A 144,179-nucleotide genomic window follows, 5' to 3' on the forward strand; every position below is an offset into this window, starting at 1 on the left:
TGCCACATTTATTTTCCTGCACAATCACAGGTGCATACTTTACTTTTGAGTACAATGTATAAAAATACTACATACAGACAGGTATGCTTAAAGGACAAGTTCACCTTCATAAACATAAGGATTGAGAGAATGTAGCAATATTAGTAGAACACATCATTGAAAGTTTGAGGGAAATTAGACAATCCGTTCAAAAGTTATGAATTTTTGAAGTTTTTGTGCAGTACCCGCTGGATGAGAAGACTACTGCAGTGTATGAATAACTTAGATGTCACATGCGTACAACAATATAAGGAAAATATAAAGAGAATTTCACAAAATTCCATCTTTTGAAAAAAGTACACATTCCCCTGACTCGTTACCGACAAATGTTATGGGTAATATTATTCCCCCTACCTCTAGAAAGAGGCAAGTCAAGTGCTCTTTTATTATGCGAAAAAAGTGAAAATATGTTGAATTTTCTTTTACATTTTCTTTATACTGTTGTACGCATATGACTCACAAGCTGTAGTAGTCTCGTCATCCAGCGGTTCAAACACAAAAAATTAAAAAATTCGTAACTTTTGCATCGATTGTCCAATTTTCCTCAAACTTTCACTGATGTGTTCTACTAATATTGTTGCATTTTCTCAATCCTTATGTTTATGAAGGTGAACTTGTCCTTTAAGTACAGGATTAAGTTATGCTATACAACCTTTGTCACAGAACCATATTTTGCAGGTCAAAGATTAGGCAAAGAACCAAACTAAATATGTCTTGGGTGTTAAAGGGATACACATGTTATTTCCGGTAGTTTGGAAGGTGAAGAGAAGTTTTGACTTTATGCTGAATTATACATTGCTCAAGACGAAGGGTTTGTGAAAAATTGAACTTGACAAAAAAAAAAAAAAAAAAAAGATTCCATTTACCATAATGTTGGCAGGCTTTGAGACAGGTTTTGAACAAGTACATCAGAATCACTGCCCATATGCACTTTGTACATTTAGACACATGAACAAACAAATCTATAATAGATGGAAATTATCCCCCCCCCCCCCCCATTAAAAAAAAGACAAAAAACTACAACCAGAAGCAATAAAAACAACTTTAAACAAATGAAAGCAGAGGAATAACAAGCAACTGACAGTTAAAATTGGAGTACAAAAGCTATGACTACATAGGTACAAATGTATCCCAATTTTGCCTGCCAAGGTACATAATCATCTTACAGAATCTTACGGGTACCTCGACAAAGCTGTTACTTGGTAAGGAACTAGTTTGACCTGCACATGTATTCTTAAATAGCACACTTTTTCAAAATGCTCTTTCCAGCTTTTTGACTCTGTGTGGGGGAAAGTTACTTAAACTAGTACTAAACATCAAATCATATGGCACTCAAACACATTAATGCATGTATACACAAGCTACTGGTACATGGCAGAGGTCATGTGACTGACATCATATGACTTCTGGTGGGATGTCAGCATGTGTGAAGGGTCAACTGCTCCTATGAGGGCATAATTATGATTCCATCATGACTACATAATTCTCTCACACTTGGGCAATCACAAAACTTTTTATCAGTTAAAAAAAAACAAAAAACTTCATATATTGCACTCTTGTTACACATGCTGAATAATTCAGAATAAATAGATCTTTCCTTCAAAGGCGGGATAAGACGTTCAATCATTGATAAAAGATGACCCTTCCCCGGAGATTGCTACTCTCTATAATGGCAATAAAACAAGTGCCACAGATTACCGACTCATTATGCAAACACATGAAACCTCAAGTAAACTTACAATATATTAAGAAATTCATCGTAACATGAAATCAAGTGAATAATCTAATTCTTTGGTGACAGTGGAAAAAGAAAAGAAAAGAAATAAATGATCTTGAATAAGTTTGAATTGAAACACACATATCTTTTGTGTTTATTCCACATTCTTCTCATAAAACTATAAAGATGACATGACAGACGGGAAGCTATGAGGCATCATGCATAAATCGTCGGTCGAGAATGAGAAGGGCGTTAAGTTGCCACTAAACCCATAGTGTTCAAGACAACTTAACGCCCTTCTCATTCTCAACAGATGAAATGAGGTAGTCAAATCCTTCTCACAGATTCTAATGAATTCAATTTTGGGTCTCACAGTGAATCCAAGAAGAACACTTTGCTATAGGTGTCACTTTCAAGGGACTGCTTTCAGGCAATCACAGAATGCCATCAAGTGTTTTAATGACATCAAAACGACCTTTTCCTCCAAAGCAGCCATCAAATTCATCAGAAATTCACTGCCCCTTACTACTCCTGCATCACTACCATTTAGCATTTTATCCCTTGTGAGGCTTTTTAAATGAAGTCTTCTGTCTGTCTTGCCAAAATTTCATGAGGAGCTTGCAACTTTGGAGAAATAAACATTACTTTTAGACTATCTTCTACACAGGAGGAAATCAAATACAGAGCACTCCCATTATAACAAACACGGTTATAACAAAATTCTCATTATAACGAAGTGAAAATTCAGGTCCCAAAATTATCATCTATACATTTTCACAAACTTTACTGTTCAGCTATAATCAAATTTTGACATAACAGAAGAAAACCGCCTGTCCTAAGGACTTTGTTATAACAGGAGTGCGCTGTACTCGTAATTTGTGAGGAATATCGACCAAAGGTGGGTTTTTGACTTACAAGAGGCTGACCTAGGTAAGGATGTTTACACTGTACAACTCTGACTGACATAACATCAAATTCTGGAGTATTTATGACAGACATACCAATCTAAATAAAGACAAGAGACCCGCGGGTCTAGCGCTCACCTGAGTATCGCAAGTTCACCTTTCACGCAGTCACTAATCTAAATTATTCACAGCTCTACCAAAATTTGACGAGGCATTCTCAAGTGGAAGATGAAAATGTACAATAAGGGCCCAATTTTTTCAAGATTCCTTAATTTGGGGGAATTGGGGCCCCCTGGGGCCCTCTGGGTGGGGCATGGTGCCCAGTTTGATAAATTGAGATCCTGACCACCTAGGGATGCTACCTGCCAAGTTTGACAAAAATCCATCATGAGGTTTTCAGGAAGAAGATGAAAATGTACAATTCAGGCCCCCATTTGGACCCTTCCAACCACCCCCCCCCCCTACCCCCAAGAGGGGCACCCCTGGATCTCCTATGAACAAACTTGAAACTACAGTCATTAATGTACTCACTCATAGTATTATCTCAGCTCTATAACTTCTGATTCTAGAGAAGATTTTTAAAGATTCCTTCATTTGGGGGGTTTGGGCCCCCTGGGGGCCCCCTGGGCGGGGCATGGTGCCCATTTTAACAAATTGAGATCCTAACCCCCTACAGTGTAGGGATGCTACCTGCCAAGTTTGGTGAAAATGGGTCATGGGGTTCTCAAGAAGAAGATAGAAATGTACAATTTAGGCCCCATTAGGACCCCTCCTCACCCCCCCCCCCCCCCCCCCCCTGGGTCCCAAGGGGGGCACCCCTGATTCTGCCATGAACAAACTTGAAACTACAGTCATCAATGTGCTAACTCATAGTATTAACCTAGCTCTATCACTTCTGGTTCTAGAGAAGAAGATTTTTGCCGATTCCTTAATTTTGGGGGGTTTGGGCCCCCTGGGGGCCCCCTGTGGGTCATGGTGCCCATTTTAACAAATGGAGTTCCTAACCCCCTAGGGATGCTACCTGCCAAGTTTGGTGAAAATGGGTCATGGAGTTCTCAAGAAGAAGATGAAAATGTACAATTTAGGCCCCATTAGAACCTTTCCCCACCCCCCTCCCCTGGGTCCCAAGGGGGGCACCCCTGATTCTGCCATGAACAAACTTGAAACTACAGTCATCAATGTACTAACTCATAGTATTAACTTAGCTCTATCACTTCTGGTTCTAGAGAAGAAGATTTTTACAGATTCCTTAATTTTGGGGGGTTTGGGCCCCCCTGGGGGCCCCCTGGGTGGGGCATGGTGCCCATTTTAACAAATTGAGTTCCTAACCCCCTAGGGATGCTACCTGCCAAGTTTGATGAAAATCGGTCATGGGGTTTTCAAGAAGAAGATGAAAATGTAAAAAGTTTACGCACGACGCACGACGGACGACGGACGACGGACGACGGACGACGCACGACGCACGACGCACGACGGACGCCGGACAAAGGGCGATCGCAATAGCTCACTTGAGCCTTTGGCTCAGGTGAGCTAATAAAGAAATGCTAAAAATATTTACAACAGTCGTCGGCATCGCCGCAATTACCTGCTTTGACTTACAGAGTGGCAATTTCCATACTGGCTGCATGGAAGAAACATAGTCTATGTACACCGTAAAAAATCATGCCACTTGAAGTGATTGGTATTCACTGCACATTCAGCCAATACAGACTTATTATCATAATTTTGTATACCCTGTTGTATTGTGGTGTGGTGCTACTATCATAAATACCATAAGCTTGCTTGCTCTAATACACATGTAGCACAATTACTGGGTCTGGACACCGAGCAAAGTATTTTGCAGGTGACGGACAAAAACTCACGATCTTCAACTTGGTAGTGCCAACAGTAATGCCTCACTCATTATTAACCTGTTGAGGACGGTTTGATTTTGCTACAACATGCATTTCCCATAGACACTTGCCCGAGTATACTTGGGACTCGTCCTCAACAGATTAATTATTGACAATACCTCACTCTGAAAAATAACCTCTGTAATATCTCTTTCATAATCTTTGAAACAATGATGTTCCATAATATCATACATATGAAATACAAGTACACATATTCTAATTAAAGACAATGTACTGCTTATAACTCAAAATGTGCTACGTCGTAAAACTGAGGATCGGTTGGATATCGTGCAGCTGCGTAGAAATATAGGGTGGGTCAAACTTCAAAACATGCTTTAGCTACAAAAAAAAAATCTCACTATCAGTAACAATCAAACACAATCACACAATACTGCATGTCATACTTATAAATAATGTCAAACAAAGTCATCACATAGTCCTGTGTGTTTCCCTTCTTTAAAACAGCTGCTGACACCTACATAAATCAACAAAATTTCATGAATTTGACATTTCTAGTGCTTTAAATTCTAAGACCCTATCATCAACAAATGCAGTGTATCTCTCCAAAATCTCAACAATTTTGTCATTTTCTTCCAGCAATATCTTTAAACAAAAAAAAAATGGCAAACATAACACATATGAAATCAATTCCACGAGTAAAATATGCATGCGTTTTCAATACTATACTCACTAACCGTCCCCCATCCACAGACAAAACAATAAATAAACAAATGACTCATATAATACTATTAAATATGGACAAAAAGCTAGCTTGTTGGATTGGACAGCAATGCTTGTAATGCTTTAGATAAACCTTTCTGAGCAAGCAGAGGTTTGTATGATACATTACTATTCCAGTTAAACAGTGATATACAACATGTCGTAATGTCTAATTATGAAGTGTGACACAAAAATTACATGCTCGATAATAATACTTGGAAAAGAAAGCTGGATGGCGATTGTCAGTACAAAACAGGAACAAAGTTATCTTTTGAGGTTTTAGGCACAAATGATATGTATGCAATACGAAAGTTACAACTGACACATGGTACTATATGATCTCTTATCAAAATGAAACTGTTCCACGTTGGACATTACAGGGCATAATGATATTTACTTCAAATTTAAGCACCTCATTTTCTCAATACCAGCAATGGAATATGGTAAACACATGGAAATTGTGCTGTTTTCTGTCTTAGTTTTCTGAATCTTCTGAGATAATTCATTTTTGACGTATTTTTTCCCTTTTTTTTTGTTGTTAGCAATTCCTTCATCCTCCAACTCTAGAAACAAAATAAAGAAGAACTTGGAAAAGTATTACTAGTACCATGTTTTGATTCACATAGATTTTACTTTCTCAAAATTTATTGCAATTTTCCCAAAATAATTTTCAAGATATAGTAAGCACCTGACACATTGGTAACTCATGCATGCTGAAGCTGCAAAAATGCATAAGGGAACTTACAGACACACTGCTGCATTTGATAAACATTCTTCAATGTAATGTCTTATTTTATGGTAATTGGTGCAGTCTGGAAATATTACTATAAAAATATGGCGTAAAAACCCCTACATATTAATACATTTTTGCACCAATATTCAAAAGCTGGTAGTTGTTATCAACATCTTCAATAGTCTCTGTGAATTAATGTTTGCTTTTTTAGTAGAATATGATCTCGGTTAATGTAACGCTTTAACACATGTCAGCCTTTGAAAATATTTCAATTAATTTTCGTTTAAATTTCAGTGGTCAATATCCCATTTAGAAAGTATCATTCATCCTCACTAGAGATGGAAGTTTATAAATTTGAAACATTATCCGATCACCACATTCAATCCATGATACATCAGTATTTATTGCATAGGGACGGCGTCATTATTTGTTTCTTCAGGTGTGCATTAATGAATGATAATACTAATAAAAAGCAATTGGAAAGACACAGGACAATGTTCTGCAGTCGCATGAGTCACATGATCACATGATTGCACCGTAAGTACAATGTAGTCCATTGTATGGTGAGCACATTCACAGCCCTACCCTCACTCTGGCTTGTTCGCAACGTTGGAATCTCGACAGCTGCATACATCACAGGATCCAGCTGACGAAAACACAGTCAGCGACCTCTATACATGTGACCATTATATGTGACCCATCACCATAAAAACCTGATAAGGTCGCAGAAAATCATGTTCTATTCTCTGGTTCTGACATTTGGGAAATCCCCAGATTACAAGCTTTCAAATGTTATACAATTTGTTTGACCTTGTTTCCAAAAATCTATCACAGACAAGGTAAAAAAGCCCGCCATTTACATAAGCACAGTCTTAAGAAAATGGTTTAAAAGCTTGGATATAGTCAAATGTGACAGATATAAGGCAATTATCAAAACACAGTACCTTGTAATTTAAAAACAACAACACATTGACATGGTATCTTTTGTCAAAACCTGTAGAGCTTCAAAATATTTTCACATGCATAGACTTTAAAATTCAAACAGGTGGTAATAGCTATTACATACATTTGCTTTTGGGGCACATATCAAATTGCTTCTTTTTTTCTTTTTCTTTTTCTTTAAACCAAATCAGCTCACCAATAGGTCTTCATTATCTTAGCGACACCAATGTGGTTACCACGGTGATGGATCAAATATTATACAAAAGAAATCATACATCAGGGCGGAAATGTCATCATACGCTCTTCAGTAATTTCTCTCTTGCATTGTGGAGGTACAGGCAGTCATCCATGAAAAAACTGTGGACAAAAGAAAACACTCATGAATAGAATAGAAATGTACTGTACAACCATAAAATTTCACATGCATGAAACTTTTGTGAATTTTTTTGAGGAGCTGCGATTTGCCAAAGTAAAATGCGTGCAAAAGTTTTGGTCTACATAGAATCTAATTCTTATAAAGTAGTCATAATTCAAAATTTTAGTGAGAGCATGAACATCATGGCAGGACATCTGAAGCAGGTCACTGAGAATGGTTGGCAAATGGAAAAATTTTCTAATATGAACTGAATTTATCTATATTACATCTTTGCTCTTTATGACACCTAGACAGTAGGATCCTAAATCTGCTATTGAACACTTTCCATGCTCATTATAACTGACATTAACAGATAAACTTGGGTCGATCATGAAAGAGTTTTGAACAAAACAGTGCTGTTTATTGGTCTCTGCTGGGGTTTATCACTTATTACACACACACACACAAAATATCACGCGTGTAAGAAGGTGTGTATGTATGAATGTATGTAAATATGTATGTTTGTGTGTATGCATTCTCCCATTCATTTTTTCTTTCAGTTACTTTTTAATCTATTATCATGAATCTATTTGCTCATCTATGTATAATCATTATTCATATTTTTACTTTCCCATTCAGTTTTTTAATTCCATTATTATTTCATTTATTAATTGTATTATCATTATCAGTATGAATATTGTCATTACTGAATTGTTATTTTATTTTGTCCAATTTTTTTTTTTTTTTTTTTTTTTTGGGGGGGGGGGGGGGGAACTTCTGAATGGTTATTATCAGTTTATTACCTGGTCCATAAGAAGGTAATGGGGATAGTACTGGCATGCCAGATGGAGTGGGCATCAAACGTCCACCAGACTGGGGGAAAGTCTAGCACCTCTAGCAGTATGCACAGGTTGATGGTGACAACGCAGACGATGGCTTTCCATAGGTAGGGCTGCCGTCGTATATTCCACAGGCTCCACAGGACCCACACGATGAAGCTAAGAATGGCTGTATCAAATGGAACATCAGAAGCAATTTCAACACATACATGTAGATATCTCCAGGATATACTGTTCGTTTGTTTGCTTGTTTCATTTCCATCTGAGAAGATGGCTGGATAGCCCATATTCAGCTGCAATAGCTGGTCTTCCATGGGGTCCAGTTGGATGTAAGGCAGGACCACTTCACAGGGTAAAACATCCTGCTTTCTGCGATGAATAAACGAAGTGAGGTCTTTTACGTGCATGAGTTGTGACTCTCTCTTACACGGGACCTCCATTTTATGTCCTATCCGAGGGACAGAGTATTTTGCCTCTTTACTATAGGGAACAGTATGATTACACACAAAATTGCTCGGTGGAACTTGGGAATCGAACCGGGGTTCTTTGGATCGTGAGGCAGACGTGCTACCAACTAAGCTAACTCACCATCTCTGCTGATTGGCTATATATGAAGTCACATGATTTGCATTAATGATTTGGAGCATTCCTCATCTACTTATACTGACTCAACCTGTGGCAAAAAAATGTCAGCATACAAAAAGAACAAAAGCAAAGAACTTCCGAACGTAATAACAAATATTTGGCTCTGTGCAGCACACTCCCTTGATGATACAGATTTCTCCAACAGGACCTATAATTATCACTGTCGTATGTACAATCTTAAATGGGATTATTTTAATAAAGAGCTCTGTGAATGGAACTTTTGGCATCTCTACAAATGAGAACAGTAGTCAACAATATGAAATAAGTCATCTTTCAAAATAAAATTTCTTGACTGACTGTTGTTAAAATGATGCAAAGTAGCAATTAAACTGCCGATGCACAACTTCATTACTGATGTCGTTATACAAATGATGCACAGGATAGAGTGTGTTAGTTGCGCCTCGTGCATGTCGCACCATTGTCAATACTCTCGAGCGCACCGCACCTTCACTAACGCCACGAAATGATCCTGTGCATCATTTGTTTTATAAAATGGGTCGAAAACTTACAGCATTATTCACGTACCTTTGTGGGTCAATACCAGTCAGCTACATGTAGCACTCGCTCAAAAGTCAAGATGTCCGAAGATGTTCGTCCCAAACATTTACGCACGTCGCACTCGGAAATCCCGCACATAAGTACTGTACGTACGTATAAGAGTATACGTACGCCACGTACTGTTATGCACAAGAAAGGCCGCTGGCTGTTGTGGCAGCCCGCGGCCCGAACTAGAAGTTGTTTACAGGATTGACAGCGCGTATAGTAGCGCGTGACGCACTTGTAACAACTGATTGAGTGCGCACTGCTAGTGTAAACATTGTGATGTACGTCAGGCCAGGGAGGTGGAAGAGAGACTCTTCTTAGTGCATACCTGAAGAAATTAATGCACGCACACGTGACTCATTTCAGCGCTTCCAATTGGCTACATTCTTGAACCCATTTTATAAAAATTATTAATATCCAGCATTACACACACACAACGAAGGCATGCTATTTACCTGTTGTTATGTTCATTCGCATGTTGTACGCATAGTCAAAATGGACGTAATGAAGATAGTAGACATGCTTGCAGTAGACATAGCCAATGACGATGGCAATTCCTGCGATTATTCTTTTGTCCAAGCTGTCATTTCTTACGGCTAGAACCCTAGATGTTTTGAATAGTCCAGTTACAAACACAAGGGAAGGAAGAGATATAACAGATGAGTAGAAGAATAGATTGATGGACAGAGAGAAAGGGGGAGGGGGTAAGAGAATAATGAACAAGATGAATTGTCAGTCAAAAACCTTATAAACAATATATTAAACAAATATTTCAGATATACGATGTACCTTTGCGTTTAGAAGATGTTGAACACATAACAACTCACATGCTCCATTGCAAACAATGTGTGAATAAACATAAATGGCCAAAAAGGCCAGTGTGTATCAACCATTTCTGTAAATTAGGTACCAGTACATGAAAACTACTTGTTTGTATTGATGCTTGTCTACATGAGAAGAAAAACTACCAATAATTTCATTCATTCTACAAACTACAAAACTATTGCAGTCCTGATTAATGAGATCTATACATCATTTGATGTCACATATCCAAACAAAGTGGGACACTATTTACATTTCCTATTCCTGTTAAATTTGATTTGACCAATATACAATACTTACAAGTTTTTGACACTGTTGCAAGACTATGATGCATAATGGCTTAGTGTCTCCCAATCACGAATGAAGCGCAAAAAAGGTTAGGGGACTACTTGCCTCACTAATGACGTCACAAGGCTGCACAAGACAATAGAATAAGCGCAGTAGTAGTCCAATTTCTGTGGGAATAAATGAATGACATGAAGCAATGAATCAAATTGAACCACAACGCATAATTCCTTTGGGTCAAAGGGAACACACATTCATCAGCCACTTGTATACATAATGTAGAGCACTATCCAAATATTAGGATATGGTTAATGTACCTAATACTGCAGTAATTCTGTAAGAATTAATTGTTTTTTCTTTTTTTTTTAATGGGAAGATGTTGATTTACATAATCCAGCAAAGTCTATGTTTAAATTGAAGAGCCTACAAAATAATTTGTTATATCTTAGCTGTTCTGTACTAAATATGATAATATTTGAATTGTTACTTACCCTAATAAAACTTGATTTCAAATTGCATGAAAAAATACCACATACATGTACTTTGCAGTGTAGCATATCAGCAGTGTACAGTCGTAATCATTTAAAGGACAAGTTCACCTTCATAAACATAAGGATTGAGAAAATGCAACAATATTAGTAGAACACATCAGTGAAAGTTTGAGGAAAATTGGACAATCGATGCAGAAGTTATGAATTTTTTAAATTTTTGTGTTGGAACCGCTGGATGAGGAGACTACTACAGCTTGTGAGTCATATGCGTACAACAGTATAAAGAAAATGTAAAAGAAAATTCAACACATTTTCACTTTTTTCGCATAATAAAAGAGCACTTGACTTGCCTCTTTCTAAAGGCATGGGGAATAATATTACCCATAACATTTGTCGGTAACGAGTCAGGGGAATGTGTACTTTTTTCAAAAGATGGAATTTTGTGAAATTCTCTTTATATTTTCCTTATATTGTTGTACGCATGTGACATCTAAGTTATTCATACACTGCAGTAGTCTTCTCATCCAGCGGGTACTGCAAAAAAACTTCAAAAATTCATAACTTTTGAACGGATTGTCTGATTTTCCTCAAACTTTCAATGATGTGTTCTACTAATATTGCTACATTCTCTCAATCCTTATGTTTATGAAGGTGAACTTGTCCTTTAATATACCTCAGAACATCAATGACAATATGTCATTCAATTGTTATTTACACTCGTAGCTACCACACTTAATGGCAATCTACATTTGCAAGGCTTGGAAACTTGGATTGGCATGAAAAAAGAAACAAAAAGAAAAGAAAATACAAGACAATACAGATGGATGAGGATGTTTTCGTAAATGTCCAAGCAATATTTGATGACACCATACATGTAGCTTTCACGAGAAGAATGGCCCAAAATAGTAAATACCTCTGTCCAGGCCAGGTCTCTAGCATGGAAGGCTGTTGACCAGATCCATGCATTAATGGCAACCTGGGAAGATAGTTAAGACCAACATTAATATTCATAAGGCCACTGGATACTTCATACAAATATTAATGTACCAGCTACAAGAGTTGGCATTCATTTATAAATCACTTCACAGCAAATATTGGCAGCTTTCTGTGAACATTTCCTGTTATTATGCTATCATGTACTTTTCCCTGGTGTTATTAAACCCATTGAGGATGGACTGATTTTGCTACAACACGCATTTCAAATAGACACCTGCCCAAGTATACTGGGGACTCGTCCTCAACGGGTTAATATCTTTTTTGTTATTTTGTGGGCACCAAGGTCACGTTGTTCTCTCACCTTACTACATAACTATTCTGTACAATACAAAAGTTTAATTATTTGGCTAGGAAAATATCCAGATATGGACTGCTTTTTTGGGCATTCTCAATACTGTACTATTGCCCCAAGGGATCTCAACTCCATCCTATGACCCAAGGAACCTGCTCAGAGGGTCATAGCATGGAGATGAGATCCTGTGAGGCAATAGCATCAACGATGACCTGATTAACAGCAGTTCATATCTGTTTTAAACACCAAATATTAAAGACTAAAAGAAATTGTACTTGGATGATCACAATAGCACTTGCCAATTCACACTCCATTATACTGCAAATAAATTGTCAGCTGCACTGCCATGATGTTTGCATAGCGATCACATTGGACAATTCAAGGATCACTTCTCCTGCTATGGCAGCTAAGCCTTTACAGTACATGTGAGGGGCATAATACTCACTAAGCACTGAAAATGGCCTGGGTAATACATTGGTACTGTGTGTGGGACGGTCCTCCTGAGCTGCCTCAAAAAGTACACTTGGGCCAGGCCATTGCCAATTGAGAAGACTGTAGATGCTGGCTCCTGGATGCCAAACACTCTGATGAAAGGCCACTGAGGAGTAAAAGAAATAGACACAGACAAACAGTAAACATTACAATAACAAACACATACTAAATATTATAGAGGTTACATCATATAAACCCTTGTGTCATCCCCCCCCCCCCCCCAACATAATCACAAGATCAAGAAAAGGTAGATTGCAATGTATTCCTTCTTCAAGTCTTTGTATTCCAGCTTTTTCTGGAATCATGCCTCACTCACTTGACCATTCAGGAGCAGAAGATAATGTCAAAGTGTCTCCGCCACCCGCAAAAAGTTGCTAATTTGCTGTCACACATAAATCACACCTATTTGTATCACCACTCTTGAATCTATCTGACCTTGCCGTGAAATTGTGGGATGGGCTTTTCGTCCCGGTTGAGGTGCTCCACAGTCTTCCACATGGACTTGTACTGGCACTCCGACTGGCAGTCCCACCCCAGGAGCGACAGGTGCAGCTGGCGGTTCCTGGAGAACTCCTCCAGCTTGGCGGAGGACCCGCACTCCAGGTTCAGGCAGGAGCGGACGGTGTTCTTGTAGACTGGCAGGCGGTCGCCCACGGAGCCCTGGACCAGTGAGAGGTGGAAGACGAGGAGAACCACACGGAGCATCACTTCTGTTGCTAGGCGCAATGGCTGGGCTGGGGAGGAACTTGTCTGGGTCAGGCCCATGACTGGATGGTGATGGCAGGGGATCTACTGTATAAACATGTCACTCCTGTGGATCAGATATAAATGTTGAACAGAAGGTATGATGACATTGAATGAGGCAAGGTGCAAAATAAGTGCTTGCTTGACTGTCCACAGCAAGTGAAAATCAAAGTCAGGCAAGTGTTTTGGAATAATGAGAAAAAAAATGCTTGCCCAAAGTGGGCCAGCAAAAAGTTTTGAAGGAACTTTTTTTTTTTTTTCACTTCCTGCCCCCACTTTAAACCCACAAAGTCAACAATACAGAGGCCAAGAGATAATGGCTGTTTAGTGATGCAAAGCACTTCAGTAACTTTCCAACACTTACCGTGTACGTGAATGTTGCGCGGGACGCTTAAAGCTGCTGTGATTATTGTGCCTCGTGAAACGTAGTTATTGGCAGCACTTACAATGTGTACCTCGCGGTTGAGAATCAGTGCTGACAGAGACAGGAATCCACGAATGCTTTTTGGTGATTGCCGGTACCGGTATGTCGCTTGTTTCTCTGTTCTCTGGTCTCTCTGTCTTGATAATTCCCCTTTTATATAGCCCCCTTTATTGGATGGGTAGCCCTCCGTGGGTTAGGGACGGGTTGCCCAAGTTGGGCTTGGGGTGTTGAGATGTGCCATAGGCCGTGCTTATTGTGTGTGTGTGTGTGCTGCGTGTGTGTGAGTATTCTATCGTCATGCATCGGCGCATTGTTAAATGCACCGTGCAGTATAATTGCATGGTCTTGGGCTAGGCATATTATGCCGCACGGGCGAACATATAAACATATATATTCATATGTTACTTTATACAACATGAAGAAGCCCCGATGCAATGCAACACCAACATCACCAAGTTTAGCTTGTTACGCCAATTAATGTGTTTATTAAAGCGTGTGAAACAAAGTGTGCTGATTACAAATCATATGATTGTGTTTCATGACAGTTCGGGAAACCCACTCACAAGGGGGGCCCCTCCTTATAAGTAACCCGTCCCCCTTATAAGTAACCCCGTCCCCCTTATAAGTAACCCCCGGGGCACCCCTTATAAGGAGTCTCCACGCTTTTTTGCAATGCAACGCGAAAATGAAAGGACTGCGGCAATTCGCTTGATTATGTCCATAAAGCTTCACAAGTTTCCTAGTTACTCACGAAATTTGAGCAAAATCGGTTTGAGGCATCATATCTAAAACCATGGATTTAAATGCGATGTCAAACGACCCATGCGAATGCTGAAATGCGAGCGATTACTGGCGTGAGTGTCGCCAGGGGCGGCGGCGCGGCAATGCAGACGTGGCGACTGAGTACGAAAGTCTCCGTACTCAGTCGCCACGTCTGCACTCAAGCATTGCCGCGCCGCCGCGCCTGGCGACACTCACGCCAGTAATCGCTCGCATTTCAGCATTCGCATGGGTCGTTTGACATCGCATTTAAATCCATGATTTTAGATATGATGCCTCAAACCGATTTTGCTCAAATTTTGTGAGTAACTAGGAAACTTGTGAAGCTTTATGGACATAATCAAGCGAATTGCCGCAGTCCTTTCATTTTCGCGTTGCATTGCAAAAAAGCGTGGAGACTCCTTATAAGGGGTGCCCCGGGGGTTACTTATAAGGGGGACGGGGTTACTTATAAGGGGGACGGGTTACTTATAAGGAGGGGCCCCCCTTGTGAGTGGGTTTCCCGAACTGATGAAGCACTGGACACTGGAATCAAGCCTTCCTCGACTTACAAGTGATTTTCTCTATCATTTCCTTATATTTTCGGACTTTCTCTCGGGCAAGTGTTTTGCATCAATATGAAAATTTTCTTGCCCAACTAGGCCGGGCCGGGCTAGCATCCTGCCTGTTGGGAGATGTGTGAATTCAGGTAGGTTCTAGATACAGAAGCTAGTGAATGATAAAATCACCGGCACCCCTTGCATCATAATCAGCCATCACCACAATCACAATTTAATTAATTTACAAGTGCTGTAGAGTGTACTATGTACAAGCATTTCTAGCATTTAGTAGCAATGCTAGATTTAACGTTTACGTTATGCTGAATTCTGAATGAAGCTGGCTGTCCCATCTTATCTATCTGCTTTAATGTTGATAACAGAATTTGTCAGAAACTTGCTTACAGCCTAATGCCCTAGGTTTCTAGTTCAGGGGAATTCGAGAGATATAGATGCTACATGGATGTCAGAACTTTAGCGTCGATATTGTATGGAATTCAAGCCTACACTTCAAATTTCACGAAGGAACACGAAACATAACGTCAGGGACTAAGCGCGAGTAAATTACTGTAAATTATTTCGACATGAGAATAACTAGACATAACTAACCATTGATTCTATGCTAAAGCCTAAGCGGTTAATTCATCATAAATGTACAATCAATGCTGAAAACCAATGTGACTTACCAGAAAGACGTCAAATTTTGTATCTAAAACAGGATGTTTTCAATGCCACTTCACTGCGATTCCCCTCCTTCCACCAGTGTTGTGCATGTGATGGAGCAGTGGACGCGACACGTACACGCGACAACGGACCCCGGCGCAAGCAAGGCGCCCGCCGGAGCTTGCCGGTACCGCTCTCGGCCAGGACCGCTAACCGGAAACCGATGCGTCAGATGTCGTACGGAGCAGAGACCACTACGGCACTAGTTCGTCCGAACCGAACCCGGAGTATTTACTTGAAGCAAAAATGAAGCTCAAGGAATTCGAAGGCTATTTGCAGCAAGTAGATGTCTTCGACGAACCGAAAATCTTACTTGAACAGTATCCAACGCGGCCGCACATTGCAGGTACTACAGATCCTCGTGGTAACTAAAAGCTACATAACAGTCCCACATATGCAAACTTGCGTTTGTGACAAGCCTTTTTATTTTTACCGGTAAAAATACTGCTACTGAGCTGTGCTAATGTTAGAGCTGCTGGCGTGCTGCAGCTTCTAGTTCTAGGTGATGTATTATGCATGTACACCATGGTGTGATGAATGTGATGATAAATTCTTGATTGATTTTTGCCCTATCATTGATTCCAATACAATTAGAACCTCTCTCTAACGACCGTTTAGCCTGACCAGACACTGTGCTGTCGCCAGCGCTGCGTGTAGTTAACGACTGTTTAACGTGTTAATACACACTGTTATGTAACAGTTAGTATAGGCAGGTATCCTATTACCGAACAGTATCCTATTACCGAACGCGTACATTTTCAATGGAAGCCCGTTAAAACAACTCGTATACGCGCGCATCCATAGCACAACGCACGCGCTGTTATCTCACAAGGGAGGCCGGCGCAGAAAATTGCTAAACTGCAGCAAAAAACAGAAAATTTTAGTAATAATCACTGAAATGTTGATGTTTGTTATTCTGCGTTAATAACATTGACCGAAAATGCAATGCCTAAATTTCCCCATACAGAGAGGGCATGTTCGGTAAATACAATACGATTTGCGTCGGTAAAAAGACACGGTTTTTGTGGAAGGGTTATTTGAAATACAGATTTTGTTAAGTGCGTGGCTTAGTTTTCAAATAATACTGATACAGCTAAATTCATCAGAATTTTAATTATCTTCTGGGAGATCTTTAGGTAAATTCAAGCATAATGTTGCCCGTCTGGAGAAATTAGATAAAAATCGTTCGGTAACAGGATACACCTCCATACATGTATGAGAAAATGTATTTGAGCTTCAGAACTGTCTTTGTCTATAAATTATACAACCATTTTTGCTTATTTACCAACTCTCTGACTCAGAGCTTGCTGGTCTAGAGCTAGATTTAGTGGAGATGACGCCTGTCTGGAGAGCAGGAGGTCTTGGCTTGGGTTCGAATCCTGCTCGAGTTAGAATTACGCACATGATTTTTCATCGTGGCTTTTTAGTAAAACACTGATCAATTCAGTGCTTATTTACATTGATGTAAGCCCTTCTCTTGTTATTTCATCAAACAAGTTAGACTTCAACTTTCCATTTTAATAAGCTTGACAAGGCAGTTGACTAAATTTACTTATTGATGATATTATTTACATAGTGCTGTCCTGCCCAAGCCAAAGCAAGGCAAACATTAACTATACACAGCCCTGTTGCCATACACAAGTGCTTCTTACGGCATCTGGTCGGGCTAGGCAAACACGTACACGTGTTCAGTTAGTTTCTGTGTCCTAACTAATAAGACTTACTTTAGTGATGACTAATGAATCCGAACTCTCTCTCCACTCTCCCTCTCTCTGTCCAGCCCGTATGCTGCACACCATAGAATCCAGCTACGGGGAGATCAGTGGGTGTCTGATAGGAGACTTTGGATGTGGCTGTGGGATCCTCAGCGTTGGAGCAGCCATGTTGGAGGCAGGGTAGGAAGATGGGTGGATGGTCGGAGGGTTGGTTGGATGTACAGTATCTATCCCCTTGAGCAGTAGGCTTGTCTTTCTTGATGTTTCCCATAGATGCTCACATCAATAAACTAAACTACTGTAAAAGTGGATATTTTCACGTGACTAATTTTTCGCGCTTGGCCGGGTTAGAAAAGTTTCGCATGTTTTTAATTCCGCGGAATCAAGACATCAACTACTGGAACATATAGCACACCCGCACAAAAATATTCGCATGCTTTTATTTTCGCGCGAGCTTCTGGTTGCACGAAATGCACGAAAATTTCAACACCTCAAAAGTTTCCACTTTTACAGTAATCAAAACTACAGTGCTTCTAAAGCCTGTTCAGCAACGAGATGAGGGTATGTGGTATGATGTTTCTGACAGTGGATGCATTTTTTTCTCATCTTCAAGCACACAGCACAAATGATGCACAAAACTTTTTCTCTGATGAGTTTTTGGTTTTACACTGGACTTGCTGTGTCACATTTGATGATATGAAAGCCCAGGTTGAAACATTCAATGTGAAGGTCATGTATAAACTGACCAATGCTCATCCCTGAAGTTCACTGTTTCTCAGTGAACTTCTCATCTCCATAGCTAGAGAGACTTTAAAAAAAACCAACCCTTCTTTTATTTTCAAGTCAATGTGAGTATTTCATGTGAATAGGCTTGTAATTCTTTCAGTGTTGTGTCATTTCAGTTTTTATTTCTTACAATGGTATTAAACATACTTTATGAATTCTACTAGAAATAAACAGGAATTTTAGAAAGACAGTTGATATAAACAATAGTAAGTTTTTTTAAAAAGGCAATAGAGTGGAAGATGAAATGGAGTGGTTTTAGTGAGCAAATTCAATGTTTAGCAAACATAGTAGCATGCAAATTGCTTTTCACCCTCTTTCCTTCGTTATGATGCAGGCTCTGTATAGGGTTTGACATCGATGCCGATGCCTTGGAGATATGCCGGCAAAACTGTGATGAGTTTGAACTGACCAACGTGGACACTGTCCAGTGTGATCTGACCACGGTTCCACCGAGCATGTGGCAGAAGAAACTGGACACGGTCATCATGAACCCACCATTTGGAACGAAGCACAACAAAGGTGTGTAGAATCTTGTCATGGTAACAAATGGCATGATTGTACATCCTAGTGTGCTTTTTAACCAGAAAGTTGTTGATTTGTTTAGTGTATTTTCTTGGAACTTTTACACAAAACTTCCAATCGTCTGTATGAATGCTTACTGCCCAATCTGTTCTCTCATTTGTGATTTATGATACTGCTTGTTTCAGTGTCCGTGTTATGCAAGATATTAGGAAAAATTGAATATTTTTCTTTTTCTTGTTCCATACTCTCCTAGCAGAAGAAGTTATGGGTTTGATGTCTCATCAGTATTTTAAATTGATATTTCTCCCTAAAATGAAGCTGATAAATGACAGCTGTGTCAGCAGATGATGGAACAATTTAAGAGACATGACCTGAGTTGTCACTGAGAAAGTAGTGCATAATTTCATTTGATAGAACAAACTACACAGCATATGGTACCACATTCAAAAAGGGGAAAAGAAAGTCCAGATGACACACTTAATAGCAAAAAGAATCAGATGGTTGGCCATTGTGCAGTTAACATGTCTTTGACAGCAGGGGTAAAGTCTTGCTGGTGATAAGCTTTCTGGTATTGTTGCACTGAATTTGTGAGATGTGCATTTATGTCACATTCTTTTAAAAGAGAGTATCTTATTCTTGTGATGTGCTGGTTTTTACACAGGTATTGACATGCAGTTTGTCAAGCTTGGTCTTGAGATGGCAAAGAAGTCTGTCTATTCCCTCCATAAGACATCAACAAGAGAGGTGAGCTAAATTTTTATTGCTGAGTTGGATACTGATCTAGAAATACTTATTCATTTATTTATATATTTTTTACTGTTGCTATCCAGTAAATTATCAGTTTTGATAGTGCAAAATGGGATACATTGTATGATTGTATTGGGGAGGATTTTAACTACAGTATATTGACCGATTCTGTGACGCGCTATGTGCATTTTTGGCATGGGCGCAGCCATAGTGGGTGTCTCAGCCGACCCCCCCTTCCCATTCCCCACCCCTCTCCCTACATTAGCACGCTCGCAGAATGAAAAGCTGCTGTAGCCAATGGGCGTCTCGTACTGAATGTGCGAATGCTTGCTTAGTGCGCGAACCTTTGTTACAAGTGCGCGATAAACATGTTGCCCGGGGTGGGGGAGAGCAGGGGGGGTCGGCTGAGACACCCACTATGGCTGTGCACAGTGCCATGAAATGTCTGCTGCCCTCAACGAACCCGAATCGGTCAATAAATATAATATATTCTTGCGTGTATTACTTCCAAAAACGTACTTTATATAAAAGATCGGTTGAGACAACACAAATACAAATGTAAACTAAAAGGAAATTAATTAAATAATCAATTATGTTCTTTTATTATTTGAAAAGTAAAACTCTTCAGTAAATTTCTTATCCGGAACTTGAAATTATATTTGTTTGAAATCAATGACAAAAAAAATGAGGATTTGATACTTATATTGGGAAAAGAAATAAATCTAATACACTTCTCTTTGATTATAAACAACTTCAATATACACTCGTCAAGTTAGATTACTTTGACCTGTGTACGTATTATAACCAAAATAAGGCAATTAAATTAGAGTTACATGTTGCCGTGACTATTGAGATAATTCTTGAATGTATACGAACAATCAGGAGAGTTCAGGGAGATGTTGCGATAATCTGTGAAGTCTTTGATGAGGAGATAGAAAGGGATGTCCTGGTAGCCGGAAACCAAGGATGTTGAAGTTCTGGTAGCGCTGAAAGAGTCAGGAGAGTTCGCAGAGATGATGAAGTTCTGGTAGCGATGAAACAGTCTGGAGAGTTCGGGTAGCGACTAAACTGAGGAGGTGTAAAAACTGTCTCTGAAGAAAAACCGAGTCACTGAACGATGACAGGAAAAAGGAGTCTATAAGTAGACAGAAATAAGCTGCTCCAGAAGAACCTTGTTTTGATACAGCATGTTTTTAGCAAAAAGTTCGGCAAACAATTGAATAAATTCACACAGTTCTCTCCGTGCAAGTTTATCAAGCAATGGTTATCTCCTGTCTAGTAAGTAAGTAAGTAAGTAAGTATCTATCTCTTAAAAAAATGTCTGCAAACCAATGCATTGGCAGAATCCCACGCCTTAGCAACAAGACAACAATGCTGCAAAAATGAGCGTGACGCGCTCAGAAAACGCACAAAGAGGCGCGCCTCAAATAGTGCAGCGCTCCTGCCACATTATTACTCAACAATAGAATACACATATTCATATGTTATATACAGGCACATTGGTATGATACATCATAATCAATACATTACAAACAAGTACATAGACTGTGGCTAAGAAACGTATATGCCACAATAAGAACATGCTACAGTATTATTGTCCCCGCTGAACGAGTTCGAGCAGGGGACTATGAAACGGGCTCCGTACGTGTGTGTGTCCGTGTGTCCGTCCGTGTGTCCGTCCGTCCGTGTGTCCGTCCGTCCGTGTGTCCGTCCGTCCGCGTGTGCATCCGTGTGTGATCAAAATCTTCAATTTGCTACTTCTCTGTCATTTATGAGCCAATTTTGATTCTGTTTGCTTTATATGATAGCACTACATGGGAGCTTTGAAACTTCTACACAGAATTTCAGTCGTGACCTTTGACCTTGACCTTTGACCTATATTGTACATTTTGCTACAAAATGCTACTCCTTCGCCATTTCTAACCCGATTTCGATTCCGTTTGCTTTATGTGATGGCACTAGGTGAGGGCTTCAAAACTTGTACACAGAATTTTGACCTTTGACTTCTTTGACCTTTGACCTTGATTTTTTACCTGTATTGTACATTTTGCTACAAAATGCTACTCCTTCGCCATTTCTTACCCGATTTCGATTCCGTTTGCTTTATGTGATGGCACTAGGTGAGGGCTTCAAAACTTGTACACAGAATTTTGACCTTTGACCTTGATTTTTGACCTGTATTGTACATTTTGCTACAAAATGCTACTCCTTCGCCATTTCTTACCCGATTTCGATTGTTTGCTTTATGTGATGGCACTAGGTGAGGGCTTCAAAACTTCTACACAGAATTTTGACCTTTGACTTCTTTGACCTTTGACCTTAATTTTTGACCTACATTTTGTTGTACATTTTGCTACAAAATGCTACTCCTTCGCCATTTCTTACCCGATTTCGATTCCGTTTGCTTTATGTGATGGCACTAGGTGAGGGCTTCAAAACTTCTACACAGAATATTGACCTTTGACTTCTTTGACCTTTGACCTTGATTTTTTACCTATATTGTACATTTTGCTACAAAATGCTACTTCAGGCGGGGACATATATTACGCACCGCGTAATTTCTACTTTTCCTTGTTAATGAGGGGACAGTACATTACATTTAGCTTGATGCTGTTTCGTGTAAGTGACGCAATATACATTATCACTGTAGGTAAATCATGTTTTGCTTGTGCCGATATGCTTGAAACTTTTTTCTTTGGTGTACTAGATATGTACGCTCGGTTTCCAGGTGATATTTATCAACAAGTAATCGCAAATAATTCATCTGACATCTAGTTCAATATTTCTCTCATTTTGATCCCTAATTTGTCAAAAGTTGATCGGTTGCAACAAAAACAAAAGATTTCATAAACAAATCAATGAGTACAATGTGTATTGGGAGTCAGTCACACACTTCCACTTGATACTGAAGTGATATGCATTGTGCTGTATGATTTATTTATCTATCTATTTAGCATATCAAGAAGAAGGCTGCGCAGTGGGGAGTCAATATAGAGGTCCTGGCTGGTAAGTCGACTCAGATTTATTGTTGTGGAGGTACTGAGTGTATAATTATTCGAAGGATTCTTCTACTCTTGGACCACATCCTTATAGGACAAGCAATTTGAGACCCTTCAGATGAATGTGGCTCATTCCCTTTTCTCTAAATCATTGTTTTATTGAAATTCAGTATGTTTGTGGGGAAGGTATGATAAATATCTCACACACAGATTATCACATTCATTCTCTCATTTGTGCCTGATTTCATGAAGAATTTGCAGTTAATGGAAGTCACAATGCTTGCAGTAAATTTTGTCGAGCCCACCGGAGGTGCGGGGAGACTAAGGGATCGCCTGCGACGTCTGTCCGTCTGTCCGTCGTCCGCCCGTCGTCCGTCCGTAACGCTACAAAAACTTGAATAACTCTCTACTGAGGACTTCAATTTCAATCAAACTTGGAGGGAAGAGTGGTTATGCAAAGTTACACATTTTACCAAACATGAATGTCACCTCAAGGTCAAAGGTCACAGGCAGTGGTCAATGAACTTTAAGGGCCCAACGTTAAGTTTTTATGGCGCGTTTCGATCATGGCTCATAACTTTTGATGTATATATCCGTTTGTGACCAAACTTGGGTGGTAGATGTCCCTTGGGAAGTTGAAGGTCACCACTAGGTCAAAGGTCACAGACAGGAGTCAACAAACTTTTAGGGCCCAATGTTAAGTTTTTACGGCGTGTTTCGATTATGGCTTATAGCTTTTGATCCCTATGTTTGTTTGTGACCAAACTTGGATGGTAGATGTCCCTTGGGGAGTGGAAGTTCATCTCAAGGTTAAAGGTCACAGACAGGGGTCAATGAACTTTTAGTTTAGGGCAAAACAAAAAACTTACAAACTGGGAGGTGACATTTTTTTTTTCATTTCGCTCTGTAGAGAAACATTTTCGAAATTTCTCACTCATTTGTATATGCCATTTGGTCTTGCCAACAGAGCTCCGCTTTGATTTACCATCATCGTACAAATTCCACAAGCACTCGTCAGTTGACATCGAGGTGGACTTCATACGCTTCTCATTTCCAGAATCTCCCTCCAGTCACCCACCATGAAAGTGGACTTAATGTGTGGATGGTAAAATGGACTGAAGTGTTCGGAATCCAACAAACTTCTGGCAGAGACCCAAGTCCCAGACTGAAGTCATACCACTACCTGAAGCCATTTGACGTGCCTCTATACAGTTACCCAGTGGATACTTCTTGACTGAAACCAATGAACCACGAATGCTAATGTCACAGGTTTGAACTAACCTGGCCCAGTATGGGATCATTTATTAAACAGGAGATTTTACAACAAATATAAGAACATAAACATTCTAATTGCAGTGAAAGACAATTTAATGGGCTTAGTCCTTTTGACTATAAGTTGGGAATTCCAGAATTGGAGTGACAAAGTGTGTTCTCACACTTGTGAACTTGCAAAAAAGCTGTTTCTCTTAATCTTGAGACACAGCTTGTAGAAATAAAAAAAAAAGAAAGAAATAGAAATGGCAAAATACTTCAATAATCAAAGGGCATTGAGGACATGTATAAAATGTCTAAAGCAACAATTTGAAAAAACAACCGAATCTTCAAGTTGAGGAACTTTGCAGGCTCAAGACACAATTAACGCTTCATTTTGTAAAGATATGGGGTTCTTCTTGCTCTTATGCCATGTTGGTCTCCAAAGAGGCATTCATGAGGCATTTCCTTCGGTTGTGATCACAGACTCTCGTCCTACCATAGGTTGCACTGTTCATGAGATTAGTAGATGTGCTGGAGTTGACGATCAGTTTTGACAGACTCTTTGTTTTTCATGACGTCGAAGTTTGAAAGCCGTGAGTTACCTGCGGAGTTGGTTCTGATGTTATATGCGTCGTCAGCCAAACCCTGCTCACTGTGATCTCCCTTCAGAGCACATACGAGCGTAATGACCCACCTTGTTACATTTATTGCCGGACTTCCCATGAGCGGGACATTTGGGATCACGTGGTGTGTGACATGTGATAACGCAGTTGCAGCACAGGTTGTGTGGCTGTGGACTATAAATGCTATGTTGCGTGTCTTCTGTGCTACTACTCTGCTCATAAGGGCTGGCCTCCCTTGTTGGGGACAGGATCCTTTCCATGTTGGGGCTTCGGGTCCCCTTTCCTGACAATCCTATTTCCACGTATTATTCAAGCTCCCCTCCTTCACCCCGTTTTCTTTTGAGTTTGCTGACTTTTATGTTTGTGGGCGTGTATTAGATGTTCAGACTCAGTCAGAAAATGATTGAGGCATGACTGCTTCTTGTTAGAATGAAAATGCAAGTGTCTTTCTTCATTCAATGTCCCCCAATATATTTCAACGCATGTACACTGTATCTCAGGTGTTTACAAAACACTTTCCACTTACTTTCCGGTGGTTGTTTACATTGTGACCCGCTACAACAAAAGGATCCTAAAGTCGCTGACGGGCGAGCCAATCATGGCCCAGAAAAATGCTATTTTCAGACCTTTCCTTTGATCATTTAGCTTTGAAATTTCGGCAGATGATAGAAGATACATTAGACTACAAAATTATGTAAAAACAGAAATCCAAACGTTTTGACAGATTTTGGTGATCTGACTTCAAACTCGATTTTCTCGACTCACCCGTCAGCGACTTTAGGATCCTTTTGTTGTAGCGGGTCACATTTGTACACATCGCTTACATTATGAGATGTGGTGAAGACAAAATGGCAGGGGGAGCAGAAAGGAAGTGGGAATGAATTGTGATTTATCAGCATGTCGGAAGATTACTATAGTTGATCTTGACCAGAGACAGAAACCAGAGAACTGATAAGGAGCTTGACTGAGGAAGGGTGGCTGTGAGATGGATGTAGTGTCTGGGAAGAATGACTATGAAATGAATGATACATGTTATTTACAGCTACATCACATAGACACAATATGAAACTTGCACAGACACAATATCCCTTTCCTTCTTGGAAAAGAAACACATGACTTCCGTTGTCTAAGAGAGAAAAGATAGAGTCTAGAAAGAGTAATAGACATAGAAATAATTGGAATGCAGTCATGAGTGATTCTCAAGCAAAAATAAGTTCGTGATTAACCGAAACAAGTACGTTCTGCATGCTAAACTCCAATTGAATAGTGAAGCATGAGACAAGCTAAAATCCATGTGTTGATATTTATGTCAATGAGAATCCGACATCAACTTTTGAATATAAAATCAGTACATCATAATATACTTCATGAGCTTTATCATACGAAATCTGCATATTTGAATCTGGTACCAACAAAGTTGTATCACAAACACGCATGGTATCATAAACATAGAAACAGGAGATAGTGTATAGATGTACGATGGAAGATAGAAGGCAAATTCAGAAATGGAGAGTAAAAAAACTGCATTGCTTGTTCTGCTATTTAACGAAGGTACCTTTTCCAACACAATTGTGAACATTTCAAGGAATATGATGATGTACAAATGAAAGTCGTGTTACATGAGCAATGCAACGTGAATTTCAAGCATGAAAACAGGAATCATGAGTACTTATCATAACTCAGTCTGTGAGTGTAGTACACAGCTTATAAAGGCTTACTGCACATTTCGATCAGCACAAAGTCTGTTTTTAGGTGATCCGAGTATCCTCTCAGATCACCTTCTGTATCTGTACGGATTCTTTCTTTTTTTTTTTCTTTATTTCTCCCCAAAAGTTGTGCAGAGGTTAGCTCAGAAAGTTGCCGTAGGTTGCACTGTTCATGAGATTAGTAGATGTGCCGGAGTTGATGATCAGTTTGACAGACTCTTTGTTTATCATGATGTCAATGTTTGAAAGCCGTGAGTTACCTGCGGAGTTGGTTCTGATGTTATATGCGTCGTCAGCCAAACCCTGCTCACTGTGATCTCCCTCCAGAGCACATACGAGCGTAATGACCCACCTTGTTACATTTAGTGCCGGACTTCCCATGAGCGGGACATTTGGGATCACGTGGTGTGTGACATGTGATAACGCAGTTGCAGCATGGGTTGTGTGGCTGTGGACTATTTACGCTATGTTGCATGTCTTCTGTACTACTACTCTGCTCAAAAGGGCTGGCCTCCCTTGTTGGGGACAAGATCCTTTCCACGTTAGGGCTTTGGGTCCCCTTTCCTGACAATCCTATTTCCATGTATTATCCAAGCTCCCCCTCCTTCACCTTGTTTTCTTTTGAGTTCGCTGACTTTAATGTTTGTGGGCGTGTACAATGTATTAGATGCTCAAACTCAGTCAGAAAATGATTGAGGCATGACTGCTTCTTGTTAGAATGAAAATGCAAGTGTCTTTCTTCATTCAAATGTTCCCCATTATATTCTAACACATTTACACTGTATCTCAGGTGTTAACAGAACACTTTCCACCGACTTTCCGGTGGTTGTTTACATTTATGAAGTACACATTACTTACATATGAGATGTGGTGAGGACAGAATGACAGACTGAGCAGAAAGGAAGTGGGAATTGTGATTTATCAGCATGTCGGAAAATAAGTTGATCTTGACCAGAGACAGAAACCAGAGAACTGATAAGGAGCTTGACTGAGGAAGGGTGGCTGTGAGATGGATGTAGTGTCTGGGAAGAATGACTATGAAATGAATGATACATGTTATTTACAGCTACATCACATAGACACAATATGAAACTTGCACAGACACAATATCCCTTTCCTTCTTGGAAAAGAAACATGTGACTTCCGTTGTCTAAGAGAGAAAAGATAGCTAGAGTCTAGAAAGAGTAATAGACATAGAAATAATTGGAATGCAGTCTTGAGTGATTCTCAAGCAAAAATAAGTTCGTGATTAACCGAAACAAGTACGTTCTGCATGCTAAACTCCAGTGGAATAGTGAAGCATGAGACAAGCTAAAATCCATGTGTTGATATTTATGTCAATGAGAATCCGACATCAACTTTTGAATATAAAATCAGTACATCATAATATACTTCATGAGCTTTATCATACGAAATCTGCATATTTGAATCTGGTAAGAACAAAGTTGTATCGCAAACACGCATGGTATCATAACCATAGAAACAGGAGATAGTGTATAGATGTACGATGGAAGATAGAAGGCAAATTCAGAAATGGAGAGTAAAAAAACTGCATTGCTTGTTCTGCTATTTAACGAAGGTACCTTTTCCAACACAATTGTGAACATTTCAAGGAATATGATGATGTACAAATGAAAGTCGTGTTACATGAGCAATGCAACGTGAATTTCAAGCATGAAAACAGGAATCATGATTACTTATCATAACTCAGTCTGTGAGTGTAGTACACAGCTTATAAAGGCTTACTGCACATTTCGATCAGCACAAAGTCTGTTTTTTTTTTGTTTTTTTTTTTTAGACTAGAAGTCAGGTGAAAGGCTTGAAGAATAATTTGGACGGTTTGCACAATATAGATGAAAACAGAGATCGGGAAGTGTATTTTCAAGTTTGACAGACAGTACTAATGAGCTAAACGATACACATATCACTCTGTACCTGTACATATAGTTCGGGTGTTATCAATTCAAAACATTTTTTTTTTGCTTCTTTTTACAGTCCAACAGTTCAACATGTTTCGCTGTTTCTTATTACAGTTCAACACATTTTGAATGTTTGCGTTTCTGAGTCCTCTTTTCTTTTCAGTTCCACAATTATTAGCAGATATTTATGTCGCAGGTTTTGATCTAACCTGGTCCAGTTCGGGTTTTGTTTACTCAACAGGAGATTTACTTCATACAACAATAAATTAATAAGCAGAAATTAATATGAGTGTGACTGACTTTATTAGGTTTAGACTTTATTACTTCTGAAGTACTTCTGAAATCGAAGTTTGCCACGGCGGCTAACCATTGATGGCCGGTAGCGTTGAGCTTGGCTGTCGTCATGAGATAAGTGAGCGGATTACTGTCGGTGACCACAGTAAATTTCGTCCCATACAAGTAATCCCGGAATTTTTCGGTAATTGCCCACTTCAGGGCCAAAAATTCCCACTTGTATGCTGGATAGTAAAATTTAACTCGCTTTTGCTCAGGCCCCTGCTAGCGTAAGCGATGACATGAAGCTTCCTGTCTTCTTCTTGGCATAGAGCTGCACCAAGGCCTGTGCCTGAGGCATCAGTATGTAGCACAAAGGGTTTCTTGTAATCTACAAACCCTAGGACTGGGGATGTCGTGAGTTTCTCTTTCAACGTGTCGAAAGCATTTTGGCACTCAGGGGTCCACGCTGGTCCAAAGGGTGCGGTTGGGTTCCTTGCGGTCGGGTCACTTCTCTAACTTGTCTTTTCCCTGTGTTTCTGGCGTACGTCACAGCCGGTGGTCAATGTATTCAATGGTCTTGCTATTGACGAGTATCCTTTGATGAATCGTCTGTAATAGCCAGTGAACCCGAGGAAGGATTTGAGTTCTTTTACGGTTGTCGGCACGGCCCAGGAATGTACGGTTTCAATCTTTGCAGGGTCTGTCATTACCCCTTCTGACGAAATGACATGTCCCAGACACTTCACTCTCGACTGAAAGAACTGACATTTCTCCAAGCTCAGCTTCAACCCGTACTCCCGCAGGCGATCAAGGACGCGGATTAGACGCAGTTCATGTTCCTCCTCGGTACTAGCAAACACGATGATATCATCAAGGTAGATGAACACTTCCTTCTGATGGAGATCCCCCATGCACTTTTCCATTGAATGTTGAAACGTTGCTGGTGCATTGGTAATTCCCTGAGGCATGCGATTGAACTCATAAAACCCTAAGGGACACCAGAACGCTGACTTGTGCTTATCTTCCTCTGCAAGTTCCACCTGATAATAACCAGACTTCAGATCTAGGCAGGAAAACCTTTTTGGGCCGTTCATAGAGTGGAGTGTGTCCTCGATACGGGGAATGGAATACTGGTCCTTGATAGTTTTGTTGTTAAGTTTACGGTAGTCTATACACAAGCGTAGATCCCCATTTTTCTTCCAGACCAGAACAATGGGGGAAGCGAATGGGCTCTCTGACTCTCTGATGATTCCCTTTTCTTTCAGATGGTCCTTCAGATGGGTTCGGGTGTCCTTGTAGTCAGAGGGCAATATCCGTCGATTTTCTTCACGGAAAGGGGTCTCATCGGAGAGGTTAATCCTGTGCTTCACCGCACCAGTACAGCCAATGTCCAAGTCACTATGGGAGAACACGTCTCTGTATGACTGCAGTTTTTGCTGGACCTGTGATTTCTTCTCCTCGGAGAGTGGAGACCCTTCAAAACTGGAGGTCAGATATCAAACATCTCTTCATTGGGCAATTCGGTGACCGGTGATATTTTAGTGATGTGACTGACTGTGGCAAGGCGGCACCTGGGGGGTACAACTTGAACTTCGGGTGAAGTGTTCACCACAATGACCTTGACCTTGACTGTCAATCCCTTTGGCAGGCTGGTAATGCTGTCCCTTACTGAAAGGCCTTCTGGCTGTTCCGTAGAACTGAATGGCTCAATAAGCACCTCACCCTCTTCCCGCTTCCTGTTTCGGAAGTGGCCCGAGACTATCAATTCTTGGCCGGGCATGATGAGAGTTGGTGATTTCCGCGAAGATCTCACCACTCCCAACACCCCCAAGCCTGAAGATAGGGCGTCATTCAGAACTGTGGTCCATGCACTATCCACGCTGTTTGTATGAAGGAATTGGCGCCCTCCTTCCGTCCTGCATCGATGTAGCATTCCGTGCACTGTACTGGTGTTAGTCCCCACAAGGAAAGGGACGTCGCCCCTTACCTGAGTTCCTGGGCATATCAAAGCCAGCATCATGCCCTCAATCTCTTTGCCTGCAGACTCTGATGGGAACCTAAGGTGGAGTTCTACGTAACCCTGGTAGGGGACTTCCTGGCCTGCCGCACCTACTACTCTCAGGTCTGAGAGGGGCTTCACCGCTAGGGTAGGCAGGTATCTCCTGCGGAATGCATCACTGATGCAGGTGACTTGTGATCCGGTATCTAGGAGACATCTCGACCTATGACCTTGAATGAAGACAGTCATGATAGGCTGGTCTCCAATGACGCCATCTGGAACCTGCCTTCCTTTGGCTCCTGAATACCGGTTGTTTGCCTCCTGAGTTGGTTGAGTGGGACTTCCTGAAACTTTATGGGCATAAGTACGTCCCTTTACATCTGCCCTTGGCCGTTTCCCTGACCCGCAAACCTCTCTGCCATTTTCTTTTGGACCATCGTAGGATTCGTCTCATTGGTGCATTGATCGATGCGATGTCCCGGTTCCCCGCAATTGTAACAGATCAATGGGAAACGACGTCTGGCCCTAAAGCCCAGACAACCTTGCTTGCCGGGGGAAGGAGGGCCTCCACAATCCTTGACAGCTTTTCGGGCTCCGACAAGTCGGTGTCGTCCACCAGCTGCTGAGCCAGCCGTCTCCACGTGTCAAAATCTAATTCCCCATTGGGGACAGGAAGTTTCCCGGAGAATATCTGCAGGCGCCGCCTATTGACTGAAGACGACGACACAACATGCCTCACGATAGATTCAGGAACTGTGGTTGGGGCAGGACTGGAATCTATAGGGGGCTTTTTTCGTTGTGGGTTTTATCCCCAGGGATGTTGTAAGATCTTCTAATGTTTTACCCTGGGAAGCTAAGAACTTTTCCAATTCATCCTTGAATTCGGCCGTTCTAACGCTATGATTACTAGCATAGGATAAGAAGAGAAAAGCACAGAAACATGATATACCATATTCTTAACACATACAATATATTTATGATCATAATCATGTGAAAATTATAATCAGCAAATAATGAGGAATTATGTTAGCTTACCTGTATTGGGGGTATGACAGTCGGCTGTATGAGAGCAGCCACAGTACCAACTTTGTGCGTCTTATCTGGCCGATGTCTTAACAAGCTCTCACTGGGAGAGTAAAAACCTCTCCCCAATACAGGCTCACTACCGAATTCGACACAATCTCGACTGACCATTAAAACAAAGGACCTTCTATCCTTTCTGACCTCGTACATTCCTGAGGCTTGAGTGTAGGGCTACTCTCACTCCCTTCTCTGTGACATGACACCTGTTATGGCTTTGAGGTATAATTGAAACGCTTGAATTTCTCTCCCTTACATCATTCCATCGCTACAGTACATGTACTAAACTATAGGACAGCAGGGCAACATTACACAATGGAACATATCAGTGAATATAATAGCTCAACATTATTACATGTGTATGTATTATCTCTTCGTCCCATTCATTTGAACAGATTCCTAATTTGTAAACTGGCCAAAAGACAGGGGTTAACATTTACATTATTGGTCCACTGCAATAGTAAGTGAATCTCTGCGGTTCTCGCCGTTGTTGAAGTAATCACCGTGGTTGTTCGAGGTGCATAGGGCGATTATTGAGCGGGGGCGGTTTATAAATTCCGCGACTGTCGTCATCGAATTCATACCTCTCATATGAACATTGTGCGATCGACGCAATTTCTTTACTCGGCATAGATGTCGCATGGTCTGCATGTTGTTGCGTTCGATTACCTGTGCCCTTTTCGTTCAACGACAGTCATGGTTGTGGGTCGAACTTTGTCGCGAATACTGACCAATTCGCGTCTTCCTGCCCGTTCCTTCTTTGTCCTGTCTGGTTGAATGTACAGTTTTTGAAGTCACTTGAGCCAAATCGCAGTTTGCTTGCCTTCGCTTTGGTGGCAGTGTAGGATTCGATGGTTGAAAACTCCACCAGCAGAGGGCGTGGTCTGGATTTCTCTGTTTCGGTATCCAGTTCAAATTTCTTCTTTCCGAGCTGCTGCACACGCCTTACATCAAAATCCACCTCACGGTACTCCACAACCTGACAGACTTCAGCTGTGTCATGATATGTCCTCTCCTTCGGATCATCTGAAATGAATTTGTTGTGTCATCTTTTTTCTCTTTCACAATCTTCAGGTTATCTTTTCCTGAATGACGGAATGAACAGTTGATTCTAGCATGTCACTATAAGCCTCCAGTATCTTTTAGATCCTTCATGTCAGATTCCAGTTTTCTGCACAACTCTTCCACCTTGGTCCCTCATGGCACTCGTGTCCTCCAGTTTGTCCAGTCTCTTCAACATTCCTCCTAGGAATTTCCATCATCGTTCTTCCACAATATGATCAGTTCTCACAGCTTCCAGAGCCTTAGCTTCACAAGTTGTGCAGTACCAGTGTGCACACAAGATACTGTTGAATAGACTAAACTTGTACGATGACAGAGAGCAGAATCTCATATGGAACCAGGTCTGTCATCTCTTACATTCAATACTGTCGTCGGTGCTAGAAAGTGTTCTACCGCATACTCCTCCATGTGCTGTAGCCATGATGTGATTGTTCGACAAGCTCTCTGCTGTGGTTCTTGTTACTGGAATGGACTTCTTTCCTGCATTAGTACCTGTATTTCCCTTCTTACTCTTACTTCTTTTCCAAGTGGGTATTCCAGCATCCAAAAAGAAGAAGAAGAAGAAAAAAAAACATTTGTAAGCTTACTGCTGCTAGGTGCACTGTGAGATCTTTGAACCTTATCTGGACTAAACCAATGTTTTTGTAGAACTCCTTTGTCGACTAGTACTTCTTTGTTCCTCCATTTTCAAGGAAACTAAAAATCGTAACTTTAAAGGCAGTACTTACCATTTGCAGATGAAACAAAACCCCAGCTTTATTGCTTCAAAATAGTTCTAAAAGATGAGTTAGGGATAGAAACAACCAATGTAAAAATTTGATTCAGTATAATTAGTGTTAAGTATTGTTAAATACACAAAATGTGAACAATAGTCATAACAAAAATGTGCAGTTATGGTTTGATGAGAAAAATAGTGATATCTCCTTACATTTCAAGCCTTATTGCAAAATTTTTACATGGTAGGATGTTTTGTGATACAACTTACCTACACATATGCATCAAATGTGATACAGATGTATCTCGAAAACTTTCTAAATCACTGCTCCCAATGGTAAACAGTACCTCTAAAATATCTAGACCTGTCTATAAGACTTCAAATGTCAAGAGACCACAATACCCACACACAATCCAATGGTTGTGTATGTTGGAACCGGCTGATAGACCAAGCTAGAAGCCAGGCAAGCTGCAACAGCCAAAGAGTTACTGACTCTGAGCACAAGAAGCACAGTAGACTCTACTAAAAACACACACAATGTAGGTCTATGCAAGTATTGTAGATCTCTATATTTCTATTTGTAGGTATCTAGACGTCTGTATCTCTTTCTTCACATAATTATGAACAGACAATGCTTTTTTGTATGAGGCTACAGACATAAGAGCACTATTAAAGTAAGTGTATCACACACATACAGTGTAGCCATAATGCAATACGCTCATAAGCATTATTATCAATAGTATTTACATGTATCAGTGTCCATTTGGTTGGCCCTACAATAGCCTTGAAATACGGGGACTGTCTTGCTAATAACGATCACAATCATAGTTGTGGTTGTGGCGAGGGGTTGCAACATTCACCTGGGCACTTTTCGTCTCCATCAGCGCATGGGTGACACTTACTGAGAAATTGGTTACGGATGTGGTCATCGAGAGCACTGCCAAATTCGCATGCGGTGGCGAGAGATTTGAGGCAAGTGCAGAAGTCGTCCACCGACTCTCCCACATTCTGAGCCGCTTGCCGAAACTTGTGTCTTTCGAATGTTGCATTCTCGGCGGACTGAAAGTAATTTGTATGCTTTCTCATGATGATGTTGTAAGTGTATTACGATGGTTGGTTGGGGTAGGGAGCACTAGAGTCTCATAAATGTCTTGGACATCAGGACCAGTGAACTGGAGAAATAGTCATATGTGACGGTGGCGGGGTTGGTGTACAATAGCATGAAAAACGAAACCATTTTCTGACTTTCAAGATGTAACTTGTAAATGTTCACAACAACTCTAGCGAAATAAATGTGCATTTGGAACTCATAAAGTTTTACGAATTGTGGTATTTGGGCAAGTTTTTGTGAATGTATTGTTTTACATTGTACGAGGGAAGTTACCCAAGAATCAAAAGGTAAGCAGCAAGTAGTGCACTCCCACTATAGTGAACACTGTTACATTGAAATTCTCAATACAACATAGCAAAAATTTGGGTCCCCAAATTATAATCTATATATCTTTATTCACTGTATATTTTACTTTTTGGGTGTAACAAAATTTCTATACATAATGAAGGAAACAGGCAGTCCAGTGGACTTTGTTATACAGTGGACTCCCATTATAAGAAGTCCTTGGGACCGGCAATTATCTTTCGTTATATCAAAATTTTGTTATAACCGAACAAATAAACAACATTAAAAAACATAGAGCAGAAAATCTTGCTGTCCCAATTTTTACTTCGTTATAACCGGAATTTCGTTATAACCTTGTTCGTTATAACAGGAGTGCACTGTAATGCAGTTTACGAAAATTTAAGAAACACTGTATCAGGCTTGAGTCACTTGTGTGTATTCCCATATGCCAGAAATGTGCAACCACTTAAAAATTAAAATACAGCATGTAAAAGAAAAGAGATATTTTGTACACTGTACTTCATGTTCATCTGTAGCTCTGTTTCCACTCAATATAAATCAGCATTGAAATGCCTTTACCTGGGTCAGGATTGAAGTCAAAATATGACATATTGTAGTTATAATGCAGAGACAGTGCAAATTCAATGAGTGCAATGGGATTTCAATGTAGAAATGTTTTCAAATTTTTTTCCCCTACATTTCTGATGGTTCAGAGACTTACAAACAAAAGGTATGGAGAAGTAATTCAGTGCCATAATGTCTTTGTTTTGCTTTCTATACCTCTGGTTTCTATAACATGGATACAGAATTTTGTGTGGTTTTTTTTTTTTTTTTGTGAAACAGATGTGTGTTAATGTGTGTGTGAGCGTGTTTGTGTGTGAAACTTTGTGAGATCTATTTCAAATTTTCAAACCGTGAAAAGAAAAGATGCCAGGTGCTATTTAGCCTTGAGACATGTGATTTAAACAGCATCCCAGGGCTGAAGAGACATACAGTGTGTGTGTGTGTGTGTGTCTGTGTGTGTGTGTAAAAACAGTACAGTGCACTCCCATTATAACAAACACAGTTATAACGAAATTCCGGTTACAAGGAAGTAAAAATTCAATTCACTCCATGTTGGTGTGGTTTTTTTCAATTCATTAGTTTGGTTTTAATGAAATTTTGATATGACAAAAGAAAACTGCCGGTCCCGAAGACTTTGCTATAACAGGAGTCCACTGTATTGTAACTCTTCCTTCATCAGACATGTGTAGTACAGATTGTATTACAATTTGGAAAAATAAAAAAACAACAGTATTTTTTATGAAACCTGCATTATTTTTTAAGAAAATAAAAACAGTCTATAGGCTTAAGTCCTGGGGAAAAAAAACCCCAGAACAGTTGGCATCTCTGCATCATTCATTTGACAAGTTGTGACTTGCTACATGAGCAGTGAGATTGTTACCTTGTTTTACCTCAAACAGCAGGTACAGAGACCAGAATAAGAAAAACCACACAAGAAACTGATGACGCTCCAATTGAGGCATTCCAGTTTATTCCATTTGCATTGATTCAGCTGATTTGACACAGCTTTACAATTCCGTGCATTGTTTTGCTACGACATCATCACCATAAGACGGAGACACAAAACACGACACAAATACTGCATTGATAGCTTGCCGTCTTTCGGTACACTAAATGAAGCCTTGCATTGATTTAGATTGAACATGGTGGAATTCGGGTACTACAAGTCTACTGCAGCACTGACTGGCCTCTTTGTGGTCTTTAATATGACAACCACACGATTAATACATCTTCTAAACGTTGCCAACAAATTTCAGAATTGATTATTGCGCTAACACACCCTAACCACCTCATACAACACAAACACCATATACCCACACTCACACAAAGTGATGTACAATCCAGTGTCGGAAATTAACATTCCCTGCTGCTACGAGGCAGTTTTACAAGTCGGCGGATTTACACTGGGTGTTTTCTGAGCATAGTATTCTATGTAGCAACTTCAGCAAGCCTTGAGTAAGCCCTTTATGGCAGATGTTATATTGCCGACACTTTCAATTATGGAAAAAAAAATGTTCTTGTGCCCCTTTCTCCAAACTAATATGACCCTTTCAGTCCCTGTTGGGCAATAGAGGATAATAACTCCTCTCAAGTATTTTTTTTTTTCTTTCTTTGAATGCTTATGGCACTTGACTACCGTGCACTCCCATTTTAACAAACACCATTATAACAAATTTCCTGTTCAAATAAAATCAAAATTCAGGTCAGATCTATATACCTTTACACACTACTGTTCGGCTTATTAACAAAATTTTGATATAACAAAAGAAAACTGTCAAACCCGAGGACTTCCTATCATGGGAGTACACTACATAGTCAAGGACATAATTCTTTGAAGGCAGACATGTAAAATTTACCAGTGATCAGGAATAAACGATATTACACTAAAGGATCTTTGTTGATGAGACACCTTGGGGTTAAGATACATATGATGCCAGTGTGGTCCAGTCCCACTCCCTGCTACACAAATGCCAGTCACAAATACCACATACCAGTAGATTTTAATAAAATTTTGGAGCATTGATAATGCAATACAGCATGAAAGTCTTGAGAAGAGACTATATATGGAATGTGAGTCCTGTGCATTGTATGAGAGCATATGACTGTAAAGCTATGGCATAGGGGCATTGTTACGCAGCAAAAAGGCTTAGTTTACGCTGAGTAATCCTGTGAACATTGCTACACACAATATTTTACAGGCAAACTACATGTAAAGCAGATGTAGAAACAAATACAAAGAAAAAAAAAGTAACACAAAGCAAAAATAAATATCTGAGCCAAACTCTTATTAAAAAGATAATCACAATTAGCAGATGAAAGCCATTTACCTCAGTAAAGTAAGTAGTTCATCACAACACACTGCAAACAATGCACTGCACGAATAGCAGGGAAAAGCTGCCATGCTAGCACCCATTTCAAAATTCCCATTTATCGTATAATGTTTTAGGCAATGAATAGAGTATACAACAAAAATTCCAAGTTATACAAACTTGAAACTACAGTCATTAATGTACTCACTCATGATATTATCTCAGCTCTATAACTTCTGATTCTAGAGATTTATAAAGATTCCTTCATTTGGGGGGTTTGGGACCCCTGGGGGCCCCCTGGGTTGGGCATGGTGCCCATTTTAACAAATTGAGATCCTAACCCCCTAGGGATGCTACCTGCCAAGTTTGGTGAAAATGGGTCATGGGGTTTTCAAGAAGAAGATAAAAATGTACAATTTAGGCCCCATTAGGACCCCTCCTCACCCCCTCCCCTGGGTCCCAAGGGGGGCACCCCTGATTCTGCCATGAACAAACTTGAAACTACAGTCATCAATGTACTAACTCATAGTATTAACTTAGCTCTATCACTTCTGGTTCTAGAGAAGAAGATTTTTGTGGATTCCTTAATTTTGGGGGGTTTGGGCCCCCTGGGGGCCCCCTAGGTGGGGCATGGTGCCCATTTTAACAAATTGAGTTCCTAACCCCCTAGGGATGCTACCTGCCAAGTTTGGTGAAAATGGGTCATGGGGTTCTCAAGAAGAAGATGAAAATGTACAATTTAGGCCCCATTAGAACCCTTCCCCACCCCCCTCCCCTGGGTCCCAAGGGGGGCACCCCTGATTCTGCCATGAACAAACTTGAAACTACAGTCATCAATGTACTAACTCATAGTATTAACTTAGCTCTATCACTTCTGGTTCTAGAGAAGAAGATTTTTACAGATTCCTTAATTTTGGGGGGTTTGGGCCCCCCTGGGGGCCCCCTGGGTGGGGCATGGTGCCCATTTTAACAAATTGAGTTCCTAACCCCCTAGGGATGCTACCTGCCAAGTTTGATGAAAATCGGTCTTGGGGTTTTCAAGAAGAAGATGAAAATGTAAAAAGTTTACGCACGACGCACGACGGACGACGGACGACGGACGACGGACGACGGACGACGCACGACGCACGACGGACGCCGGACGAAGGGCGATCGCAATAGCTCACTTGAGCCTTTAAATAACTCAGAAAAAACTGCATTGATTGAGATAAGTCAGTACCATCTCATATTGAACTGGTTCCATTTACTGCTTCTCATGTGAAACATCATTCTGTTTCTAGTGAATTGAAATAATATCTTAATTATCATTTGCTAGAATACACCCACTCCTCTCTTCTTTAACTTTGCATGATGTAGAATGATAAAAACGAGAGATGTTTTCATTTACATTTCATCTCCTTTGCTCAAGCTTGGTTTGAGGTAATAACAATAACATTTATCACACTATGATTGAAGCAGGCCTGATTCAAATCTCAATGACCCTGTACTCCCCCAAAACCGCAGACAACTCCAAACAAACTAAAGTATTGCCATGACTGCATCTTTTCAGCTAATTCCAATATCTCAATCCATTCCAAATCTTGCACAAACTGCACTTCTCTGGTGGCAGATGGAAATCACATTGCAATTCAGAGAAGTTTAAGAAGCTCTACTTGGGTACAAGTGGTGGGGTAAGCCCATCCTGCTTTAAATATCACTTAGGCTGCATGACTTTGCCCTCTAAAATTTGCACCCCATCTATACAGGAAATTTAGATCGCTCCAAGAGTGCTCCTGAATCCCTTTCAGCTCTGTATGAACAGACAGTCAAAACTTTAAGCACCCTACAAGTCACGCCCCTCTTGAGCCTGGGCTCAGGAGCGCTCCTGAAGCGCCCTCAACTCTGTATAAACAGTCACTGATTAGAGCGCTCCATAAGTGCTATGTGATAAGGGCTGTGCATACAGTTTACATGTTCAAATGTTGTGTGCAGAAAAAGAAAAAAGAAAAAAGGTCACCAAGACATCTATGCCCCTCTTGGCCACTTCGTGTGTGGTCTTGGCGAGCAGTGATTCTCGGCGTATGAACAGACTGAGAGGGGCATAGGTCAAAGTGATTCAGGAGTGTCCTAGGCCAAGCTGTTTGCATACAATGTAATGGGGTATATCATGAAGGGAGTGATACTGACATAGGTAGATATCGTAAACGACATAGGATTTAGATATTGCATCTACATCTTGCAGGCATTTCATAAATAATTTACAACAATCACTTCAAACAGAAAGCTGTATATCTTACTCCCGTGTTGTCCATCTTCCATGGGACATGCACCATCCTATCACACCAAACCCTGAACACACAGCAAATTTGACAACCTTCGAGGTCAATCAAAAAAAAAAGTGCAGCATTCAGTGCACAGCCAATATATAAATCAAGATGCAATTTAGACAAAAATAAATAAGCACATCACACCCATTTCCGCGCGGATCTTACTGACCAAGAAACAGACCAAGCCGTCTAAATACACAGCTACATCTCATGACCAACATCTCACCAACACCGTAAACACTGGCAACAAAAAGTCAACATTGCACGCTTTTTTTTTTTGCTTCTTGTTTGAATGTAAACTACTGACAGACATCTCCTCATTCGCCTGGAGAAAGTACTAATACCCGCCAAATACCCAAAAGTGAAAAAAAAAAAATTCTGTCCTGATAATGATATCAATTGTAGTTTGCAAATCACATGCTTTTACATGCTTTATGTTGTTCCTCATCAATTGAAGCATGGATAAGGAACAGGAAACTATTGATCTTGCACATCTTACTTTGTCTTTATGCAACTGGAGGATAGTAAAACAATCTTTTTGCTGACTATAGATGGAATCAGAGAGTGTAGGCAGGAACTGATAGGACACTTTTACCAGTAGAGCTTTCCAATACTACAGCACTGCATTCCTCTGCCATTCTTCTGTTTGTAAACAACAACAAAATAATCACTACACAAATGACAATGTATACAGAAACAACTACTTGATATAGTCTCTTCTCTCTTTCTGGCCTATTACAAACCAGTGGCACAGCCAAATAAAAGAGCAAGCAATGCTTTTGCAACACTAGAGATGCTCTTTCATGTACTGTAAAAGCAGTTATTTTCGCACGAGTAATTTTTTGTGCTGAGGCAGATAAGATGAATTTGTGTGTTTTGAATTCCATGGAATCAAAGACATCTTAATAGTTTTACATATAGCACTAAAAGATATTTGTGTGCTTTTATTTTTGCTCGAGTCTGTGGTCGCATGAAATGCATGAAAATTTCCACTCTTACAGTTTACTATTGTTAGGCCTACACTGTGCCATCCAACTGAAAAGTACAAAGGTTGTATGGGACATGAAACATGAAAAAGAAAAGAACTATTTAACTGATGCCAATGTAGATGTAGGGTGAGAGTAATGAGCAGTGTGTAGAGAATAAGATACATTTATACACAAACATTCATGGGAAGTATATATCTATCTTTATATCATTTCATTTCACTGGCAGAGGTTTGCATTGTAACTCTCCTGATAATATGGGAATATATGGAACTTGCATTATCTGATCAAACTTCTTGTCAAACAACATGACAGACAAGAAAAAATGCTACATCCGAATAAAGAATTCATCACTGCAAGCTACTACAAAAGGGGCTAGGCCTGAACAAGCCCATATGCATCACACAGACATGCCCTGCCAGATATGACCTGTCAACCTGCAATAATTTTTTTTTTTTTTTTTTTTCAGAATATGCTGCTCACTCATCCACTTAGCAGTAAACTCACCAAGAATCTACCGCTATAAAACTATGTGTACTAAGCATGCCTTTATATAAATCAATCACATCTACTTCATCTTCTCTGGCTAGGACACACCATATCTTCACGTACACAAGAATGCATGCTGCCAATTTCTTTTAAAGCCAACACTTTTCCAATAATTTTGCAGCCAAAGCACATATCCCCTGGTTTCTCCTTGGATTTTGTTCTGTGCTTGTGTTTTGTTTTGTTTTTTTCCATTGAACTAGTAACAGGTAAAACCCTGATTTCTTCATTCTATGTACGAACTGCAATAGAAGTATTGTGGCTTGACTGCATGCATTTTCACCCTCACGGTCATTCAATGTGCATAGCACGCACTTTAAAAAACAAAACAAAACAAACAAACTCCAAGTGGAGTGGATGTGGATAAAATATGACACATTCCGGGAATATTTGCAACAAATCTCATATGTGCAGCAGCTATGCAGCATCATTGCCAGAACAGCCAAAGGCGAAAGTCTTCACTCTTCACAAATACTGTTCAGCATTACCAGTACGGTGAAAAAAACAAAAACAAAACCAACCAAGAAATCAAGCATCGCAATAAATGTGTTGCGCTGCATATTCACTAGACACACACAACATCTACACAAAGGTCGCACAAAATCACAACACGCTACAATGTATCTACACAATTACATGATCAGCACATATCACCATCTTGAAAGGTATTCTGTTTTTGGAGGTAGAATTACATGATTATGATCTGGCAGAGACTAAACATCTAGTCTAAGATGAGTTTCTTATTGCATCAAAAACAAATGAAACATAAAACGGCAAGAGGAAACAAACACAGCATTCCTCTTTAACTCCTCGAGTGCCGGTTGGTACACAAATCCCCATAGCATTATACACACTGTCCAAAGTCCCTGGCACAAAAAGGGTTCAGTGGCTACTGCAACTTGAGAATGGTGAGCAAGCCAAAGACCCAACCTGTGATCTTACTGGTTCCATGACATTTGCTCCTGCGACAATTGCTCCCATGAAATATCTGCACGGCTTGGTGCATGCTACACCAAACATAAATAATACCCACAAACATAACCCTAACCCTAATTGCAATCCCCACATCACAATAAACCAAAAACCCTATCACAGCCCTTACCCCTATTTAACCCTAAAGTCCTTGGAGAAAGTAGACTGGAGCAAATTGCCGCAGGAGCGAGAACTTTGTGTCACCGATCCTACCATCACCTGTTAAAGTCTGCACACTTTTGCAACCTCCCACAGATTGTCTGCTAGACTATCAGCTTTCAAAGCATGTCACTGCTGCGACACACAAGGGTGTGCAGGAACTTGCAAACCAGACCAATTGAGGATATATTTCTTAGGTTGGTATTTTTCATCACTTCAACTAAGAATAGGCTCTCTGGTCTTGTGTCACACACTGTGTTAGGGCTAAGGGCCAAACTCTTATAAGTAGAGGCCACTTTAAATTCTGCTTGTATTTCCAAGAAATCAGGGGGTAAGATTTGAATCAAAAGCAAGAAAAAAAAAATCTCCAAAGCAGCTTGGCTGTTAAACAGGGAAAGTACAATGCCTGAACTGATCATGTAAATCACATGCCACAGTCCAATCCATGGGCAGAAACATAACTGCTTCTGCATTTTACTCTGACAACTGCTTCCTTTGCAACAACCGTTGAATCTGTTTCCTTTTTTTGTTTGTTTCATTTATTTGCTTTCCACCTTGCATCTTAAGATCCTTTCGCCTCACCTTGCCATCGTGATTTCTATTCTCAAACATCAACATTTGGGGGTCGCATTTGCACAGGTCTCTGGTATGACCTTTCAAGATAACAAACACGGCAGGTACTATATTGGCACATAATGCATGTGTTGAGGACAATTTTGTTGACTATCAGCTTTTCAAGTACACACTCCATCACACAGCAGTTAGCATTGTAAGTGTAACGCTAACTTCTCATTCTATGTCCGACTTCGATGAATCTTCTCTTGCTGATTCTTAATGAGTTTCCTCTAATAATGAGTCAGCTTAAACATCAAGTAAAATTTTCCCTGTAGAACTAATATTTTGCTAACTTGTTTCAGTTCTCATTGCTCCTGTTATCCTTTTCTTGGAAGAATACAACTATCGTCTGTTGTGCCACACAAGAGATAAATTGAGGATAGCCTTGTCATAGTCTGATGTAAAAAAAAAAAAAAAAAATTGTCAATGCCTGACAGTAGCCTCTAATAACCTACCAGGTACAGATTTTCTAACACCAATGAATTGCTGACATGTAACTCAGCAATCTATTTCTATATTTGTGTGTTACCCCCATGACAACTGAACGGATTAATCTCAAGAGCAGTGATCTTTCTTTGCAGTCATAAATAGTTCATTATCATCTCATCGTGGTGTCATGTAGGTAATCACAGAGCACTTGAAAAAAAAAATTATCCACACTGCTGTCAATGGCAAGAACATGAAAATGTAATAGTAAAATAATATCACATGCATTGCTTGGATGGAACCAGCTGGAAGTAGATGTAAATTGTTTCAAATATATATTACTCTTTTGCTACCACATACTTCTTCCATTAAACATTACGTTCAGAGCCACCTATGGTATTAAAGCTCTTTTTACAAAATTAAATCCACAATATGCAGAGAGAAGGAAAGCAATCAAATCATTATGGCCCCCTTTCTCTCCACAAAGTGCAAAGGTGCTCACATAAGGAAGGAAGGAACCGATATCTCTGCGCTGACCGCCGCTAGGGAAGCGACAGGCGCACGCATTTCCTGTCGAGAGTCACGCCACCCCCGACAGACGCGCCGCCGTTATGACGCCGCCTCCTCGGCCAGAATGGAGGCCTCGTAGTCCTCCAGCTGTTTCATGAAACCGTCGTTGGGCCGCACGAAGGGACGCCGCTCCCGAATCTCCTCCAGGGTCTTGCTCATGCGCACGTGCTCGTCAGCGAGGATGTACGCCACCACGATCGTCGTCGAGCGGGAGACGCCGGCGTTGCAGTGGACGAGGACGCAGCCGCCTTCACTGCGTGCCTTGTTGATAAACTCGAAGGCATATTTGAAGAACCTAATGAGAGAAGACAGATGAGCATGACTAGTATGAACTAAACTTAAATAGGCATAAAATTCTAAAATAATGTAAAAATTTAATTTTTTTCTCCTTCATGTCACCCCGTTTCATATCTAACTAGCATGAAAAAGATACTGATATCTCTTAGAAGAAACACATTTCTGTACAAACATACAGAATATTTATGTGATCACAACGTTTGTTACAAGCTATACACAAAGGCACATCATCAAAACTGTAATAACAGGCATTTTTCTCTTCAAGGGCTCTTCCCATAATTATTTTCAATATCATTATTTAAGGTGTGTATGACTCAAGGGCACATTTCACATTTGTCAGCATTTTCAGACTTTTCATAAATGTCATCAATGATGTACAAAGTATGTTGGATATTTTTCATACTAAGATAGAAGTTTCACAAAGTGGAAGTAAATCACAACTTTTCTCTTCCCCCAAAATAATCTTATTGTATAAAATTGATATTTCCACATCAAATTCAAAATCAGGGCAGTTCCAAGGAGTGACCAGGGAGATACTTCCAAGTGTGCTACATGCATCTTGAGAGACAAAAATAGTTTGCAAATAAGGGAGACTTTTACATTTTCTTGTCAGGAAAGACATACTCTCATTTTCTTTAGAGGCCTCTTGCAGAGTTGAGAAGACTGCACAGATCTGAAATGAAAAATTGGGGGGGGGGGGCTGAGGTCCTAACTTCATGAACACACTTCCTTCATGATTTGGTCATCCCATAAGCAGGTTCTCTTTAAGAGATCACAGAGCTTGTAAACAAAAAATGGTAATAATAATTAACTTCAGATTTTGATCTTCAGGCAATCCCTGACTTGTTCTGATAAAATTAGACCAACCCCCTAAACACAAACTAACAAACAAAAACAAACAAACAAATCTCACTTTGTGATTTTGACTTCTGGTAAGTCCCAGATAGGGAGGTTCTTGTAGGTGAAGTGGTCTGGGAACACGTTGTTAAGGCTCGCCACATTCAGGATATGCGTTATGCCGTGCTGCTTCAGAATTTCGAGGTTGTATGCTGGGTCACAAGATGCTGGAAATAAAATCAGTTGAGATAGGAATTATGAAATTGACATAGTAAATGACGTACTCAAGGAAAGTATCCCCTTCTCGAGTATCATGAACAAGATATTGTGAGAATAAAACATGCTGTCTATCATACATCAGTCAAAAAACCTGCCACTTGACATATGTAACCCTGCATCACAAAAACAACAAAAAGTCGCCAGACATGGATTTTTAGTTAAGGGCAGATTCTGAAAGAGCAGACTCTGAGCTTTACAATGATGTATAGCTCAATTGAAATGGACTCTCCTAACCTATCTAAATATTGGAAAGAAAGCACACACTCTGGAAAAGTGTGAACCGAGAAAAAAGGCTCTAAAGCACAGGGTCTATCTGTCTATTCAAGCGCTTAATCACTACCAAACCGTGCTAGTTGTGCGATGAATGGGACAAAAAGCAGGACGTAAACCAATAGAGCAACTACAATGAAGGGATTATCAGATTAAGTTGAAATTGAGCATGCTCTATTAACACATTTTGTCCATGATTAATGCCAACTTTCAAAGCAGTAGCATAATCCCTTCAAAAGTTATCAGACTTGAAAGTGAAGAGTGTGCAAAGGATTATTAAGAATTGAAAAGGAGCCTCTAAGACATACCTGATCCCACTACTCTACAAAAAAAGGGTTGTAGAAAAACAGCTGAAAATGCCCTTTCCCATTCATTTTATGATCAAAAAGTTAAGAATAATGAAGAAGGGTACCTCTTTCAGAAAATATGAAAAACTTAATATTGACTTGGTTGACCCCTTTCACTTTTTTGAGTCCTCACGTAAAATCAAGGGGTGCGACTTCTTGTTCGTTTTGTGGTGCACGGTCACATATATACTTACTGGTGTACACATTAACACAAATTGTTTACCGGTACTGATTATTATTATTATACTTAATTCACTGGTCAACATTTTCCATTTCACTACCATTGGCCACATCTTCAAGCAACACATTTGCCATTCATGTTTTTGCGTATCCTCTGGTCAGGCATGGATAGACATTTAAGTTCCCATGAAGACTCAGGCAGAATCGGGGAGACATAGCACTAGCAGCTTTGGGTGTACATCATCTATGATGATTTGTTTGCAAATGATACACCTGGATGAAAATGTTACAAAAGCATCACTTCTCAGCTCTCTTTACTTACACATGAAGAGATATGGTCTAACTTGCACAACCTGCATATCTGGGTCGTAGTCGGGTACGAATCCGTATTCCATCTTGCCGTCGTCGTTTTTCTCTTGCTCTGGCTTGGTCACGACTGCGAAAGTTCCAGACTCATCGCGCATCTCTACCACACGGCTGCCATCTGCTCTCCTCACACGCGTGTCCACCTGCTTGAGCCGGCCTTTCGAGAATCCTGCGATGTCTTCCAAGAAACTCATCCAGATAAACTCTCCAAGATCCTACAAAGCATGAAGCACATGAACACAAAATTATCAGTGCTCAATGCAATGTGTCTATCACACATAATATTTCCTTAAACACTTCATACATGTACTGAAGTATTTTGACACAAATTTGCAAACATCATTAAAGGACAAGTTCACCTTCATAAACATAAGGATTGAGAGAATGTAGCAATATTAGTAGAACACATCATTGAAAGTTTGAGGAAAATCAGACAATCCGTTCAAAAGTTATGAATTTTTGAAGTTTTTGTGCAGTACCCGCTGGATGAGAAGACTACTGCAGTGTATGAATAACTTAGATGTCACATGCGTACAACAATGTAAGGAAAATATAAAGAGAATTTCACAAAATTCCATCTTTTGAAAAAAGTACACATTCCCCTGACTCGTTACCGATAAATGTTATGGGTAATATTATTCCCCCTGCCTTTAGAAAGAGGCAAGTCAATTGCTCTTTTATTATGCGAAAAAAGTGAAAATATGTTGAATTTTCTTTTATATTTTCTTTATACTGTTGTACGCATATGACTCACAAGCTGTAGTAGTCTCCTCATCCAGCGGTTCCAACACAAAAATTTAAAAAATTCATAACTTTTGCATCGATTGTCCAATTTTCCTCAAACTTTCACTGATGTGTTCTACTAATATTGTTGCATTTTCTCAATCCTTATGTTTATGAAGGTGAACTTGTCCTTTAGATAAGAAAATCAAGGGGGACCTGCCATCAATTTACCCTGATAAAGTCACAGACATCGAGACTGAAGAATGCCCCAAGAATAGCTAGATGTTTCATAGTAATACATTGATGACTGGAATATAAGAAAGTAACAATGGCAAATTTGTTTGACCATTTACAATGTATGTGTCAACACACTTACACGTATGTACGGTTATTTGCCATGATCTTTCACCTTAGCTAATTTCTTCAATTTTTACCAACTTGCAAGCTAGTCAGCCCACACAGGCATAACAATGTGCCTCAGTCCAACAGGAAGACCACATAGTGGTGCAGTTGGGACCTGAGTTGGGACTGACAGGGATGAGGTTATCTTTGTTCCCTGGCAGTTGGTTTCCAGACATTAGTGTGCCAATAGTGAAGAAAGCATTCCATCAAGCAGACATGCTAACTGGTGAACAGTAATGATTTTAAGAATCTGAACCTGATCCTTGAAGACGAGAGTGTCTGCATTCTTGGCCCAAATTCACGTTTATTTGTGTTATGCTGACAAAAACAACTGACTTTCATCGAAAGATTAGAGTATTTTCTATCAGTATCTTATCTGTTCTTTTCTGTGGCAAAACTGTGTGTATTTTTGTCTAATTTACTTGTTTTCAACATTATATAGTAATGTGCTTGTTTCGCTGTGAAACTTGTATGAAGACGTATGTAGCAATCAAAGGCTGAACTCACTAAATTTTGACTCTCGCTGACACCCCCCCCCCCAAGCCCATGAGTGCACGCTCTATTCATAATCGCACGTATCCGATCGATATTTTCCTTTGTTCGATGGCACATGCACCGATGCAGATTACTGTGGAACGGGGAAATGTACCGCTTGACTGCTTTCGCACTGGCTAATGACCAACCTGTCAATTCTTTGTGGACAGGCAAAAAGAATTATGACCATGCATCACAAAACCAACTAAAAGTCCCCAGACATGGATTTTTAGTTAAGGGCAAATTCTGAAAGAGCAGACTCTAAGCTTTTAAAATGAAGAAGACTCTCCTGTAATAACCTGTCTAAATATTGGAAAGAAAGCACACACTCTGGAAAGTGTGAACTGAGAAAAGAGGCTCTGAAGTGCAGGGTCTATTCGAGCACTTAATCTTACCAAACCATGCTGGCTGTGCAATGAATGGGACAAAAAACAGGATGTTAGCCACTGTAGCTACAACAATGAAGGGATAATCAGATTAAGCTAAAATTAGCCATGCTCTATTAACACATTCTGTCCTTGATTAATGCCGACTTTCAAGGCAGTAGCACTATCCTTTCAAAAGTTTAAAAGTGAAGGGTGTGTAAAGGATTTTCAAGAAATGAAACAGGATCTCTATAAGACATCCCGCTGTACCTGATCACACTACTCTACAAAAAGGGGTTGTAGAAAAACTGCTGAAAATCCACTTTCCCATTCATGTAATGAGGCCATGTAGAAGAAGAAGAATAGCTTTATCAGAAAATATAACAAACTCAACATTGACTTGGTTGACCCCGTTTCACCTTTTTGGAGTTCTCACGCAAAATCAAGGGGTGCGACTTTTTGTTGGTTTTGTGATGCACTGTCACAATCTTAATTGTTTGGGGGGGGGGGGTGGAATTTTCTCAGAGAAATGTGAATGGAACGGGTCAAGTGTTGACAATTCCAAACATCACATCACATATCACATCACATCATCACATCTGACAGATTAGTACATAGTAGAGTGAGAAGTAGACAGAAAAATCCATCTGTCCGGAGTCTTCTTTTATTTTTTTTACTTTATCAGCTCTCCTCTATAGACAGTCAGAAGGGCATTCCGTGAAGCCAGACACAGTCTCCGTGGAACATGTCCCCTGACGACCAGATACAGACTGATCTTTCGGTCAAACACAGAAGGACTGGTCCTGTAGTCTTCCGGTCTCAACATAGAATAGTAGAATTGAATTTGTTGCTTTATCAGTTTATGTGTGTTGAGGAGCAGAGGTTTTGAACCCCCCCCCCCCCCCCCCCCTCCAATGTCTATCCAGTAAATTTTTTTAATCAATTGATCAAACTGACCTAGATCTGTAGTAGTTTTACTACTATTTGTTATCTAGAGTCTAGTCTAACTGATCTAGGTAGGGGATTGTAACGTTAGACCGTTTACGTTAGGACATTAATTAGCTAGGTGTTCTAAATCTAGACTAAGATTTATTCTAATATTCTGAAGTTGTTCATTTGTTTTCTAAGAATGTGCACAACAACAAATAAGCAGTGTTTCCGTAATAAAGCATGATACTTAAATACTAACATTAGTATTTTTTTAATTGACCTATTGACTTGTGTGTGACTACATAATTAAATTCATGCATGCTTGTTGAGTCTGACTTCAATTTTTCAGAACCCATTTCCTCTGGTTTGGTAGACGTGGCTAGCGTAGACTGCTGCGCTGACGTGCTGCGCTGCTGCTGCAGAACGCAAGCATGTCAGCCACTCGCCTCCAACCAACCCAGCGTGTCCCCGATGACACACGGTCAGCGCATGCATGGTGGTGCACGACTTCCCAACATGATCTGCCATCACGTGTTGTGATCCTCCTTATAGACTCTACATCGACGTATAAATCTGTCCTGTGAGCCACTTTACGGTCCAATTTTTGTTGCTTATAAAAATGTATAGGCAACATCAGAAGCTTATGATTTAAAAGGAATGCAGATAAATACTTACGTTTTCTCACGTGCTCAGACAAGTGTTCCCGGCTTCCCGACAACCTAGCAATCACGCACTAGCTTCAGCTATCCGCTCAGTATTTTATCGTATTACAGATTTGGGCTACCATAGTACTCAGACGACGGGAATCATAAACGCAAAGTTCAGACCTGGAATAATTCAAGATTCGAGAAAATCCTATCTCTCCATGATTTTTTACATTCTTTTTGTAAGTTGAAATTAACAAAATATGGAATCGTGGTACATGATATGTGAATTTCCTGGTAATAGTTACTGGAGTCTCAATCCAGAATGGATAGAAACAAATTGGACTTTGGGGTGCGAACTCAGTATAAGAATTAGACTATATTCGGCAAATCTATACTATTTTTTTTTCATTCGAGTGCGACTACAACTCGCCCTGCATTTATTGAGTCATAAGAAAGGGGTCACGTTGGGCCGCATAAGTTCACGACGGCATTGTCACGTAACACGATGATCCAACCGTATCTCTCCTTCCAGTCGTCAACTGCTTGATACTTCGTGGACAACAAAATTATCAATCGGGCCTATTATTTTGTTATGATGATGATGATGATGATGATGGTGATGATGGTGATGATGGTGATTGTGGCGATGATGGTGATGATGATGATGATGATGATAATGATGATATGAAATAATGATGAATATGATGTGGATGATGATAATACTAGTAGGTCCTACTGATAATACTTGATAATATGGCCTAATACTAATGTGATACAATAATGATATATTTTGAAGATAGGTTTATCGTTATCACTGGCCCGAGGTTCTCGAACAGCCTTGATAATACTCTAAAAGATGCTCTGACTTTTCCTTCCTTTAAATCACAACTGAACAATTCTTTTGTCATCCTCACGAAAACAAACGAATAGATTTTTAAAATGATTTTTTTAGGTCATTTGCATAAAAATAAACAAGAAATGTGTTTTTTGGACATTTTCATTCAAAAAAAAAAAAAATGATATGTTTTATCATAAGCCAAATTTGTGTAGAATTTCAACTGCTTACTCATGCTTTGGTGACCTTTCCAGATAAATGAATTGTACTTGTAGACACAGTGTTGTTGTTGTTTCTCTTTTTTTGTGTGTGTGGTTATAATGCCTATATAATCTTTAGTTTGTAACTCCTGTCTGTTCCGTGCCTGCTTTCGTTCTTGTCCTTTCTTTCTGTTTGTTTTGCCTCACGACGTCATGATATCAAAATTTTCATACAAATTGGGCATGGAGTCCTTGATGGATCTTGAGATGCCCTTATCTCTATTAGAGTAATTCACAAATTTTACAAACCATGTTTTTCTTGTGAATTCCTCTTTGCCATAGAGTTACAAAATAAGATTGTATATTGCTTATTTGTTTATTCATCTAAAAACCAAAGTTGGTATTATCATAATATTATATCCATGTTTTGTTGAAACTTATAAAATAGTGTGATTCAAAGTGGTACTCATGTAAGCGTTATGTAGGTTCCTACATATTGCTTTGTATACATTACTTTATATGAAAATGAAATCATTTGAATTGAATTACATTGAATTGGATAGCAAAGAAAATAAATGGGGAATGGCCTCGAATATGGCTATGATTTATGATAGGCACCCTATGCCACAGACAACAATGATTTTGCTATACGACAAGAGAATAATGTATAAGTCGACATGGCTTTTATACATGTACTGAGCTCTTTCACTGGGGTGGGCAATTTGCTCCTAAAATCCACTATGGGAACTACTTTAATAACTTAAAATAACCAAATCTACACAATAACTTATTCATTAACTAACATTCTTATTTAAGAGTCAAACACCAAATAGGCCTAATGTAAATTCAGAAAAGATGTCACCTGCCTATTATACCTGTAGGCCTGTGTGCCGTTATGCCGTTAGATGTATATAAGCCAGGCCTAACTTTGTATAAACGAAGAGGGTATAGCCTTGGCTACCACTTCGGTAACCTAAACTCTGCATCGCCCTCATTCATATGAATACTGATTCAAATGTGTTCTATAAGTTCATTTTGTTCAGTTTAGTAATGACATTGATTGTGTCCAACTTTTTGAGCCATCCATCTTCGGAGTGTCTAGTATGCCCCCCCCCCAAAAAAAAAAAAAAAAAAATCGGATTTTTGTATTGATAACACCCTTCGGGTCATCTTGGCTCTATTTTGCAGAAAACCTAATTCAATTTGGTTACGCGGTCACAGAGAAATGTGGATTGTTGTATATAAAGCATGTCATGAATTTGATCCTTCCAAGTTTTAGCACTTGCATGCTCTTGGAACTGAATATTTAATGTGTGAGCACAATATAGATAGAACTAATTGTATGGAAGAGATTCCTGACACGCTCTACAGAATTCCTCATTTCTCTTTGCCCACTGAAGCAAATCGGATGGGATTTTCTGTAAGATGTGGGCAATGAGTTATAGTTTTATACCCTGAAATTGTATTTGGATTGATTCACTATTTTCAAGTTATCGTTGCGGAGGGTACCGTTGTATTCTTTTATTTATTCATTTATTTATTTGGGACTGTAACTATGATGAAGAGGAAATCACGAGAGTCGACCATGTCCAGAAGTAGAGTGCTGTGGAGTCGACCCTCAACGAATTTCGAGTTCTGTGCCCTCCCTCAACCCACGCCTACAAGCAAGTACAGAGCGGGTTGATTGAGAGTATGTACAGCCCTGTCGCTCTGTACTTTCAAGATAACAAGACAGCAATAAATAATATTGTCACATGGAATGATTCCCTGAAGCATTTTGTAAAAGTCTTCACATCTTGTCTAACATTTGATATCAGTGCATGCTGTGAATAATAGTGATACTTATCTTTTTTTTTTCAAACTCATAACCATGACAACAATGACATGATATATATTTTCTTTGCCTGTTTTGTTGTCTTGATGTGGATAATCTAGATCCCTTTGAATCCAAACTAAGAAGTGGACACACTGGTCGAAATGAGAATGAATAAAGTGAACAGGTTGAAATTGTACAGAAATTTTGCTGACGGCGGAGACAAAACAGTTGAGCAAACTGTGCACATTTTATGACGTCATAGCCTCACAAGTTGCAAGCTACTGAGTAACATTCTAACATAATATTATACAGCCAATAGGCCTACACATTATCATTGTCGCTGTAATCATTACTTCCCCATTTTCAATAGAGTGTAAGTGAACTGCAGGCTTACATGTATCCTCTTCATGAACTCATTGTATGAAAGCCATTATAACTGAAAGGGGAATTAACCCCAAATATACATGTGGATTGAGTGAATGCAGCAATATTAGTAGAACACATCAGTGAAAGTTTGAGGAAAATCGGACAATCAGTTAAAAAGTTATGAAATTTTGGAATTTGGTGAAGAGTTAGAGACCACTGGATCAGAAGACTACTGCAGACCATGACACTGCTATGGGCTATACCATATCACATATAGGCCTATAAAGAAAGTACAAAGAAAATTCCACAAAATATAATTTCATATGAGAAGTATACATTCCCTGACTTTGTTACTGATGTATTTTATGTCAAGGATATTATTCCCCCTACTTTTTGAAAGAATGATAAGTCTAGTGCTCATTCATTGTGCTAGAAAAGTGAAAACATGTTTGATTTTTTTTAATACATGTACTTTCTCTATATGGTAGTCCATATGTGATGTCATGATCCATAGTAGTATTCTGATCCACCGGTCTCGTCACGAAAACTTCAAAAATTCATAACTTTTGAACGGATTGCCCGATTTTCCTCAAACTTTTACTGATGTATTCGACTAGTATTGCTCCATCCACTCAATCAACATGTATTTTTTGGATTAATTCCCCTTTAATTGAGAGACAGTTACAGTTATCATCAACCCAACACATCTTTTTTTTTTGCCTGTACTTTTATATCGTCGAGGCTAGCACGATGGTGCAACTAATAGATCTGAAGAATGTGAACGTGAAAAGAAAAAAAATGTGGAACTTCAATATTATCTAACGCACAGCAGTACCATGTATTCAGTTTCCCTTGGTCCTATACTGGGGCTCCGTCTTACAAAGACTTGTGATTGATTCAAATCAATCACAACTTTACGATTGAATGCAAAAATCCATCAAAAAAAAGTTATGATTGAAATTAAGACGGAGAACTGCAACCAATCAATCAATCACAGGTTGCGATTGATCGTAGCTTTCAAGGGATTTGTGATTGATTGATTTCTATCACAAGTTTTATAAGACAGGGGCCGAGGGCCCTGATGCAGTGAGACAACCAGCTGGGAGGCATTTCATGAAGGAACTTGTCGGATAAAATGTCTGACAAGTCAATTATATCCGACAAGTTTTGAGAAATTCTTCTGATTGGCTGATTTCTCTGAACTTGTCGGATATAATTGACTTGTCAGACAATTTATCCGACAAGTTCCTTCATGAAATGCCTCCCAGGGAGGATACACCCTGGATACTCTCCCTGATATACAACCAAGGAGGTAGTACCAAGAAGGTATTCACAACAATGTCGGAATCATTGTACTGTACTCTGATTATAGCTCCGGACGACCACGTGCGCATGACCGCACCGTACTAGTACTCAATCAACGAGATCGAGACACAGAACTTAGTTCTGTGGATCGAGAGTCAACCACAGTCACATTGGTCACCAACAAGCAAACAGGTCTGCTGCCATCTAGTGGTACTACAGTTAGGTGTTGTGGGTGTGATGTTTTTATTTTTATATACTGTACTGTATCACACGTGGATAATGTGTTTGTGAACACGCGCGCGCCCCCTTTAAAATCTCGTAAATATACTCTCATAATTCACGCTGCCGAAAGTTTCTTACATCGCTAAGAAAGCAGTGTTTCACCACATTACCAGTATGGGTAGGAGGAAGGCTACCTACTATAAAAAGAAAGGGTTTAAAGGCATTCCGAGTCATATTATCAGGCAGATGAGTCGCGGAGCAGCCGATATTCCCGTGAAGAAAAACACTGCTTCTCAGGGTAGGCTTAGTCCTACACGCTCAAATCCGTGTGGGGCTCCCAGTGAATGCTACACTACAACTAACCTGATTGTGAGTCTTCCGTTGCTGAACGCAGCTCTGGCTGAATTCAGTGATCGCATCTGCCAAGGAGGTTAGTAGGCCTATCGTTAGTATCACTTAAGCCAAGGACATCCCATGAACCACCACAATTGCCATATAGAACATTTCTTTTGAGTCACATCTATATTATTATCATTAAATTTATAATTTAAAAAAAAAACGATAATTACAGTGTACTCCCGTTATAACATCAGATCATGTCCACTCAAAGTCAAGGTGCTTTGCTACTTCACCCTGCTCAGACCTGTCCTGGAATATGGAAGCATAATCTGGGATCCCTTCACCCAGGCAAATATCATAAAACTGGAAATGATCCAGAGAAGGTATGCACGCTTCGTCTGCAATGACCATCACAGAACAAGCAGTGTCACAGCCATGCTTCAAAAACTTCAATGGCCATCCCTGCAAGAAAGAAGAGCACAGGCAAAGGTTGCAATGATTTACTGCATTAAGAACTCCATGATATCCGCCCCGGCAACAGTTCTGACCCCATCGCTACCTCTTTCAAACAGGGGCCACGACCTGAAACTCCAAGTACCATTCGCAAGAACACAAGTCCTCCAAAGAAGCTTCATCCCAGATGCAACCAGGCTTTGGAACTCATTACCCCAGGCCACCATCTCCTGTACCTCTCTGTCAAGCTTTACGAGAGAGGTACTCAAGACTCAGCTCCGTTAAGACACGGATGCCTGTTTTTAAGCCGCACATAGTACGTTCCATGTAGATTTTTCTTAATCCAGACACTGTACATATGCCTGCAGTGCACAGCACAACAGTACGAAAATACACCCGATGGTGGCCTGTACTTATAGAGAAGAAGAAGAAGAAGAAGATAACAAACACGGTTATAACGAAATTTCATTATAACGAAGTAAAACTTCTGGTCCCAAAATTATCGCCATTGAAGTGTATGGTACAAAATTCGCTTATAACGAACACGGTTATAGCGAAATTCTCGTTATAACGAAGTCTTTTCTGAGCACCACTGACAATTAAGAAAAACAAAAGAAATGTGCTCCGTTATAACGAAATGCGGATTGCTTCCGAAAATATGTAGGGGAACAAGCATTTATAGCGTCTCTGCATGGGCGAATGCTTCACATCACCGTGTACGTGTTTGCTCCTTGTGTCCTGCACAGTTTCCGAGGGGAACTTGCATTATTGTAATACAATAAATCTGAAATTAAACAAGGTTTGTTTCATTGTTCCGAAGGTACTTTATCACAAAACATACAGATTCTTATACACCTAAATGTCCGTTGGTTCGGAAATGAAATAGGGTTTGTTATTACGAACATTTTGGCTTTATTCAAACAGTTCGTTATTACTAAATTTCGTTAAACCGACAATGAGATATGGTTCTTATTACGACGGTTCGTTAGTCAGAAAATGACAGGAATTCTAAACTTTCGTTCAAAAAAAAGTTTCGTTAATCCAAAGGTGAAAAAGGTGTGTCCACTAACAAAACGTGGGAATTGCAAACCTCATAATCGTCTTAAGATTACCGAACCTTCGAAATAACTAACTTTTCTCATTTTTTTATTTTTTATTTACAAACCTTCGGAGGAATAACAAACCTTATTTCATTGTCGGATTAAAAAACCATCGGAACAGTGAACCTTTCTCATTTTTTTCATTTACAAACCTTCGGAATGACGAAACTCATTTCATTTTCCGATAAACAAGCCATCGGAAAACGAACAATATATTTATATCTAAATCATGAACTTTCGGAATAACGAATCGTCGGAAGAGTGCAGCTTCAAAATAACGAGCAAACCTTCGGATTCCCGGGAATGGCGAAACTTCGGAACAAAGAGTCTTTCGGAGTAACGAACTTCAGTGAAAAACGAATCTGTGGAAAAGCGAACTGTAACGGAATCCTAAACCATCATTTTCTATACGACTTATTGTGTGACAACAAACAACTTTATGCTCTCTTTTAAATGTAATATCCAAACAAAATCAAAAAGGTACCATCCCATTTCATATAGCTTTCCAGTGTATGATGAGTATTCAACAAACAGAATATGATATATGCGTGGTTTCCTTGTTTTTGTTATATATTGTATTTGTTTGGTTATAACGAAATTTCGTTATAACGAAAGAAAACGGCCGGTCCCAAGCATTTCGTTATAACGGGAGTGCACTGTATGTGTAACCAACAGTTTTAAACTAGTGGGTTCTAGTATAAAACACCCAATCTGGCCATGTGGCGACCTTTCTTGTTATACTAACGTTAGTACTATCTAGTACAGTCTAATTACTAAGAATACAGACCAGATCTAACAATTACTACAGCCACATTCTTATGTGCTTAAGTGAGTTAAATCCATGCTGGCCTGAACTGGATGCTATACTACTAACAGTATACAGCCACACGTGTGTGAGTGTATTGTGACTGTATGTGGCCAGCTTGGTTCAGGCAGATCAACATGTAATGCAATTCCTACAGAGCTACCAAGTCTCACACATTTACGGTCCGTCTCACGATCTCACGCATGGCACCCATTTGTTTTTCTCCATATCTCGCAAATGGTTCAAGGTACCTTCATGGAACTTAGTATATATACTTGTACTGATGGGCAGTGATTGTCTAGGGAAGTTGGGGGTCATGGGTCAAAGGTCATGGGGGTCAAAGGTCAAGGTCAACTCCTCAAAATATCACTACTTTCCTTATATTTATGCAATGAATGAAGGTTTTTTTTTAACTTGATGTATACATGTCTTACCCAATATATATTCTGTGGGAAGTTTCTTGCCAAAAGGTCAAAGGTCAAAAGGTCAAAGGTCAAGTGACAGTGCTGAATTGCACTTTTTCCTCCATATACCTCCAATACCTTGAAAAATTACTCAATGCATAAACTTATAAAAGGGTCAAAAGTCAAGTAAAAGTCATCAGTTCCCCAAATACCTGCACTCTGACATTTTAATCATTCATCCAATTGAACCTAGTTCTAGGAAAGTGAACATTCAGCACATTTGTGTCAAACCTGTCATTTTAATATTTTGCCTTTCTCATGCATCGGGACCATAGCTCTAAAGGATTAAAGTGATATTGTGTCTTTCAAAATAAGTTTACAAAATATGTCACTTAAGTATGAACCAGATCGCACCATTAAGAGCTAAAAGCCCCCTCCTGTGGGAGGGGGGAGGTGTAGATTTAAAGGTCATGCTTGGTTTGATGTCTGCACTCTGCAGTATGCTGGGGAAGGTCATTCCAGAGGTTCGCAACTTCTGGGAAAAGGGATTCTAAATGGTGTTGACGAGTATCAAAACACAGAGCCTAACATGTTTTACGTATGTTCACCTACTTCTTAAGCATTTCCTCTGAAGATAATCTCCTTGTAGTCCCATAGTAATTTTTTTTTTTTTTTTTTTTTTTTTTGGGGGGGGGGGGGGGGGGGACATGCATATATGGTATAGAGAAAAAAAAAAACAAGTCCAAAGGCCAACTACACTCCACAAGATACTCAATGCAGAGCTGGATCTCCCACTAGAAGAGTAACTCCAGAAGAAAAGTTTAAGAAACTTGTAGGCAAACACATTACAAGCGGTGAGCTGTGTTTCCCTGCTTGTAAACACCATTTACAGAATCCTTCTTCCCAGAAGCTGTGAAAGTCTGCAGTAGTGATCTCCCCAAAAATACTGTGGACATCAAGCCCAGCATGTCCTTTAAATCTGCATCCTAAAAATTTATTCAAAATAATTCATCCCCAAGTGAAACTTCCAGTTAAAGTTCCCAGAGGACCATTCAGAAGTGACAAACAAACACAAGGTACAAGGTTTGCTCTGTGGAGTGTGATGTACACCGTATGTCTTGTGGTTACAGTGGTACCGGTATCCCAACTTCTTCTCTCACAGTGTAGTCACATACGTGTGACTGTATCAAGCGACTTGGGTCATTGATACAACCATGCACATGTCTGGATGGGAAAGACACTCATGTAGCTGTATACACTACCTTTCTGTTTCGTTAAGTCTTACTCTTGTAGTTGTATCTTGACCAACTCTAAGTCTTGTGATGCAGAGAGCCAAAGTCTACTAACTTTGATACGAGAACACGGTTATCACGAAATTCTGCTTACAACAAAGCAAAAATTCAGGCTGCAACATTATCCACTCTATGCTTTTTATGGTTTATTTGATCAGTTATAATGAAATTTCGATATAACGAAATAAAACTGCCAATCCCAGGACTTCAATAATGGGAGTCCACTGAACTAGTACTTTACAATGTACTCCTAGAATGATATCACTTACAGAATCTGAAATGAACAGATAGGTCTATTTGTGAGTTCTAGATACCCTAAACTGTTGAGAGTTTGATTCAGTATTGTGATAGCTGATTTGATCCAGCAATGGTGCATAGACATCCACCTTATTTCTGCTTTAATAATTGCAGGCATTCTCCAGATTGCCGAGGCTGACCGGCAGCGCAGTGGACTCTGCAGCACGCTCGTCCTCAACTGCTCAAAGTGCGAGGCAGAGCACGTCTTTAGGACGTCAGAAAACACAGCAGAAGGTGCCGGGCAGTCGGCGGATGTCAACCGGCGCTCCGTGAGTGCTGCACTGAAGGTTGGGCTGGGGCAAAAAGGACTGGCCGACTTTTGTGCACTCATGGGCTTCCCTGCTCCTGTAAGCAACAAGTCCTTCCAGATGCATCTCAGCAATCTGCAATCTCAGAATAACAAGGTACTGCCATAGTGGAGACTTTAATATGAAGAATAGCATTGGGTATTTTGCTCTGAGCTATGCATTTAAAGTGAATCAAGTTTTGTGTAAAATTCACAGTTTGTTTGTTTGTTTGTCATTGTGCTCGACAGGCAAATCGGGTATACTTCTGAGGTCATTTCTTGAGGGCAACCAAACCTGTGCACTGCTGGTCTAGGGGGTGTAGGGCAATTACTCCCTGGACAATTACCCCAGACCCGTCCCCTGACCCTAACCCTAGTCCTAATCCTAACCCTAACCCAAACTCTAACCCTAACTCTTACCCTAATCTTTACTCTAACTTTACCACTAACCAGTATTTAGCCTTTGAAAGATGCAATATTACAGAGAGACTCAACTTTCTCTAAAAAAACTCAGGATGGGAAATAAGAAAATGGAAGAAGCCATGTAATATGCTTACATGTACCCTGGAGTCAATGGGATGATGTTGAAAGGAAAAAAAGAAAAAAAACTAAATTTTCATGTTTCACACATTCTTATCAGAAGATGAATTTGACAAACACACAGCAAACAAAACAGAGTTTTCACACTCACTGGTATCAAATCATACAAAATGCAGACATTTTCTACTGCTTGAAATATTCCCTATACAGTGGACTCCCATTAAAAGGAAGTCCTCAGGACCAGCAGTTTTCTTTCATTTTATCGAAATTTTGTTATAATAACCAAACAAATGAATAATAAAAAACAGAGAGCAGATAATGTTGTGGCTTCAATCTTTACTTCGTTGTAACCAGAATTGTGTTATAACCATGTTTGTTATAACAGGAGTGCACTGTTTCTAGTGTATGATGAGATATGCTGCCAATTTTTATTGCTATACATACATTCACAGAATGAAGTTATGATAATAACATGCTGCACGAGTATAGTCTTAAAGCAGCACCATTTTAATCTAAATCACATGACATATCAATGATACAATAATTTTCCATGCACCTTATTTCCGTACTACAGGCCGGCGTTCCACCAATGAACGGTACAGCCGAGTGTGACCAGGATCCAGGAGGAGGTTGTGGGGGAGAACCTGTGTAGGTGGTTCTGGATTTCTTAGCCTAGTGACAGACTTGACATCTAATCATGGAGTGGTGTGGATATGGGAGATGTTCTATACAGTGAGGTGCTCTGTAGGGAGTAAGGCGGAGCTGCCAACTAAAGTGTAATGTCTTTATGACAGTAAGTATTTACATGGCATACTTTCTTCATCAGAGACATATTATTTCTTATTATGAAATGGATGCCTTTTTACTCAAAATTTCATTGAGTATGTTTGAGAAATTATTTTTGCCTTCAAAGTGTGTTTTGTAATGCAATGTATCAGTATGTTTTTGTTTGTACAGGTTGGTACAGGAAATGGAAGGGGGGGGGGTTAGGATAAGGAAAAAGCATTTGGAAGTGATGGGTTTTGCAAGGGGTGCATGTGGGTGGATATACATGTAGTAGACTACAATGTATGTTGGTTAGATGGAAGAAGAGGTAGCAGATAGAACAATTTGGGAATGGATGGAAATTCATGACCAGATCCAAGCATACAACTCCAATAATCTAAGGTACAGCAATTTTCTCTTATTCTTGTCTTCATTTTCTGTCTTCGTAGCATTATAATTTGAATGTTTTTTTCAAAAACATGTACCATATAAAATATCAGGTGCCTTTTTTTGCCACACACTGTAATTCATATAATACTCATATAATACATTGTGTATCTCAGAATTCATAATGTACTGATCCTTCTTGCATCTGAGATACATATTTTATCTTTAAAAATAGTTGATGACTTATATGCTTTGCTTTTACGTGACTGTCCTCATTAAAATGTCTTAATCTACCCAGGCGTACTAGCTGTGAGCATATTTAAGTGAGGTATTTACTCTGCAGTAGAATCAGTCTCTTGTGGAATTATGACAATTTGTCACATGCTTATAGGGCAATACAGTCGTTAAGTTAAAGGACTAGTTCACCTTCATAAACATAAGGATTGAGAGAATGCAGCAATAATAGTAGAACACATCAGTGAAAGTTTGAGGAAAATTGGACAATCGATGCAAAAGTTATGAATTTTTAAAATTTTTGTGTTGGAACCACTGGATGAGGAGACTACTACAGCTTGTAAGTCATATGTGTACAACAGTATAAAGAAAATGTAAAAGAAAATTTAACATATTTTCACTTTTTTCGCGTAATAAAAGAGCACTTGACTTGCCTCTTTCTAAAGGCGGGGGAAATAATATTACCCATAACATTTGTCGGTAACGAGTCCGGAATGTGTACTTTTTTCAAAGATGGAATTTTGTGAAATTCTCTTTATATTTTCTTTATATTGTTGTACGCATGTGACATCTAAGTTATACATACACTGCAGTAGTCTTCTCATCCAGCGGTTACTGCACAAAAACTTCAAAAATTCATAACTTTTGAACGGATTGTCTGATTTTCCCCAAACTTTCACTGATGTGTTCTACTAATATTGCTTCATTCTCTCAATCCTTATGTTTATGAAGGTGAACTTGTCCTTTAATTTCTTGTAAAAAGCATGTGGTGACAGCAGATAATCAGTACACCATATGATGAGATGAGAGGGTCTCGCATTATAATATCAGTACATTAAATGGTCCTTTATGTGTCAAATCTTCAGTACTAGTATTATGAATAATTTGTTCTGTATTTATGTTTTTCTTTCTTTTTTAAGTGCCAAATACATGTATTATGTAACAGTGAATGCTGGACTCGTGATTTTATGCCGTTCACGATAGCATTTTTTTAAATCATTGTTTTTGTTTTTTTTCCTGATATAACTTATGAATTCATCAGTATTATGCAAAGGATATTGGCAGAGAACCATAACATGAAATCATATCAATGTTACTGTAACCGTAGAAAAAGCAAGTCTGTAAAAGGAAACCGAGGTTGATGAGGTAATTTACTCGGCGTGGAAATTCTCCAGCTGTTTTACACCCACTGGTTTTCCTACAGCACAACATCCCTCTTGTAAGTGTCTGATTACAGTGACATCTGATCTTGATTTATGAGGACATATGCAGAGAACCATATGAAATCATATCAACATTACTGTAATCCTAGAAAAAGCATGTCAATAAAATGGAGCCCAAGCTTATGAGGAGTTTGCAATGAGGAAGTGTATGTGGCATGTTGACTTTTTTAGCTGTTTACATCAGTCCTGCTTGTTCCCCTGTGGTATAACTTCCCACTTGTAAGTGTCTAATAAACAATGACTTCTCAGTTTATGAGGAGGACATGTACATGTATGTGTATTTGCAGAGAACCATATCATATTAAGGAGGTATGAGATTCTCTTGTACCTCCTTGATGATACACATTGTATCATATCAATGTTACAGTAACCCTAGAAACCCTAAGAGAAGCATCGCACATTGAAGACACTTCATGCTGCAACGAGATTGCCAGGTGAGTACTTTGGTCATTTGGCGTTATACAGTGGACTCCCATTATAACAAAGTCCTCGGGAAGCGGGACCGGCAGTTTTCTTTTGTTATATCACAATTTTGTTATAACCGAACAAATTAGCAATGTAAAACATAGAGCAAATAATGCAGCAGGCTGAATTTTTATTTTGTTGTACAGTGAATTCCCATTTGAATGAAGTTCTCGGGATTGGCAGTTTTCTTTCGTTATATCGAAATTTCGGTATAACTGATCAAATAAACCAAAAACAAAAAACAACTAGAAATGTCGCTATGGCGACTGGTATGCCTCCGCCATAATGCATGATTCTCCTAATAGGTCTATAGTACATGTGGACAATGTGTGATTACATTTTCACAAAATTGGCAAAATATTAAAATGACATGTTTGTCACAAATGTATTGAATGTTTACCTTCCTTGACCTATGTTTAATTGGATGAATAGGAGAGCATGTATTTGGGGATTTAAGAACTTTAACTTGACATTGACCATTTCATAAGTTTATGCACTGAGTAATTTTCAAGGTATGGAGAAAAAGCGCAATTTCTGTATTGAACAGTAAATTGTTATCATTTTCATCTGGCCTTTGATTTATAAGAGAATCACTGTCAGGCAGAACATACATTAATTCAGCATGTACTAGGTTTCAAGATAACTTGAGCCACTTCCGAGATATGAAGAAAGAAGTTCAGCGCTTTCACTTGATCTTTGACCTTTTGACCTTTGACGTTCTTGGCAAAAAAAAAAAAATCCCAGAGAATCTCTATTGGGTTATACATGCATACATCGAGTTTAAAAAAAAAAATCCTGCTGGCATTGCATAAATATAAGGAAAATAGTAAAATTTTGAAGTATTGCCCTTGACCTTTGACCCCTGACCTTTGACCCCATGAACCCTAAATTCCCTAGATAACCACTGCCAGTCAGTAGATGCATATATACTATGTTCCATGAAGATACCTTGAACAATTTCCAAGATACAGAGAAAAAAGTGAAATTTTAACATTTTGCTTGACCTTTTGACCTTTGACCTTTTGACCTCATGACCCCAAACTTTCACCAGAGAATCTTAATTGGGTAGTACATATATACACTAAGTTTCAAGAAAATATCTTCAGGCATTGCATAGATATGGGGGAAATAGTAAAATTTTAAGCATTTGACCTTGACCTTTTGACCTTTGACCTTGAGCATGTGCACCCAAAAGTTGATAGGCACAACTTCACCCCCTAATACACATACATGCCAAGTTTCATTAGGATACCTCAAAAGGTTTTGGTAGTTACCCTGTCCACAAAATTCATTACGGACGGACGGAAGGACGGACGGACGGACGGAAAGACGGACGGACGGACGAACGGACGGACGGACGGACAACCCGAAAACATAATGCCTCCGGCACCACTTCGTGGCGGAGGCATAAAAAACAGAGTGGATAATGTTGTGGCCTGAAATTTTACTTCATTTTAACCAGAATTTCCTTATAACCATGTTTGTTATGACAGGAGTGCACTGTACCCAAAATTTTTTTACAATTATGTTCATTATAATGGGAGTGCACTGTACAAGTCCATGTTAAATCATGAATAACAAAATATTAAAGAAATATGACCTGCAAAATTACCTTGTATCAGGTATTTCGATGTATCCGACCTCGTAACAAGGTTCTATTGTATTATGTAGAGCATGTTTTTTTTTTTTTTTTTTCCATTTTTTCATCCATGTTAAGTGTAATCAATTGCTCACTCAGCTAACAACTTATCATGCTGTCTTCCAATAACTAAATAAATATTTAATATTTAAAAGCAAGTTTTAAATTTCTTTTTATTGCAGTTTTATGTTTGAATTTCATGTGCAGGTGATATGCTGCAGCAGTGTGCTTGCATTCCATAATGTCAAAACCAGAATGCAGTTGAAGTCTTTCATGCATATGATGTTAACGTAACATGAAAATAATGATGATGATGATGACGTGTTTGTATGTTGGGAGAAGTTGGTACACACACGTGATAAATTTTTAGAGACTGTGCGAATCATGTCTAGCTGCTACCTGAAAATTTTGTTGAACAGGTAATATTTAACAACAACTGACATGGAATGCGTGCTCAGATTGGCTCAGAACTTGGTGTGGAATACGGCAAAATCTTGATGATTGGATTAATGTGATTATGTGATAAAGGTTCAAAATGAAACATGGAATAGCAAAAACAAAAGAAGGTGCAGCATCACAATTCTCAGAGACATTGTATACTAACACAACAATACAATATACAATAAGTCATAACGGCATGTTACAGATGATTTTACTTTATATTTTTTAATATATTTTCTTTGTGTATACAAATGAACTATGACTAGAGTTGTCCTCTACACAGGTATACACGTGCAGTGTACTTCGATACTTACGTGTTCAAAAGAGAGTCTGTATAAACAGAACCAAGATTTATGAGGAATTGCTTGCAATGACACAGTATTTGTTGCATGCTGTAAGACCCGGTTGTCACTTTAATGTATTTCTACATTACACCATCCCACTTAAATGTGTTTTATTACGATGAAATCTGTCAGTTTGTGAGGATATCTGCATCCCAGTAGGCAGCCCACAGGACCACACGAAGTCACAAATTACGATCAAACACAGGCGTGCTGTTAGCACAAACCTGGATGTTAAAATTGGCATTTCAGGTAGATGTACGGTTACAGACGATCCTTAATTGGCTCTTTTCATACATATATATATATATATTTCATAAATTTCTTCATATATTTCTTCATTTATACAAGTACAGCGTATATATCTTTATGTATTTCAAAGTGCTGAATATGAATAGTGGCAATGCTATGACTTATCTGTCATGAAGACACAATAATGTGCCACTTGCTATGTCTTCACTCCAAAACAGAAGGATGCACACACAAACACAACTTCCTTGATTTTAGAGGATATACCGAGAATTCAACTTGAAGATTTATAAAATGGGTTCAAGAATGTAGCCAATAGGAAGCGCTGAAATGAGTCACGTGTGCTTCCTTTATTCTAGTCCCATTGCACTGCGTGTTAAATCCTATTGCCGATCGTGTGCACTATACGCCTCCACTAACGCACTCTATCCTGTGCATCATTTGTATATTATCACAAACTATGTCATATAACTCAGAATCCATATTCTGAATAATATAATATTTACTCATGATCAAACATTATTAATGATAGTGCTATGTGACTTTCACTACATGTATGTGGCCAGCTGTCACATAAGTAACCTTTTTATGCCTCCGCCACGAAGTGGTGCCGGAGGCATTATGTTTTTGGGTTGTCCGTCCGTCCGTACGTCCGTCCGCATTCGTTTACGCGATAACTTGAGTAATATTGACTGGAATTTTACCAAACTTGGTCCAAGTATGAAGTATGATGAGGCAATAACTTGATTAGATTTTGGGTGAAATCGGCCAAAGGCCAAGGTCAAATGTCAAGGTCAAATCATGAAATTGTATCTCATAATCTGTTTATGCGATAACGCAAGACTGGATCAAGCAAATTTCACCAAACTTTGTCCGATGATGATGTATGATGGGACAATTACTTGATTAGTTTTTGAGTGAAATCGGACAGAGGTCAAAGGTCAAAGATTCAAGGTCAACTCCTAAAATTTATCTGTTTATGTGATAACTCAAAACTGGATGAAGCAACTTTCACCAAACTTGGTCAAAGGATGAACTGTGATGGGGCAATTAGTTCAGTAGTTTTTTAGAGAAATTGGCGAGAGGTCAAAGGTCAACAGGTCAAGGTCAAATGCTATAGAAGTTATTATTTCCCCCATATCTATGCAATGTGCAAAGGTATTTTCTTGAAACTTAGTGTAGACATGTACTACTGCAGAATGATTCTCCACAGTTTCATGTCATAAGGTAAAAGGTCAAAAGGTCAAAGGTCAGGTGAAAATGTTACAATTTCACTTTTCTCGCAAATGGTGAAATGTATCTTCATGGAACTTGGTACATATGCATGCATTGGCTGGCAGGGGTTAGCTATGGAATTTAGGGGTCATGGGTCAATAGTCAGGGTCAAAGGTCAAGGTCAACTCATCAAAAATTAAAGTTTTTCCTTCATACCTTGAAAATTAGTCAATGCATAAACTTGTATAAGGGTTGGTTAAATGTCAAGTAAAAATCCTCAATTCCCCAAATACATTGTACTTGTACATACAGTACCTGTGCTCTTAGACAATTAAAGCAAACCTAGTTCAAGGAAAGTGGACATTCAAGACATTTCTGACAAACTTGTCATTTCAGTGTTTTGCCAGTTATGTGACACTGTCATACATTGTGAAGACATTTAACTATACACCTATTGGGCGAATCATGCATTATGGCGGAGGCATACCAGTCGCCATAGCGACATTTCTAGTTTTGTATTATTTACTCTGCTACTTTGACACATAAGCATTCAAATCGAAACAACAAATACAGTTAAATCAACGTTTTTGATAATCGCATGACTTTTTGAAAGCTTATATTTTTACATTTACATTTATTATGAGTTACTGGTTGTAACAACATCCTGGCAGTAGTTATGATCTTAATAAACTGATGAACCTTGGTATGACAAGGACCTAAAAATTATGATAATCACCTTTTTTATATCTTGTTTCTCACAATATCAGCATACAAAAACAACAAGGAAATACAAAGAGTAGAGAACTGTAACATCACCTTGTTAAAAGGTTTCACTGTGTTTTAAAAAACCAAAACCTAAGGAGAAATGTGAACTGAGTGAAAGCAGCAACATTAGTAGAACACAACAGTGAAAGTTTGAGAAAAATAGGACATCAATGCAAAAGTTAGGAATTTCCAAAGTTTTGGTGTTGGAATGGTGCTGGATGAGGGGACTACTTGAGTTTATGGCATCATATGTGGACTACAATTATCAAGAAAATTTAAAGAAAATTCAACATGCTTTCATTTTTCTGACATAATGAAAGAGTATTTGACTAACTGCTTTCAGGAAGCAGGGGGAATAATTACTATCCTTAACATATGCCAGTATCAGGTTGGTAGAATTTGTGAATTTCATGAGAAATGATTTTTTGTGGAATTTCCTTCATATTTTCTTTATATTGTCGTCCATATATGACATTATAAACTCTAGTAGTCTCCACATCCAGCAGTTCCAACACCAAAATATTAAAAATTCATAACTTTTGCATCGATTGTCTGATTTTCTTCAAACTACATGTATCACCGATATGATCTACTAATGTTGCTGCTTTCACTCAATCCACATTTCTCTCTGGATTTTGGTTTCCATAGGGTTCTTCTGTGCTGAAATTGAAAAAAAAAAAACTGACATTACTAGAACAGTCACTTTGATAGATATAGATGGTCACATCTCTTCCATTCTTGTACATGATCGTGTAGAATGCAATAAAAATCTGAAGGCCTATTAGACACAAAACTGAGCCACCACATGGCAGTGAGTGGAATTCAAGCACTCAAAGCTTGTATCTAAAATTGTCCTTGCTCTTGCGCAGGAAGAGTAGTGCCTTGGCCCGCAGGGCTTGACGGTCTGTGGCCGTCTGGTACTCCGGATCAGCCAGCCGGAGGATGTTCTCCTGGGATGTCCTGAGGAAGGGATTGTAGGATTTCTCCTCACCCAGACTCGAGGGGCTCTGCAGATTGGGAACAGAGTGGTTAAACAGTTTTAACCCGTTGAGGATGGGCTGATTTTGCTACAACACACATTTCGCATGGACAGTTGCCCAAGTATACTCGGGACTTGTCCTCAACAGGGGATGACAAGCCACAACTACTGTACTGTACTGCACTTGTCTGCGGAAGTATTGAGCAAATCAAATCAAATCAAAGCAAAAAAAAAAAAAGTTTCAGTGATTTCCTCTTACCTAATTAAAATACAGTTAACTTTGATGAAGTCAACCTCGCATAAGTTGAATAATCATCCTCTTCTCTTCATAATCTCATAATCTATTGATTTTAATATCTCAGTGTAGCAAAAAGAGCTGCTGAAAACTGCTTATCCAGTAATGGCGAGCCAATGGAGTAAAATGGAGTCAAGAGGGGCCTGAGCTTTTGATCCTAGCAGAATCTCAATCAGAGGCAAAATGATAGGTCATTTTGCCTCTGACGAAGATTCTGCTAGGATTATTTTAATATCTCATAAGTAAAATTTTCTCAAAGTTGAAGTTACTCGTTCAGTCCAAATAGATTTAACTTAGGCAAGGTAGACTGTATAATCTGATAACGACATGGCTTAAATGCTATCATGTAAATATTCAACATCAAATTCCCAGAACTAGGTACAATTTAGTTCTATATGTTATTACTTGCGCAAATGGCAAAGTGAACTCCTATTTAGGATAAGAAGGGCAGAATGTGAAATGTTTCTCAATATTGCTGCAAGCATAAAAATGTATACATATGTACTTACTGTTATCTTTGTGTCCTTTCTCCTTCCTTTCACCCAATTCAGTTTTCTCTGCACAGTGTGATTGACAGGGGATAGATACAGATGAATACATGTATTGAGATATATGCAGCACATGTAACACAGAAAGTACATGAATGGCCTACATTCTTCTGTGAATACACATTTCAGCAAGTCTATTGTACAAATAAAAATGTATAGGTGTGATTTTTTCAACAGTTGGAGTGCCATATCTTGCCTAAATATGTACATGTAAGAGATAAGGGAACTAAGTACATAGTACTGTATACGCTATAATTTTCGCGTACATAAATTTTCGCGAATTGCCGATGTCACACATTTTCGCGAGTGGTTAAATTCGCGATTTGGGGACCAGAGAAAATATGAAGTGGCAAAGAAAGTGTGAATTTTCAACTTACTAGCATATAAGAATGATACTAGTTATACACTGCATGAAAAAGACTTGCCAAACTCTGCGAACTAGTAAGTTAGAATTCAACATTTTTAAAGTGGAAAGTCTATTGCGCTAGATTTCTGACGAGTGGTCCCCTTGCGATAATGGATTGGCTCTCTACAGTATTCGTAAGTAGACGTGGACGTGCGTAAACAAGCTTAGTCAGTATGGTCTGTTCGGTAAGCCGTGACATGGTATTCTAGTACTGAAATGTTCGTATCATCATGGCAAGGGATTCATTTTGGAAGGTAATATTTTCGCGTGTTGTTAATTTCGCGAATAGCTCCCGACTCGCGAAATTCGTGAAAATAAAACCCCCGCGAAATATATAGTGCATACAGTAAGCCAATCAAAATACACTGGGCAAAAAAGATGACACAGATCTACTGAAGCAGACATGTGCGAAATGACTGGAATGCAGTTCCAAACTTGTAGTCAGGTTGACTTTAATAAGTAGAAATAGAATGAAACAAATGCAGTGATTTTGGGATTGGCATTTCCAGGCTAGCAAATTTCATTTGGATTCAGTGCCTTTCATTCTGAAAAAACTAGCGATTGTCATTGCTGATGTGAAGCGGAATTCTCCCCACTGAACCCCCAAGAGTTGAAGAGGTAATCAACAAGTACAGTCAGTCTGAAAAGAGGGTTGAGTAATGATCTGTGAGTACAGAGAGACCACAAAGTCCTCACCTTAACGGCTTCATTTTCAGGGTCAATATGCAGGGCAAACTCCAAGTCATCTAGTGCATATTCGTGACCTGTGGGAGGAGAGAGAGAAGATTGGTAATGGATTACAAGATTGTGACAATGAGAAGGAAAAGTTCTAACCTTTCTTCAAGGCAAGGATCGGTGAACAGGCATCAATGGCGGATCCAGGGGGGGGGGGGGGGGGGGGGGCCTGCTCTCCGGGGGCATCAACCTTTAATTTTTTTTCTTTTTTTTTTTGAAAAAAGAAGAAAAAAAAAAGCCCCCTTTATTCATTTATTTTTCAAAATAAAAGTATGCTTGAAAACCAGAATATTTGAACTTAAGCCCTTTCCTTTTTTTTTTTTTTCCATTTGCTTGTCAGCCAATTAACCCCAGAAGCAGTACGAGAAAATTCCTGTTACGGCCTTTTTTTTCCAGTGAAACTTGGAAGTGGCACGAGAAATTTGTGCCCTTCCCCCACCCCCCTTTACGGAGTTCCAGTAAAACAATATTTTCGTGGCATGAAATTTTCGCGAGTTGCCCCTAAAATTCAATGCGTATAGTGTAGACAAGAACTTTCACATGAATTTAATTTTGCGAATCTTGGCTCTCGCAAAATTAAAATGCGCATAAACCTTCCTCGTTTCTTCTACTGTGACATCAGAACTTGTGGAGTTTGCGTCTAAAGAGGGCAGCACACAGAATTTACTGAAACTTAACACAACAGAATTTAATGTCAATTCATAACTTTAGAAAAGATTGCGAGATCTCCCTCAAACTGCCAATATGAGTGTTTCACTGATCATTCTGCACTCACTGGCCTCACACACATTTGGGCAAATTTCCTGTTTAACACAAGTTTAATACAGTTAATGGACATTCATAACAATGATTTGAAAACATCATGGTGGAGGGGGGGGGGGGGGTCAGGGATGTATAGAACTTTGGACCCAGTAAACTGGAAAATTACAGTTCACTCCCGTTATAATGAACATGGTAATTACGAAATTCCAGATACAACGAAGTAAAATTTTAGGCCGCAACATCATCCACTTTATGTATTTTTATTGCGTACAATGTATTTGTTCAGTTACAATGAGTTTTCGATATAATAATAAAACTGCCGGTCCCGAGGACTTCATTGTAACCGGAGTCCACTGTACTTCGAGAGTGCAGACCTCCATGAAGCAGCTCATATCTACCCATACACGCATGCTGAAAATCACTCAATTTCCAAATGATAAAGAAGCCTTGTAGTTACCTCATCAGCTTCCAGCAGCGCAGCGCCTCGAGCAGAGCACATGTATGCTTCATTGCGCGTATGCGAACCTCAAATACAACGCAGCTTGAACTCCCAAGTTCATTGACCCTATTTGCCAGAAGATAGAAAAATCCTTCGAAAATTCATAAAAATTCCCTGATCTCTACCAAAATTGAATCATCTGTCCCTTGTATCAATATCAACTTTTCCTGCAAGTTTCATTCAAATCCGTTCTCAACTTTTTGAATTATTTTACACACAGACAAACAGACAAACAAACCAACACCGACAAAAACATAACCTCCTTGTCTGAGGCAATAAACCAGCAACTCATCTAGGAAAGCTACCACATTCGCACCCTTTTATCTCTTCACACTGACAAAAGATAAGTCATACATCAAACTACATCAGAAAGTGCATTCCTGTTATAACAAAATTAAGTGTCATTATATGGAAGTGAAAATTCAGGTCATCACATGTATTTCTATCTGAATATCTTAACAAACTTTTATTGTGCGGCTGCAAAGAAATTTTGATATAACACAAGAAACCTGTCAGTTACGAGGACTTCGTTACTAACGGGAGTTGCCAGCAGAAGTACTTCGGCTAGAAGCTGCCTTCAGCATTGAATATCAAAGAGGATGCTAATTGATTACTATAGTACAACATGTAGTTAATTTGTTCATCTTGGCTAAAAAAGACATTGACATATGATACACTCACACTCCCACATACATAGTAAAATTCTCATACAGACATCCATACATTACGTGTTGAAAACTCTTCAGCGCCTCTTCATAAAAATGTCAACAAACAAGGGTCACGTACCTGGATATATGGCTGTGTCGTCTGGTAATTCACACACCTTATCTAAACTTGACAGCATCTGAGATGGTGGACCTTCAAACATCCGACCTAAAATGGCACAGACAACGCAGAAGAAGATAAGCCAGGCAGATGTTACATTTCCTCAGAAGTTTGTCAGAAATAAATAATTGATGAAATATGCTACTGTTCAATCCCCTATGTGCCAATTCACTTTAATAACTGTAATATCGAAGGCTGTTTGTTAGTCACTTCCACTTCCCCAAAGAACTTTTAATGTCAGTTTAGACATACCAAAGCAGGTGTAACTCCATGGCTGTCTGATTCAAAACCCATTAGTTGATTGTATGCTCATATTCTATTCATATTTAATTACATGTATATATGTATGTGTGTGTGTGTGTGTGTGTGTGTGTGTAAACTTTTACATGTACAGTCAGTTTCTAATAGACACAGCAAAGGAGGTGTACAATCTCCATGGTTGTCCATTAATTCAAAGCCCATTGTCGTGAAGTTGATTGCATGATCACAGTTTATTCATATTTAATCATATGTATGTGTGTATATATATTATGTATTTATGTATTCTCTCTCATTATCTCTTTCCCTCTCTCTCTCTCCCCCTCTCTACGTATATAATTTATATATATACACTCATACATGCATGTGTTGATACTGGCGAATTAATTAACCCGTTCCATACGCGATCCTGGTGGCCTGTGTATTAAGTCTATGGGGATTTCAGAATTTAGTATGGAACGGGTTAAAGCAGTGGATCCCACGGATCACCAATTGGTGACTAAGAGGTGATTGGTCTTCATAGGTGATTACCGTAAAACGAGGAGTGTTCGTGTGCATTTTGATTTCGCGAATTTCGCGAGAGCCAAGATTCGCGAAATTAAAATGCACCTGGAGTTCTTGCCTACACTATATGCATTGAATGTTAGAGGTAACTCGCGAATATTTCCTGCCCCGAAAAAGGCCGTCAGCTCCAATTGGCCAAAATTTCATGCTGCGAAAATATTGTGTTTTACAGTAATCATCAATCACCAATTTGTGATTAAAAGGCAGAGTCAGGGTTGTTTGGGGAATGTGGCAGCTATGTTCACACACTGCCCTCCTTGATGCTACATTCACAGTTTGAAACTCGAGCCTTCTTACCATTGCCAGCTAGAAACAGCAAATCACCGGTAAAGAGACATCCAGGCGACCCCTGCTGCGCACACGTTAACAGGTACACTGTGTGACCTGTGGGAGATATGATGGGCTAGCACTTTGAACCGATGCAAACTAACACATTAATTCTGCAAATACATTGTACAACCAGAAACTTTTGTGAATTGTGGGGACAGGCATTCTTCTTCTTTTTTTCCCAGGATGAAACTTTTGCAAATTGGCACTGGTATTCAATGCATAAAAAAAAAAAATTCTTTGCAAAATTTGCAATAGTTTCATGCATGTGAAAATACCTGGTTTAACAGTATGCACAATTACATTCTATACCATATGAGAATGCATAATCATATTCTCTACTTGCCCCCACTTGTGGACAAAGAAATGGGTCCAAAAAAAAAAAAAAATACAAGGCCAGAGTACCCAAATTACTGGGATGCCAATAAACTATATCATATGTGCACTGAAACAGTTGTAGGCCTTTGCAAATTCTCAAATATTTCACTCCCTGTGCTTTCTATTGTCCTGAAATGATAAAGTGACATCTGTCTAAATATTTTCTTGAAACAACCTTTTGCCTCATGTACTTTGCTCAAGTTGTACAAATATTATGTCTTTATACACTGCAGGAGACTGTGTCAGCAAATCCTGTCACATGATTTGTGGCGATACCTTCACTATAGATGCTTTCTAGTTACCACAGGAATAGAAAGGATTCACAACACAGATGCAGTAACGCTTGATAAAAGAGAAATACGGTACTGTTTAAATGATCTCCTTTGTTCCGCTTTGCGCCAAGTTGAGAATAATTTAGTTTTGTTGATTTGATGCTGTAAGTTCACTGAGCATTTTTTTTTTTTTCAGATATATAAAGGTCACAAAAGGAAATGCACTAGTTGCAGTTATAATGGCTGTAAAACCCTTGCTGGACCCCTAGCATGTTCTTCACAGGGGTGTTGACTTACCAACTGTGTGCCCGGGAGTGAACAGGGCGGTGAATTTTAGGTTGCCAATTTGTACACTCTCGCCATCCCCAATTTTGCTGCAGGTTGAAGCATGTTTGACATATTTTGTAATTGTGCATTGCTATACGAGCACTGATATAAAGATGAAAATTCTACTGATAGGATAATTGAATTGTCTCACAAGTCCATCATGTTTCATGGCCATAATTTTTTTTTTATTTTTTTTATCGAAGGCAAGTACTGGAATTGATTATTTATGAGTGGTATACTTATTGTTTTGTTATGACTTGACCCAAAGGATACCTGAGGCATTGTGTCGCCAAATTATCCACCATCCATCTGCCATCACACATGCAGTTATTGCCATTTCAGTAGCATTCAATACTCAATAAATTTTTCTGGTAATTGGCCCAGGTATTATGCTTCACGTAAAGATGCACTAATTTTTTTTTTTTTTTTTCAAAATCCCTCAAGGTCCAAGGTGATCAGAGGTCACTGCGCTTTGTCTACAAATGGCATTTACTTTTCAGTTGTAACTATGAGGGGAATGTCCACAGGCAATAACTGTAGTGAAGGTAGAAATGAATAGGCAATATTTCCATGACGCGATAGCAGTGAAAGGTCATAAGTCAAGGTCAAAGATCACTCTAATTATGTGCAAAAAATAAAAGAGGCATTTCCATACATTGCTACGAGTAAAAATGTCCAGTGATGATGTAAGTTCGTGGACATGGTAGACAAAAACTGCCAATTGATTGTGCAATCATGATAGTGGTGATAGGTCAAAGGTCTTGGTGCAAGGCCACCATACTTTGGTTGACAACTAATTCTTGAACCATAGAGTTAGGAATGTCTATTATTCATTTTCAGCAAAGAATATAAGTGCAAAAAGTATATCACACACAAAAAAGTAAGATACATATTCTACAAATATTAAAATGTATACACTTTAAGCAAGGAGCTTCAAAAGCTCCTTGCTTTAAGTAATTTCCTGTTGAGAATAGAAATAATTCAATTGCTTGCCTGAAAAGACAGGTAGAAAGTAGAGGTTGTCAAAATAAAGATTCAATTTAAACATTGTTTTCATGCAACAAATTCCTACAGGTGTAGATCTGTTTGGTTTTAAAACACTGTAACTCGCGTTGGCCATAACTGGAGGGCTTCCTATAAAAGAAGAAGAAAAGATGATTCAATGGGTTGTGCAATGAAGTCATGTGCATTGATGTGTGACTTCATAAATCTGCTATTGTTGGACATACTGAAGACCCCCAGTTATGGCTGAAATAGACATTAACAAATAAAACAGTGCTCAAGCAAAACAGGTCTTTGAGTCAAATAATGATGGTACTTGACGTAATTAATAGAAGTAAAATGGAAAATATTTCCTGTCTGCAAAGAGGGTTAAAAGTCAATCATTGGTTAATGATCTAAATCAACTTAAAGATAATACAAAGTTTTGGTACCTAAAAAGTTTCCCTGAGTTTCCTTGTCTTAGTTAGTGTTTCAGGTTAAAGTACCTTTCATATAACTAACACTGTGAGACTTACTCGCCCCAAAGTGTCCTCATGTCTTAGTAATCCTGCAATAATGGTTTCGTACCAGAGCAGAGCAGGCTCTGAAAAATTCGAACGAGCCGTTAGTTTGACTCAACGCGGTACCGCGACAATCAATATACACGTATTGTACGAAACCATTATTGCATGACTACTAAGACATGAGAGCACTCTGGGGTGAGTAAGTCTCACAGTGTTAGTTATATGAAAGGTACTTTAACCTGAAACACAAACTAAGACAAGGAAACTCAGGGAAACTTTTGAGGTACCAAAACTTTATATTATCTTTAATTCATCAAAATGTGCATCATCCCACTGGGTGGGTTGTCCTTGATGACACTTACTGTGTCGATCCAGGCACTCTGTCCTCTGCGTTCCCATAGATGGCGAGATCAGGGTGTATCGATTTCAGCTTCTTGTTACCACCTGAGTGATCCCTGCCGGGAGTGGAATACCAAGTGGAATACCAAGTGTAAGATGCAATATGCACAACAGCTGTCAAATACTGTGAAAAGTCCTTTGAGCATAGCAGCACAACGCTGTGTCTTATTTGCTATGGTGTACACTGATTTACATACCAGTATGTATAGAGTTGTATTCACCGAAAAGGTTGTAAACATGGAAATCTTGCATGACATTCAGGGGCAATTTGAATGTGTTCCACTACCAGGTATATGGTGTATGCATAGATTCTTAAATTTGTACACAAAAATACACACTGCACATATATAATACAAACCTGCATTGATATAAACAGGCACACATACATACATGTACATACATATCAGTATAGAAGGTTATCTGCAAATGTGAAATACATGGTGTTTCAATAACTAAGCTGAGTCATACCCCTGACTTTCAACGCATTGGACAAATTACTCGCAAGACAAAAGTCAATGTCATAATTTTTCAAGGCTACAAGCAGCATTTAACAATTTGAAACCAGATGAAGAGCTAAAGGTAACAAGGCTGGAGTGTTGTGAATTAACCCCAGTACACAGGGGAAACTTACCAGTGTCTGTGTGTGGTGAAGATAGCGGACAGAGGAACACCTTGCCTAGCAACCACTGTCTGAAGGAACAAATCAGACGCAAGGAGAACTTCAAATGAAACAAAAGCAACAATGCCAACAACAGAAATGAGGCATTCAAGAATACAGCACTCAATTTTTCATTGACTTGCAATGCTAATGTAATTTTCCTGCTCAGGTTTGACACAACAGAAATTATGCTAGAATCAAAAGTCATTCTACAGAAACTCCAATTCAGTGCACTCTCACTCTGATTTTTCCTTCATTTTTACCCTTTGGTAGGTGTTTTAAATTGTACCTCAGTAATTATATCATCAAATTAACAATTGATGGTTGATGTTTCATGAGGTACAATAAAAATAAGTTTATAGTTATTTCACTTGCGCCCACTATTTATCTAGTTGTTCTGGTTGCAGAATTTTCAAAATGCCTGATACAATGCAATAACTATTTTTGAATACTGATACAATGACTGTACTGAAATTGGGAACATACAAATAAGAAGATTAAAGTCCCTGTGTCTTGCTCACATTTACACATTTTTGAAAATATCTTTCTAACTTTGTACATACTTAATTTATACAACCAGTGCCATCTTTCTCCAATATTAAGATATGCCGTAAAATTCAGAGTTGCCAATTTCATGATAAGACAATAACTTCTGCAGCAAAATCCCCGTCTGATTTGCACAAGAGAAATGGTGGTACACATATACAGTGTACGTCTGTGCAGTTCAACTGACCTGCACAGCATCAGCATCACCTGGATCGATCACCACGGCAACCTGGGTTACTGTATCTTCTACCAGGTATGCATAGTTGTCTTTTAGGTAGGGGATTGGAGTGATTGTGAAGCCTGCAAAACAGGGATCAGATTGGATGGTGGATTCATGAATTATTATCATCATTATTATTATCATTATTATAATTATAATAATAATTATTATTATTATTATCATTATCATTATTGTCATTATTACTATTAATAATATCATTATTATCATTAATATTATCTATTCATTGATTTACTTATTTATTCATTTGGCATTTCAACACAATACAAACAGATAGTCACATTACATGACACAAAGATTGTATGAATATCAGCAAAAGTGACAATTAGACTGCCATTGCCTACAATTAGAGGATTAATATATTGATGTACAGAAGAATTCAGTCAAGCTCAGAAGGAAATACTGCAATCTGTAATTATGAAAACTTTGTGTAATACTATCGGTCAATTTGCCAGCCAAGAATAATCAATTGCACTTTAAATGGGGCTAAGGCAATTTTTTTTTTTGACAAACACATCTCTACAGTCACTAAAGACATAGTTTAAGAAAAGCAAGGAGCAGCAAATACCAAAAATTGGAAATGGAAAATCACACCTTAGTAGGGGAGAGCGGGGTGAGTTGGGACGTGGGTCAAGTGGGACACGTTCTCTGAATCAAAAACTGTTCAACCAATCAGCGATTGGCTTATATCTACAATAAGCCCCTAGCAACCATACATCACACTAAGAAAGCCATGCAGCTCGGCAAATTCTAAGTATGTATAAATTGCTATTGAAAATTTTCCCCAAAATATGACATTTTTTTGAAATCAGGCTAATTAACCTGTTGTCTTTGTATTCATGATTTCAAGGACACAATTGAAGCTGGTGGTGAGCCTTATTGATATGCAACTAATATAACTTGTTTTTGACAAATGCCTGCGTGGTTACTGAGCAGTCGTACATATTCATGTATATGCCATGTGAGGGACAGTTGGGACAACGTGTCCCATTTGTCCCTAATAATAGCATTACATGTAAAACAGTTCAGATTTTCAAACATGTTGTTCAAACTTGTTTTGTTAAAATAAAGATCATTTTAAAGCATGTTTGACTGTTTTCATTACCAATGTTTCATTACGCCTTCCAACTTTGGCATTTCCGACATTTCTATAGGATGACACACTTTACAAACACCGTCCCATTTCTCCCTTGCCGTTGTCCCACTTGACCCACGGGTGGGTCAACTTCTCCCCCAAAATAAGGTTTTTTCTTTTTATTAACTGCAGAAAATTGAAAACAGTGCCACCCCCAGTTTATAGCTCTTTATGTTACCTACCATATGAACCTTCATGCAAGCCCGAAAGGAAGTGTAATCATCTCTTCTATAAAAAGATATAAGAAGAAAATCGGCGAACTTGAAATAATGTCCCACTTCTCCCCGCTCTCCCCTATTTCTCAAGAATATAGCTAATAGCTTCGTAAAAAGGGAAAGAAAATAAGAGGCATGACAATTATAAGTGATAGCCTAGTTTCTTAGAGAGCAAACTACTTGGAAACACCCCCCCCCCCCCCTCCCAAGCAATTTTCCACAACTCAATCAGAAGCCACAACATACTTCAACTTTCTCTTTAAAGGGATAGTACAGTTTTGGTGGAGATGAGAATTTGGTTTTTAACTTTTTGCGAGATAACAAGAAAACACATAATATAGTACAGAACATACCATTTTAAGAGGAATTCAAAGTTTATTTGACGAAGATCGGGTTTGGAATGACTGAAACATCAAAAAACAAAGTAAAACAAAGCGATTGTAATAAAGTGTGGGTCCCACACTTTATTAGAATCGCTCTTTTTGATATCTCAGCCATTTCAAAACCAATTTTCATCAAATAAACGTTGAATTCCTCATAGAATTACATGCTCTTTCACATTTTATAAGAGGTTTCTGATTATCTCACCAAAAAATGTTAGAAACCTGAAATTAGGTCTCAACCATAACTGTACAATCTCTTTAAGCATGACAAAACAAACATACACAAAGTCACAAACACTGGCAAAAGAAAAAAAAAAAACTGACATAGGATCTGCTTGTAGAGCTCTTCTCCTCAATATGACTGAATGTAAAAATATTCAGTTTAATCTTACACTGTTTCATACCTGCATATTCTTCTGTGTCAACGACAGAGTGGCCGTCTGGGAATTCCAGTCTTGTTTTCGACAAGTCCCTGCCATTCAAGTAGTTTCCAAGGCGGGTCTTTGTATACACGTTGTACCTGCAGAATTAGGGAAAATACGAGACCTAACATGACGCACAGACAACCTGCAAGACATTGTAAGTACTGGTGAATGCTTACAAAGTGCATTCAAAATCACTATTACCCAAACTTACACATGGACAAATCTGTGACAAAGAAACAATTAACAGTCTTAAAATCATTCACCGTTTTCCGGGAAATCATTAATTTGGCTGAGTGAGAATGAGCCAGGCCAAATAATCTCATTCAGCTAAGTTAGTTTCAGCCAGTTAAGATAGGTTTAAACGCACTCAATCGTGGCGAGTGGTTTGTGCGGCACGGAGACGAACGCAACACGCTGCTTCCCCCATTCTGTATCAAATGTAGTGACCCCGAATGAGAAAAGCGCTGGCTCAAAGGGTCAGCGAACAACACGCTAACCTACAAGAGCTCTATGCTACAAATCTCCTAACCCAAAATGGCTGTCCGAGCGAGCCACGAGAGCTTCCGAATGGACGCACACTCTCAGCTCGCGGTGACAATGTTTGTGTATGATCATTGATGCGTACACACACACGCACACACACACACATGTCTCAGTGGCAGCATTGTCCCACACGTTTATGGATATAGCACCGAGTCTGGCATTGCGCAATTGCATGCACAAACGTCGGTCGTTCGGATTTTACGTACCACAAGGGATGGCGATCGGCTGCCTTGAAAGTGTTGCCCAGCTCTCCATAAATAAAAGTTTGTTGTTGGTTTTTTTTTTCCATACCACGAGTGTTCATGCACCAGTGGTGGAAGAAGTGTTATAAGACTGCGGACAGTTATTTTTGTGCAAAGAGCAGATTGTTTTGTATTGTACTTCAAGTTTTAGTTTCATGTCAAGTTCTGGCTGTGTACAGTATTTTTTATGCCTCTGCCACGTAGTGTCCCTGGAGGCATTATGTTTTGGGATTGTCCTGGGGTCCGTTTCATGAAGCTATCACATAAAAGCTATCACATAAATCTTAGAATGGCCAAGCCGCTCCTAAGCTAGGAGAGACTTTCACGGAGAAGTGAAAACCATTTCACGAAGTCTCTCCTAGGCTAGGAGAGACTTTAATTATTTCAATCATCATGTTCGAGGGTAATACTAATTAACATATCATTAGCATATCATCTCCCTATTGTGTTACATACGGTGAGCACTCGCTACATAGACATAGCACGTACACACAGGGTATACACACTATACAGCGCAGAGGCAACAAATCTACGGAGGCAAGATCCCAAAGACCAAGTTGCCATAACACCGCTACTAGTACATATTTCAATTAGTGAGTATGTTTAAAGCTGTCTGCAATTGAAAAGTAATGCATGAGGATTCATAGTGTTATATTATGTGGATATATTTTTGTTCGAATCTTCTACAATTCTCCAAGGGCTAGCTAGATGTAGATCTAGTCTTACCGGTAGTAGCGTTATCACAATAGTCCCACGCAGGCACATCGCCGTTTGTTTGAAAGACTAAATAGCCAGCTGAGTTTATGGAGCTAAATAGGTAAAACGTTAGTATAAATTAGCATGGTAAATTAGTAATAGTGAAATGTTTGTGGGTTGATTTTTATGATAGATTTAGCGTGCAGATATTTCATGAGAGCAATTGCCCAATTTGTTCATGTATGGCTGAATTGCAGGTAACTTAAGGCCTGAATAGTGTAGGGATCGAAGAAGAAACCGGAAATTTCATAAGAATTGGTTTGCATTTATTTTTAATTTTTATTGTTATTATATTTTTGAAGACGTGTCTAACAAATAACATTAAATAATTACACTGTCACTAGCTGTTTTGCCTGTGTGGATAGTATTCAGAAGTGATACAAATTTTCCGTTTTGTGTCAAATCGACAGGAAAGATCTGTTTGTTTGTTCTTTCAGTCTAGAAAATCTAGGTTATTTTGTCCCACAGAATTATGGGCCTAGCCTAGGCCTAATGTTTTTAAGTCCTAACGTGAACTGTATAGCAGTAGCGTTAGCATTTACAGAGAACCGGCTGTAGGACCTAGTGTAACATTACCTGTGTCATTGTTACGTTTACAAGTCCTAATGTTACTGTCTATACGTTACTATAGGTCTACAACCAAATTTTGTAAAGTACCGTACTGGGGTTTCAGGGGTTAATAACTGCAACCAGTCCGAACACGAAGCACTGTGTACAACTAATAGGGAGTGCCCCGGGGTTCTATCTAGAGAGTCAGACAGTGGTTAGACTAACTAGATCTAGTAGTAGTAGGAGGGCCTAGTAGTAGTACGTAGATCCAGGTCTACACAGAATATAAATTGGAAACCATGGTTCGATCAGATCTTGGTTCAGACTTGAAAGCTATCTTCAACAATTCTAAGTGCATACAGCAGTGTAATCGCAATGAATATGTCACAATAAGATAGAGAATGATGTTTACCTAAATTCATTGGCATGGAACCTCTAGAATTCTACTGCTATACTATCAGATCTCTCTAGATCTAGAATACGGAGGTATAGTGATCCTGAGTAGCACCTACTGACCTAGATACTACTTAACCAGTGTATACCGGTACCAAAAGTATAACCAGACTAGACCCTTAGCCTTGGTATTCCTATATCTAATTAAACACATTATCACTAACATAAGTAGGCCTATCACTCATCAGTAAGGAAGTTAATGGGTCTTCTAAATAGTGCTATCTATCAAGGCAATTAGTCGATTCTATAGGTCCATACTCCGATGCAAGTACCACTTACACAACTTCTTTTAGTAATTTAATTCATGATGACATGACAACAGTTGATGATCAGAGTCAGACTGTGGTTGCATCTCAGGCTGTAACTGCGACCAACCCTAAATGTGAAACCACAGTACAGCTGGTCCCACCAAATCTTAGGTAGATGTAGACCTTGCCACATGGATGCCTATTGACAAGATCTAGAACCTCAAGTCATAATACCCCAAACTATAGGCTTGCACATGTTGAATTGAGACAACTCAAATACTAGAAGTGTGTCTTTTAATCATCCCCCCCCCCCAAAAAAAAAAAAATAATAATATAAGGTCCTTTACATATTTAAACTGCAAAAACATGTGAACTGATTTCAAATTTCATGCATATTCACGATATTGTGTGTAAAATCTTGTATAATCAAACAACAGTTTGAAAACACACTTTCTATTTTGTATTCACATTTTCAATTATAGTGTTAGACTGCTACAATCAGACTACTGCATCTCACAAAGCCCAGAGTCAGTTGCTGAACTTCACTGAACACAGAACCAAGCTGCTGAACTTCCATCTTCTCCACAGCTATACTGCTACTGAACTTCGTTGAGACTTAGCTACCGGCATGGTCACCTTCAACAGAATGCAAGTATTTTGGCTAATACTATTTTAGCAGACAACATATCTGTATAATATATTTTCAAATACTACAATTGCAACATTATTTTCATTTGGACATCAAATTGTCTCTGGATTTTTAGTTGTATAGTGTTAGACAGGAAATATTGAAACGATGTTTGCTGTACTGTCCAACCTGGTAATTGAAAACACACATTCTTATCCAATGAATAGTGACCCTTCTAGAAACAACTGTTCTGTGCGTTTTTTATTTATTTCACTATCTGTAGAATATGACATACTGATCCAATTGAAAAGAGATAATTCATGGAAAGGGGGAGGGGTACCTGCATGTCTACATGTATCAAGCTCCTGGAACAAACTTTAGCAGTCACGTTATCTTAATAATGTAGGTCCTACTATGATTGTTTAATATTACCCTCTCCCTTTTCTAGTATCAAAACAACCTCATGCTCTTGCAATGTTTGAAACAAGAATATTCGACATAGCTTATCATTTTAAACTGTGAAAAGTCCTCTTTACAGCTTATCAGTAGATACTAGTGAATTCAGTCTTTCAAAATCAATGGTAGGGCTTTACAATTTGATTGCCGTAGCCTGTTATAGCAACGGCTAAGCACCCATCTCTAACATACTTTCTAATGTCCCATGTCCTGCACTCTTGTTTGTAAGATATTAACTGTTCTTGTATATTGAATAAACTCCAAACAGCCAAGGACCAGACAACAGGTGAACTTCATCCAGTTCAGAGTTAAGGACTGGGGGCACGATGCAAATGGAAAAGTCAAGTGACAGTGTCATGGATATTCCACCATCTTCATTTGGTATGTTAAATAATTATTTTTAGCTATTGAAGCAAGTTGAGAAATCATATGTTATCTTGATCATCTACAGTTGGCTGCAAAATTATTCAACCCCTCTCTTGCATTTTGGACACTCTGGCATAATGAATTACATTATAACTGAGATTATTTCTAAATCATACAAGTGATGATCAGATAGTTTGCTACAAGTAAATAACAGATCAATAGCCTTTGATTTGCATATAGTTACAAACTTTAATCATTCCTGGATAAAGAGATATGGTCCAGTGATCACATTTATGGTCATTTTTAGTCCTTTCAGTGATCACTGAAATACTTCGTTGAATATGGTTTGTTCACTCAATGTTTTGATAGGTGACACAATATGATGGAATTTGATGTAGGATTCTTAATATTTCAGTTGGCAGTTTTCATTGCACAAAAATATCTAAATGAACTAATTTCTAGTGAAAGTTGCCACCATAGAGTTTGTACAGAGGTTTAGCCATGATATCAATAATTCAAAGTTTAAGTCATGTCAAAATGAATATAACCCATTGAAATGCTAAGAGTTGTGTATAGAATGGCAAGATACTACAAAAATTCCATAAAAACAAAAGAAATTAATTGTTATCATCAGACCATAACACGTCACACTTCAGTGATCACAGAAAGGTCTGAAATGACCACAATGTGCTCACAGGACCTTATCTCTTCATGCATTAATGATCAAAGTTTCTAACTTTATGCAAATCAAAGACTATTGATCAGGTAAGCATTTGTCATAAACTATCTGTTCACCACTTGTATATGATTTAGTAATTGTAATGTTATTTCATTTGCCATAGTGTCCATATTGCAATGGGGTTGAATAATTCTGCTGCCAACTGAATAAAGTGAATGCTTGTTGTTAATTTCCCCTCTCATTTATTACCAAAAATTCTTACAATTTCCTAACAGGGGCTCATTACATAGTGATTCAAACTTTGAAAACTGGCAATTACAACTTGTTGTTCACATAATATATCTGACAAAATTGATAATAATTAATGAACATTTTGTTGTTATTGCTTGTTTTAATAAAGATGTACACTCATCTTAAGTATTTTACAAATATCCCATTTGTGCATCCGATGTTTCTGTTTGTATGGCATTTAACTGTTCTTATATTTGCAAACCCAAAGGCCTGAAGAGAGCTGAACCTCACCAAGCCTTGGGACAGACAGCTGCAGCTTAACTTCACCCAGGTCAGAGTCAGACTGCAATTGGACTACGAACTGTATAGCAGCATCTTATCTATGACAGAACACAGGTATGCTTTCTCAAATTAAACCTGAAAGTATAAAGATTTTACAAAATAAACAACTTGAATAACAGTTGAAAAAAGGCAACCTCTGTTGATGACATATCAGTTACAGGTAATTTGGTCTTTCTTATTTTAGCAATTATTGTAGACTTGGTGGACAAACAATGTCACCTCTGTATGTGAACTGTTCCACACGAGAAATTAAGAAATTAGTGCATTTATATACCCCAGTTGGGAGTTGATTCAATGTTTATGTCTATATCAGCCACAATAGTTGATTAATGCACTGACATGGCAATGCAGCTGACTTGTTGCATAACCCATTAATTCATCTTTCTGTTTATTTTTGAACTCCCAGCTTGCCTGATATGATTTGCAATCCTTTCTAAAAAAGTCAAATAAGTCTTAACTGACATGAATGAATAACATTATGTCAGATAAGTGATTTAAGTCACAGGCACATTTTCATTTTGAATCTGTGTCACACCTTTTTTGTCATCAGGAAGAATCTGATACACTAATTCTTGTGTATGACAACCCAGACGACTTTTTTTTTTTTTTTTGCCCTTGATGCTGTTAAACTGTCGCTAATATACATGTATTGTATATGAAATTGCTGACAAGCAGCTCTGTGTAATGATATGTGTGGTAGTCGTGTGTGTATTCATTCAACTGTACACCCACATGTTACCACTCTGTATAATGTCAGGGAGAGGGGATGTGATTTGCATGTCGCAAAATTTCAGTATGTAATCAGTATTGTTTATTTTTTCCATATTCTGTTTCTTTTGTCCTTTCTTTCTTTTTTCTTTCATATAGATTCTCAAGGCATGGAGCTTGCCAAAGGTGATGCAGACAGGTTGAATATAACATATGTTGGTTTTGACCGCTGTGGATTCAATCCTTCAAAATTTAATGATATACAATATATACAATTTTTTTTTTTTTTTTTGGGGGGGGGGGGAGGGGAGGGTGGCTGCATTAGATGTGAGGATCTGATGTGTACCTGCAGCACTGTGATGAAAGTCATGAATGCGAATTTCATGGTGATTTTGTAATAGATCCTTATGACAAAAGCTTCTAGCACAACAAAAATTCCTAAAATGGAGTGTGAATATTATGTCTTTCAGGACATCATTTGAAAATAAGAATAGGTCTATTGTTGCTATACCTACACACATGATAAATTTTCAAATTTCATGCACTTGCTGCAAATGACATGAGTAATATTACAGAACCTAACAACATCTGGACTGTTTTCTGTGTGCTTTTCTATTTTGTGTTCACATAATTGGCATGCTCAATTTCAACTTAATCTGATAATCCCTTCATTATTGTTGCTCTAGAGTTTTGTATCCTAGTTTTTGTCCCATTCATTGCACCGAACATAGCTAGGTAAGATTAAGAGCTTAAGATAGACCGTATACTTCAGAACCTATTTGCTAGCTATGCTTTTGCAGAGTGTGTGCTTTCTTTCTAATATTCAAATAGGTTAGGAGAGTCCATCTGAATTCAGTTGTACATCATTTTAAAACTTAGAGTGTGCTCTTACAGAAACAGGATTGGCCTTTTTTTTTTTCTGCAGGATACTAAGAAACCACTATTGAAGTGCTACAGAGCATTAATTCAAAGAAGAGTTCAATGTTTATTTGACGAAAATTGGTTTTGAAATGGCTGAGATATCCAAAATAAAGGATTCTAATAAAAAATGGAACCAACCTTTTACTAGAATTGCTTTGTTTTACGCTGCTTTTGGATATCTCAATCATTTCAAAACTGATTTTTGTCAAATAAACATTGAATTCTTCTTTGAATTAATGGTCTTTCATATTTCATAAGAGGTTTCTTATTATATCACCCCCCCCCCCCAAAAAAAAGAAGAAATATTAAAAATCTGAAACCAGGTCTCAACCAAAACTTTACCAGCCCTTTAACCAGAAATCCATGTTTGGTGACTTTCTGTTGATTTTGTGATACAGAGTCACAATTGCAGTGTTAGATATGAAGCTACAATCAGACTATTGCGGTCTGACTGCTGAACTTCACTGAGTTTTGTCATAGACGAGTCCACATAGTCCACGTGGCATAAGTGCTTTGCCAGGTACATGTATTAACCAAACCAGAAATGAGAGAAATCCCCCTTCAAAAGAAAAAGCAAAAAAAAATACAATACAAAACAGAACAGAAAAATTAAGTGTGCAAACAATTCAATGAAAAGCAAATGGGTGAATTGAAGCACTCTGAAAAAAAAAGATTTATATAAGTAAAGTGTAAGAAAGCATTTTAAAACAGATAAATGCAAATTCTGATTTCTGATCTTTGATGATTAAAAGCTGTTGTGCAGTAGACAAGGTCATTATTATTAGTATTAATATCATAAGTAATATTCTGATATAGGGAACCTTAGAGTGCAAAGAAGGTGGATTGCAACACACATTATCATATGCTTACAAAATATTTGCAATGATAGCATTGCGTGAAGTTCAGCTGTTTTCATATTTTGATTAATAAACCATGAAAACATTTCAAATGATTATGAAAGATCTGTTGATGTATAATCGATGCAAACATAAATACATCAGTGAACGTTGCAGTGCATTGTTTTTGCTATGATTTCCAGGCGTGTGATGGCAATATTTATGTAACCCAGTTAGAAATTATGTCTATGCGGGCAATTATTATTTGATTAGAAAGGTAGAATTAGGCATAGCTTATAATGTAGAAATGAAGTAGAATGTAATACTAGAAAATACTGTGAGTGATAATATTTTCACAATGACTCTTACTAGTATCACGAATGTGGTTGTGATAATTGTGCTGTGATTATGGTGACATTGAATAATGAAATAATGTTTTTTAAGATCAGATTTTCTAATGAAATAATGTTTTTAAGATCAGATTTTCTAATGAAACAGGCAACGAGAATAAAATGTATGAAATGTTGACAGCAACAGCTGTTCCAATAGTTTTTGCAGTTACATAAGCACTCACATGACATGTAGTTAAATTGTGAGGAATTGATATTAATGAGTATGAAATTGATAGCAGTGAATGAATTAAATAATTTAATCATTGTCGGCATATGTCCTCCTGCCTCTTTCAATGAAATGTGTTCCCAGTGTGGCAATTGATAAGTGAAATCAAATCCAAGTACGAAACAAAGAATACCTGCAGAAATTAGAACTATCATTGTGATATTTACCCCCACCTACAACTGAGGGAGTTTGTTCAACCAGCGCTAACTTTATATGGTTTTATTTAAAAAAAAAAAAAAAGCTGTACCATGGCAATGCGTTGTTCAACATTGAATAAAGTTGTGTTTGGTTAATTCAAAAAATCTGTTTGTCACGTGTGTCTATACAGTATGTATCGCAAGTCAAGTGCTCAAAAACTGAGTGAATTAGATGGATAAACTGGAAAGTCCTATGATTTTTCACAAATGATGTTACCATGGCAACACACTGTTCAGTACAGTAGTAACGAAAGATGAATATACACAAGTACATAGTATAAATTTCACATGTTTCACATTTCTAGTCAAATGCTCAAAAGGTTAGGAAGTTAGCTGAATCCAAAATATTTTTGAATGATTTTCATTCAAAATAATCTGTTACCATGGCAACACGTGTGAAAAAGAACAAAGAAGAAATTTGCACATCAGTCTATGTACTTAAGCAGTCTTATGTGCCAGATTTCAAGTAGAATGCTCAAATACTGAAGGAGTAAACTGAATCTACACCTTTTTTTATTATATTCATTGAAAATGCTGTTACCATGGCAACACAATGTTCTATATCTGTGAAAGATGAAGTTTACACAACTTCATATCATGGTGGTCACACGTACCAAATTTCAAGCAAAATGCTAAAAAGCTGAGAGATAGCAGAATCCACAATATTTTTGTATGATTGTCATTCAAAGTCTGCTGTTACCATGGCAACGCATTGTTCAACAATGGCGAAAGATGAAGTTTCCACATCTACGCACTATGCTGGTCGCATGTGTGCCAAATTTCAAGTCATATGCACAAAAATTAACAAATTTAGCGAATTCACAATTTTTGTATGCTTTTAAGTGAAAAAAAAATGTTGTTACCATGGCAACGCATTGTTCAACAACAACCAAAGATTAGTTTTGCACATCTACATACTGTAATGGTCACGTGCCAAATTTTTGGTCAAATGTTAAAAGAAACTAAGGAAGTTAGGTCAATTCACATATTTCTTTGTGTGATTGGTATATAGAAAAACTTGTTGCCATGGCAACAGATTTTTTTTTTCACACCACACATGAAAAAAAGTGTTTTGCACAACTACACATTACATTTATCTAATTCTATGCTGAATTTCAACTACATTGCTTTAAAACTGAGGGCAGCAGTTCAATCCACAACAATTTGTATTATTTTTGTGAAAATTTGCCGTTGCCATGACAACGTATTATGCAATATTAATGAAAAAGATATCTTGCACATCTACCTTTGACAGTGGTCACACATGCCAAATTTAGGGCCAATTACTCCAAAAATGAGACAAAATTTTGATACAATGGCTCTCTCAAAAAGCTATCACATAAACTTAGGAGTGCTCCTGACCACTCCTAGATTTATGTGATAGCTTTGCCAAGTTAGGAGAGACTTTATGTGCTAGCTTTGTTCATGAAATGGTTTCTAGAAAAAGTCTCTCCTAAGTCTGAGTTTATGTGATAGCTTTATGCGATAGCTTTTTCATGAAACGGTTTTTAGCAAAGTCTCTCCTAAGTAGGACTTAGGAGAGAGAAAGTCTCTCCTAAGACTTTCATGAAACGGACCCCTGATCCTTCCATCGGTCCGACGGTCCGTAATCAATTTTGTGGACAGCATAACTAAAAAACCGTTTGAGGTATCCTAATGAAACTTGGCAGGTATATGTATGAGGGGGTGAAGTTGTGCCTGTCAATATTTGGGTGCAGATGCTCAAGGTCAAAGGTCAAGGTCAAATGCTAAAAAAAAAATTTATGTCCCCCATATGTATACGCAATGCTTGATGGTATTTTCTTTAAACTTAGTGTATACATGTATTACCCAATAAAGATTCTCTAATGAGAGTTTTTGGGTCATGAGGTCAAAGTTCAAAGGTGAAGTAAAAATGTTAAAATTTCACTTGTTCTCCATATCTTGAAAATGGTTCAAGGTATCTGCATGGAACATAATGCATGTAGGCCCTACTGACTGGCAGTGATTATCTAGGGAAATTTGGGGTCATGAGGTCAAAGATCAGGGTCAAAGGTCAAGGTCAACTCATTAAATTTCACTTTTACCATCATATTTATGCAATGCCTGCAGAATTTCTCTTGAAACTTGGTGTATACATGGATTACCCAACAGAGATCCTCTTGGAAGTTTTTGGCTAAAAAGTCTAAGGTCAAAAGGTAATGCTCATTCACAATATTACGAAGTTAAATTTGGCGCTCAAACAACTTACTAGTACATTAGTCAATAAATGTAAGTGTGCCGACATAGTGATTGTATGGAGCATTTGGCTTGCGGTAGACGTTCGTGTGGTCATTTTTCAAACAAAGGGGCGATGAATTGGGGAGCGCTGCAAAAAAGTGGAGGAAACGACCAGAAAACAGGAGGAAACAGTGGAAGAGGTGAGTCAAAATGTTTACTGATTAATCCGGTACATATTTTTTCCAGATTGGTTTGAAAACCAAGCTGGAAAAAAATAATGATAACCATTTTTATGCGGGGGGGAACTGGGTCGAAGTTGCGTTAAACCAAACGGTTGAAACCGTCGCAATAGCGTGTGTATCAATGGTGTCTGTCTAAAGAAGCGAAAAACTGACCCAGCAAATGTCATTATTATAAATGAGAAGTTTTTCGCGGAATTAGACACACTTATCGGTCAAATTATATATCTGTTGTTGTGTGAATATTATTTGCTTCAGAATGAGAATGGTCCTACCTAATCTACTCATATTCAAGTAATGTGCAGCTAAATGTTTCCAGGTTTTTGAACAGGTTTTATTAAAAATCATGTCTGGCAGCCAAAGGCTGAATTGCACATGTTTTACAATCATAGTTATAAAAACAGACTGACTTCTTCTGTGATCTGTACAAACAATGATATAACGACATGACATAAAAAAGAACAAATATTACAGTGGTCACATGTGGTAAATCACAAGAAGTGATCAATCTATGAGGGTACCAGCCCAATAAATTCTGAAATTGCTTTTACAAAAACGAAAAGAAAAAGGAGATAAAAAATATCCTGTCAACATGGCAACACTGCTCAACACTGAATAAAAAAAAAACAAAAAACATAACTATTACAACTGATAATGAAATCAGTGAGGGTACCAGCCCATCAATACTCAGATTACTTTTTCAAAAAGAAAAGAAAAACGAAAAAAGAAAAAAACGAGCAAAAGGGGAAAAAATTCACTGTCAACATATCATTATGCAACTAGTCATTAAAAAAATTCCATTACTATTTCATCTACATATATTAATTTTGATTTAAAAAAAAATCACACCTACACATCACATTAATCACATGTGCCAAATTTCAATAAAATAAACAATATTTCTTTCTTTTCTTTTAAACAATTATTATCATCATGACAGCTCATCCTTAAAAATAAATAAAACATATCAGGCCTACATATCAAAAAAACTACATCCATCAGAAAAAAAGAAACTATATCTCAAATCAAAATCTGGAATGAAAAAGAGATCAACTCAATCCACACTCATTGTTTTTCTTTATAAAAAAAATGCGGTTACCATAACAAAACAATATTCGAAATTAAAAAAGGAAAAGCGAAATCTACCCGTCTCTGCTATAACAATCACAAAAATTATGGCTCAAAAACTGATAAAATCAGTTAAATCCTCACTATTACTTCATATGTACCACATATGCGGTCATTTACTCAAATCCGCAATATATTTTTCTATTACAAATAATACCATATCAAAAACAACACAGGCAAATAGACTGATGAACAAACAGCCGGAAAACATCATACTCGAAATGCTACTTATACAAATGCATAAAAGGTCAATTCCACCGAAAGGTTGCATTTTCTGAAAATCAAACTATTGAGTATAGATGATTAATGAAGCTTAATTAGATGATCTGGTATTGTTTACTCAAAGCAGCCTTTCACAACGGATATTTTGATACCTCATTTGTGAACATCGGTGAACGTGGAGAGGAGTTATGTCCGAAAAACCTTCATTTTTCATGAAAATTGCCAATTTTTGCAGAATTTATGTATCATTTCTGATACACTATTATGACCATAATACAGCTTGTGTAATTCTCAGATGGCTTATTTTCTGAATGTTCTTTGGTCATAGATTGGTTTTATGATGTTCTAGAACTTGTTCCGGCATCAGTAAATATTATTCTCTCAATCTCAAAATGTGGTAGTTGATAGCGTCCCATAAGTCACGTTTTTGTGTCCCATCAGTCACACTGGTTTTCCCTATCCTACTACTGTACCAATGAGTAGATATTCATACCACTTGGCTCAGGGTAAGCACCAACCCTTTGCTACATTCAGGAAAGAAAATATCTTTCCAGAGTCTCTGTGTTTAAGAATATTTCAGAACTTACTTTCCCATGTGAAAAACGGTGGTCCTCAGATGTCCCATAAGTCACGACAGCAATTTTTCATTGCTGTATGTAATGCAATGATACTTTTCAAACTAAGTATGGTGTTTTCATAAACTGTGATATGATAGATCTAACCATGAACTGAGAAAAATGCATTTGATGCAACTATTTTCTCAAAATACTGGTTTGAAATTGCCGAAAATTGTCACTTTGTCCCATAAGTCACAATGGAATTGACCAAAAACTTCTAATCTTTATTATTCAGTAGATTAATGAAATATGGAATTGCACTGTCCTGAAACCGTTTTGTTTTACATTTGTATTGCTGGTACCTTGTGTTCGAACGCAATGTGTATTGATGCCCTTGGTGTTTAGCAGGTAGCCAGTGGGATACAAGCGGGTTTTTAACCATCCGACAAGCAAATTCTAGACTCAGCTGTCTTCTCCTTTCAGCTAAAGTGCCCAACTTGCAGGTTTCAAGAGCTGTAATGTACGATGTGTAGTTTTTGCCTAATATTATTCTGCAGGCTCTTTTCTGAATTATTTCTGACTTTCAAGTTTCTTTGTGAGGGAGCCACTGAACACTGGGCAGCCATACTCAAGAACAGGACGTATGTATCCTGAGTATACAGTAACTAAATCAGCTGTGGGGAAGTGGAAACGTTTGAGGGAGCGAAGCACACAACAATAGATATAGGTTACCATATACCTAACCGCAGCAGCGACCCCATACGGACAAATACGTACCGTAAAGGGCTGTTACTGTGTTACAGCGCCCCGCGACGGGGTTACCATATACCTAACCCCGTCGCGGGGCGCTGTAACACAGTAACAGCGCCCCGAAGCAACCCATGCAATTTTAGGAAGCACTCAAATGCACTGCAACACGTAAACAACTCACCGCTCAAAAGGACACTTGGATTCGCAACGAAAAGCCACATGATATAAAACCATTATTGTTGAACAATAGAAACGACTATGTATTTCTCACCATTACCTCCGAAAACAAGATAAATAGTCATCTTTGAGACCGTCTAGTCGAGATACTGTCCGTTCGCCGTTTTGAACTATCACGCAAATATACTGATCTGCGCATGCGCAAATGAATATTCATATTTTACGTCATCTGCCATATGTACAATGTTGCTCGTATTTGGTTCTCGGTCTCATTTAATAAAGGACACTTGTTCGTACCAATACGATAGGTATCATGGAGTTCAAAGATGCTCTAAGTGAAGTAGAGGAGGATGCAAAAAGAATTAAGTTCAAAGTGGAGCAAATAGAAATTATCAAGAACGCAGTGAAACAGAATGACACGTTCCTAATGGTGCCAACTGAGTTTGGCAAGAGTGCTTGCTTTGGTTTCATCACCAAATCTTGGAAGTTGGATAAAGCAGGGCTGCACACTAACCCATTTTTTTTTTTCTGCCGGTCCAACCTGTCTCTGTCGGATCAGTAAATATCCATTTTTCCTCCCCATTTTTGTATAGGTCGGAACAGAAAATTTACTGGTCAACAACAACCTGAAAAAGCATTACTGGCTTGCAAATTTATTTTCATGTTTTTGTCGACAATAATATTACCTCCCCCCCCCCCCCAAAAAAAAAAATACATTTTGCAAATAAACATTTTGTAAACTCAAGTGCCTTGTTTACGGATCATTTTCTTGAGAAGGAACAAAAAGGAATCATTTGTGAATTGATTTGTTGATACGAAAAGGAAGTAAAAAAAAAAGAAAAAAAGAAGGGACTGAAATGCGGTTTTTAACTTTCCTCCGAAAATTTCTTCCCGTATCTTGGCGTTCTTGAAAGTACACTGCAGGGTCGAATTTGTAATGCTTTGTACTCCTATCTCTTCTTCGTGTATAGAACCATTTTAAAAGAATTGAATGTTTGTGAATCAAAGTGTTAAATGATTATGAACAAAATCAGATTGTATCAAATGCGTTTGTGACTTTTTGTCAACATCGGCGCACGTAGAGTAACACGCGTTACTTAAGTTCTGCGCTTTTCACATTTTTGGTGCTCAGCTGGATTGTAATGATTATATGAATTATTTTTGCTGTATAGTATTTTCTGATGCACGTGCCAGAAGGGGTTCTTTATTTTTCTCCCGATAATCTTTTCGCATTTGTGCATGCGCTCTTGAAAGGTATATACGGCAGCATACGGCATCAGGGTCAAATTCACGATTCTTTTTGCGCTTATTTCTAACTCAAATATCAGCGGGATTGTGACGATTTCATGAACTTTACTTCGGATCACTGTTCGGATGTAATCTGTTGTGATGAACACACCAGAATTGTTGACAATGCACCCTTTATTTTGCTCCGGTAATCTTTTCGCATTTCGTAAATGCGTCCTCTCGGATTAGAAGAAATGATACGGCCGAATTCATGATTCTTTTTGCACCTCTTGTTCTCCTCAAACTTCAACGGGATTGTGATGATTTCACGAATCATTTCGGCTGTAATTTTTATAATGCACGCGCCAAAAGAGGTTTAAAATGTGTCTTATTTTTCTCCCGAATTTGTGCATGCGGTATGCGTTTTTGAAAGATACACAGCATGCAGGGCCAAATTCACGATCCTTTTTGCGCCTATTGTTTCCTCAAATTTCAACGTGATTGCCATGATTTCATGGATTATTATTCGGCTATAATCTTAACGATTCACGTGCCAAGAGGGGTTGAAAATGTGTTCTTTATTTTTCCCCGATAAAATCTTCGAATTTCGTAAATGCGTTCTTGAAAGATCATAACACGGCCGAATTCATGATCCTGTTTGCGCCTATCAATTTAATATCAGCGGGATTGTGACGATTTCATGAATTCCTACGGCTGTAATCTTTTACTTTGCACACACCAAAAGGGGTTGAAAATGTGTCCTTTTATACTTTTTACCGATATTCTCTCCCACATTTCGTAAATGCGCGTCCTCTCGGATTAGAAGGTATTCACGGCCGAATTTATGATTCGTTTTGCGCCTATATTGTCTCCTCAAACTTTAACGGCATCGCGGTGATTTTATGAATTATTTCGGCTCTAATCTTTTGTGATGCACACACCAGAAGGGTTGAAAAAACATTCATTATTTTTCTCCCGAAAATCTCTTCGGAATTATTCATGCGTTTTTTGAAAGACAGTATTCAGGGCCGAATTCGATATCCTTCTTGCGCGTATCGTTTCCTCAAATTTCAACGGGATTGCCATGATTTGATATTCGGCTGTAATCTTTATGATGCACCACCAGAAGGGGTTGAAAATGTGTCTTTTATTTTTCCCCCAATAATCTCTTCGCACTATTCGAATATCACGATTTTTTTTGCGCCTATTTCTATACCTCAGATATCAGCAGGATTGCGATGATTTCGTGAATTCTTTCGGCTGTAATCTGTTGTGATGCACGCACAAGAAGGATTGAAAGTACATAGTTTTTTTTCCCGATAATTTCTTCGCATTTGTGCATGCGTTTTTGATAACCAACATGGCATGCAGGACCGAATTCAAGATCCTTTTCGCGCCTACTGTTTCCGCAAATTTCAACGGGACTGCGATGATTTTATGATTTTTTTTTTGATTTTTTTCTCGTCACATTTTGTGCATGCGTTCTTGAAAGGTAAACAACAGGACAAATTTCGTTATCCCTTTTGTGCCTATCTTCATTATGAGACCATTCTGAAGGAATGAAATGAAAACAAACGCAATCAGATCTTTATACTGCTGTAATTTTTTCAATTTTTCTAAAAATCTGCACAAGTAAACTCGTTCTATCATGTCATCTGCCACGCTGCTGCAAAGCCGGGATCGGATCATGGGTTAAAAAAAGGCATGAGTGAAATGACCACAGAAATGCGTGCGCCTCTACGAATACATACTCCTTGTCTGATGGCATGACCGCCGATCGCAAGCAAACGAACGATGTAAACGCGTTGGGGAATACCGGCATGCATTTCAGCAGTATTGTACATACACGTATGTATAAGGCTTAAAAGGGTATTGATCAAGCAAGACAACATTAAAAAAAAAAAAAACCATGGGGAGCAATGGAATACAATCCCAATGACCATGTGGATGGATCTGAAAGGGTTAATTTCTAGTTTTTCATTAACCAATCCATTATGCCTTTAAGATGAAAGCCAATCTAAAATTTTATCAATTTCACGACAATGATAAAAAAAAAATCCAGCAGAACAGTGCAAGAATGATAAAAATCGGATAAAAAATAAGGAAGTTATGACATTTGAAATTTCAAAAATTTTCAGAAGACACTTCTTGTCCCATTGCTATGAATGAATGAATGAATGAATGAATGAAAATGAATGAATACTCGAGAGTCAATTTTATTTATCTGTATGTCACAGTACATAGAAATTTAGCTTCCAATTCTTCCAACTTGTTACACACAATAATTATGAAAGACACACGCACGCGGACACACACACACACATACACACAATCAAACAGAAAGTGACAAGCCTGACAGAAAAAGAAAGACAGGAAGGATCTCCTCTCATGCGATAGAAGTCTGGGGGGGGGGGAAGGTCTCTCAATAAATAATCAAACAATTCTCAACTATTGGAAATAAACAAAACATGTATGTAACAGAAGTGTATTCAATTCAAATCACAGTAGAAAATGAACATGAAGCAAAAATGAATATGAGTCCCCAAGAAGCAGAGCTTGTGAGTGGAGCCCATTGTGAATGTACAACATTTAATAAAACTATAATGTACAGTGTGAAAGGAAACTTGATCTACATAGATGAGACATCTGGGGCATTTCCTCTGCAGACTGGGGAAAAAAATAAAAAACAAAACAAAACATACCCTCTATCATGAAAATCACCTATTATTTTCTTAATCCTTCACATCTCCAGATGTTCATTATGTGTGCACTTCCTTTATTGCAAATAAATAATGAACCACACATTCGAAATGCGCTTTAAAAACGAAATAAATACGTGCCGGTAGGCCCGATAGTAAATCATCGCCCAGCATGCATTCTATTTGTTACGTCTCATGAATATTCATTTCAGTTCTCAGCGAGCCGTCCGGTTTTTTTCCACACGCATACATTGCGTATTACAGTATGTGCTACGTTTTATCCATATTAGCGCATGCGCTGTGTAAGTCATACTACAATACGAAATGCGGTAGGACTATAAAAACCTCGGATAAACTCTTTCACAGGGCTCTCAAAACAGATCATATTGTAAATCGACTTCGCCTGCCGTGATTGTAAGTATCTTATCTAAGAGTAAGGCCACTAATTTCAGTATAAAACCCTCTATTTTGGTCTCTGGTCACGTAAATGCTTAGCCATATCAGGTGCTTCCGTGACAGGATAGGTTTGCTGTGCGACCCCTTTACGGTACGTATTTGTCCGTATGGGGTCGCTGCTGCGGTTACCATATACCATGCCTGTACAGTGATGGGGCATTAAACTGCACATTAACCTTTACTTGAATATGAGACTGTTCTGAAGCAAATAATGTTCACACAACAATAGATATACAATGTACTCTTATTCTTAAATGAATCCCATAAAAATTGGAGCAATCATCCCCCAGCATTCCCACTGGCACTGATCAAGTTATACTAGCCACCTACGACTGCAGTTTCAAAATACATTTTCCCAAATTGAGTCCACCCTCTGCCGCAACCTCCCTCCAGTTTAAACTCCGCTTGGGGTCTTCTGGAGGATCACTACCTAACATGTTAGTACTATAAAGTACCAACAAGCTTTGCTACATTTGGTTGCTTTGTAACCACACGCAGCCGCTGTCGTGAACAGAAGCACAGCGGTCTGGTCAGGCCAGTTGCTTTGAGGACGAGCATACACAGCGAAAAAGAGAGTATGTGGGACCACAAAAAACACCACCTTCCAGCTTTTCTACTTACCCGAGAGTAAATAATGGGCTTCCTTGCTTAAACATTTTTCTTGACAGCTGAAATCTGCGGAAGAGGTATATCGAGAGGACTACACAGATAATTTGGTAAAACATTGTCTCAGCTACATTTCAGTGACGTCAAATCTACCACAGCGACGATTGAGAGCAGGGAGCGTTTTCCACCGAGTGGGAGGGTGCGACGATTTCTGAGCTCCAAAACAAATTACATACAGTTGTTGTTGTTGTTATTAGATTTTGTGGCGTACAATTCGTGTATAGGTGTACCGAGTATTGACCACAGAACTCTTTTACACATTTCTGTGGTATTGACGCCATCTACGCCATCCATCGGGTCTCTGTATTTTTTGGCTTTCGTTGTTGTTACCGTACTTTTCATGAGGGATCCCAGGTCCGGTGTCAGTGAAACGTCACTCTATTGTTCCTGGTTGCATCTTCTGGACAATCCGGAATACATAGCTCCTCTCTAGGGACTTATATAGCACTGGGCTAGGCTAGGTGGGCTAGACTACTCAGTATATTAAAGCAAAGAGTTACAGAAGCGCACGCATTACAAAACATGGAATTCTTGTCAGTTTTTGGTTATTAGATCTTACAATATTCTAATCAAGATACAGTGCACTCCGTTATAACGAAATGCTCGGGACCGGCAGTTTTCTTTCTTTATAACCGAACAAAAACAGCTTACAAAACATAGAATTCTTGTCATTTTTTGGTTATTAAATCTTAAAATTCTAATCAAGATATAGTCGGCCTTAAACGATTTATACCAACAACAGACCGAGGACTTGAAAAAAATACTCTTAATTAGTACGAGCGAGTGAGCCGAAATTTGTATATTTCTGTGTAGGAAACATTGCACGTATCTCAATATAGTTCGTTGCACTTGTAAATCATACAATGCAGGCACACTGTTATGGTGTCATGCCCTGTTGTCGTAGATCATGCGACAAGTAAATCCAAAAGCTTGCTAAAACCTACAAATCAGTGTGAGCATTCTCTGAACATGTTCGTATATATCATTTCATTCTTCTGTCGTATTTGGAGCTTTGGGAAGAAGTTTTCCTTTTTTTTTTTGTTCAAGCGGACCCTGCTCGCTAGCCGGGGGGGGGGGGGGGGGGGGGGGGTTCGTTCGAAGTTCGAACCCCCTGAACCCCCCCCCCCCCCCCCCCAGTTACGGGCCTGAAGCTGCAGAAGACTATTCTATTTCTTCTTTTGGGGGTTATCTTTCTTTCTTTCTTTTTTGTTGATGGGGGGGGGGGGGAGGACCGTGGATGGGGTAGTGTAGATGTAGCATGTTCTTATTTTTGTCCGTGATTTAGCCACAGGTATTATGACGTATGTACCTGTATTTAAGTTTCATGCGCATTCTATTATTAAGTAATAATGAGCGCTGCGCTATTTGAGGCGTGCCTTTTTGTGCGTTGTCTGAGCGCATCGCGCTCAAGTTTTAGTATTGTTATGTCGTTGCTAAGACGTGAGATTCTATTAACGCATTGTCTTGCGGAGATTTTTTTAAGAAAGAGATAGATATCTTGTTTCATATACACACACTCACTTACTTACTTACTTACTTACTTACTTACTGGTCAATATTCAAGGCAGGAGATGATCCTATAATTTCCCGATATTTTTATTTATTGTGGAGAGAGCTTGCTACCGTTTTTTTTTCCTTCAGAGACACTTTCATTTCGGACTTTGTTGTTCATCATCACGCGATTTCTTTGATCTTATTACGGAGAGAGCTTGCCACCGTTTTTCCTTCAGAGACACTTTCATTTCGGACTTTGTTGTTCATCATCGCGCGATTTCTTTGATCTGTCTGGCAACATCTCATCTCATCTCATCTCTTCTGCAACATCTCATCTCACCTCACCTCATCTGATATCATCTCATCTCATCTAATCTCATCTCATCGTTTCCTGACTATTTCTGAACTCTCCCTCATCACTACCTTGTTTTCCTTGGAACTGTTACATCACTATCGCTATTTCAACTGTTGCATCGCTACCTGTTGCATCGTTACCGGATTGCTACCGTTTATCGCCGCGCACTGTCTCCTATCTGCAACGTAGTTATTCCAAGGACATTTATTTCTCATCAGAGCCTGATCTCTCCTGGCCACCCGTTCGTATATAGATCTATTTAATAATATTTTCAATTATAAAAGATTAACATTCAATTGCTTTATTTTTAGGGGTTATTATTAGAGCATTCCTACAGTGTAAAGTGATCTATGTAAGATTTTAATTAGATGAGTTTATATTGAAGTTCTCAGAGAGTGTAAAACGTGGTCTCTTATTTTTATTAGATTTATTTTTGAATCTTAATACAATTATTAAGTGCTCAATTTTTGTCATTGTTTACAAACATATATAATTTCAAGTTCAGGTTTAAAAATCCACTGGAGAATCTGATATTTTATTGTTTTAATAATAAAAGAACATAATCGATTATTCAATTAATTCCTTTGTTTTCATTTGTTGATATTTGTGTTGTCCCAACCGATTACTTTTTATTTTTGGAGGTTAAACACGAAAGAATATTTATTAATATACTGGATAGTTTAAAACCCTCCACATAGACATCTTGGTCTTTTTCGCTGTGTTACACATGTTTTGTGTGTTTCGGATCAACGAACCTTCGGACTAACGAACCTTCGGAATAACGAACAGCACCTGTGTGTGTGTGTGGGGGGGGGGGGGGGGCATTGAACGGGCATTAATCGCCTTTCTTGGCCATAATACATTGAGATCGTCTCTCGGCTGCAAATCATACCAGGTCTAATCTGAGGACTTGTCTACGCCACTGCCCCTTATACCGTCGGAGCTTTTGGATTTCTCAAGAAGAATTCAACAATCTTTGGCCGGTGCCCATTTTTGTGGAATGATATTTAAAATGTTTTTAATCAAAGAGATTCTGGGACAGTGATTGGCTGAATCATGGTATCTGTCACCTCTTGATCTGTACGTTGTTGGTCTTCATGGTGCACGTCATGTGTGTTGGAAGTTGACAGTGGGCCCGGGGGAAGGGGGGGGGGGGGGGGGGGCTTAGAGGATGTCTCCCTCCCACACGAGGGAGCTTTTGTATTCTCAGAATTGATATGATTTGGTGCACATTTTGGCGGAATATTTGCAATCTTTAATTCAAAAAAAGAGAGGAAATGTAGGGAAAATGTGGCTAATTTTATTTTGTTATTATTCGCGACCTGTTCATCCAAGATCGACATAATATGCGCGTCTCCATTGTGTAAGAGGTGGACCGAAGGGTCCGGGGTGGGAGCCTATGCATTTTCAGAATTAAAATCAAACCATCTGATGAGCACCTTTGGTGGAATATTTGAGAATGTTCAATCATGATATTTGTAATCATTCTTCAACGTGTTCCCATTGCAGATCATCGTGACAAGGTCTATAAAGGGTGCTTACAAAGAAAAGAAAAATAAGAATACTAAGTTTGGAAAAACAGGGGGGGGGGGGGAGGGTGATCCTCAGAAGAAAAAAATCCAGGGGACACGCCCCCCCCCCTCCCAAAGATGTTTTATAAGGCCAAAAGGGCAGGGGCGAAAGAGAGCCGGGGAGAGATGGAGAGAAAAGCGTTTCAGCAGCTCGAACTTTGAGGGACTACAGATTCGAAAATAATGAAAATTTCTTCATGTTTTCATCTTTAGGCATAAATGATGCTTCTAAATGGAGATTTGAGGTCTTAAACAAAGCTATTCCGCTGTTTGCTCCCTTAAAAGGAAGAAAATGAAGGGGAGGCAGAATTCACTCCTATAGGTCATGTATTAGACGCTCGCGATAATCCAGCGGTTTGCTTCCTAAAATGGCCGCCGTTGGGCTCCATGGCGTACTACACCTGTTTACGTTTAGAATCGCGCGAGTAGACCCTCTTAGGGTTGTACGCTCTTTGGTGCCCATGCTGTCGTATGCCCAGTTACACTGCTGGCCTCTGGATAGCTCTCTCCTGCTGCGATTAAACACGTGTTGTTGTTGTTGTTGTTGTTGTTGTTGTTGTTGTTGCTGTTGCTGCTGTTGTTGTGTTGTTGTTGTTGTTGTTGTTGATGGTGGTGGTGTGGATGATGATGATTGCCGTTATTGTTGTTGGTGCTGTTGTTGCTGTTGCTGTTCCCAGGATGCAGTTGTGGTGGTGGTGGTGGTGGTCGTTGTTGCTCTTGTTCTTACCGTTTTGTTTTTCTTTTCGTTTTTTCTTCTTTATTTCTTCTTCTTCTTCTTTTTCTAATCATAATAATGATAATGGTAATCATGATGATAGGATTAATGATGATAATAGTAGACCTAATACTACTACTTTATACTACTACTACTACTAATAATAATGATAATAGTAACAATAATAATGATAATAATACATCAGTGTATTGATAGTCGTACTATATAATATAGTTACCTGTGTAGTAGTTATAGAAGTATCAGTAGTTATATCGATGGTAATAGAAAAGTGATGACTATTGCTGATAGTGATGATAATTACAATGAAAACTATATTAGTAATCTTTGCTGTGTGACTGTTTCACCTGGACGTCTATAATACAATTCGCTGTATTCGCTATAATTGTTGTTGACAGTAGGCCTAGTTTTTGTATTGCAGAAATAAAACAAACAAGCAAAATCGTAATCATCAATAACAACACAGCATGATCAGGAAAGTTTAGACTACAGTGTAAATATACGTGCTTCTTTTCTGAAAACTTTTGAATATATCATTTAGGACCAAATATAGGCCTACATGTGGATTGAATGTATGCAGGAATTTTAGTAAAACGCATCAGCTAAGTTTTAGGAAAATCGTACAATCAGATCAAACGTTCTGATATGCATATTTGACCTTCCGGTGCCATATCAGGGCAAATAACACTTACCCTATAAACCATTATAAATATCAACAAGGAAAAGTAGAAATTACGCGGTGCGCAATATATGTCCCCGCCGGAAGTAGCATTTTGTAGCAAAATGTACAATACAGGTCAACAATCAAGGTCAAAGGTCAAAGAAGTCAAAGGTCAAAATTCTGTGTAGAAGTTTTGAAGCCCTCACCTATACACATGTAGTGCCATCACATAAAGCAAACAGAATCGAAATCGGGTTAGAAATGGCGAAGGAGTAGCATTTTGTAGCCAATGTACAATATAGGTAAAAAATGAAGGTCAAAGGTCAAAGAAGTCAAAGGTCAAAATTCTGTGTAGAAGTTTTGAAGCCCTCACCTAGTGCCATCACATAAAGTAAACGGAATCAAAATCGGGTAAGAAATGGCGAAGGAGTAGCATATTATAGCCAATGTACAATATAGGTCAAAAATCAAGGTCAAAGGTCAAAGAAGTCAAAGGTCAAAATTCTGTGTAGAAGTTTTGAAGCCCTCACCTAGTGCCATCACATAGGGCCTAAAGCAAACGGAATCAAAATCGGGTTAGAAATGGCGAAGGAGTAGCATATTATAGCCAATGTACAATATAGGTCAAAAATCAAGGTCAAAGGTCAAAGAAGTCAAAGGTCAAAATTCTGTGTAGAAGTTTTGAAGCCCTCACCTAGTGCCATCACATAAAGCAAACAGAATCGAAATTGGGTTAGAAAAGGTGAAGGAGTAGCGTTTTGTAGCAAAATGTACAATAAAGGTCAAAAATCAAGGTCAAAGGTCAAAGAAGTCAAAGGTCAAAATTCTGTGTAGGAGTTTTGAAGCCCTCACCTAGTGCCATCACATAAAGCAAACGGAATCGAAATCGGGTTAGAAATGGCGAAGGAGTAGCATTTTGTAGCAAAATGTAAAATATAGGTCAAAGGTCAAGGTCAAAGGTCACAATTGAAATTCTGTGTAGAAGTTTCAAAGCTCCCATGTAGTGCTATCATATAAAGCAAACAGAATCAAAATTGGCTCATAAATGACAGAGAAGTAGCAAATTGAAGATTTTGATCACACACGGACGCACACACGGACGCACGGACGCACGGACGCACGGACACACGGACACACGGACACACACACGTACGGAGCCCGTTTCATAGTCCCCTGCTCGAACTCGTTCGGCGGGGACAATTAAAAGCTGAGGGAAAGTGCATTCGATAAAAAGTGACATTTTATGGAATTCTCTTAATACTTCCTAAATAGGCCTACTGTTTTCCACATGTGACGTTATGAGCTATATACTATACTCTTCTCATACAGCGATGACAGCAATGACTATAAAAAAAAAAATCATAACTTTTGAATGGATTGTCCAATTTTTCATCAAATTTTCACTGATTTCTTATTGCTGAAATCACTCAACCGCATGAAGGCCTATAATTGAGTATCGAAGGGCTTGTTTGTTTATGTTTTTCATGTTTGTTTGTTTGCTTGTTTGTTTTTGTGATCGACAGGCCTCTGTCGCCAGTCGCTCGATCGTTGTTCCAGACCATATATTTTGTTCGTATTGGGGTTGTTTGTTTTTTAAAGTTTAAGAACATCGAATAGATTTAACTTAAAATCAGCAACGGTTTCTATAGGGGCAGGGGATCGACTTATTCCTTTGCACCAAAAAGAAAAAGAAATGATGCAGGCTACTTAGCAGTGGTCCTCATAGACATAAGTTGGTATAGGACTATCAAGCAAAGCACTTTTCATTGACCATCTCCTATAGATGTTGAAGTAGTACAATACAAGGAAAAGTAGAAATTACGCGGTGCGTAAAATATGTCCCCGCCGGAAGTAGCATTTAGTAGCAAAATGTACAATATCGGTAAAAAATCAAGGTCAAAGGTCAAAGAAGTCAAAAGTCAAAATTCTGTGTAGAAGTTTTGAAGCCCTCACCTAGTGCCATCACAAAAAGCAAACGGAATCGAAATCGGGTTAGAAATGGCGAAGGAGTAGCATTTTGTAGCCAATGTACAATATAGGTCAAAAATCAAGGTCAAAGGTCAAAGAAGTCAAAGGTCAAAATTCTGTGTAGAAGTGTTAGCCCTCACCTAGTGCCATCACATAAAGAAAACGGAAATGAAATTGGGTTAGAAATGGCAAAGGAGTAGCATTGTGTAGCAAAATGTACAATGCAGGTCAAAAATCAAGGTCAAAGGTCAAAGAAGTCAAAGGTCAAAATTCTGTGTAGAAGTTTTGAAGCCCTCACCTAGTGCCATCACATAAAGCAAACGGAATCGAAATCGGGTTAGAAATGGCGAAGGAGTAGCATTTTGTAGCCAATGTACAATATAGGTCAAAAATCAAGGTCAAAGGTCAAAGAAGTCAAAGGTCAAAATTCTGTGTAGAAGTTTTGAAGCCCTCACCTAGTGCCATCACATAAAGCAAACGGAATCGAAATCGGGTTAGAAATGGCGAAGGAGTAGCATTATGAAGCAAAATGTACAATATAGGTCAAAGGTCAAGGTCAAAGGTCACAACTGAAATTCTGTGTAGAAGTTTCAAAGCTCCCATGTAGTGCTATCATATAAAGCAAACAGAATCAAAATTGGCTCATAAATGACAGAGAAGTAGCAAATTGAACATTTTGATCACACACGGACGCACAGACAGACGGACGGACGGACACACGGACACACACACGTACGGAGCCCGTTTCATAGTCCCCTGCTCGAACTCGTTCGGCGGGGACAAAAATCTATCAAGTGGTGTTATGGGCCTATCCAATGCTCTCATACACAGAAGCAACGAATAGGGCCTACTTGCGGGGGGGGGGGGGAGGGCGCACAGTGGTGTTTGAAACAGTTTGAAAAAGTTTTGCAGTAGGATGTTGGTCTGCGAATAAATCCTAGATAATATATTCTTCTACTCACCATTCGTTGCTTGTAACACACTTAAGATAATACATCTTCTACTCACCATTCGTTGCTCCTAACACACTTTAAAATACTCCGCGCTTAGGGGCTACGTCTGGAGTCGATGTCACAGGAAATGGTCCTTCTATTGAAAGTTCACCGATTGCACTTTTCCCGTATAATACACATGAACATACGCGACACATATAATTCAGGCCTAAAAAAAATACAGTGGCACAATGATAAATATTCCACGAGACAGCAAATTTTGGTGACAGAAAGAGAGATAGATAGACAGAGAGTGAGAAGTTCGCGAGTCCGATGCTTTTAGAGTGCGAGATGATGTAGATCGAGTTTGCAACTCGACGTTCCGTGCTTTCCCCGTTGAAAGCTGGTCAAGAAGTGTATAGATAATAAATGTAAATAATATAATATGTAGTAAGTTTATAATATAGTAAGTGTATAGGATTGTCGATTTTTTTCTTGTGAATGAAAAGTTGGAACTTAGACGTAGAGCGAAGGAAAGAGGAGATTAGCCGAAAGCAGTGTCCATTTCGCGTTGCCATGGTGACCGGAGGAGTGACCAGAGGTGAAGTTACGTTGTTCGCGAGGATATTCAGATATAATGATGATATACGATGAGTGCTCTCGACACAGTGGACCAGAGCGGTCGCATAATGATTGTTGTCATTGGTTGTTGTAGAGTGACCACCAGCGGATATGGTCAGCGAATAGACGAAAACAGTTCTTGGTAAACTAAGAAAATAAAAGCTTAACTCCTTGTGATGCTACAACGTCAATTGTTTGAATTAGCATCACGATCGGCTATGCACCAACCTACATGTCAAGTTGGCAGACCTGTTTTATGAACAACATGCACTTACATCTATCCCACTTTCACCCGGTTTTGTCGTTATGACATTAATTTTGACCTTAGTATTCGCTCCTTCCCCTCTCTTCTCTGGGGGGGGGGGGGGGTGGTGGTGCTAATTTGAACAAATTGAGATCCCTTATGTCCCGCTAGGGAAGCTACCTGCCAAGTTTGGTGAAAATACGTCATGGGGTATTCAAGAAGAAGATGGAAATTTGAAAAGTTTAGGCACGACGCACAATGCTTTTGCACGATGAACATCGGACGACGAGAGATCCCAATAGCTTACTTGATCCTCATGCCCAGGTGAGATAAAAGGGATTAATACATTCATTTCAGTTCATTTATTGATTTTGGCGACTTTTTCGTGAACAGAATTTTTACAAAGAAAATACATTTTTGGATTTACGAACCTTCGGAATAGTACATGGACATTTTCGGCCTATCGAACGTCCGGAGCAGCAAACTGTATTTCATTTTCGAATTGACGATTTTTTGTTTTAATTCTCTAATAATCCTTATGTAATTGCCGGACTATTTTATCTGAATCAGAGAACTGTGTTTCATTGAACCTTTTCGGAATAATTCATATTTCGGAATAACGCCACAAAATTTATGTCAGATCAATGAACCCTACTTCATTTTCTGACTGACGAATATGATTATTATACGGAATTTGTGCTGTTTTGTAAAAGCGATCGAAGCTTCTGAATAATGAACATTGACCCGAATTATCGCTTCACGATCCGTTCAATAAATGACTTGGTGATCTCATGTCGGTGTTATAATGCTTGTGTTAAAGGGAAATTAACCCCATTTAATATACATGTGGATAGAGTGAATGCAGCAATATTAGTAGAACACATCAGTGAAAGTGTGAGGAAAATCGGACAATCTGTCTAAAAGCTATGAATTTTTGAAATTTGGTGACGAGACCACTGGATCAGTCTTCTCATTCAGCGATTGCGGCACTAACACTTCGAAAATTCATAACTTTTGAACGGGTCATCCAATTTTCCTGAAACTTTCACTGATGTGTCCCATTGATATTGCTCCATTTTCTCAATTCACATGTACATGAGGGTGAGCTTGTCCTTTACGAAACTGCCCTCTTTGCGGAAGGCACTCAAACAGACAACCAGCTCACCCTCCTCTTTCTCTCATCGTTATAACGCGGAAGGGAAACAAGAGAGTGCTTACAGATAGTCTTGAAGACAGACTACTGATATAGACCGGATGACCTTTGTGCTCCCATTTCACATCCGGGGGTTTTGGGGATTCTTACCCTCCCGTATGCAATATCGCCTTCCGTATCGCTCCAAAGCAAGAAATCTGACCTGCCCTGCCAAGAGATCAGTCACGTGCACAGAAGAACATTTTATGCGCAAAGCTCTCCAAGCTTTCACCCGACATACATAGCGGAGGGTGCATTGAAGGCGACATTTGCAAATCGGGATACATGCACCTCACTTTGGCTTTACACTGTTCATTCCTTTGCAGTGTACTGCTGCTCCAATTTTATCGCGGTTAAATCGCACATCATGTATCCAGCGGGAGGATAACTCCTTAGAGTTCCCCCGGTGAGCACCTCTGCGAATTTTCCATTTCTTCAGTATCTTGTTGGCACTCCGGAATGGATTCCATTTTTGCCGTGGCCCCACACAGCAGCTGACAAGACCGGTAGTGTACAGCCCAAATAATTTATGCTTATTAACTTCACTGCATCCCAAATCCACTTCTTAGTGAGAGCAGGGAGTTGAGAGACTATTCTAAACAACGGGTGACTTCTACACAACTGGGTACATTCCCTTCTGCATGCTCCCGCCTTTGAGTCCCCTAGGGTTGTTTCGCAGAGGATGGTTCAATAATAGGTGGTCATTGTGCACTACTTGCGTTGCCGTGTTGACCTGCTGGTGAACCCCCTGTTCATGACGATTTTCTTCTCATACAATGTATAGTGCTGGACAATCCGAAGTAAAATGACCAGGTTAATCATAGTGGAAAAAACCCAAAAACATTGCCATGTGTAACATTGCTATGAATTTCGTCTGGAAGATATATACATATATATATACATATATAACAAAGTCCCTGCTCTCAAAAGGCACTAAATCTATCATTTTTTTTTTCAGTGGATTAAGCGCTTTTTGGTTGAAAGCTCTGCCTATACATATACATATATACAGTATATCATCTGACTCTTGGAGTGCATTCGTGTTTTCATTTCTATACTGATGTTAAGTGATAACTGTTTCTACCCTGAATGTTGGGCTATATTCATTTGAAACTTTATTCATCTTTGTTTCCCCTCTATTTATGGGTTTTACAAGAGAAGTGGATTGCTTTAGATGATCACATAGGAGGGTCATTCCATACATCATGTCCAAAGTGTCTCAAGGGTTTAAAAGCCAATAAGATTCTTGGGTTATTCAACTGAATATCATTGCCGTCATAATGTTGGATAATGAATAAATGTTTTTGTTGTATGGAAAAAGGAATTGGTAAAAGGAAAGGTATCGCCGTCATAAAGGCATTGACATCTAATTTGCAAACTTTTAATTATGAGATAAAAGATCAGAATGTTTATAAACTATCAGAATGTCTTATAAAGGAACAATTTGTAGAATTCTTACCATCTTTTTTTGTAATATAAAAATACTTTTTAGTTTGGGTTAACTGGAATTTTCCCGTATGACGCTATGTGGGGTAACAGTATAAATAGAATGTTAGAGAACATTCAGTGGGATTTTTAGGCAAAAGATGTTTTATTCTATGCAACATACAAATTCCTTTGGCTTATCGTGAAGATGTGCTAAGATGATTCCAGCCTTCAGAGTAGTCAATGATTAACCCCTAGAAATAAAGTATAATCCTTCTTGTCTTACGGTAAGCCATCCATATTTATATTTCAATTTCCGAATTTTTTTATAATATGGTGTGAACAACGTACTTTGAAAATGCCTAAGATTTGTGTTACCAATACTCAGATATTCTGTTGCATTTGAAACAAAATTATGTTTTTTTTGTTGAAAATGGATTTGATGGTGTTTGTGAGAAGCAAAACACACACACAAACACACACACACACACACACACACACACACACATATATATATATATATATATATATATATATACACATATATGTGCGTGTGTGTGTGTATGTGTAAATAGTATTAAGGAACCATGGCAGTGTTTAGCATTACAATCCTTCATGGTATAAATACATGTAGTTGCCTATCAGATAAGTTACCTTTAACTTTTCAACCAAGAATAAGCTGGGCATCCATAATTTCCTTATTTGAGGAGAGTTTGATGATCTATGGTAGCAACGTGCTCATTTGGAGTATGGAAATGTTTTGTAACGGTGAATTAAATATCTACTAACTGTAACTTAATTGCTTGTACTAACTTAGCAAAATAGCAAAATCAGTCCAACAATTTTTCCTGAAGCAAACCGCGACTGAGTAAGGATATTGTAAAGTATTATAAACAAAATTAATCCTTCAAAACAACATGCAACTAATCCTTCAAATTCAATTTGAGAATGAGATAAATTGATAATTTTGTTACCTGCGTTTTATCCTTTTTTTTTTAATGTACTGGTGTCACTAATGTAATCTGTATGTTCATAACAAGTTCGGGCACATTCCGTACGATAGAGACATTATGATTATGTTAAGGCAAACAAAATGCTTTTTTTTTTTTTAGATATACAAGGATCACGGCAGTACCTGATCAATGTGCCATACTATCTAGATTACAATTATTCCGTTAATTTTTAAATTCTTCAAATGTCTTTGTTTCTGTCATGGATGTCATATCTGAAATTCATTAATAGATTTACCAGGGAGTGTAGATTTGAATAGCTAATTATATAGCCACCCATCTGACCCATTAAATTCCAAGAAAGCACTACATAGGCTAGTAAGTGGTTAATGATGTATTTTAATTGTAAAATCTACTTTCCAAAGTTAGTGTGTCATACGATTTAACAAAAAAAAACAACTTCTCTTCAAAATGAGCCTGTTGTCTATAACTAGACTGCACAGAATTCTTAAAAACTTTAATTGCTACTTTTAACCATGGACCTAATACACATGGACATTCATCGTATCGTTAATCAATTCATGAACCCGTTCATCTCAAAAGCGCCACAAAGACATTTTTAGTATGCTTCACTGCTTTGATCCCATAGTCGTCACCGCCAGCAAGCCGGGAGAAGAACAAGACGGAGATTCGAGAAATCTGAAACTATATGCGCAGAAGAAAATAACTCACAAAAATCAAGTAAATTGAATGTGCAGTTGTGGTGCATGTTAGGAAATCATACCTCAAACAATTTCGCTTGGGAGAAGCAAGCAGTTTTTAAAAGAAAGCTAACATTTTGGCAGAATGATTGTCATTTGTGATCTCAATATTTCACTTTTCTCCAGCTTATTCCAGAGCAAAATGGGACGGTAATGGTAGAGAGCAGATATATCTTGCCATTAGGCAAGGTCTTATGCGAGTGCGAAAATGTGCGAGTCAGCAATTACCCATCTTTTGACACAAAATTTGTAATGATCTCAGGTTTGCTGCTCCTCATCATCTGTATTTATTCAAAGATATTTCCGTCTGAAAAAAAGGTGCATCAGCGAAACAAGACTGAAATGAGGGAAACGACGATACATGATTACACAATCATTATTATCAAGACACCTGAATGTGCTCATTAAGATGCACATAATCATGTGTCGGTGACGATCATTACATCAAAGAAAGACTGCCGTGAATAGTCCATGTTATATTAGGTCCATGCATATATACACATGGGCGTCGAAACGTTTTCTTGATAATGGGGGGGGGGGGGGGGGGGGATGAGGCAAATTTGTAGGATAATTCCCCTCTCCCACACGAGGGAGATTTTCACAAAAATTCAGCAATCTGGTGCACAATTTTGATGAAATATTTTGACTTTTTTTATCCAAAAAGTAAGAGCAACAAACATTCAGGGAAATTTAAATGGCTAAATCGCGAATATAACCTCTTGTTCCTCGTGTACATCATTATCAACTGCGTACTGAGTGAAAGGGACGGGGGAGGGGGAGGCCCCTCTTATTGCTGTTTTTGATAAGCGAACCACATTTTTCCCTATCAAATCGGCAGAAGAATTTATGGGTGTTAGATGCAAATAGGAAAGGGTCACTTTCCTCGAGGAGAAATCCGTAATCTCTTGCATGCACTTCAAAGCGTCACGGAGATTATTTGTTTTGAACTTGTTATGTAATTTGTCTCGGTATGCAAGCTTAGCATTCTTAATTTCTTTCTTTTCTTGCTTTGCACTCTCAAATACTGCCGCTCGATCACTGGCAGAGAAAGCAGCGTTGTTGTTGTTGTTGTTGTTTTTTTTTTTTTGCTTCATTGCATCTTTTACCTTTTTGGTTATCCAGGGTTTTTGCTTAGGATATATCTTTACTGACTTTGTTTGAACAAAGCTATCTATGCAGAAACGTACATAATCATTTATCCTCTCCGCTTCCGCTCCGTTCTCCAGCGACATCATTTCGGTTCGCCGACATTTGCTCTGCCGAAATTTGAGGCGAAAGTTGCGGTAAATGCTCTGCGACATTTTGCTCCGCCGACATTTTTTGATTTATAGCTGACCTTATTTTGCTTCGCGGACGTGCTCCCCTTGCGCCTCTGGATATGCCAATGTGTTTCCTTCTTTCTTTTGTCACCTCCCGCCTACCATTCTTTTTTCCCCTCCCCATGAGTGCTTAACAACAGCAGCAATGATAACAGTATTAAAGACAACAAAATAATTTCTGAATGATATCGAGATGTCGCTAGAATCATAGATTCACACAGAATTCATGAAACGCAAGCATTTATATAACAGAAGCACGTGAGAATGCAATCTTCAGCATAGAGCCGGCAAATTGTCGGCGGATCAAAATAATGTCGGCAGAGCAAATCTTTGGAGCAAATGTCGTATCTTTGGAGCAAATGTCGGCAAAGCAAAATTTAATGTCGGATCTGTGGAGCAAATCGATGTCGGCAGAGCAAATGTTGACGGAGCATAATTATGTTGTGTCGCCGTTTCTGAACAACCTGTTGATCATAGAACAATATAACTGGGCGGGCTTAAAGGGATCGTACAGTTTTGGTTGAGACCTAATTTCAGGTTTCTAACATTTTTTGGTGAGATAATGAGAAACCTCTTGTGAAATATGAAAGAGCATATAATTCCATGAGGAATTCAACGTTTATTTGATGAAAATTGGTTTTGAAATGGAGCGATTCTAATAAAGTGTGGGACTCACACTTTATTACGGTGGCTTTGTTTTACTTTGCTTTTGGATGTTTCAGTCACTTCAAACCCAATTTTCATCAAATAAACTTTGAATTCCTCTTAGAATGCTATGCTCTGCATGTACTATTTCATCAGTGTTTTCTTGGTATCTCGCAAAAAGTTAAAAGCTTAATTCTCATCTCCATCAATACTGTACTATCCCTTTAACGTGAATGTGCACGAAATGTGATCTATTTACTTGACTGGCTTGTCGAGAATAGAGTTGGTATAGTACTGAGTAGTCGAAAGCAAAGAGTGTATAGAGGCGCACGCAGTGCGCCAAGAGGGTCTACTCGCGATTTTACACGTAAACAGGTGTAGTACGCCATGGAGCTTAAAGGCGGCCATTTTAGGAAGCAAACCGCTGGATTATCGCGAACGTATAATAGGTGACCTATATAATAGGAGTGAATTATGCTTCCCTTTAATTTTCTCCATGTTAAGGGGGCAAACAGCAGTATAGCATTGCTTAAGACCTCAAAATTCCATTTAGAATCATCATTCATACCTAAAAATGAAAAAAAAATGAAGAAATGCCTATTATTTTTCGAATCTTAATAGTCCCTGAAAGTTCGAGCTATAGACACTATTTGGCAGGGTCCTACTGAAGCGGCATATCCTCTCCATCCCTCCCTCTCTCTCTTTCTCTCTTTAGCTCCTGCTCTTTTGGCCTTATATCACACATTGGGGGGGGGGGGGGCATTATAACCCCTGGAATTTTTCCGGGATCATCCCCCTTTCCTTTCAAATTTAGTATTCTTCTTTTTCTTTTCTTTTTTTAACACTATTGATAGCGCTTATATCTGCAATGCGAACATCTTCAAAAGATTACAAAAAATTTTGATTGAAAATTCTCAAATAGTCCACCAATGGTGTGCATCACATCACTGAATTGTAATTCTGAAAAATCATAGGCTCCCGTCCCGGTCCCTTCGGTCCACCTCTCATAAACTTACACATTGAAGACGCGCATATTTTTATGTCGATCCTGGATAAAGAGGTCACGAATATTAACGAATTTAGCCATTCACATTTTCCCTATTATGTACATTACATTTTTAAAATCAAAAATTGCAAATATTCCACCAAAGTGTGCACCAAATCGTCAAGTCTAAGAATACAAAAGTTCCCTCGTGTGCAATGGAGACCTCCTCTAAGTCCCCCCGACCGACCGACAACCTACAGTGCGTCAAGAGGTGACAGACCACGATTCAGCCAATCGCATTGTCCCAGATTATTTTATCTTTGATTATAAATATTTTAAATATCATTCCACCAAAGTGAGCGCTGAGATTGTTGAATTTCTACATGAACAATCAAAAAGCTCCGACGGGATGGAGGGGGCAGTGGCATAGACAAGTTCTCAGATCAGACCTGGAGGTATTGAAATTTGCGGCGACTGTCAGAAGATCTTAAAGAGACGATCTGACATGTGTATTGCGGCCAAGAAAGGAGATTAATGTACGTTCACCCCCCCCCCCCCCCCCACACACACATGGCCACTATACTTAGGAATATTATAGGGAAAGAATAATCCGCATTTGTTATAATCAACAAGAGACGTTGTTTTTTACCCGGGGATCAGGTTTTTTTTAGGCGGGGATCAATTTGAAAATGTGAGGTGACGGCGACAAATTCACAATTATGATGAATAAGATAATTATAATACTAAGAAGAAGAATGTTGATAATAATACACTTTCAGTTAATTTCATTTCATTTACTTCAGGACGGCATATGATTCAGCCAAAAGGGCTGTTCTGCCCATGTCCGCGCATTATATTAAACAATACATACTAATACCACTCATCCGTTTGGTCCCTGTTAATTCAAATTCAAATTCAAATTCAAATCTTTTTTTTTTCTTATTTTTCAACAGAATGTACCAAAAAAAAATTGAAATTCTACATGCTTGTCGTTGCAAATACACACAGCGACCCACATGTTCATGTCTAATGATCAGTACAGAAAAGAAACATACAATTCATAAATTTTAAAAGCGCCAACACAGTGAAAAGCTCACAAAGCGTATCAAGAGGTCTACATTACCAGATCCACAGTACCCTCCCCCACCCAAAAATAACAAATGTAAAGATAACTCCCAAATAGTAGGCCAGCCAAGACGATTTTTTTTACTTTGGACGGAAAAATTTGTTAATGCTAAGTTTTCCAGCTGAAAGTCTTGCAAAAATACTCAAGTTTAGCGTACGGCCGGATGTCAAGCGCGTTTTTGCCGAAAAATGTCTTTTTTAGCACAAAATTTGAAAGAATGTAAAAAATCACGATTTTTATTTTTTTACCGAAATAAGTAATGGTTGATAAGTACCTTTCAAACTAGAAATGTGTTATCTTCCATTTCAAGTTTAGAACCTGACTAATATGCATTTGAATGTAGAATTTTTACACGCACATATATGGCGCAATGAAACATAAAAACTTGATTTACTCAAAATTGTACTTTGTAAAATCTACCAATATTTCAAAGTTTTTTTAAACTACCTAAATCAATCTATTCAAAAGTTTTTATTATTCCGAAATATGATATATATTCTGATATCTTATGCAGCAAAGAAATTACAAGATAAGGCGAAAGATAACTCGTTTTATGCTATCCTAAATGGGACGATGTATTTTTACCGGACGCGCATTTTGAATGAAAAATCGAATGTATAGCGTAAGCCCATATATATTGTACATGGTATAGTGCGTGTAGGTATTTATCTTACATAATTGGCGAAGTCAATGGACAGGTTGGATAGCTGACTGCAAAACCCTTTGTGGCACCTTGATATGACTGAAATGTGCTTCTTCCCCACCCCCCCCCCCACCCCCCCCCCCAAAAATAAAATCAGTAGTGTTGTTACCATGGCAACTGATCATCATTAGGTCACTCCCTGAAAATTTCAAATATTCATAATTGTAAAACGTACGAAAGTGTTGAAACATTTTGTGTGTGTGTGAAAAATGTGTCAATCTAACTAATCTATGTTCAACAATGAAACCTAAGAGTTATATAAAATTGTTTACTATGTTCGGAAATGGTTGTCATGGAAACCGTGATAACAAATCACATGTTACTGGGAAAAATTACGATACCAAATCTCCCATCCTGCATACTCACCCCTTCCCCCGAGAATGCTTTGGAATTCGTAATGCTATATAGTTTGCATTCTCAGGCCCTGAAACGGAGCCCTGCAAGGGATAGGCACGAAATCACTTTTACTTTTGTAATGTTCTAAGGCGAGGTGTTTGCATTTTATTTTGATTTATTCTCCCGCAGAAGACTTATACTAAATGTTTCTTTTATGATGGTTGATTGTTGACATGAACGTTGTTTGGAACGCACACTTAGTCGGCGACATAAAAATGTTATTATGTATCCCGGATTTGTGTGAAAAAGTAAGGCAAATATCACCCTCAAAAGAGAAAATAAGAAGGGAAAAGGAAGTAGAAGTGAAATGCGTACAATGCAATAACAGCTTTATTTCCCCTTCCCATCATTAAGTCGGTTATATCATCGAGTCTATATTGCAGATTATATTAATCCTTGGCCAAGTTCTATGTCCTTGGAGCAGACATGTAACAACTTGTTTGTTTGCAATTCGATTTTTTTTCTATATTATCACAAATTTGTGAAAAAAAAAAATCATTTCAGTTATCACCAACACTCTAAATTCCCAGTCAACCAACAAAACGTACTACACAATGTGCACACGCCCGCAACCACCGTCTCAAACAGCGTTCACGAATGAAATACAGTAAACAGTAAACGAGGCAATTTCTCTTTTTTAAAGCAATGATTTGCCATTAGCGTACATTTACTAGAATAGCAGCACTTGACATCTATGTTGCTGGTTACCAAAATGCTGATTAGAATACCATACACAGTAAGAACATGCTTGAATCCTGCAAAATATATATAATTATTTCTCTTCAACAGTATTTCGTTTTGAAAGGTAAAGAACCTCAGTCTCCATTTGTGGACATCTAAAAACAAACAAAAAAATCCATCTGAAAGCAATCTTCTTAAATGATTAAAAGCTTTAGAAAAGAATGAGTCCTCGGTGAAAATGTCTTTCATGAACAAATCTCTGTGATATACATCAAAAGAGTTTGAAAAACAATACAAATTGCGCTGACTACATTAACTGCATTGACAGCCTCAATTTTTTTTTAAATGTGACATATACTATAATGTGTCCAGCATCACAAACGTTACACCAGTTAGAAAAACAAAATGTTCTCTTTAAGCAATATTTCAATATCTCTATCTTTTTAAAAATTTGTGGTTACATATCCGAGCTAATTATGACTGTACGCTGTTGCATTGAACTTTCGTCAATGTACAACTAAATTAGAATGGTGACTGCCAAATTTTTAAAAATCTACTTTTAGTCTGATATTATTTTTGTGTTCTGCAGACCAGTGTGATAAGGTATCTGTACTGAATACTCGTCTCTCAATGAAGAAAAAAAAATCACCTCTCCAAAATGCATGGTACCGGTATTTCCCTCTAATACTTTCCCTCATTCCAAGTACCAGAATACATTGTTGGGGCCCTGAATAGCGAACATATATTACAGTATTACAAACATCATGACAATTATGGCACATGTGAAAGAAAACCTGGCAAAACATACATCTTGACCAGTACATTTTCTTTTCACTACTTCTTGTACTTGGCGTTTGGATTGAAACATTTTACTTATGTTCGTTCCTTTAAGCTACATACTATTCTTTTATATCTTAAACTAGAAAAGAAAAAAACATGCTCTATGCTATTTCCCTTCAGATTCACCAACTGTTACTTTGTGAAATTTTCTCTTTTTAAGCACTTCAACGTGCAGTTTTTTTTTCTGACTAACATGTCACATATTTTCCTCCATCTGATGAAGAAAGGCAAAGTTCACTTCCCTTTTGTTGCCCCCCCCCCCATAAAAACAAAAACAAAAGACATTCCAATCTGACAGGATTAAAATGTTGGCGTTTGGGCTTCAAAGGAAATAACAGGATCAATTTCCATGAACTACTAGTATGCGGCTTGTAACTGTGAGTCTCAAAGGCATGGTATAGTTTTGGTTGAGATGGAGATTCAGACTTTAACTTTTTGCAAGCAAATAAAAACAACTTATGAAATATGAAAGAGCATCAAATTCTTAGAGTAATTTGAAGTTTGTTTGATTAAAGTTCTTGGTTTTGAAACGGCCGAGAAATTTTTTTAAAAAGTGACACAGAATGATAATAATTAGAAGTGGGTGCCACCTTTATTAGGACCTCTTTGTTTTTGTACATCTCAGCCTTTTCAAAACCAATTTTTAACAAATAAATTTGGAATTCCTCTTGGTATTGTTTACTCTTTAATATTTCGTAACAGGGTTCTCATTATTTTACAAAATCTCCATATCAGCCCCCATCTCAACCAAAAGTAGGCCATCCCTCATCCCTTTAATGCTGCCATCAAAATTGGAAGTAGATCTACATCAAATCATATTGTAAATGCTCTTTGCCAAGTAGTGTTGTGCACATTTTGATATCAGGTCTTGTTTTACTTCATCACTAAGGAAAAAAAAAAGATTAGAAAAGAAGCATTTAATCTGGATTAGTAGAAATGTCTAATATATACACATGTCTTTTATATATTCAACTTCTATAATAGTTCTGAAAGCACATTGTGATTATATTTGAGAAGTTTAGATGGATGCATTCCACATGTAAGTTCAGGTTCTGATGACATCCTTCATACGGAATCTGGATGCGGACCGGATAGCCTGGCAGGGTTGTTTCTGGAGAGAGACAGAGAGAGAGAGAGAGAGAGAGAGAGAGAAAGAATGGTGTATCTGTCTTTACTTGATGAGGAAAGTGACATGGGCATTTTAATCTTTGGTGAAGACACAGTGACATATAGGCTAATAAAGACATACGGTTACTTGATTTCCTCTATATGTAGTGTTTCCTTGAAACTGTAAAGTATATTATTTTATACAGTAGATCCTAATTGTAGCAATTTAACCGTGAGTACACGATGAAATATAAAATGTAGGAAACTTTCATGATCCAAATATCCAATTCTTTCCATTAAGCTTTTTATTCCATTCAGAAGAATTTCAAGGTAGTGCTTGCCTGATACTGCAACTGGATACATTCAACACTTTCGTGCATATAATGTCCCTGTGACCTTTCACATCAATACCCTCATAACTAATCAAAGTCAAATTGCTTAGAGGTTATGGTAACTTTGCCATCCGAAGGTAAATATAATGTCATGGTAGCAATGCTCTACAGTCAATAAAAATCAGGGTTTCCCTGTAATTTACAATCAGCAGCAAAATCACAACAATAACTAAAATGCTACTTGTACAAGGCTCAGCAGGTAATCATCTCTTCTGTATAAAACCAAAGTTGAAGATGATCTGCTGAGTAAATTTTAAGTTATTGCAAGATGAGAATAGGACAGATGTGCGTGTGAATGATGACTGCAACAACATAAAAACTCCTGCAACCATCTTTGACAGAGGCTAAAAAAAAAATAATAATCAGCGTTAATTCATGTAAATCTTCGTTGTTGGAGTGATTGACTACATGCATATGCAGTACTGCATTCATTTAGCAAAACATGCGTTAATTTTCTGCCCAATGAACGATCGACAGTCAAAAATTTGGTCAAGATGTCAAAGGCTTGACAAAATATTCCAACATATTTGGGGTTTACATTTTACATGTACATGTATTATTGCTTACCTCCCACATTTCCTTTCGAAATAGAGTGCAGGATGCACAGATTAGAGGTTGGTAGTCAGGACATCTCTCTCTTTCTTTTTTTTCTCTCTCTCTCTTGTCCGTAGTTGGCTGTGGTTTGCAGGGTCCATTTTGTCCACTTTGTGCTAATTCTGGTCGAAAATACAATTAACAAAAACTTAAATAAGTTATCATTTTTATGAGTGAAACAGGATAATCATACTGCAACATAAACAAACACATTCATCATGAATTAGAATTAATCATCACGATCTCATGAATCCCTTAGTATGAGATTTTTGATCTTCAGGTCACTGTCAACATTAATTTGTCTTACATGTAATACATTAATCATGTCATTGTTATTATCATCTTTGATGCTCTAAAGCCATATCTTACTGAAAATGAATTATGTAGGATGGAAGTCATCTTGACACCTGTAATTCCTGTACACAAATATTTGATTGTATCATGCTCTCATTTGTATGTGGATTAGGATATGATTTCCTTGCATAAATCGATTTGTATTCATGAGATGATATTCCTAATTTCAAATCGATGACACTTACTTCTGAGCTGGAAAGGGCATTCACATCGCAGTCAAGACATCTTTCTATCTCCCCCTCACTCTAGTGGATGTGATCTCAAACTCAGCATGTCCATTTGTTGGTGACACCTTGATAAAAATAAAGAACAATACATCACAGCATATCACCCTTACGTCATACTTAACGCAACATAATAACAATGGAAAGTTAATTGATCTGTGACTACAGACGTATTTTCATTTGTGCACACATTAAACACTTGTGCCAATTGACATGGTTGAGAAATATTTCATTACATATAATATCTTACTTGATTACATTTATGTTTGATTTTTATATGATCTCATCTTCAGTAGATAGAATACCGTTCTTTCATATGATCCTCTACAATAGAACATGCAATGAATTTACAAGAAAACAAGAATACACATCCAATCATAGATTTGCTCCCCTTATTATATAAATGGAGATACACGTGTATAAGATTATTCTCCTCTCTTTGTTTGCAAAGTATTTGTACACTGCATTGTAATGCAACTGTCAAAGCGAAAACATGCTTGTTACAATTTATTCAAATGGAATAGGAATATTTGATACTCAATGTATTTAGATTTGGCATTATTTTCAACTGGGCACTGAAGTGATACATTTGATAATCAAACACTTAGTAAGTTAGTATTTAAAAGATATTTCAAATTAGACCGCTATTTAAGACATTTACCGTTTCTTACCTTCTGGTTGTTCTGCAATTTGTTGCAGGTAGAAAGAGCTCAGTCTTTACAATTAGATTTTGGCAAGTCAGAATAGGCATATGTCTCTCTCTTTGGTGAAGTTTGAAGACAAGACTCAGTCTGTCCACTTGTTGGTACATCTAGCTGAAAACAGAAATCAACATGACTCAAATAATTTTTTTTTCATCTTTAAAGCAGAGCATTATAAGCTAATAGTGAACAAAAAATAAAATCAATTTGAAATCTAATTGTTTTGAAAAGGCATCTTGACATTGACATAATTTTCTTTGTTCCCCATGCAAATCAATTACATTGTATAACTAAAAATATATCTCTTTCATTAAGATGATATTTTTTTTTTTAGCTTTTTAAAAAGTTAAAAAAGAAGAAGATATTTAGGTTTCAGTGAGTCGGTATAAATGATCCATTAAAAATGTAATATTTACATTTTTTCAAATGAACCTTTATTCTTTGAGACATTAACATAAGAACTTGGTACTTATGAGTAAAGACATTTCTAAATAGTTTCTCTTTGACTAGATCTATTTGTAAACTAGAAGAGTACATGTAAATGATTCACAGATTAGGAGCGGTTGGCAGTCAGGACTGAACACTTTCTCTCTCTCTCTCTCTCTCTCTCTTTCAGGCATATTCGAATGGCAAGATCACTTGGTTGTAGACTCGCTTTTATATAAAACACCTAGGCCTAAATCCTAGACTCTTTTTCTGAACCCACAGGTCTACAAATACCAGAAAGAGTGGAATCAACCTTAGACCTCTGCTCTAGAGACTAATATTAGCCTAGATAATTCATGTTAGAGCTAATGTTAGGATCTTCTAATGTTAGATCTAACATGAACTTTTTGATCAAAGTTAGCCTACATATATAGTATAATTTATGCATAGATTTTAGAACCTCTACATGCCTAAACTTAGGTCTAGATAGGCCTAGTAAGCTGGGTCTTTACAACAAAACTGCCTAGATATGAGTAGTAGATTACTAGAAACCTCTAACGTTAGGTAGAATCAGTGGCCCAGATCTTGACTAAGGTTAGACCTAGATCCTAATTCCAGACGCCAGCTATTTATGCTTCAGACCCCGGCCCTAGATTTTATATTGTAGGTCTAGTATATTACTATTAGACTCTAAACGTTGGTAGATCTACATCTACATCTTCTGTATAGTCTACAGCCCCTTGCCCTGGACCTGGCTCTAGCCCTACAAATAGAAATACATCTAACCAGCGCAGTAACGTTAGTAGTAGTGGACCTGTACTGTCCACGTTATACATCTGCTAATGTGCTAACGTTAGGTGTTAAGTTCATTGTGATTATACTACTAGTGTCATAGGGCCCAGCCCGATTGAATTGTTTTGGCATAATAACAGGCGTAGCCGTACATTCTAGCACTAACACTAACATTCGTCGTTAGAGTAACACTACCCCTACTAGCTAGAATGTCTAACACTAACGTTAGTATTAACAGTTAGAGAGAGTGTATTACCGTTAGATAGATTAGACCTAACAGTAGACGAGGATTCAGTCCAACTGCATGTGATGAGGCCATAAATTACAAACCTAGATCGAACTAACAAGACACCTAAATCTAGACGTAGACCTAATGTTTGTTAGGCCTCTTTTCGCACCGTGTCAAGACGTGCTTTACGGAATAATCGCTGTTCCACTAACAAACACCGCCGGCACGGTCGGGTGGCGGCCCGGGGGTTGGTAGGCATGCCCGCGCCCACGGGATCGGTGCGAAATACAGTAATTAAAGACATCGGCCTAACGTAGTACTAGCGCTTGAACCTTGATATTAACCAAGTCTCAGATCAAAGTTGTATATCTAACTAATAGATCAAAACAGATTTTTAAGTTCCGTTATGCAGTGCAATAAGGAACTATGTATTTATTTACTAAGTTACTTACATTCGAAGGAAATAGTCCCTTTTCCAGTCACCACGTTTCCAACTCAACGACCGAAAACATGCAGCTCTCGCGCGAGAGATTTTACCTGTATGTAGCTAGATCGTAGGGGTAGTGCGTGGTAGACGTACGCACACGTATTAAGTATTCGCGCGCACACAAGCTGCGCGGGGCTACTGGAAAATGCTCGGAAAATGCATTTTCTGAGTTCCTGCAAGTTCAGAGTTTTGATTAAAAGTAAAGATTTCTTCAAGAAAACTAGAAATAATATTGACACATTCAATTAAAGAAGCACTTGTAGTTTTATAAAACATTAAAGTACTTTTGGAAGATCATCTAATTAGCTTGGAAAAGCAAACTTTGCAGAACGTTAAGTAATCTGTGAATATTATTTCGAGAAAACAACACCCAAACATTTGAGAGCCCCATATATGGCTGTACAAAATGACTTTTTAAAATGCTAAGGAAACACATTTAAATTGCAATTTCATTAAAAGGGACAATTGAAACTCATGATCTTTCAAATATCAATTGAATGCAAGCAAAAAATAAAAATCGTGATTTTTGACATGCTTCTGAATTTTGTGCTAAAAATGACATTTTTCGGCAAAAACGCGCGTGACATCCGGCCGTACGCTATTCCTTAGTATTTTTGCAAGACTTTCAGTATGAGAACGGAGCATTAACAAAAAATGCCGTCGAATCCTTATCTAGAGCCTTTTTTGAGGTTTGGCTGGTCTACTAAAAAGAAGAGGGGTTATAAACGTGTTCTGCAGCTTTTTTGTTGTTGTTGTAAATGACTGTATAGAAATGATGATTTAATTGACCGCCTACAATGATTTATATTGGTTGTTCTATGGAAAAACATTGTATATTAGCCTACATCGTTAACCAAGAAAAGAGCTGAGAGAGAGAGAGAGAGAGAGAGAGAGAGAGGGGGGGGGGTGGGGAGGGCTCTGAAGCTGTGAGCAATCTCATGCATATCACACACCATGGTTTAAAGTCACTATCATTAAGTCATTAGTTAGCTCGAATTTTGAGGGACTACAAATTGGAACATAAAGGGAATTTCTTCATTCATATTTCGTTCTTTGAAGGGAATGATACTTCTAAATGTCGTTATGAGGTCCGAAATACTTCCTTTATCCTGTATACCTCCATAAAAAGGAGAAAATGAAAGGAAGGCAGATACCTCTCCATAGAGGGTCACGTAAAAATACGCCCGCTATCGCTCGCTTCGCTTCCTAAAATGGCGCCGGAACCTGCCCATGAGCGTACTACGCAAAATCGAGAGAGTAAACCCTCTTGGCGCACTTCTACGCTCTTATCTTTGGTTGGTCGAAAGTCAAATTGCGCGCGCACCATGGATGACAGCCAATATTCACAATAGGAGAGAGATAGCGGTGAACACATTATTAATACCATGCGCAGTGGAAAACTACACATCTATAACAACTTATTGTTCTAATCGTCTGAGTTGAACGGACCATTATTATAGTCTACACGATTGAAATGTTATAAAGTACTTGTACGACGTCTCCTTAACGATTTTTTTTTGTGTGTAAACGTTTTGTCTCAGAGGATGAGTTTTTCTTATTTAAGACCTCATTAATGTTCTATGAGTGAATGTTTGGCAGCCGAAGCAGCACCAGTACACCTGGTGCAGCTAAGGCTGCCAAATACGGAAGCTTATTATAAGTGTCAACCAGGTGACGCGATAAGAAGACGAGAAGACAGGTAAAATACCAAGAAGACGAGTTCGTGGAACTCGGCATATCGACTTGTTTGGGTTAAGAAGACACGAAGCCGAGTTATTGGAACTCGGCAAGTCGACTTGTTTGGGTCAAGAAGACAAGAAGCCGAGTTGTTGAGTCGATTTGTGTGAGACGAGAAGACAAGATGATGAGCTGTCGAAACTCGGCATGTCGAGGTGCTTTGGACAAAAATGCAAGATGACGAGTTCTTGGAAATTCGAAAAGTCGACTTGTTTAGGTCAAGAAGACAAGAAACCGGGTAGTTGAAACTCGGCACGTTGATTTATTTTGGACGAGAAGACAAGATAGTGAGTTGTCGAAATTCAGCTAGTCGACTTGTTTGGGACGAGAAGACAAGATGATGAGTTGTCGAAACTCGGCAAGTCGATTTGTTGGGGACAATAAGGAAATATGACGGGTTGTCGGATCTTGGAAAGTCGACTTGTTTGGGACAAGAAGACAAGATGATGAGTTGTTTAAACTCGGCAAGTAGACTTATTTGAGACAAAACGACAAGATGACCAATTGTCGGAACTTGGCAAGTCTGCTTGTTTTAGAAAAAAAAAGAAAAGAAAATGAGTTGTAGGAACGCAGCAAGTCGGATTGTTTGGGATAATAAGTAAAAATAATAAGTTTTTGAAACTCGGCAAGTCGACTTGTATTTAAGTAAAAAATAACAAGGTGCCGAGTTGTTGGAACTAGGCAATTCGCCTTTTTTTTAGGTCAAGAAGACAACTGTTGAAATTCGGAAAGTTGATTTGTTTGGGACAAGAACTTGACAAGTTGTTGGAACTGGGCAAGTCCACTTGTTCAGGTCAAGAGGACAAGGTGTCGAGTTGTTGAAACTATAAGGACAGTAGACTTGTTTGGGACAAGAAGGCAAGTTTCTGGTGCCACTTCCGAGTTTCATCAGCTAACTAGGAAGCAAAAAACAAACAACTTAACCACATTGTTGGTACTTACTTACTTGTACATATTTCAGGTATTTTTGATGTGTGTGTTCTTTATTCTCTGCACATTTTACTTACCACGTACACTTAATTCATATTCTTATGGTCAGAATTAATCACAGCTCCTGAAAATGTATTCGCCTAGGTGTATCCTCACCCATTCTAATGTCTCTTACATTTAGCTCATTTAATTGTCGAGGTTTACAATATCCCTTCAAAACAAAGAAAATTTTCTCTTATCTTTAGAAACAAAAAGTTGATGTTGTGCTCTTACAGGAAACACACTGTGGAGCAAAGGATGATAAGTTTTGGGCTTCTCAGTGGGGTGGTCCCTCATGGCTCACCAACATCTCAACTAATAGTATAGAGGTGTTGCATACAATGTTGATAAAACCTGAGGTGCCAGTTTCCCTAAATTTTATCAAGAAAGATTCTAGAGGGAGGTATATTATTCTAGATATTATTATTATTATTATTATTATTATTATTATTATTATTATTATTATTATCATTATTATTATTTATTCGGCAATTCAATATGCAATATACAATACAAGCTGACATAAAATACTAACAGAAAATCGTAAATACATAATATAAAAATTGTGGTGGTTCCAGGTGCATGCTGCTGGTTGCCAGGGGAGGAAAAGGCAAACTTAATCACCGAGGCTCGAGACCTTCCTCCCCGACCAGTGCATGCACCCAGAATCAGCTATATCAATGTAAAACATATGGAAGAGATAGGACATGTATTCACTAAGATACAGGATGAAACATTTATAATTTATTGTTATAAAAATCTCCATTTGAATTTGAGAAATGTTTATGCTCCAAATAATGACTCTCCTAACTTTTTTTTAATGGATTTGTTTCCTAATTTTGATAATTCTAATTCAAACAATACTGTTATAGGAGGTGATTTGGATGTTGCCTTAAGCTCACTGAATTACCATGGTTCTCGTGTTAAACCCCTCCAATGTTAATGCTTTTAAGGCTTTTAGAGCGAGTTGTTGGAAGAGTATAATCTCATAGATATTTGGCGAAAACAACACCCACATACACAAGCATTTGCAAGACACCAAAAACATGAGTCGTTCTTTCTAAACTTGATTTTTTTTTAATCTCTTGTAATCTTTTGAACATAGTGAATAGTTCTGATATTAAAACTGGTATTGATTCTGATCATTCTATGGTCACTATTGATTTAAATCCTTGTGAAGTCCAAACAGGGAAAGGATACTGGAAAGTGTTCTTTTTTGAAACATGATTCTGATTTTTTTTTGTGTGTGTTGTTGTTGGTATATTAAGGATAGAATTAAGGATGCTAAAAGTTTTAATTGCAGTACAAGCTTGCTGAACCCAAATAATTTATGGGATGCTTTTGAATTCACAATAAAAGGATAATGTATTGAATATACAATTTGGAAGAAAGAAGAAAAAAGTGTAAAAATTATAATATACACATATACTGGCAAAATTGCTAGCAAATCATTTCAAGGCTACAATTCAGTCATTAATTCATGATGACCAACAAGGTTTTTTACCTGGCAGAAATATCAGTCATAATATACATACTATTATTGATGTAATTGATTACTGCGAAAAGGAGGATGTTCCTGGTGAAATTTTACTGTTAGATTTTGAAAACATAAGTTTATGTTTGAGGTGCTGAACAAATTGGGCATGGGTAATAATTTTATTCGATGGATAAAAACTCTCTGTAAAATCATCGCATTTTTATTGTTATGAATAATGGTTTTGTCGACCAAATCGGTGAAAATGTCCCGTGGTATTTTTTCAAGGCGCCCTCCTGTCCTAAACAAACTTGTACAAGTAGACTTGCTGCCGAGCTCCAACCCAACAACTCGTCATCTTGTCCCAAACAAGTCGACTTGCCGAGTTTCGTAAACTTGTCTTCATTCTTGTCCCAAACAAGTCGCTTTTCCGAGTTCTAACAACTCGTAATATTGTCTTCTTGTCCCAAACAAGTCAACTTGCCGAGTTTCAACAATTTGTCATCTTGACTTCTTGTCCCAAACAAGCCGACTGTCCTAGTTTCAACAACTCATCGCCTTGTCTTCTCAGGCCTAAGCAAGTCGACTTGCCGAGTTCCAACAACTTGTGAAATTATTGTCCCAAACAAATCAACTTTCCGAATTTCAACAACTCGATCTTCATATCTTGTCTTCTTGACCTAAAAAAGGCGACTTGACTAGTTCCAACAACTCGGCACCTTGTCTTCTTTACCTAAACATGTCGACTTGCCGAGTATCAACAACTCGTCATTTTGACGTGTTATCCCAAACAAGTCGACTTGCTGCGTTCCTACAACTCATTTTCTTGTCTTCTTTTCCCAAACAAGCTGTCTTGCCAAGTCCGACAATTCGTAATCTTGTCGTTTTGTCTCAAATAAGTCTACTTGCCGAGTTCAAACAACTCATCTTGTCTTCTTGTCCGAACAAGTCGGCTTGCTGATTTCTTATAACTCGTCATCTTGTCTTCTTGTCCCAAAAAGTAGACTAGCCGAGTTTCAACAACTCGTCATCTTGCCTTCTCGCCCAAAATAAGTTGACTTGCTAAGTTCCAAAAGCTCGTCATCTTGTCTTCATGGCGTAAACAAGTCGACTTTCCGAGATCCGACGACCCGTCATATTGCCTTATTGTCCCCAACAAATCGACTCGCTGAGTTTCAACAACTCGTCATCTTGTCTTCTCGTTCCAAACAAGTCGAATTGCTGAGTTTCGACAACTGATTATCTTGTCTTCCCGTCCACGAAACGTGACGAGTTTCAACGTGACGAGTTTCAACAAGTCGGCTTCCTTTTTTTAACCTAAACAAGTTGTCTTGCCAAGTTTCAAGAACTCGTCTTCTCGGTATGTAACTTGTCCTCTCGTTTTCTTATCGCGTCATCTGGTTGGCACTTACAAGCTTCCGTAGTACAACATTCACTCATAAAACATCTTCACTCGCAGCGGTAAAATAAACCAGCATTGTTACGTTGCACACGTATTGCAATACAGTACCATGTGCACAACATCCATTTGTAACGTTAGTGCGTCAAGTAATACGCAACACTAACATCAGAATCTGTGTAGACTGTAGAGTGCACCATGAAGCGTGAACATTTCACTCAGCACGAAACTCTTCTACAGCTTTGGAGACCATTTCTTGCCATCGACTAGTCTAGCGGGCGACGTATTTTTAGCCTAAATCAGTGATTGGCAGTCAATAGAGGGCGCGACGATGTGGAAGTCAAGTTGGCTAAAAATCCGTCTAGTAAGAAACCTCCGAATAGAGGCGTGGAACCGGGTGTGGCAAGACAGTTGTCAGTCGTCAACTCTCGAAGTTTTATTGGCTGAGCAACAGATGTCAATCAAAACACATCGCAGAGCCCGAAGAAATGCTAGTCTACTCTCCTAGGTATACTACAGATAATCTTTCAATAAAAATACAGTTTGCCTGTCTCTTTCAGCTTACTACAGTTTTTTTTTTCACTCTTCTCCATTCTTTTTAAGGTGTATTACATCTTACCTTACTTCAAATAGAAAAGACTAATAGTATTCAGTGCAACTGACTTCAGTTGTAAATCTATGAGGGTTTTGCACGTGGAAACTACGCCCAAATTACTGCCGAATGCAAACCTTCAATTATTGGAGTAAAGTCTACTTGATATTTACTTCAATTGTATGTTTCGGAAGTGTATTTGATATCACCACTCCCCTTTATCATTTTTTACCTTGAGTTACCATATATTTTGTATTAAACTTTGTATAATATTTGCTTAACATGAATAAAGGTGCCGTCAAGACATCTATATCTATATCGGAGCAACGTAGACTTTAAACAGGCATTTTCTGTCGTGTTCACGCGTGATCACACTGTCACGGAAGAACTCGTCCGCGGTACATGGGCATCCAAGGAGAAAACAAAGAGGAGCTGCGACACAAAAAGATTCCTGCAAAGCCAAAGGCACAGGTGGAATATGATGCATTCTTTGCAATCATGAAATTACGAGATGCCATCTATGTGGTCCTGGCAACAAGTAAGGAGAAACCGATTCAATCTGATTCACATTTCTTTGCAAATGCAAATGATGACATCTTTTTGACCACTTCGAATGCATGCCAATGCAGCAAATTAAGCTAACCAATGTGGCTGATGCATATACACACACACGCAAAGGAAGAAAAAAGAAAGCACGACCTACTTTACGAAACTGAAGCATAACAGGCACGATATGTGACCATGGCCAAAGCGCCGGAAAAGACAAGTGATGGTCATTTTTTATCCAATTTCACGGTTGTCAAATCAAACATCCACGAATAATTTTTGTACATGCTTATATAGTTGGTAGCTCATGGTAATTCCTATTCTTTATTTTCCTGGTTTTCATATCTCAGAAAGTGCTTCGAGGGACGTTATACATTGGTTGAAAAGTTAAAGTTATATTTCCAGGTGTACAACAGGTCAACGTGGCATCACAAAGTATAAACATTAGGTAAATGCCAGCGGTATTTTTTTATATTTTTGTTGAAAGTGTAAAATATGACTAGGAAGTATAGGCGTAAATGGGTAAAGCATACTCTTTAAATATCGAGTGAGCATGAGGACATCTGAATTGGAATTTTCAAAATTGTTGCTCTGAATGCAGTGACGAACGATTTCAGATAGAAGCTTCGCTTGCATGTGGAGATTCACCATTCTCACTCCGTAGAAGATGTTAAACACGATACCGCTTTTACGCTTCGTGAAAACCCCTGTTATCTCTTTTATCAGCACACTGTTATAGTTTTCTTATCAAGCTTTATCCACCATGATTTTCTGCATCTATTCAACCAAATATCTGTATAAATAACTTGCGTTAGTGGTCAGCGCAAGAAAACCAGAATTTTCATTGCTTTGATATACGTTTGCCTGAAAAAAGGACACTTTTCACAATGTCCAATTCAGCTGACAAAGAAAGTGACGCTGTTCAAATAGCGAAACATGGAAATGCGATCCTCTTTAAAGCTATAGATTCTGTCCAGCGACACATACATCACCAGTCATGATGGAAGTGCCTCAATAGAGTAATGACTTATCGAGTAATAGATATGAAGTGAAACCTTGCATTCTATATGTGTGCAAATAGGCCGACAACTTATCTCAACGACTACTGTAAAACATGCTGTCATAAAACGCCAAGAGTCGTTTAATGACTATGGAGAAATAGCATCAACGATTTCTATGATCATGGTGAAAATGACTTAAATCTATGATAATCATTATAACATATGAATTTGGGAGATGAATATATTTGTAATTTATGGATAAATGATGGAAATTTGTGACAGAGGCGCTGAAACGCTTTCTGTATTGTACTACCATAACGTGCAAGACGAATGGGTCAGTATAATAATAATAGGACTACAGTCTAATCATCCATACAACCAATATTTCATCTCAAATGGCCATGATATAGTCGAGATAGCATTTATATTAGAAAGCAAAGGGGATTAAAGTTATGTTGGCTTTGAGAAAAGCAATAAGGTTGTTCAATCTTGCTATTTTTGCTCATATTTTCTAAACTGGAAATTTATGCCAATAGGCCTACATTTTCAAATAGGCCTATATTGTGTAAAACATGTTCACTCACGTGAACCAAATTCGGTTTGCAGTTCAGTCATAGTACACATAACAATGTGATTAGTTAGTTTTAATTCTACCAGTGGGTTGCAGTTTGCTCAAGTGCGCTGGCCTTGTGTATTAAAATGCACTGATCATAATTCATAATAATGTTGCTTATATTCCCTTCAAAAACAAGAAGACCAATTAAACACGGTTTTTATTAAGATGCGAGCGAACACTGACGATAAGAGCAGATGATTTGAAAGGAGTCCTAAAAACTATAGAAAATGTTATCGAAATGCTGTGTATCCAAGACAAAGAGATGGATGTTGTGAACAAGACGAAATACTTATTAGTAGCAGTAAAAAACATTTAACGAGGCGATGCAGATTATTAAAGACATTGTTTACCATTGGGAGTAGTGATTTAAAAATGTTCGAATTATCATGTCAATTTTGATGCATTGTATAAAAAAGCCCCAACCAATAAAGCCTTTCTCAATAACCTATAACTTAGCTAATTTTTTTATCATAACTATTGTACCCAATTTGTATATTCAACAATACATAGTAGTATAGAACTTAATTTTTACATTTGTCGTTTCTATCCTTAATCCAAATTTTAGAACTATTTTGAAGCACTTAAGCTGGGTTTTTGTTTCATCTGCACATGGTAAATAATGCCTTTAATTCAGTAAAGTTTCTTGAACTTGATCTACTCCCGTATCTAATCATCATCACTGTCACTATTCCCTTTTGTGCATCAGCATACTCGTTCATAGGCCAAACATCTGAGCCATCTTCAGACGTGAGATCATCAAGTTCAATGTACTCTGTTGATAAAAGCTCAGTTTCACTTCTTCCCAGACAAGTGTAATGAGGTGTCCATGTATACTTCGCTATATCAGCACATGAAAAGTGATACCTCCTGAGAAATTCATTCTTGGTCATATGTACATTGCATTCAGTGATAATTTTGTCTATGGTGGCCTGGGGCAAGTATGAGGATTTGTCGTCAGTGCTCACAACTTGGCATTTGTCACCATTGAGCCTCATTCCCCAGTCGGATGCCCATTTTTTTTTCAGTTGAAATAAATCTTTTAATTGAGATAATCGCGCTGAGATTTGACTTATTTTTTAAATTGGTAGTCATCTACCAAAAGGCGTAATGAGTCGGGACTTGAGGCTATTTGGTAGGTCGTTTATTCAGCACAAAAATAGTAACCGCCTGAGAACTGTTCGGTAATGTATCGAAAGCTTTGGAGACCCGAAAAGGTGGTGTCAGTCTGGATCTTCTTGCCATGGGCAAGAAAAAGATCATACATTGTTGTGAGGAGCTGGGCAATTGTTCAATCACTATTCTAAAACCATAATTAAAGGGCGACGGGATGTTGTGATTCTCCAAATGTTGCAAGAATGCTTACATATCATCTGCTCATGTTTTGAACACATCACGGATGTCAGGGAAACAGTTCTGTAATTTCCTGGTTGATGTGTATCTCCTTTCCTCGACACTGGTGTGACATGAGCAGACCTCCAGTTAGATGACAAGTTGCCTGTATCTACTGACAACTGAAGAGAAAGATATTCCCCAGCACTGGAGCCAGCTCCTTTGCACACTCTTTTTGCACTGTGTTAGGTAATGGGTCGAGACCTGTGGCGTCGAAACCTCTATTCTCCCGAACAGGGTTTCCACACCGTTGACTGTATAGCGGTGTGCTGTTCATGGAGGGTGGAGTAACTATGTCTAGTATCAGATAAGACACTCTCGTGAAGAAGGACTTGAACTCTTTAAGTAACGTCTGAGCCTTAGTTTTGCTGTCATGAATTCGGTCTTCCTATTTGTTTGAATGGGGATGCTGGTTCTGTCCTGACGTTTCAATAAAATATATCTCCAAAAGGGTTTGAGGTTGTTTTATTTACCTCTGTATGGTGTATTTGAGCCCTCAAATGCAAGCACATGTCTCTCGGAGAAACCTTCTTGATATAACAAATTGAGACGGATGTAACTCTTGGAAAAGTGGTATTTAACGATTTAATTTGTTATTTAGGCATATTGTTGACTGAATCGATTTTGTCATCGTGGCTGTCTTTTCTCTTCACTCTTTATTGACAACCTCATCATGTATTTGAACCGTCTAATCCAATTTTCTAAAAGCACCTATCTCTTTGAGTAAACGTCTTGATTAAGCACTGTAAGAAGTATGCAGCCCTCAGCAAAGTGGTACGAAGAGTTGACGTGTAACTTCAGCAGATTGTGGGCCGAATAGATTTTGTCAACGTTGATGCTTTTTTTTTTTCGTCACCATGTATTTTATTTACAGCTGACTGATGAATTTGAGAACTCAAATGTAAAGTACATGTCTCTGGGAGAAAACTTTATGCTAAAGCACACTAAGGAGCATGCTACTTTAAGCAAAGTGGTATAACGATTTGATTTATTATTTAAGAATATTATTATTGTTGCTTCAATCGATTTCGTCACCTCTGCTGCTTATTTTCGTCACCCTTTACTTGCACCTCATCATGTAGCACAGCCTCTAACCCACAGCACATGTCTCTTGGAGAAAAAGTCTTGATATAGCGTATTGGAAACCAGGCACCTCTCAGCAAAGTGATACAACGGTTTGATGTATTACCCAACCTCATTGATTCATTGATAAACACTGCAATTTCGTCACCGTTGCTGCGTTTTTCGTAACCTTTTATGTACAACTGTCCTATGCCCTTGAGTCCTCTTATCTAAAGCACATGTCACTTTGAGAATAATTCTTGATACGCTCATTGAGATCCATGCACCTCTAAATACTGTGATATAATAATTCGATGTATGTAAGCATATCGTTTGCAGAATCGATTTCTTCACCGTAGTCGTCTCTTTCGTCACCCTTTATATACAAGTTTCTCATGTTTTGGATCTCTCGAATGCAAAGCATAATATATATCTCTGGGAGAAAACTTCTTGTAGCACATTGAGAAGCATGTAGCTCTCCAAAAAGTTACATAGTGATTTGATGCTTAGTTTTTGCATTAAGTCGGCTTATTCAATTCCGTCACCGTGCCGCCTTTTTGGCCACCCTTTATTTACAACTATCTCATGCGTGTCCTTCAAATCCAAAGCATTTGTAATTTGGAGAAAACTTTTATACATAACGATTTAGTGGATCATTTAAGCGTATTGTTGGCTGAATCGATTTTGTGACCGTTGCCTCTCATTTTCGTCACCCTATATGTACAACTCTCTCATGTATTCAAAGGACAAGTTCACCTTCACAGACATGTGGGTTAAGTGAATGCAGCAATATTAGCAGAGCACATTAGTGATAATTTGGGGAAAACCGGACAATCCGTTCAAAAGTTATGAATTTTTGAAGTTTCTGCTCAGTCATGGCTGGATGACAAGACTACTATGGCTTGTGATGTCACATGTGTACAGCAATATAAAAAAGTATAAAGAAAATCAAACATATTTCCACTTTTCTCGCATAACAAAAGAACAATCGACTTCTCTATTTCAGAGGCGAGGGGGATAGTGCTACTCATATAACATACGTCAGTAACAAGCCCAGAAAATATGCACTTTATTCAAGAAGCGAAGTTTTATGAAATTCTGTTATTATTTTCGTCATAATTATGGTTCTATGCATATGACATCATAGTCTTCTCATGTAGCAGTGATTGTGCAGATACTTTACAAATTCATAACTTTTAGACGGATTGTCAAGTTTTCCTCAAATTTTCACTGATGTGTTCTACTAATATTGTTGCATTCACTTAACCCTCATGTCTATGAAGGTGAACTTGTCCTTTAAATACATGAAACAGTTGTACATAGACCTATAGGGTGACGAAAATGAGAGGCAACAGTGACAAAATTGCAGTGTTTATCAATGAATTAACGAGGTTTGGTAATGCATCAAATCGTTGTATCATTTTGTTGAGAGGTGCCTGGTTTCCAATACGCTATATCAAGACGTTTTCTCCAAGAGACATGATGAGGTGTAAGTAAAGGGTGACGAAAATAAGCAGCAGAGGTGACAAAATCGACTGAGGCAACAATATGCTTAAATAATATTATACATAAATAGAAATGCATTTACTCAATCTACATGTCTAGCAAGGTGAACTTGTCCTTGAAGAACTCGAATGCAAAGCATATATCTCTGCGACAAAAACGTTTTGAAATAGTTCATTGAGAATCATGTCTGTCTAAACAACTTGGTGTAACGATTTGATGTAATATTTTAGCTTATTGTTGGTTTAATCCATTTCGTCACCGCTGTTGCCCTTTTTCGACACCCTTTATTCACTTCGTCATCATGTATTTGAGCCTATAATCTAGAACACTTGTCTCTTGGAGAAAACATATTGATGTAGAGCATTTGGAAGCCTGCAACTCTAAGCAAAGTGGTATTACGAGTTGATGCATTACCTACACATCGGGGCTTGATTAAATTTCATCACCGTTACTGCCTTTTTTCGTCATCCTGTCTGGTTCTGGATGTAGTACGGTGCAGGACCTTGCGGTATAAGGCACCGGGTGAGAGAGGGCACGTTGGGAGCGTTGGTAGTAAAAGTGAAGAAGACTTTGCTCAATCTTTGCTTTGAAAACCTCCTGAATATACTGTTAACGACTTCAGCTGGAAGTTAAAGGACAAGTTCACCTTCATAAACATAAGGATTGAGAGAATGCAACAATATTAGTAGAACACATCAGTGAAAGTTTGAGGAAATTTGGACAATCGATGCAAAAGTTATGAATTTTTAAAATTTCTGTTTTGGAACCGCTGGATGAGGAGACTACTACAGCTTGTGAGTCATATGCGTACAACAGTATAAAGAAAATATAAAGAAAATTCAACATATTTTCACTTTTTTCGCATAATAAAAGAGCACTTGACTTGCCTCTTTCTAAAGGCAGGGGGAATAATATTACCCATAACATTTGTCGGTAACGAGTCGGGGGAATGTGTACTTTTTTCATAAGATGAAATTTTGTGAAATTCTCTTTATATTTTCCTTATATTGTTGTACGCATGTGACATCTAAGTTTTTCACACACTGCAGTAGTCTTCTCATCCAGCGGTTACTGCACAAAAACTTCAAAAATTCATAACTTTTGAACGGATTGTCCGATTTTCCTCAAACTTTCAATGATGTGTTCTACTAATATTGCTGCATTCTCTCAATCCTTATGTTTATGAAGGTGAACTTGTCCTTTAATTCCAAACCAGGATCGGTTTCACACAAAAAAGAGTGAAACTCGGTCGGTATACTGATGTGTTACAGTGCCTTACTGTGTAACATTTAGTTTGATTTGTAACGTAATTTTCGACATTTTTTTTCTTACGTTACATTCTTTATATTTCTTTGCTGTAATATTTCGCTTGGGTCTTACTTTAGTGAAAACAATTGCAGAATGTAGGGCTGGGACCAACCCCTCTACCACTTTGAAGAATGATTTTAATCTCCGGACCTGGCATCCCAAGGTAAGAGTTGGCAAGTTCAGTTTCTCCCTCATGCACGTTGTACAGTCTGGATCGCGGAAAATGTAGTCACTGCATATGAACCGTACAGCTCTTCGTTGTGGGATTTTCCCCTGTCTGTCAACTCTTTGATGTACTTGAGCCATATTTCCAAAACACTTTTCTCTTTGATATAACGTCTTGATATCGCACGTTGAGAAGTATACAAGTCTCAGTAAAGCGGTATAACGAGTTGATGTACAAGTAATAAAGAACATTGTTGGCTGATTCGATTCCGTCACCGCTGCTGCCTGTTTTCGTCACCCGTTATTTACAACTATCTGATGCGTTTGAGCCCTCTAATCCAAGCCCACATGTCTTGCATAAAATGTCTTCATAAAGCACAATAAGAAGCACACAGCTCTCAGTAAAGTGATATGACGAGTTGATTCATTACTTGAGCAAAATGTGGGCTGATTCGATTCCGTCACCGCTGTTGCCTGTTTCCGTCACCCTTTATCTACAAATGACTGATGCATTTGAGCCCTCTGATCCAAAGGACACATCTCTTGGATATAACATCTCGACAAAGCACATTGAGAAGCATGCATATCTCAATGAAGTGATTATGACGAGTGGATTTATTGCTTGAGCAAAATGTGGGCTGATTCGATTTCGTCACTGTTGCTGCCTGTTTTTGTCACTATTTATTTACAACTGTCTGATACATTTAAGCCCTCTAATCCAAAGCACACGTCTCTTGGATAAAACGTATTGATTTAGCAAACTGAGAACCATGCAACTCCCAAGAAAGTGGCGTGACGAGTTGATATATCACGTAACCACATTTTGATCTTATTTGATTTCGTCATTGCTGGTGAATTTTTCGTCAACCTTTACTTACAGCTTTCTGATGCATTTCAGTTGTCTAATCCAAAGCTCATGCCACTTGAAAAGAATATTGATAAAGTACATTGTGATATACAACTGTAAAAAATGGTATAACAATATGATGAATTAGCTAATCATATCCTGGACTAAATCGATTTCGTCACTGTTGTCGCCTTTTTCGTAACCCTTCGTGTACAACGGCATCATGTATTTAAGACCTCGAATGCAAAGAGCATGTCTCTGGGAGAAAATGTCTTGATGTAGCACATTGAGAAGCATGAAACACTAAGTAGTTTGGTATAACAATTTGAAGCATCATTTAGACACATTGTTTGCTTCCGTTACCCTGATAGCCTTCTTCGTCACCCTTTATTTACAACCTCATCATGTATTTTCGACCCCTCTAATACAAACACGTCTCTTTTATAAATTTCTTGATATAGCACATTGAGAAGCATGCAGCCCTGTAATCCAAAGTACATTCTTCTTGGATAAAAACGCCTTGATAAAGCATGATACGAACCATTCGGCTCTCTGTAGAAAGGTATAAAGAGGAGTAGTACTTGAGTAAATTTTGGTCCAAATCGATTTCGTCACCGTTGCTGTCTGTTTTCGTCACTCTTTATTTTCATCTTCCTGATACAATTGAGCCCTCTAATCTAAAGCACATACCTCTTGGAGAAAACGTCTTGCTGTAGCACAATGAGAACCATGCAACTCTCAGCAAAGTGGTATGACGAGTTGATATACTGCCTAACCACATTTAGGATTAGTTAAATTTTCTCACAGTTGCTGCCTTTATCTTCGTCCTTTATGTACAACTTTCTGATACATTTGAGTCCCCATATCAAAAGCTCATTGGGATACATGCAACTCTGAACAAAATGAACAATTCGACGTATTAGCTAATCGTATCGTGGACTGAATCGATTTAGACACCATTGCTGCCTTATTTCACCACCCTTCATGTACAATTAGTTTCATGTACATGTATTTGAGCCCTAGAATGCAAAGCACACGTCACTGGGGGAAAACTTCTTAATGCACTGTAAAGCACACTGAGAAGCATGCAACTCCGATCATAGTCGTAAAACGATTTGATGTATTAGTCAAGCGTATTGTTTGCCTGAATCGATTTCGTCAGCATTCTCCTTTTCTCTTTTCTTCGCCCTTTATTTACAACATCGTCATGTATATCAGCCCTCTAATCCAAATCACATGTATCCTGAAAAAAAAAGAATATTTTTGATATAGTACATTGAGAGGCATGTAACCCTTAGCAAATTGGTATTATACTGTATTACCATAGCACATTGTAGGTTGATTCGATTTTGTCACGTTGCTGCCTTTTTTCGTCACCCTTTCTGTCTACTTGTCTGATGCATTTCAGCCCTCTAATTCAAAGCTCATGCCACTTGGAGAGAAATTCTTGATACAACACATTGAGAAGCATACAATTTTAATCAAAGTGGAAGAATGATTTGATATCTTCGCTCAGCATATTGTTGGCTGAATCGATTTTGTCACCCTGCTGCCATATTTCGTCATCCTGTATTTACAACGTCTTCAAGTATTTGAGCCTCTCATCCAAAGGGCACGTCTCTTGGATAAAATGTCTTGATTTGGCTCGTTGAGAAGCATGCAACTCTCAGCAATGTTGAATTACGAGTTGATGGATTATTTAAGAATATTGTGGCTGAATCGATTTCGTTACCGTTGCCGCCTTCTTTCGTCACCCCTTATCTACAACTGTCTGAGGTATTTGACCCCTGCAATCCAAAGCACGTGTGTCTTGGACAAAACGTCTTGATAAAGCACATTCAGAAGCGTGCTACTCTAAGCAAAGTGGAAAATAAGTTGAGGTATTAGCTAAGCACATTGTGGGCTGATTTAATTTCGTCGCCGTTGCTGCCTTTTTCTGTCGTCCTTGGTTTACAACTGTATGTCTGAGTGGGAAGGGGCTGATCTATGATTTGGGCCGTATTTCAAAGGGGATTATCAGCACATACACGAGTGCTTTATTTTTGACCTTTTTAGTTTGTGTATGTTTGTCATTATGCTTGTCTTTGTGTGTGTCAATGCGTGTGTGTGCACATGTGTAGGCATGAGTACGTGTGCGTGTTTTCATTCAATATTTACAGCATAATATTCAGCCTTTTTATTATTGCTGTCACATCAACGTATTTTGTAACTAAAAGAAGAATATTTCGTTTTCGGAATAACGAAACTGATTCTATTATCAGATTAACGATCCTTGGAATGATGAATCCCAGAAAGGACATGAAGGAACATAATCATTTCTAAAATCTTGTCAGAAAATACGAGAGCAATTCATTTCTGACAGGTCGAATCAAGTGAATGTTATTTTAACAACCACGCCTCACCTCCTAACGAGAGGTTCCAGGCGAAAATGGTACAAGACTATTTAGCAGAGCCACACGTGTTTGTATGTGTATTTTACCACAGTTGTTCGCTTGTTGATGATACTCAATTTAGCCATACGTATGCATACAGAATGGCCACAAAGATGTCCTCATATGCATTTGTAATGAAATGTGAATCAGATTCAATCGGTTTATCATTACTTGTTGCCAGGACCACGTAGATGGCATCTCGTAATTTCATGATTGCAAAGAATGCACCATATTCCACCTGTGCCTTTGGCTTTGCAGGAATCTTTTTGTGTCGCAGCTCCTCTTTGTCCCCATGTTACCGCGGACGAGTTCTTCCGCGACAGTGTGATCATGCGTGAACACGACAGAAAATGCCTGTTTAAAGTCTACGGTGCTCCGATATAGGGGTTGATGTATTGACGGCAGCTTTATTCATGTTAAGCAAAAATCATTCAAAGTTTAATACAAAAATATATGGCAACTCAAGGTTAAAAATGATAAAGGGGAGCGGTGATATCAAATACATTTCCGAAACATACAATTGAAGTAAATATCAAGAAGACTTTACTCCAATAATTGAAGGTTTGCATTCGGCAGTAGTTTGGGTGTAGTTTCCACGTGCAAAACCCTCATAGATTTACAACTGAAGTCAGTTGCACTGAATACCATTATTCTTTTCTATTTGAAGTAAGGTAAGATGTAATACACCTTAAAAAGAATGGAGAAGAATGAAAAATACTGTAGTAAGCTGAAAGAGACAGGCAAACTGTATTTTTATTGAAAGATTATCTGTAGTATACCTAGGAGAGTAGACTAGCATTTCTTCGGGCTCTGCGACGTGTTTTGATTGACATCCGATGCTCAGCCAATAAAACTTCGAGAGTTGACGACTGACAACTGTCTTGCCATACCCGGCTCCACGCCTCTATTCGGAGGTTTCTTACTAGACGGATTTTTAGCCAACTTGACTTCCACATCGTCGCGCCCTCTATTGACTGCCAATCACTGATTTAGGCTAAAAATACGTCGCCCGCTAGACTAGCGATCGACCTACTCAAGGCGCGTATCATTATCAAGTTTCGTGCATTGTGATCAAAGGACAAGTCCTCAGACTGATTAAGTGCCGTGGTCTGAAGCGGAATGCTAGTCTTGCCAAACACCGAACATCTACCAAAGACCTAACGGACATCTCGTTGAAATACATAGTATTTCCACGTCTGAAAAAAATAAAAATGAACAGGAAATTTCGTTATTGGATACTCGGATCCCTTATAGTAGTGGTATCCACAGTCTGGTACATACAACGTGCTGTTTCTCCAGTAGCTTACGGAAACACATCAGGAAAGAAGGTAAGAATGACGAGAATTTGAATATATTATAATATCGTGTTTATTTTTATGTCACCTTTCTTTGGATCAGATGAGTCAAAATTGCAAATTGGACCTAGTGATGATATCATTGCACCTCCCATTTCATTTCAAAATATGAAGAAATGCAGACCCCTGCTTTGCTACATGATTTTGATTTTGTTTAATTTAGTGATAAATTGATAATGTCTTTCACAAATTTCTATCCCATAGTTGTAAGGTGCTGTGGTCAATATGTTATGCCTGCCAAGTGTAGGAACTATATGGGCAATTCCATGAGATTGGTGTCATGGGGTGAAAAATAAATTGCTACGTTGAAACTTGCCACCTATTTTATTTTGTTCAGTATACGTCTGGGCATGTGGAACAGCCATTTTTTACACTAATATACCTCCAGAATGGCAGATATTACACTTTAAAGTCAAATTACATTTTCATTGAGAATTACATTGGAAATGTACTTGAATGTTTGAGTTGAATCCATAGAATATAAAAGAATGGTATGTAATTGATTTGTTGATTTTTATGATGTATTGGGTATCCGTTACTAGTTGTCAGTGAGGAAAAAGTTATCCGTATCCCCGTGAATTGGTAGAATGCATACTGCCAAACTGCTAAAACTAATGTAACGTGAGTAACGAAAATACTCAAATAGTTTCATATCTCAATATTCCCTTGGATTTAAAAAGTGCCAATGGAAATTCTCTTCATACTGCCTCTACCTAATATGAAATATGGTGAAAGAGTTGTGTACATGCAGTTGTATTGTAATGAGAGAGGTT

At 38.4% G+C, this 144,179-nt stretch overlaps 4 protein-coding genes and 2 long non-coding RNA genes across 6 annotated transcripts; 2 read left to right on the forward strand and 4 right to left on the reverse strand.

Annotated features, from left to right (window-relative positions):
• Nucleotides 1-5,972: 5,972 nt before the first annotated feature.
• On the reverse strand, nt 5,973-13,473 carry LOC139723957 (post-GPI attachment to proteins factor 3-like). Its single transcript, XM_071635157.1, has 7 exons — nt 13,144-13,473; nt 12,662-12,814; nt 11,842-11,904; nt 10,546-10,607; nt 9,786-9,934; nt 8,107-8,311; nt 5,973-7,305 (listed from the first exon to the last, which is right to left on the reverse strand). Exons 1-7 carry the CDS (start codon nt 13,471-13,473, stop codon nt 7,242-7,244), a joined length of 1,026 nt encoding a protein of 341 aa, XP_071491258.1. The 3' UTR covers nt 5,973-7,241.
• Nucleotides 13,474-16,138: 2,665 nt separating this feature from the next.
• Nucleotides 16,139-23,767, forward strand: LOC139723930 (rRNA N(6)-adenosine-methyltransferase METTL5-like). The gene is made up of 6 exons (XM_071635131.1): nt 16,139-16,261; nt 17,696-17,810; nt 18,751-18,935; nt 19,600-19,682; nt 22,640-22,691; nt 23,652-23,767. The coding sequence occupies exons 1-6, from the start codon at nt 16,162-16,164 to the stop codon at nt 23,765-23,767; spliced, it is 651 nt and encodes a 216-aa protein (XP_071491232.1). The 5' UTR covers nt 16,139-16,161.
• Nucleotides 23,768-44,128: 20,361 nt separating this feature from the next.
• LOC139723946 (dual specificity protein phosphatase 19-like) lies at nt 44,129-47,011 on the reverse strand. The gene is made up of 3 exons (XM_071635146.1): nt 46,700-47,011; nt 45,378-45,528; nt 44,129-44,462 (listed from the first exon to the last, which is right to left on the reverse strand). Exons 1-3 carry the CDS (start codon nt 46,935-46,937, stop codon nt 44,207-44,209), a joined length of 645 nt encoding a protein of 214 aa, XP_071491247.1. The 5' UTR covers nt 46,938-47,011; the 3' UTR covers nt 44,129-44,206.
• Nucleotides 47,012-69,158: 22,147 nt separating this feature from the next.
• Nucleotides 69,159-100,203, reverse strand: LOC139723948 (probable hydrolase PNKD). The gene is made up of 11 exons (XM_071635148.1): nt 100,056-100,203; nt 80,987-81,102; nt 78,799-78,911; nt 78,039-78,097; nt 77,371-77,463; nt 75,474-75,550; nt 74,497-74,583; nt 73,339-73,425; nt 71,253-71,320; nt 70,112-70,159; nt 69,159-69,335 (listed from the first exon to the last, which is right to left on the reverse strand). The coding sequence occupies exons 1-11, from the start codon at nt 100,157-100,159 to the stop codon at nt 69,159-69,161; spliced, it is 1,029 nt and encodes a 342-aa protein (XP_071491249.1). The 5' UTR covers nt 100,160-100,203.
• Nucleotides 85,210-87,407, forward strand: LOC139723947 (uncharacterized). Its single transcript, XR_011710401.1, has 3 exons — nt 85,210-85,263; nt 86,427-86,554; nt 87,368-87,407. It is a non-coding gene; the product is annotated as an uncharacterized lncRNA (long non-coding RNA).
• Nucleotides 100,204-120,630: 20,427 nt separating the features above from the next.
• On the reverse strand, nt 120,631-125,016 carry LOC139723949 (uncharacterized). Its single transcript, XR_011710402.1, has 5 exons — nt 124,974-125,016; nt 123,045-123,188; nt 122,335-122,441; nt 121,769-121,917; nt 120,631-120,813 (listed from the first exon to the last, which is right to left on the reverse strand). It is a non-coding gene; the product is annotated as an uncharacterized lncRNA (long non-coding RNA).
• Between the last annotated feature and the right edge of the window lie 19,163 nt (nt 125,017-144,179).

This window comes from Diadema antillarum, unplaced genomic scaffold (genome assembly GCF_040938485.1).
Source record: "Diadema antillarum isolate AM-2024a unplaced genomic scaffold, OU_Dant_1.0 scf00000203, whole genome shotgun sequence".
NCBI classification, from domain to species: Eukaryota; Metazoa; Echinodermata; class Echinoidea; order Diadematoida; family Diadematidae; genus Diadema; species Diadema antillarum.

What these genes read in the sequence shown, in the direction of transcription:
- LOC139723946 (XM_071635146.1), bottom strand. Translation starts at nt 46,937, where the DNA reads ATGAGTTTCTTGGAAGACATCGCAGGATTCTCGAAAGGCCGGCTCAAG. An exon ending in TAGACCATATCTCTTCATGT is followed by an intron (nt 45,529 to 46,699) that starts GTAAGTAAAGAG and finishes TTTTATTTCCAG; the next exon opens with CATCTTGTGACCCAGCATAC. An exon ending in CCAGAAGTCAAAATCACAAA is followed by an intron (nt 44,463 to 45,377) that starts GTGAGATTTGTT and finishes TTCTCTCATTAG; the next exon opens with GTTCTTCAAATATGCCTTCG.
- LOC139723957 (XM_071635157.1), bottom strand. Translation starts at nt 13,473, where the DNA reads ATGGGCCTGACCCAGACAAGTTCCTCCCCAGCCCAGCCATTGCGCCTA. An exon ending in CAGGCCATTTTCAGTGCTTA is followed by an intron (nt 11,905 to 12,661) that starts GTGAGTATTATG and finishes CTATCTTCCCAG; the next exon opens with GTTGCCATTAATGCATGGAT. An exon ending in ATTACCTTCTTATGGACCAG is followed by an intron (nt 7,306 to 8,106) that starts GTAATAAACTGA and finishes TTTTGTCCACAG; the next exon opens with TTTTTTCATGGATGACTGCC.
- LOC139723930 (XM_071635131.1), top strand. Translation starts at nt 16,162, where the DNA reads ATGAAGCTCAAGGAATTCGAAGGCTATTTGCAGCAAGTAGATGTCTTC. An exon ending in GCAGCCATGTTGGAGGCAGG is followed by an intron (nt 17,811 to 18,750) that starts GTAGGAAGATGG and finishes GTTATGATGCAG; the next exon opens with GCTCTGTATAGGGTTTGACA. An exon ending in CAATATAGAGGTCCTGGCTG is followed by an intron (nt 22,692 to 23,651) that starts GTAAGTCGACTC and finishes TCTTGCCAACAG; the next exon opens with AGCTCCGCTTTGATTTACCA.
- LOC139723948 (XM_071635148.1), bottom strand. Translation starts at nt 100,159, where the DNA reads ATGTTTTACCAAATTATCTGTGTAGTCCTCTCGATATACCTCTTCCGC. An exon ending in TTCACCACACACAGACACTG is followed by an intron (nt 77,464 to 78,038) that starts GTAAGTTTCCCC and finishes CACTCCCGGCAG; the next exon opens with GGATCACTCAGGTGGTAACA. An exon ending in CGACACAGCCATATATCCAG is followed by an intron (nt 71,321 to 73,338) that starts GTACGTGACCCT and finishes CTCCTCCCACAG; the next exon opens with GTCACGAATATGCACTAGAT.